This window comes from Perognathus longimembris, chromosome 3, assembly GCF_023159225.1.
Source record: "Perognathus longimembris pacificus isolate PPM17 chromosome 3, ASM2315922v1, whole genome shotgun sequence".
Classification (NCBI taxonomy): Eukaryota; Metazoa; Chordata; class Mammalia; order Rodentia; family Heteromyidae; genus Perognathus; species Perognathus longimembris.
In genome coordinates this window covers 92,188,972-92,307,351 of record NC_063163.1, presented here as the reverse complement: position 1 = coordinate 92,307,351, position 118,380 = coordinate 92,188,972, and the positions used below count along the sequence as shown (strand labels likewise).

The 118,380-nt window shown below is 50.7% G+C and overlaps 1 protein-coding gene across 3 annotated transcripts; it reads right to left on the bottom strand.

Moving 5' to 3' along the window:
- Nucleotides 1-8,693: 8,693 nt before the first annotated feature.
- On the bottom strand, nucleotides 8,694-115,720 carry Osbp2 (oxysterol binding protein 2). Of its 3 annotated transcripts, none has more exons than XM_048343304.1 (14): nucleotides 115,107-115,720; nucleotides 101,595-101,803; nucleotides 30,417-30,673; nucleotides 18,790-18,982; nucleotides 18,283-18,400; nucleotides 15,572-15,626; nucleotides 15,222-15,368; nucleotides 14,078-14,323; nucleotides 13,304-13,424; nucleotides 12,967-13,070; nucleotides 12,697-12,792; nucleotides 12,428-12,612; nucleotides 10,454-10,680; nucleotides 8,694-10,186 (listed from the first exon to the last, which is right to left on the bottom strand). In XM_048343304.1, exons 1-14 carry the CDS (start codon nucleotides 115,718-115,720, stop codon nucleotides 10,041-10,043), a joined length of 2,718 nt encoding a protein of 905 aa, XP_048199261.1. In that variant the 3' UTR covers nucleotides 8,694-10,040. The 3 variants fall into 3 exon arrangements, with proteins under 3 accessions (XP_048199261.1, XP_048199262.1, XP_048199263.1); XM_048343305.1 differs by having other exon boundaries at nucleotides 8,694-10,183; XM_048343306.1 differs by having other exon boundaries at nucleotides 12,440-12,612.
- Nucleotides 115,721-118,380: the final 2,660 nt, after the last annotated feature.

The window sequence follows — 118,380 nt, the reverse complement described above, 5'->3', positions numbered from 1 at the left end:
AGGTCGACATTCTATTGGAGCCACTGGGAGACACTGCTGCCTGCCACCACCACGGTCCCTGTCCATGGCATTTGGGTTAAGATCAAAGACGGCCTGACAGTCATCTGGAGGAATCTATGTCTTTATCCTGATTGTGGTAAAAGCAGATGGGACTCCACGTTCAGCTGATTCCTGGTAAAAGACTGCTTTGGATCTGCTGAAATGAAGATTTTGGGGGGACATTCTTTCTGTGGTAACCTTCCTACTCCAAATTGACTGAAATTGACTAGCTCTATAAAAAAAAAACTGGACATCATGGGCCAAACTTAGGCATTTCAAGGCACAGGGAACTGGAGAAATCCACTCTAAACAAATAACATCCTCGTGACAGTTGGCTCGGGTATGGTAGTAACCTGTTTCCTTCTGGGTGTGAACTTAGGAGCAGCAGGCCTGTTGGACTGGGCCCTGTCTCACATTTGCTCTCCGCAGTAGCCTGGGTGGAGTCAAACCTGATTCCACAAGCCAAAGGAAAAATGTGGACAGTTTTAAACTCAAGCTGCGAAGAAGCTCAGGGAAATACAAAGAAAGAGGAAAGTTAGCCCTTGGAACTGGCGAAGACCAGACGGCACTCCTACCGTTCACACTGTTGCGAGCGAGCTGTACTTCCTATTATAAAGGTTTCACTCCTTTTGAAATAGTATTTGGCAGACCACTGCCTCTGTGTCCTCATCCTCGAGACGCGTTGATTGCTGAAATTTTGAATCTTACTCACTGCAGTCTTTGCAGGCTTTACAGACAGTTCAGCAAGATCTTCACTCCCAGCTGCAGAGCTTCCCAAGCTGCCTCCGCCCTGTGGACACCAGTATCAACCAGGAGACCCAGTGTGAGTAAAAAGGCACAACAAAGAGATTCTGGGTCCCGGGTGGAGAGGGCCCCACACCGTCATCCTAACAACTCCCACGGTGGTGAAAGTGGACGGAGTCCAGCCCTGGATCTGCACCTCGCATCTCAAGCCTGCCCACCTGGGGGAAGGAGTGACATGGAAAGTCCACAGGGACCCGGACAAACCCACAAAACTAAGAGTGGTCCAGGAAAAATAATGTTCTATCTATTTGTTCTTGTTTTTTTATTTTTAATATCAAAATGTCATGGTTCTCCCCATTTACTTAGGAACTTTACTTGGCAGCTAAGAAAGACATCTGATGGGGAAGTGTTAAAAACCATTGTTACTTAAGGACAACCAATATTCAGAATAGATCTTTGTAAATTTGTTAAAGATACAGTTCCACTTGTCATGGGTATGTCAGGAGGATAACACAAGATGTAGTCAACATAGATTTGAAGTATCTCTGCAATCTATCCCATACTGTATCTGTCCTGCAAATGGAGGGCCTAGCTGTCGGGGGGGAGGACATTACCATTGTGCCTCTTGGGGCTGTGAGACTGTAGCCCCTTGGACAAATCATGACAATTGGATAAGTCAAAAGAATGTACCCTTACCATTGCCAAGTGGGAAATTGTAATCCTATAGGAATAGCAGTACAACATTGGCACCCAATACAAATACAAGAGGCAGGGTGGGAACTAGGAAGAACTAGGGGTATGAGGTTTTATATAAGTGGGTACGATCCTGGACTTAAATTTACTATACAAAGATCAGACACACCACCCCCTTCAGGGCCCTAAAACCTTTGAGGCCAAACAGTTTTTTACTGAGTGTGGAGATGCTGGAGCCGACCCTAAACCAGAAATTTCGACTATCAGAGGACAGCCTGATAAGTGCTCCTAAAAGGAAAACATCCGGAGAAAGCACAAGAAAAATAACACAAAGGACAGAATTAGATATGTTGGATGCTGTTTTCCAGTTTATGAATTCTACTTCTAACTGAACTAAAGATTGTTGGTTGTGTCTAAACCCAGCTCCCCCTTATTATATTGGAATAGGAGCAAACCCAGGCAGAATTAGAAAAACAACCCCTTAGTTGTAGCTGGGGAACTATTCCTAAGCTAACCTTAGGTGATTTACAGGGACAAGGAAGTTGTTATATGTCTAAGAATTTCCAACTGAGCAATTCATTATGCAAAGATATATGTTTGACAGTCATTAACCCAGAGGGTCCTAGCATCAACAGGTTGATGGCCCCAAATGGGACTTGGCTCACTTGTACAACTAACTGGATTAACCCCTTGCCTATCGCTGCAGATATTCCAACTTAATAACTTTGCTGAATTCCATATTGCTGTACATATTATCCCACAGGTGTATTACTTTGATGGCACAGAGAGGCAAGAACATCTGAGATACCTAGAAAGGAGAAAGAGAGCCCTCATATTAATACCCTTAATAGGAGGTCTAGGAGTGGCTGGATCTGTGGCCACCAGTGCAGCATCTATGATAATGGAGGACAAAATGTTTCAGCTTCTGAGCAGTTAGATTGACGGAGATTTAGAAAATCTAGAGGATCAAGTTTTCTACTTGGAAGAATCTTTAAATTCCTTGGCAGAAATGGTACTGTAAAATAGAAGAGGACTAGATTTGCTATTTAATAAGGAAGGAGGGTTATGTATGGCACTAAGGGAACAATGTTTTCATGTCAATCATTCTGGAGTCTTCAAAGAAACTGTGACAATGGTAAAACAAAACCTTATTGAGAGAGGAGGAGCGGGTTCAATCGCGAAACTGGTATGAAAAACTATTTAATTGGTCCCCCTGGCTAACATCATTGATAACTTCCCTGATGGGATCCCACCTAATCCTGTTATTCCTGGCGACAGTTGGGCCCTGTGTCATTAATGGGATAATTTCCTTTGTGCAGAAGAGGATCGGTACAGTTAAGCTCATGTTAGTGGAAGCCCAGTACAATCCTATTTCTCAGGAAAATGAGTCAAGGATTTGACTAGCACAAAGAAAAGGGGGGGGGGAGGGATGATGAGGGGACGCATATTTCTGAAGCAAGATGGAGTAACTGAGGCCCAGCAGCCCAAGGTATAGGCCCCCCAAATAACAGCCCATCCACCCAGGGGAATGAGTTTCTAATATTCCTTTCCCAGACCTGCTCAAGGACTGGGGCGATATTTTATTTATTTATTTTGGCCAGTCCTGGGGCTTGGACTCAGGGCCTGAGCACTGTCCCTGGCTTCTTTTTGCTCAAGGCTAGCACTCTGCCACTTGAGCCACAGCGCCCCTTCTGGCCATTTTCTATATATGTGGTGCTGGGGAATCGAACCCAGGGCTTCATGCATTCGAGGCAAGCACTCTTGCCACTAGGCCATATCCCCAGCCCCGATTATTTATTTATTTATTTTTTTTTATAACTGGCCCAAATGTGTGATTGAACCTCAACCTCATATACTTTCCATGTAAGGCATGTAGTGCCTTATATGTTGTGTCTAGGAGCTTAACTGCTTTTTTTTTTTTTTTTTTTGAGTTCTTATTTTACCGGGAGAGACATGTTAAACTTCATTCTCATTATGGACTTATTTCTCCTTGGGATTTTTAAAAAATATATTTTGAGGTGTTACTTAGTAAATAAATAGCTTTTTGAATTTTACCTTTAGTCAATATCAAGTGACTTTAAAAACATTTAGTAATTGATGTGTAGTTTTATTGCCTTAAAGTCTATGTTGTCTGTATACTTGGTTTTATGTTTTAGGCATATTCCTGTAAGTTCCATATAGCCTGCCTGCAGGCCTTCCTTCCTTTCTTCCTTCCTTCCTTCCTTCCTTCCTTCCTTCCTTCCCTCCCTCTCTCCCTTTTTTTTTTGGCCAGTCCTGGGCCTTGGACTCAGGGCCTGAGCACTGTCCCTGGCTTCTTCCCGCTCAAGGCTAGCACTCTGCCACTTGAGCCACAGTGCCGCTTCTGGCCGTTTTCTGTATATGTGGTGCTGGGGAATCGAACCCAGGGCCTCGTGAATCTGAGGCAGGCACTCTTGCCACTAGGCCATATCCCCAGCCCCCTTTTCTCTTTCTTGATGGTACTAGGATTCAAATTTAAGGCCTCATATTTGCCAAGCAAGCGTTCTCCTACTTGAGCCATGCTTCTAACCTTTTATTTTGTTTTTATCCAAGGATTTTCATTTTCACCAGAAGCCATTTAGGTTACGAAGTTTTATTTACATATCGATATTATTTCTGGTTCTGGGACTGAACTTGGCTTTTTCATTCAAGGCTAGTGTTGTACTGCTTGAGCCACACCTCCACTTTTGGCTTTGGCTGGTTAATTGGAGATAAAGAATCTCATGGACTTTTCTACCCAGGCTGGCTTTGAGCCTTGATCCTCAGATCTTGGCCTCTGGAGTAGCTAGGATTATAGGCACGAGACACCTGTACAAAGGTCTTGTGGGTTTATTTTGTATCAGTACTGGAGCTTTGTCTTTTTACTCAGGGCCAGTGCACTACCACTTGAGCCACATCTCCAGTTTGTGGATTATTAATTGCTGTTTATTTGTGTCTCTGTTTCTTGTTACTTCTTTCTTCCCCTTCCAAGTCCTTCCCTTTCCATCCTCTTGTTTTTGCTATAGAGGAGATTGAACCTAGGGCTTTGCACATACTAGGCAAGAAATCTATTACTGAGTAATTCTCCAGCTCTTGGTGTGTGTGCGCGTGCGTGCGTGAGTGTGCGTGAGCGCACACACGCACTCACATGTCCTGGGCTTGAACTTAAGGCCTGAGGGCTGTCCCTGGGCTTCTTTGCTGAAGAGTAGTGCTCTACAACTTGAGCCATTGTGCCACTTTTGGCTTTTTTGGGTAGCAAACTGGGGCTGTGGGTCTCAGGGGCTTGAACTGTGATCCTGGATTACAGGAGCCACCAGCAGACAGGGGCTTGCTGTGGAGGTCAGGTTGACCTTTGGGCTTGTGATCATCCTGCTCTTGCCTCCCACATACTGTGACTACAGAAATATGCCACTGCTCCCGCCTTCACACGTTCGTTTAGACTGAGATTTATCACCTTACATTTGATATATTTGTTTAGGAAATTATCTAGTACTCCTAGTTCTAGTAGTTACAAGTCTTACACAATGGCTCATCAAAGTCTATGCCCATAAGAGACTATTAATAACTTTTTAGTAAGTTTTTGTTAATATTTTAATAAGTTTTTGTTAATATCTTTGTTTTGGTTCTTTTTTTTTTTTTTTTAAAGGCAAAGAGCCTCAGGGTACTGTAGGCTCACACCCATTTCTTTTTTTTTTTTTTTTTTTTGCCAGTCCTGGGCCTTGAACTCAAGGCCTGAGCACTGTCCCTGGCTTCTTTTCCCCAGGTTAGCACTCTGCCACTTGAGCCACAGCGCCACTTCTGGACATTTTCTATATATGTGGTGCTGGGGAATCGAACCCAGGGCTTCATGTATACGAGTCAAGCACTCTTGCCACTAGGCCATATTCCCAGCCCCTTTGTTTTGGTTCTTAAAATATAACTTTGGGAATATTGTTTTCTCCTCCACTTTGGAGATAGCATTCTGTTGTCTTTTTTTGTTTGTTTTGGGTTTTTTGTTGTTGTTTTTTTTTTAGATCAATTCGTAATCTAATTGGTATTATGAAGGGTTTTGTTTTTCCATCCTACCACTTGAACCATGCCCTCAAACTTTCTTGCCTTATTAATGTTTCACATAGGGTCTTGGGCTTTGTTCTCCTGTGGGCTTGGACTATGAACCTCCTACCCATATTTCCCACTTGCCTGGAAATACAGGTGCGATCTACAGGTGTGACTTGTTGAGATGGAATCTTGCTATTTACCCAGGACAGTTTTGAACCCAGGTTCTCCTGGTCTTGGCCTCCTGAGTAGTGAAGATAAGCCACCACACCTGGCTACAAAGGAACTGGCCCACCATATTGCCAGAAAGGAAAGTCCTCTTTCAACTAGCTGATGGAAGGAATGATTTACAATGCAAAGCTTCCGGAAAGTAACCATTTGTGTATGCATGTCTGTGATAAACCCTGCTTAGCAATGGTTTATCAGGAGGTAAGTGACTAGGCTGTATTTCATGCGGTCTTGGATTTATGAGAATTTTTTTTGGCAGTGCTAGGGATGAAACTTGTTTGCACAAGCTGACGAAGTATTCTATGCTGGGCACTGGTGGCTCACACCTGAAATCTTAGCTACTCAGGAAGCTGAGATCTGAGAATTGCAGTTTGAGCCAACCTGGGCAGGAATGCCCACGAAACTCATCTCCACTAGCCTTGAGTAAGCAAAGCTCAGGGGCAGTGCCCAGGCCCTGAGTTCAAGTCCTAGGACTGGCAACAAAAATAAAAGCACTCTATTACTGAGCCACCCCTTTCACTCAAGAATTTTTTTTACTGAATTTTTTTTTTTATATTTTAGCACTGTCCTTTATGTGTTTTTGTGAAGTTACACGTTAGCCAGCTTTAAAAAGACCAGCTTGTCCTCCCCCGTGTCACTAGGGAAGACAGGTGTGTGCTACTGCACCCAGCCGCACAGTGACATGGAGTCTTTGCGCCCCTTTATTCCCCAGCTGGCCTGGAACCATCATGGCTAGGATTACAGGCTTGAGCCACCTCACCCAAGTGATTTGTCAAATGTGTGAAATACGCTAGTAGAACTTTGATAAGGGACCAGCTTAAATGCAATTTTCTGGGTTACAGAAATGTGACTCTATGACAGCATCTCCTTTCCTCCAGCACTGGAGATGAAGAGCCCCAAGCCGCCTCATTCCCTGTACAGATGGTTTTCTTCAGGCTCCTGCCCCCGTCAGGAACAACAGTTTGCATTTCACAGCTGGGGAATCAGTGCTGCCGGAACTCCCGAGGCTCTCTAACTTGGTACTGCAGCCATGCTGCCCTCTGCGGGGCCGCTGCCTTCCTAGGTCTAGGAAGTTAAAGACTCCCTTCTGGGTTATTTTTTTTTAATGTTGAAAAAAATGAGCCATTTTTTGCGCAATTACTCTTCCATTCACAGAAATGTCACAATCAGCTTGTCAAACTGCTTGCTTTCGGGCAGTATTGGGGATTGAACTCAGTGCCTCGTGCAATCAAGACAGATGCTCTACCCCTTGTGCTACACCTCCAGCCACCTGCATCATTTTCAAGATAGGGTCTTGCTTTATGCCCTGGCTGCCCTGGGCTGTGATCCTCTTATTCGTACTTCCGGTGTCACTTGGGATGACTGGTACATTCCTCCACACTCAACCATTGGTGGTGATAGAATTGTAAGAACTTTTATGCTCAGGCTGGCTTTGAACCACAGTTCTTCAATGGCAACTTCACAAATAGTTACAATTATAGGCTTGGAGCCATCACTCTCGGGTAGCTTAATTTGAACTAGATTGATAAAACTTGGATAAGGGAACCCACTTATGGGAACCCATAAGTGAGGAGTCATGAGGTCGGCCAAAGAGAATTGGAACACCATTCTCTGACTCTCAGAAGGCTGAAAGTGGCCTGAGAAAGATCTCTTGCTCTTAGCATTACAAACACCACAGATTCCACCCTAGGTGTAAACCGTTCAGCTTCCTGGAGCCTGGCAGGAGCCTAGCCAAACTGTGTTGGTTTACCTCTCACCTTCTCCTCCTGTTTATAGGAAGTCACCAGTCCTAGGATTGTTTCCCCCATCCTGGTGTGGGTAACTTCAAAGAAACTGCTACCTTGTTTTCTGTGTATTCGCCTATTTGATGTTGAATAAAAGCCCTGTTCACAGACCCTCTGGGTCTGTTGCTGATGAATACAGCAGGTCCCCTGGCACCCCCAAACCAGTTCTCTGGTCTCCATCATGGCTTTGCTCCTGGCCATGGCGGGACAAGGCGCTGGGGAGGTTTGCAACAAGAGATGGTGTTAAATGCGTAGATTTGGAATCAACAACAATCGCCCATCTGTGAAGATGGTATTTTGCCTCTGAACTCCAGGTATTTTTCAGTCATACCCATAAGGTCTTTTACATACTTTTCACTGTTTTGTGGGATCTATCTGTGGTCCCTTAAAGTCTATTATATGTTGTAGATTTTCTACAGTGGTGGCTGGTATATAAGGGAACCACTGAATCTTGTCAGCCTGGTATCCTAGTTGCTCTGGTGGCTTTTCTTGTTCCGAGTTCCCCCTGGTCCAACCCAGGCTCTCTGGTGACATCTAGGCTGCCCCCAGGCAGCTTGCTCCCGTCCCTGACCAGCCTTTCCCCTTCCCTCTGTGCAGCCCCATTCTGTGGCTTCCTCCTCTGGCTCTTCCCTCCCCCCCCCCCCGCCCCCCGACTCACCAGTGGCCTCCTCCCTGCAGGTGAGGAGGGGAGGCTGGAAGCAGCTCTTCAGGGCCAGTGTGGATAGTGTGCTGGGCACCCAGGCAGAAAGGGAGAATCTGGGCTCCTAGGTCCCTGTAGTGTCCATCAGGCCTCAGCCCTTCCCCTGGCCTGCAGCACCGGCCTCTTCTTAGGTGATTGTGATTCACGTTGCCTGGCAACAGAGGCAGCAGAGGCAGCCAGGCCCTGGTTGTCAAGCAACTAAGCAAAGCGGAACTCCGGGGCAGGGCCCTCTTGGAGGGCTGTGGGGGCCTTGGCCTTTCCCAAGGCAGCCTGGGAGCTGAGGCCCAGGAAGGTGTTGGTGGCTACAGCAGGGGGCAGGGATCTGGGCCCAGCTGAGGTCTCCCCCACCCCAGACCTGCCCCCCCCCTTTCCGGGATTGAGAGGAAGCCCTGGCTCCCCACACTGGCTGGTGCGCCCTCGCTGGCCCCTTGTACACCTCTTCCCACCCCAGAGCCCAAAGCCAAGAGTTTGCTTTTAACTTTTATTACAGTCAGAAGGTGCTCACTCACACACAGTGTTGGGGAAAGAGGTGCACTCCACAGCTCTGAGGGGAGCCAGATGGACACCCCCTTCCCCCTACCCCCCCAGAGTGGCATCGTAAGGCATTTCATACATTGGTGTTTTCACTTTTGTGTTTTGTTTTAATAAAAAAGAAATCCCAGTCCTGGAGTAGAAAGCAAAGCTCACGATGAATTTCAGGACCAAACTGAAGTGGGAAAGTTAGGGGGGCTGGGATGTGGCCACCACGGTCTAGTTCCGCCCCCCCCCCAGGCTGGCAGAAAGGAGCAGGAGAGGGCAGAGCACAGCGGACAGGAGGCAAAACTCAGACAGGAAATGCTGTCTTCATCATTTTTCACTTTTACATATTGTAGAAATTTAAGCAAAATAGCTATTTTATATATATTTATATATCATATATAAATTAGGCAAATAAGGAGTTGGGGGAGGGGGGCCATTGAGCTGGAGCACCCCGATTCTGCCTGAGGACCAGGCGAGGCGGGGGGGGGGGCCTGGGCCCGGGTGGCCAGCCCAGGTGGAGTGGAGGGTTGGTTCCTTATTGCTGATTTGGGGCCCTGTTCTTGGGCGGGGAGCACCTGCAGGCCCTGCCTTCCAGCTTTCCGGGCCTCTCCGGGCTAGGGTGCTACCAGCACCCTCCGCAGTCCCCCATCTGCACCCCTCTGCTCTGGGTGTGTGTGGGCTCCAGGCTTTTGGGGAGGGGGCTGGGCGGGGCCTTGCAGTGCTGAGCTACAAAGTGCTCCCAACTCAAGGGTCTGGCTTTTCAGATGTCTTTAGAAAAGGGGTGCGGGGAGAGGGAGGTTCTTGCCAGGGCGATGGATGGCAAGGCAGCACACTTGGAAAGCTAGTACTAAGTGCTGTACTAAAAATATTACTAAACCTCATGGCTGGAAAAGAAATGGAATTTTTTTTTTCTTAAAAAAAGTCAAAAGAGGCTCCCTAGGAGGGGCCGGTCCTCCCTGCATTGCGGGCTGGGGACCCGGGCAACCCCTGGCCAGGGCCAGCCGGCCTGAGTTGTGGGAACTGGGGTGTCCGTGGGGCCCCAGCCCATGGTTGAAGGGGCACGGGTGACCTGGCGCACCTGGGAACTGAAGAGAACCCAGGTCAGCCCTTCTCCCTTCTGATTGAAGAGGGGGAGCCCCCCAAAAGTTTCATGGTAGGAATAAGAGAAAAGGGGCAAAAAAAAAAAAGAGGAAAGGAAATAAATATGGGTGGGGAGGGCCATTCAGTATTAAATTGAGTGCATTAAAGAAAGGGGGGGGGGTGCTGGCTGTGCAGACTCCCTGATGTGCCGCAGGGGGTGCTCAGAAGATGTTGGGGCACATGTGCCAGTCTTGCCTCTCCTTGGCCTCCCAGTAGCCGCCCTTGTACACGCAGGCCGTCTCCCCGGTCAGCGGGTCCAGCCTCTTCTCGAACCACAGGGGCATGTAGCTGTCACACTCCTTCTCTGCTGGGCGGTGGGGGGTGGGAGGGTCAGATCCTCGGGGGGTGGGGGGCCCCTGCACCCTGTCTCCTCCCAGCGAGGGTCTTCTCTTCCCTCCCCCCTTCCCCCTCCTTCTTCTCCTATCCCCCTCTCTCATCTCACTGTCTTTGTCTCTGTCTCTCCATCTCTGTCTGTCTCTGTCTGGATCTCATCTCTCTGTCTCCCTCCTCTCCCCCTCCCCCCTCCCCCCTCCCCCCTCCCCCTCCCTCCCCGGGCTCCCTCTCGGGCTCTGACCTTCCTCCGTGGCGCAGCCCGCGGCGCAGGTCTCCATCCGGCGGCGGCGGGACAGGCGCTGCTTCTCCTCCAGCCGCTGCTTCTCCGTGTTGGCTTCGTCCCAGCGCCCCTTCTCCATCAGCCGCTGGTCGGGCCGCAGGCGGCTGTCGGTGGGCGCCACGCCCTCCTCCTGCTCGTTGAGGGTCAGCGCTAGCTCCGAGAAGTAGTACATGTTCTCCGCGTTCTCCCTGCAGAGGCGGGGGTGGGGGTGGGGGTGGGGGTGGGGGTGGGGTGGCTGAGCCCTCGGGGACCCCCAGGCCCTGGCCCTGCCTCCCCAGCTTCGAGTCCACTCTGCAACACCCATCCCGCAGACCCTGCCGGGGCACCAGCCCCGCAGACTGAGCAGTGCCGTGTTTCCTGGCGTCCCCTTGGGGTCCCCATGCCTGTGGAGCCGGGCAAAGGCCCCTGACCTGCTCTCCTTGTCACGTCAGAGGCTCCTCCATTTCCAGTGGAGGAAACCTCAATTGCCCTTGGCTTTCCTGCTATAGTCTTTCTTTTCAGGTAGCTGGAATTCATGTTGCTGCTGTTTTTCTAACTTTTCCCTTTGGTGGGGGGGGGGGGAAGAGGTCCTGGGGTTTGAACTTGGGGCCCTGTGTTGTGACCCAGGCCTCTCACATCCTCAGCTTTTTCTAACCTCTCCAGCTGGCTGCTGTTGAGCTCAGGTGGTCAACATTTGGAAGAACGGGGAGCCAAGGCTCTAATCACTCCAAGAACTGTGCTTTGCACAGTTCTGCCACTTTTTTTTTTTTTTTTTGTCCATCCTGGGGCTTGAACTCTGGGCCTGGGCGCTGTCCTGAGCTCTTCAGCTCAAGGCCAGTGTTCTGCCATTTAAGCCACAGCGCCACTTCCAGCTTTCTGGTGGTTAATTGGAGATAAGAGTCTCATGGACTATTCTGCCTGGGCTGCTTTGAACCACAATCTTCATATCTCAGTTTCCTGAATAGCCAGGATAGAGGTATGAGCCACCTCGTCTAGCTTCCTGCCACTTTTGATACATGTTGATTTCATTATCAGCCAGGTATATTTTCTGATTTCCTTTATATCTTCTTTGACTGTGGGTTAGTTGGAAGCACATTTCCTTCCTTCCTTCCTTCCTTCCTTCCTTCCTTCCTTTCCTTCCTTCCTTCCTTCCTTTCTTCCTTCCTTCCTTCCTTCCTTCCTTCCTTCCTTCCTTTCCTTCCTTCCTTCCTTCCTTTCTTCTTTCTTTTTTGTGTTGGTCATGGGGTTTGAACTCAGGGCCTGGATGCTGTCCCTAAGCCTCTCTGTGTTCAAGGCACTCTACCACTCAAGCCACAGCCCCACTTCTGGCTTTTTCTGAGTAGTTTATTGGAGAAAAGAGTCTGTCTTTTGTGCAGGGCTGGCTTCAAGCTGTGATGCTCAGATCTCAGCCTCTTGAGTAGCTAGGGTTACAGGTGTGAGCCATGAATGCCTGGCTGGAGGCACATTCCTTTTTTTTTTTTTTTTCTTTTGTGCCTACACTTAAACCTGAACCCAGGTTCTCATGCTTTTGCTCAGCTTTTTGGGCTCACAGTTGGCACTTTACCACTTGAGCTATACCTCTAGCCTAGCGTCTTGCTGAGTATTTTGGAGATAAGAGTCTTGAGGACTTTCATCTCTGGGCTGGCTTTGAACTTCAATCCTCTAAGTTTCAGCCTCCTGAGTTAGCTAGGTTTACAGGCGTTGGGCCGCCTCTGGCCCAGGATGTGCGGCCACTGGAGAGTTTCACACTCGCTCCCTGAGGGGTGTGAGGTAAGGTGCGTGGCTTTCACACAGATGCCCGCTGGGTGACCTTGTTCCCTGACCACATGCATGCATGCGCAGACCTCTCTGGCTGGTCAGGGTGTGTGTTTTTTTGGGGGGCGGTCCTCTGCCTGTCCCTTGCTCCTTGGGCCCCCCCCCCCCCACTCCCCAAGGACGGTTCACCACCCTACTCACGGCAGCGGGTACTTCTTCCACAGCAGCTTGGCCGGCAGGGTCTGGTACACCGTCTTCTGCTTGCCGTCGGAGCTGGGGCTGCTGGCGCTGCTGTGCACGACCTTGGCGCATTCCATCTGCTCATCCCACGAGCCCGACAGCACGTAGTGGGCCTTGCCCTGGCTGTCACTCACCACCCCGGTCACCTGTGGACACGCGCGGCCCTTGTCAGCACAGGCTGCACTGTGCCTCACCCCCCCCCCGGGGGCTGCGGTGGGGGTGCTGCTCACCTTGCGAGCAGCCTCTTTGGAGAAGTAGCTGTAGGGCACGAACTTCATCTGGCACCGGTCTTTGGTCTTATGGTTCACAATCTCGATGTCCCCTGACTGGCAGCAGACAGAAGTCAGCACGGCTCATCCCTGGGCCCTGCGCCCATCCCCATGCCCCACGCCTATCCCCGGGCCCCCACACCCATCCCCAGCCCCATGTCCATCCCAGTGCCCTCGGCCATCCCTGGGCCCCACACCCATCCCTCCCCCCAAGGCACCCCCGGCTCTGACCTGGTCGATCCAGAGCTTGCCCACAATGATGTTGTGGACAGTCGAGGTGCTCTTCCTCCATACATAGTGATTCCCACTCTCCTGGAATTCTAGGTGGATGGAGCCTGGAGGGGGGGAGGGTCAGAGGTCACGGCGCCCTCCCAGTCTGGGTCTCTGGTGAGAACCAGAGAACTACCCATGCCAACTGGTGCCAGGGCGCAGGTGAGGCCACTGTGGGTGCCAGTGGGTGAGGGTGAGGGGTGGACTTGCACAGTAGTCTCCCCTTGAGCCCCAAGTCAGCCTTGGGGGTCAGCAGAGCCCCCTCTTGGGACCCCACTGCCTCCCCACCCCGGCTCACCCAGTGGCATGATGGAGATGTATTTGCCCCGGAACTTGCTGGCGATGGTGATCTCCTGCCAAAGGCTCCAGCCGTTCTTGGAGAACACGTAATGGGCCGCTGAGGGAGGGTGGTGGCTCACCTAGGCCCAGACCACCAGACGTGAGCATGGCTGGGCGTGAAGTCACCCACCTTCCCAGCCAGAGGCCCGGCGGTGGCCCTGGACCCAAGGCAGGCTCAATAGCAGAGCAGCGCCACGCAGGGGCCACGGGCCTGCCCAGCCATGGAGTGACAGGAAGTGGGAAGGAGGATGGGGGACACTGTGTCCTTTCCTCAGGAAGTCCTCACCATGGGCATGGAAGGCCCAGGTTTGTTGCATTCTGTCACCCTGGGGGGCTTCCTCTCCTTCCCCACCCTGGGCTGCCCTTCCACAGCATGGGTGGCACCCCCACCATGACCCCACCTCCTAGAAACCCACCCCCAACCCTTCTCAACGCTCCACAGCTTCTCACTCCACGACAGGCTCTGAGGGCCCACCTCACTCCCTCCGGCACTCCGGGGTTTCATGGCTTTTGCCAGCCCCACCCTGAACCCCAGCTGCCTCCACTCGGACACCCCCCTGTGGCCACTGTCAGAGGAGTCATGTCCTGTCTGGCGGGGCCTCCTCGCCCACCCCTCAGCCTTGAAAGCATGGGCCCCCTCCGCCAGCCCTCCGGGATGGGTGCACTGTCCCCGCGCCCAGCAGTTGGCCATGGGCTGGAGTGGGGGGCACCGGGCCAGCCTGACGGACCTCACCTGCTCGCAGAGGGAGCGCAGGCCCATGTCCTCGAGGCGGTCCAGCTCGAAGGTCTCCCCCAACATGGGGTTGAAGGGCTTGGCGATGCGGTGCACGGTGGTGGAGTAGGAGGACACAGAGAAGGCGGCCACCAGGCACATCTGCTCCACTGAGCTGGCGCAGTGCACCGCCTTGTCCAGCAGGTGGTGGTACTCCAGGTCCTCCGTCAGCCGCTGGAGCATGGACAGGGGCTCATTGAAGTTCACCTGCCCATGGCGGGGAAGAGCACGGGCGGTTAGCCCCGGTGCCAGCCCCTGGGTCACCGCAGCACCCCGTGCTCTTCTCACACTCCAAAGGACATCCTTGCTCGGATGGCACCTTCGCTGTGATGTCCTTTGGCCCCCCTGCTGTCCAGTGCTGTGGCCCCATCCCACCCCCTCCCCCACCGTCACTTTCTGCCATGCTATGCTCTGGTGACGTTTACTTCCTGTCCCCCCACCAGCACATAAACTGAGCCTAGGCCACTGCAGGTGCTGGGCCATCAGGATGGCTAAGCCATGTGTAGCGGTGGCGGATGTCTTCCTTGGATTCTGAGCTGTTGTCTTCAGTTTTCTTCTGAGGGACCCAGTGAAGGGGCCCATGCAGGATGGGTGGGGTGGGCAGGCAGGCCACCCCACCCACACACACCCGATCTTCCCAGTGGTCTTTCTTGTGCTACCTAGCGCCATACTTCAGACGCTCGGAAGGGGGCGCTGTGGCACCACTGTGAGATGTGGACACAGGCAGGAGCTAGGAAGGGCCTCAGGAGTCCCACAGTGGAACTGGTGGCCTGGAATCCTCAAGGCCCTTTCATGGTGAAGAGGCCCTCTGTGTGACCTTGCTGGAGACTATTTCCTGGGGCAGAGGGCAGGGAGGGTCAGGAATGACCCCTGGTGTGAGGGATGATCTCCCCTCCATTAGCAAAACCCACTCCCACCACTTTTTGTCCACCCAAGGCCCGGACAGCTGGGACACAGTGAGGCTCCATCTGCAGTCTGCAGTCACTCCCCCATCTCCTTCCTGCTCTTTGGGGGTTTGGTTGATGAACCCCTTGTTCCTCAGGTGCCATGAAGGAACTGACACCCCAGCGGGGCACCGAGGTCCTGGCCCACTGGTCAGGCGCACCGGCATGGGGATCCTGGAGAGCTCGCGGCCGATGCAGTTCTTCATGATGCTCCAGAGGTTAAGGCTGTAGTTGGGCTTGTCGGGGATGCGGGCGCGCCTCTTAACTTTGGATGAACCCTTGGTTCCAATCGAGGCACTGTCCAACACCTGCCAGAAAAGCAGGGCATCCCTCTCAGTGGAGCCCCCACCTGCCCCGGGCTCAGCCAGCCACAGGCCCTGCTCTGCCTGACTGCAGCCGGGAGGCAGCTCCGGGGTTGGAGAGAGCCCAAGAGCAAGGTGGGGGGGGGGGCGCGGGGAGCTTGCCCTGGCCCCAGCCCCCGGCCACCTCATGGCTGGTCTCCCTCACTCACATTGTCTGCTGAGGTCCAGTCCACGGAGCCCGACACAGGTCCCTCCTCGGTTTTTCTGCAGGACACCAAGGGGGAAGGGAGGTCACGAACACCCCCACCCCGCCATGCTGGTACCTTGGCCCCCCTTCTCTCCTGGCTCCCTCCGACAGCCCCCAGGCAGTGATCCAGACAAGTCTCCTCCAGAGACGACCCTAGCAGGAGTTACTCAGCCCAGCCCTTGGGTGCAGCCCCTGTACCCAGCCTCTCCTGGGGACTGTGACACGGGACCAAGAAGAGGTGGGTGGGTGGTCACTACTCCGTGAGAGCCTTGTAGTGCCTCACAGGCCCCTTTCTGACTCTGATACACCCCGTGTGTTTTTGCAGTCTGGGCATCCGACTTGCACACCAGACAGGCTCCGGTGGGCAAGAAATGGGTCAGACATCTCTGCTGGGTACAGGGGGCGTGTGCCTGTAATCCCAGCCGCTCAGGAGGCTGAGATCTGAGGATTCTGTGAGACTCTTATCTCCAATTAACCAACAAAAGGCTGGCAGGGGCGCTGTGGCTCCAGTGGTAGAGCGCTAGCCTTGAGTAAAAAGCTCCGGGACAGTGCCCAGGCCCTGAGTTCAAGTGTGAGGATTAGCGTGCGTGCACACACACACACACACACACACACACACACATCCCTGTGCTGGCACATGTTGCACATGGCCATGGCAGCCAGGACACCACAGCCAAGGGGTCAGCAGGCCCTGTGGGGGCCTTGAGGGGCAATCAGCTCTGCCCTTGGTGGCCAGGAGCCACTTGAAGGGCTGGGGAGGCCAGACCTGGGGGCTCTGGGCATGAGGGGGTGGGCAGGGGCATCTTGGCTGCAGAGCCACGAGGGGAAGGATGCTTAGGAAGCAGGACAGGCTGCAGTTTCAATACGTTACTGACAAGTAGGAAATGATCCCAGGGCATGGGAAGTGCTAGCAGGCGTGTCTGGAGACCCTAGCCCCAAGGGAGCAGTGGTTGTGTCCAGCCCACCATTTTGAGACATTCCCTCTGCACCTGTATCCACTTCCTGTGGATGCAGAAATGGACCCTGTGCTCACGCCAGCAAATGCCCTTCCATGGTACTGAAGCGGGTCAGAAACTTTCTGAGGGAAAGAGTGGGCTCCTTTTCTTCTTTCCAGTACTGGAGTTTGAACTAAGGGCCCCACAATTGTTAGGTAGGCACTCTATCATTTGAACCATGCCCCCTTTTTGAGTTCTTTCTTTTTTTTTACTTTTCTTTTAATGTTTATGGTGGAGCCCTGTACTTCTCTGTTCAAGGCTAGTGCTCTACCACTTTGAGCCACCACTCCACTTCTGGTTTTTAGGTAGTTAGTTGGAGATAAGATTTTCACGGAAGAAAAACGAGGGAGTAAGATATCACAAGAAATGTACTCACTGCCTTATTATGTAACTGTACCCTTTTTGCACAACACCTTGTCAACAAAATTTAATTAATAAAAAATTTTTTCATGGGCTTTCCCAACTGAGCTGGCTTTGAACCATGATCTTCAGCCTCCTGAATAGCTGGGATTACAGGTGTGAGCCACCAGCCCCTGGCCTGAATTAGTTGTTTTCAAGGTGGAGTCTCACCTCATGCCTCAGCTGGCCTGGATGCAATCCTCCTACGGTGCTTCCCCTGCTACTGGGATAGCAGGAACTTTTTTACTTTATTTCATTTTATTGGTTCCAGTTCTGGGGCTTGAACTCAGGGCCTGAGTGCTGTCCCTGAGCCTCTTTGTGCTCAAGGCTAGCACTCTACCACTTCAGCCACAATGCCATTTCTGGCTTTTTCTGAGTAGTTTATTGGAGATGAGAGTCTCACAGACTGTTCTGCCCAGGCTGGCCTCAAACTGCGATCCTCAAATCTCAGCCTCTTAAGTAGTTACAATTGCAGGTGTGAGACACCGGCACTTTGTCTTTTTGCCCAGGCTGGCCTCCAGCCTCGATTCCCTGATTTCAACCTCCCAGGTAACTGTAATTACAGGCTTGTGGATCACATTTTTTAATAGATAATTAAAGACTTGGAAATAAAAAAACCAAAACAATCCCTTGACATTGTGGAGGGAACCAGTCGTGGGACTTTCTACTGCTCTGAGAAGAAGAAAACCTGCTGGGTTTCTCTGTACCCCTAATGACAGCTAGTTCATTCTGTACCCACACTTTATTTCCATTCTAAATATAAGGAAAAGGTTTTTGGTGTGCTGGGGTCTGCACTCAGGGCCTCTGCTTCCAGACCAGGTGTGCTAAAGTTCTATTTGTTTTTCAGATGCATTTTTTTTTTTTTTTTGGCCAGTCCTGGGGCTTGGACTCAGGGCCTGAGCACTGTCCCTAGCTTCTTTTTGCTCAAGGCTAGCACTCTGCCACTTGAGCCACAGCGCCCCTTCTGGCCATTTTCTGTGTATGTGGTGCTGGGGAATTGAACCCAGGGCCTCATGTATACGAGGCAAGCACTCTTGCCACTAGGCCATATCCTCAGCACTTAGATGCATTTTTGCCTGAGGCCAGCCTCTGATTGCTATCCTCCTCCCTCAGCCTCCAAGTGGGCTTACAGCTGGGAGAACGGAATCTAAGCCCACAGTCCACCTGGAACAGTCTTAAAGCCTGAAGTACATAGCTGGCCACAAGACAAGATGGAGCGAGCCAGGTGGGAAAGGTTGACCCTGGGGACGCTGGCCCTTCTGCCCGCAGAGGACCCCACCTGTCTTCCTTGGACTCTGTGATCACAGTGATGAAGGATGTGGAGTCTTCCATGGCGTCGAAGTACTCGGTATCTTCATCTTCCTCGCTGTCCTCTCCTTTAGTGGTCAAGAGGCTTCCTGGAAACACACAGAGCCCCGCCTCAGTTTGCATTCCCGCCTCCTTGCCCTCCTCCCAGAAGCCTTCCCTGATCTCCACGTGGTAAAGCTGCCTGAGGCAGCCCAGCTCCCCTTTCCGGCAGAAGCCCATCCAGGGTTCATGGAGGCTGCCGCCTGGCACCTGAGCAGCCCTGCCACAGAGCAGGCCGCTGGGCTGAGCTTCAGAGAACTGGAACCAAAGCATGGGCCATCCACCGGCACAGAGAGGGGGCTGGGGTTGCCCAGGCAAGCTCAGAGGCAGTGTGTGAAGGTGTGTGGGGTAGGAATTGGGGTGCCTGATGAACTGTAAGCAAAGCTGGTGGGGAGAGGGAGGCTGAGGGTGGAGGCTGGTCCCCCGAGGCCACACTTACCCTGGCTGAAGCTCTGACTAGGGTCAGTGGTACGGCCGGGCGCACTGCGGAAGGCTCGCTCGAGGCTGTTGTGCTGCTTGGCCAGCTGCTCGATGGTCTCCTCCAGGTGGACCCGCTGCTCCTGCTCATACTGCAGGGCCCGCTGCCATTTCCGGCTGTGTGTCTCCGCTAGTTCCAGGAAGTCCCTGCAGGCCTGTGAGGGAACCGCCCCAGCTGTTGCTGCCTTTCCAACCACAGCTGCCCGAAGACGGGGCACCCCACTCCACACTGCAGAGATGGGGTCACCGTGCCTCTGTACCGGGAAAGGAGGCGCCGGCCTCTGCTATTCCTGGAGAGCGTTTAGTCCACGCCAGGAACCCTGGGATCACCCTTTCTGGATGCCTTCGTTAACCCACTGGATGGGGTGGCATTTCCTAGGCCCAGGCATGCTGGGCCTCCATGGTTTCTGGTCCCCAGCAGGACCAACACCCCGCCAGTCACCCTGAGCTCACTGTCCAAAGTTTACCTCTATGACAAAGATCTACCGGCCGCTGCACCAACAGCGCATTGCTGGGTTTGGGTGGTTTCTCTGACCACTTTCTAACCCTCTTCCCAGGGGCACCCCAACAGTCAGCAGGTATAGTGGGAGCGAGTGGGATGGGGGGGATCCTTGGCTGCCCCTGGAGAGGGGGTAGGCCACCCCAGGCTATGCCTTGGCTCCCATGGATGGCAGCCCCTTGGGGACACCTGCACCCTGGTGGCCCAGCTGGCTTGGTGACAAGTGGTCATCACCCAGGTGTGTGCGCGCGCACGCGTGTGACTGTGTTCTGGGGCTTGACCCAGTGCATGGGCGCTGTCCCTAAGCTTTTTCACTCAAGGCTGGAGCTCTACCACTGAAGCCATAGTTATGTCTGGCCTCTTTTTGGTGGTTAATTGAAGATGAGCCTCTCAGGTTTGCCTGCCCAGGATAGGTGTGAGCCATGATCCTCAGGCCTCATCCTCCTGAGTAGCTAGGATGACAAGTGTGAGCGATCAGCACCTGGCTGCACCTCAAGCCTTTTATCAGGTCCAGCTCCAGACTGCTCCCGCCACCTCCTCTAACACCTATGGTGGGGCAGAGCAAGGGTACTCCTAACCCTGTTCTGAAGAGGTGGAGATGGGTCTGCTTTGCCCAGGCAAGGCAGCAAGGCATTGCGGGAAAGGGCACATCACTAGGAGTTGGAAGAATGGCTCCAGCAAAGTCCTTGATGGAAGATGGCACAGTGACGCCAGACAGTGTTCCCAGGGTGCTGTCTCAGCACACCAGGAGCAGGTATGAGTGAATCATCCCCACTTGACAGATGAGGAAAGTGAGGCTCACGCCCTGGCAACTTCCCCCATCAAGGACACAGGATCAGGGCATTCCATCCTCCAGTTGAGAGTTCTCTCGTCCTCTCCCCAAAGGTCTGGGTGCTGGTCCTTGCCTGGCCACACCTAGGCAGAGATGTGTCCTGACCTGGCGCAGGCAGGGTGGGGGTGGGGGTGGAGGAGGGATCTCCATCCCAATGGCTGCACCCCAGCCACTGGATCTTCAGCTATTTAGTCTGCAAATGTGGGGTTCATGTGGATCCCCAAGGGTGGGATGGACACCTCTACCTTTGGGGGCCTGAGGCCAACCAGCCACACTTGGCTTCCAGGCTGACTCTGTTGCTCCCTGGTGACCCAGAGCCCAGCCATTTACCGCCCTGGCTCCTGTGGCCTGCCTGCCCCCTACAACCCCGCTCCCCCATCACCAGGCCAGATGAGGAGGGAGGGGACTCCAACAACACACACAGCAACAGCCAGACCAGAAGGCACCCAGGCTGGCCTGGCCAGTGGTTACAAGAAGGATGGAGTATCCTCCCCCTGGGTGCTGAGAACATTCCAGACCTCACAGAGGCCCTGTGGGACAGGTGGACAGACATGTCCACCCCACTTCAAGATGGTGGAACCAAGATGTCTAGGTGTCAGAGCAAGGTGGCTATGGAGCCAGACCTGGGGCCAGGTCCTCAACCCAGCGCCCCTCTGCTTCCGCTCACCCGCTGCTCCCTGTCACCCACTCCATGGCCATGCTGGCCCAGCACATAGTCTGGAGTCAGCCACTGCTGCCTGTGTGCCCACCAAAGAGGGAGGCCCTGGCACCGAGAGCTGCCAAGTCTGTGTGGCAGTGTGCTGGGGGGGGGGGGGCGCGGGCGGGCAGGAGGAACTCCACAGGCAGGTGGACGGGCTACACGGTTCTTAGAAACTTTGCTTCTTCTTTGTATCTTCCCACCCTTCATGCCACCCCCAAACCACAAAACCGAGGCCCTAGGAGAAGGGGCTGTTCAGATCAACAGGGGCAAGCGCCTGGGAGTGAGCATAGGGAAGCCAGGCATGTCAGTGTAGCTGAAGGGTGACAAGTCCCTTAGATTCCCGGGGGGGGGTTTGCTGGTCTGTGCGTGGTCCGCCTGTGGCTTAGCACAAGCTGTACAAGGCCCCCTGAACATTGCCCTGCATTCCCTCACTCCCCACTCTTCCATTCTGTCTGCCCACCACTTCCCTCTCCAGCCTCTGACATCCCCTCCCTGTCAGTGCACAGCCAGGCAGGCAGGAGCTGTGCCTTGTAAATGAGCCACAGGACCACAGTAAAAGCTGGTCAAAGCTCACCGCAGAGGGGCCTGAGCTTCCAGAGCTCAGAGGAAGTAGATTCCCTCTTCCCATGCTTGCTGCTGGCAGGCTGTAGGTATCTTAGACATGATCATTCAGGCCAAGTGAGATGGCTTGCACCTGTAATCCCGGCTAGCTGGGAGGTATACAGTGGGAGGACCACAGTTAGAGGCCAGCCTGAGCAAAACCTTATTGAGGTTCTCTATCTCGACCCACAAGCTGGGTGTGGAAGCGCATTCCCAGCTACCCAGGAGGCATAGGGAGGATGGCTGTGGGCAGGGCCTGGCCTCCAGCAAACATGCAAGAACTGATTTTCAAAAATAGGCACAAACAGGGGGAGGGACTGTGCCTATGATTCAAGTGGTAGAATGCCTGGCTAGCCAGAGTGAGGCCTTGAGTTCACCACCCCCCCCCCAACCATACTACCAAAAATGACCACTTTCTCATCTGCGGGAAAAGAGATGTGGTTCCCAATCCTTCCTAGCCCATCTCTGAAGGCACTTCCACGCAGCCCCTCCCATTTGGCCCACCACATCATGTGACTCCTCACCCTCCCAGGGCTCCATCCCAAACACATCTGGTTACTCTGGCCTGGCCCACTTGCTCTCTCCATAGTGCCCGCCCCGCCCCCCCCCCGGCTGCTTCTCACAAGTGCTCTGCCAAGCATGACCAGGAGCCAAACGCAGGCTCAGGAGGTCATGGGCCTGCCCCAGGCCACAGAGAGGTATGCACAGAGATGGGGTCTGAGTCTCACCACGCCACCTGCATGTCTGCTTGGGGTGCAAGGGCTTGGATTCGGGGGGTCTAGGCTCTCACTCAGCTTTCCTGATCAAGGCTGGTGCTAGTCCTGCTTTTTGCTAGTCGAATGAAGCTGGAGTCTTTTCTGCCTGGGACGGCTTTGAACTGTGATCCTCTGATCTCAGTCTCCATAGTGGCTAGGACTACAAGTGTAAGCCACTGGTCCCCGGGTGCAGCTGGATCTTTGTTGCTCTCTGGGGGAGGGGGGAGGGCGTCCCTTGTGGTGAGGGACATTGTGGGACCCCATGGCATTACTCTGGTGGAGCTGGGATCCTGGGAATAGTAACCTTGTACAACACGCCCTGGCCCTGTATTCAAGGCTGGGGAGCCACCCGTGGACTCTATCTACCTCAGTTCCCACAGGGCCTACAGCTAAGTGTGGTACGGTGACAGAAGCCAAATCCCCTGGGCAGCTGGGTGGCACCTGAAGACTACAGAATGTCACAGAAAGAGGGGGCAGGGTGGCGATGGCCTGTGTCACTCATGTGACTGGACCCAAGGATTCTGCTGGTCTCCAGTGGAGGGTGCCTGCAGCAGACAGCCTGCCCTGGCCAGCCTGGGGTGCAGAGGCCCAGCTGCCCCTCCCCTTCTCCCCCAGTGCACCCACCTGGCGTTCATCCCCAATTCCCAGGCTCTCCTCCGCAGCCGCTGGCCTTGGCCAGGCCCCATCCTGCTGCTGCTATGGAGAGAGCCAGGTGCTGGCCTGGCCCCTGCTGTCCTGGAATGCTAAGCTGGGCTGCGCTGTGGGCTGTGTGCTCACTAAGCTGGGTTAAGCCTGGGGCCCCTGAGGGGGGCCTGTGAAGGGAGGCTCTCCAGGGGCCCAGGGAAGGCCTGGCTGACTCAGCCAAGGTCTGAATGTGGTCACATTTCCCCCGAGGTTCTGTGACAATCCTATGCTCATACCCACCCCTCAGCAGGAGAGGCTTGGGCCCATCCGGAGCCCTAGCCATCCTGTCCTCAGGGTCCTGGGTGACTGAGGGGAGGTGGGTGGGGCCCAGCTGGGAGCCACCATGCCTGGCAGGAATGGAAGGCCCAGGGGTATGGGACTCCTGCAGAGACCATGGTTCTATGATCCAGGGGGTCAGCTGTCCTCAGGATGAGGCCATATTCCAGGCCCCTCCCCTTCCTCCCAGTCCCAGGGCTGCAGAGTGGGTCCTGCTGAAAGGGGGGATGGATGGCAGGAGTGCTGCTGAGACTCAGAGGGGCAGGCTGGGGGCGGGGACAGCAGGTATCCCTGGCCTGCAGGGATCTGCTAAGGTAACCCCAAACAGAATAAGAACCTTGGAGCCCAGAGCAGCAAAGGTGGGCCTCCTCTAGGGGGACTTCCTGCTCAGCTCCAAGATAGGATATCCCTGAGCTGGTAAAGGATGCCATGAGTGCAGTCTGCCCGGCGGAAACTGAGTCACCCATGATGCTATGGGCTCCACAGCAATTTCCTCTGTTCACCTTAAGAAATGTCCATGAGACAGACAGAGCGTATCTGACCTGGAAACCTCTGCCCAGCTGTACCCCATGACGGGGGAGGCTCTAATCGCTTTTGCTGCTCCTAAGCCTAATCCTGCCAGTGACCTGGCTGTCCCTCAAACACAGGCAGGAGAGTCCGGGCCCCCTGCGGGGCCTGTGTGTGGCTTCCCCAAATCCAGGGAGGGTCTGCAGAAGCAAGGACCCTGAATGGGTATGGCCTTCCAGAGGTCACTCTGTCAGTTCCACCATGGCCAGAGGCCTGTGGGATGTTGGGGCGGACAGCAGCTGAGTGGGCCGAGTGCCGGGAGGTCCCAAGCGGTGTGGCCAGCACCTCCAGCCAGTGGCACGGGCAGCAGGTCCCAGGAGGACCTGAGAAAGAGCCATGTTGCCAGCTGTGGCCATAGCAGCACTTGCCAGGCACATGGCACCTGCTCTATGGAGGCATTCAGGCCCCTGGCTCTGGGGTGGGCAGATGGAGGGCCTTCTTACTTCCCAAGTGGCTAGGGTGGAGGCCACCAACCCACCATTCCATCATCACCACAGTGCCCCACCCCCCCCAGCCTGGTTGCCCACAGGTGGCAGACAGGGAGGCGATAGCAGAGGCACAATGTCTCCTGAAAGCCCCTTACTTGGTCAGACGCTCAGCCCAGGGACCCAGTGGGGTCTCCCCTCTCCTTCCTCTGGGCATAGCAGCATTTCCTTTACCCAATAGGAAGCCCAGGCTCAGAACAGCTTGCACAGGAAGGAAAGAGAAGGGCTGAGACTCAGTGCAGCGGTCTGCCTGGCCGACGCAGCCCACTGGGAAGACGTACAGTCATCGCAAACGCCCAAGGCCAACACTGAGGACACCTGCGCTCTACTGCAAGGGCTGAGCTCCGCTGGGGGTTGTCCTGGCAGACCTAGCCACTGTGCTCCATGTTATCCCCTCTGGGCTAGGGTGGTGCTGGCCACCTGCCTGTGCTGGCTGCACCAAGTGCCCCGCCCTTCCCCCACACTTGTGGGCTCCCCTAGATGTGGGGCTCTCTGTGTAGGAGAGCCAGCTCTCTGCTGCAATGAAAACTCTAAAATAGCTCTTTCCACATTCAAAATAGTTCACCCCTTTGCACACAGGAACTGGTGCCATCTGGCTGCCAGTTTGCCAAATGACTTGAGACCATTTTGGAATCTATTTTTACCCATCTCCCCAGGCCCCAAGTGAGCAAGCTGTTGGGAGCAGAGCAGTGGTCAGCCGGCAGGGACTCCACGGACCCCTGAAAGCCCAGGGCAGCTCCAGGCCTTGTTCCACAGCTGGCCTTGCTGGAGGTGCCCCACTTGTCTCCTAGGCAGTGAACAACGTGAGACTTTTAGGAAGCTTTTAGTATTCCAGAAGTGAGCAGCTCCTTCTGACCTTGTCTTTATTTCTGGGATGCTCCAAATCGAGGCCTCTGTGCTGAGTATGTTCCACAAGCATTTGTCTGGATGCCTGTGGTTTTCACTGTATCTCTGTGCCTGTCCTTACCTGTCCCATCTTCTTCCCCTTGCCTGTGCCCCCACAATGCTTCCTACCTCTCCTCTTGCCCTTGCCCTCTCTCTGACCAGACTATTCTCTAAGCCAAGTCCATTTGGGTCCTGGCTGGGCTGGGTATCCCTCTTCCATGGACTTTCCTACATTAAAAAAAAAAACCTTAAATTTTTTTTTTGTGCCAGTCCTGGGGCTTGATCTTGGGGCTTGAGTGCTGTCCCTGAGTGTTTTGTTTTTTGTTAAAGCTACTGCTTTGCCACTTGAGCAGCAGTTCCACTTCTAGGTTTTGTTTTGTTTTGTTTTCCTGGTCCTGGGGCTTGAATGCTGGGCCTAGGTACTGTTCATGAGCTGCTTTTTGCTCAGGGTGAGCATTGAGCCACAGCACCACTTCTGAATATTTTTTTCCAGTAGTTTAGTAGAGATAAGAGTCTCACAGACTTTCCTGCCCTGGCTGGCTTCCATAATCCTCAGACCTCAGCCTCCTGAGTAGCTAGGGTTATAGGCATGAGCCACCAATACCCATCTTCTTATATCAGGATTTCACAGGTACCCCAGTTGGTAAACTCAGGGCCCAGATTCAGAGCTGGTCCCCATCTCCCTGTTCTCTGACCTCAGTGTGCACCTAGATGGGCCAATCTTCTGCAGTGTTTCCTTTACCTGTTCTCATGCAGCCATGGGATGTCGAAGGGGTTGGAGAAGAAGGGCCCCGTCTTCCTGTGACTCAGACCTGTGCCTTGGGGAACTTTTTGGAGGCCTTACTCCTTACTACACAGCAGCACTGCCAGCCCTGCCTTCCACTCAGACATCCTGCCCGCCCCCCCTGCCCACATCAGCTTCCCTGTCCCATCCACAAGGCTGCCTGCCCCCATCCCACTCTCCAAGCTGTGGAGCTCACATTCAGAGTGGAAGGTAAAGGCAAAATGACCACTCTGGGCCTCAGGGTAGCTTCTGACCAAAACAGATGATGACAGGGACAAAACAAAGCTCTGGTGACATTTACTTCATGCACAGCGGTGACTCTACCCTCATCCAGCCCGCAGGCCTGTCCAAGCTGAGCACTGGGCTACAACACTAAAGTAAACTTAGAGACAACAGAATAAGCCTGGAGGACTTCCCTCCCCTACTTTATAGGAAATGAATACTCAAGAGCCTGAGCTGGCCATCAGCACTCATTCAACCATTCTCACCACAGGCCTTGAGTCACTGTGGCAGGCGCTGGTTCTGAGGCCTGAGACTTTGGGGAGCAAGCACCTCCCCACACCAGGCCTGGCAGAGAAGCTCTGCTGGCATAGAGGAGTTTGTGGCTCCTAACTGGCAGGCCAGTTCTCATCACCAGAAAGAGCCATTCAAGCAGGGATCTGGCTGGCTGGCTTTGATTCATGTTAAAACTCCCCACAGGGAATTGGGCCATTCATTCCTCTGCTCCTGGGCCCTTTTGCGATTCTCTTTCCTCTCTCTCTTCTTCCTCATCTTTGTCTGTCTGTGTCTCTCTTTTTCACCGGCCTGTATGCTGAGGTTTCTGGGTGCCAGGCCTTGTGCCAGGCACGGAGCTGACAGGAAGGCCAGGGCCAGGGCTGAGGTAGGAAAGCCCATGAGGCGCAGGGGATCCACAGATGGGGTGGCAGGTGGTGCTGACATGGGACACAGGCGATCCTGGGCAGGGCAGGAACACCTGCCCTCCTTCCCTCAGCCAAAGGGAGGGAACAGTTCAGAACACTCCCACAAGGCAGCAGAATCAAGACCTGGGCTCCCATCCCTGAGCCTTCTTCCCTGTGCGGGCCACACCCTGCGGCCTCTACCGCTGCCCTCAGCTGGGTGCCACGGTGCAGAGGCACATGACTAGTACCCAAGGTCCCTCTCCCGTGGGGCTGCAGGTGACCAACCCTGAGGCCACCTTCCAGCCTCTCCTACACTTGGCTTCCAAAGTGGCCATGAAAGCTGTGGGCCCTCGGGTGACACTCCTCTGGACGTTTACACACACACACACACAAACACACACACACACACACACACACACACACGACATTGTTTCACTAGGAGAGTTGCTGGACAAGGGACAGGGTGGGAGACCAGGGCAGCAGCCTGCCTGTCCCTTGCTGAGTCCCACCATGGCACAGGTGCGGGCAAGGCTCTGTGGGAAGCTGCTGAAAGGTTTGGGTTAAAGGCCCAAGGGCGCTGGGTGCTGGTGGCTCACATCTGTAATCCTAGTTACTTGGGAGGCTAAGATCTGAGGATTGTGGTTCAAAGCCAGCCTGGGCAGGAAAGTCACTGAGAGACTCTTATCTCCAATTAACCACCAGAAAACCAGAAGTAGAGCTGTGGTTCAAAGTAGTAGAGCGCTAGCCTTGAGCAAAAAAAAACCTCAGGGACAGTGCCCTCAGTTCAAGTCCCAGGACTGACAAACCCAAAAGGCTAGGGGCAAGACTATCCTAACCGCTTGAGCCACGTGGCCATGATCCTACTGCGTGGTGAGAGGGGTGGTACCGGCACGAGCAGAAGCATGATGGGGGAAGCCCTGGATCATGCGGCGCCCCCTGTCTGAGCATCCAGTTTCCACAAAGAGGCAAGAGGCCATGCTAGGTGACAGGTGAGGATGCTGCCCTAACCCCTGGGGAGCAGTGGGCATCTGGTGGGCTACACCACTGGCCATGGAGCTTGGCCTCTCAGGAACTGTCCAGGGACCTCTGCTGAGGGTTTAGGATCAAAAGACTTATGATGTTGATGACCTTTTCTGAATTTAAAGGTGTTCTGAAGACTGTCAGATATGGTGGCTGTCATCCTAGCTACCAGAGGCAGAGGCGGGGAGAATTATTGCAAGTAAAAAGTTAGCTAGGCCCCATCTCAACGAATAAGCTAGACGTGGTGGTGTGTGACTGACATCCCAGCGACCCTGGAGACTCTGGATAGGAGGACTATAGTCTAGGCTGGCCAGGGCAAACATCCCACGAGACCCTATCTGATATGTAACCCAAGCAAAACGGGTCCAGGGACATGGCTCAAGTGGTGAAGTACCTACCTAGCACATGTGAGGCGCTACATTGAAACCCTAGCACTGCGAAACAAAGCAGGCCGAGCACAGCTTTCTTGCCACCTTGGGGAGGTGAGCTGAAGCAGCGGCCTGTGCTGCCTTGCAGCCTCTGGGGGGCGCTGTTTGAGCAGGCGGCCCTCCTGCTCCATCATGAACCATGCTGTGTGAGCCGCAGCGTGGCAACTCACAGCTTTCGGCAGGGCCGGGAGAAGAAGAGGGCCGGCTGCATCCCAGGTGGGAAGATGCCCCCAGCTCAGGCTGGGCTGCTAGAAACTTCCCTCACAGTCAGTGTTGGGTTGGGTGGTGGCCAGTGGACAAGCAGCAGGGTCCCCGCAGCGGGAAGGGTGGGAGACAGTGATGAGGACTTGCATCTCTGGGTCCCCAGATGGTTCCCAGATGGGGCGTCAGCCATGCCAATCTGAAGCCACATGGCTGCTTACAGGTAAAAGCTGTGTGAGCGCGCCAGCTCCTGAACTTGGGAGACCAGTGTGGGGGGATGTGAGGCCGCGGCCTGGTATGCTGACTCCAGAGAGCAGCCATGCGGGAGAGGCCCCTCCAGCCCCTCCCAGGACCTTTGAGGTCTCACACTCAGGGACTGTCTCTCCTGCAGTGGACCACACAGGCCTGAGTTTGTATCCTGGCCTGGTGACAATGGGCAGCTCGAGTGACTTCTCTGAGCCTGTTCCCACTCCGGCACTAACAATAGCTCGTGGTCCCAATGACGCACAGGCATGAATAGGGAATGGGGGGGGCACCGTTGTGGTCCAGCCCCCAGCCAGGGGTGACCCATGTGTGCCATGACCCCCAGCAAGCTTGTCCGTGGGGGCCTTTCTCCCACGGTGGGGTTCTGAACACTGACTGACAGCTGTGTATACACTGCCTTTCCAGAATGGATCTGGTCCTGCAGGGTGAGGGGAGGATGCTAGGAAAATCCCAGGGGGAACCTTGGGGCTTGCTGGGTGTTTCCTTCCCTGACTGAGTGGCTCCTGTCATTCTAGGCTGACTGTCTCTGAGCGAGAACTACAGATGGGCCTCTGAAGCAACCCCAAGAGGCTTGGCTTCTCGTAAAACCATTCATTATGCACTTAGACGGGAGAGGTGTTTTATGGTTTTGTGAACACAGATGAGCCCCTACTGTCTCATAAAAGATGGTGCAGGACCAGAGCCTGCTGTGTGCTGTGAGCTTCACTATCTTGGGAAAGCCAGACCTTTCTCTCCAGAGTCAAGTGGCTTCTGTCCTGGGTGAGAAGCAGTGTAGGTAGATGTGGGTGGCAAGATACAAACACAGCATTCTATCATTAAGGGCTTGGCATTCTGAGGTATCACTTTGAGAAGTAAAGGGACCAAGCCCACAGAAGCTGAGACTATAAGGAAGATGGTGACCCAAGAGAATGAAAGGAGGGGGGAAAAATCAGTCAGCACCACCAGCACTTGGCTAAAAGGGCACTTCTGGCTCTTCTTTAGGCCTCAGAGTGAGGATTTCTGAGGCCGTGCCTGAGCTTCTAGTCCTGAGCATGCCTGGCAGGTGTGGGTGGCTTGTGGCTGACCAGCCTCACAGCCGTGACAAGTTTTGCATGCCAGGGGTTTGGGCTAGTGATCTGGACTGCTTCCTCCCCTGTCTCCAAGTTTCCTGTTCCAGCCAGGCTGTGCTCTGAGCCCTGGAGCTTAGAGCTGGGTCCCTGGCAGGGGTTCACCTGAACCCCAGGACTAGCCCCTTTGTCTCCAGCCAGGCTTGGGCCTTCCTGAGCCACATATTGAGTGGATCTTGACTTCAGCTCTGAGCAGCTTCTGTTTCTGCACACTTCCTCTGCCCTGGCCCATGCTCCTCAGTATGCCACCCAGACTCCACATGACTAGTGGCCTCAGGGCTGGGTGCCACCCTTGCTGGGTGGCTGTCCCAGGAAGGAGACTGCTACGGTCAGACCATGTCTGGAGACTGAAAGTCTGGGAAATACTCAGGCAGACAGAGAAAAGGGTCCAAAAGCAATCCACCATGGAGACCCTTCCCCATTCCCAGTTACAGCCAGGCAGCTTCCAGAAGGTGGCTCACTCCCGTGGCGGTGCCTTCTGGGTTCTAGACCTGATTTGTCTACAATCAGGCTGGCATGACCCTGGGCAAGCTGAGCTGCAAAACCTTTCTGGCTCAATGCCACCCCTCCCCCGTGCCTGCAAAGCAGAGGGGGCGAGACTCACGTTGATCATAGCATTCGACGTGATGCGGAAGAGGGTGGCCCGCTCGTTCACCACCTTCAGTTTCTCACTGCTGTCCGATGGGATCTTCAAGCTGTCCAGCTCATTCAGGGAGCGCTGGAGCGCCGCGCCATGCTTAGCGATGAGGTCATTGCACGTGCTGAGGTCATCTAACTTCAAGGAGAGGTTTTTAAGGGTGTGGTGGAGTTCACTTTTGTCAGCTGGGGAGGCAGGCTCTTCGTCGTCGTCCCCAGAGTCATCTGTGAAGAGGAAAGAGTGTTGTTGGGATTGGAAGGTGTAGCTTGAGTGGTAGAGAGCCTGCCTTGCAAGCCTGAGGCTCTGAGTTCAAACCCCAGTACTGTCAAGAAAGAGTTGCTGTGATTTGTTTCCAACCAGCATGGTGTGAGACGCCCCTGTCTGGATGTGGAGAATAGCTACTCGAAATGATGATTTCTACTCACAGTGCTGGATGTATAGAAAGGATCCCAGGTTTAGCAGTGCGCCTGCTCGGCCCTGGCCAGCACAGGCCCAGTCAATGGGAAGGGACCCAAAGGGGAATAACAGAGCTTGGATTGGATTCCCTGCAGGGGGCCGCCTGTGTGAAGCAAATCACAGCCTGCAGGCCAGGGTGGGTGGAACTGAGTGCAGAGGGTAAGGATGGCTCAGTGGGCACAGACAATCCCAGAGGAGAGCCAGGGCTCCTCTCTCCGCCTGGCAGGCCTATGTAGACTGAAAGACCCCTTCCTGGCCGAATCCATTCGATATCTGGTCTCTCCCCTCTCCCCACAACTGCACCAGCTGATCCTGTAATGAGCACACAAATACTAGATTGTGCTGTTGCTTGGGGACTTGCCCATCGAGTCCCTATAGCTTGGAACCTTACACACCACACCCTCAACGTCTCACCCCATTCACCCATTTGAGGCCCAGCTCAATGTCACCCCCTTTCTCTGGATTCTGCCTGAAACACCCTTCAGGCCACAGCCAGTCTGCACCCACATAGCCTGCAGAACATGGTGCTGTGTGTGTAGACAACGGCTGGGGGTCAGGGACAGCACCATTCCCAGGGGACTAACAAAGTTGCTGACATTCTGAGGGAGCGTCATGCCCAGGCTGCCCATCCAGCCTCCCTCTGGCCCCTTCACACAAGGGGCCAGTGGCTCTCTTCTCTCCATTCTCTACTCTGTCTCACCTCTCACACTGTAGCCCCCGGGGCCCTCGCTGCTCCCTGTCCTGCCAGCCCAGCCCGGGTTCATGGGGCCCAGGACATGGGGGCCTCTGCGGGCAGCTGGCCTGGCCCTGCTGATGCTTTACTGCTGGGGTGCAGGACAATCAGGAAACTCTGAGAATAGCCTGTAAATCCTAGAGCCTGTGTTTGCCAAGAGTTTTCTCTTGCCTTGCTTCAGAAAGAAAAAAAATCTGCAAGACTTAAAAAAAAATTTTAGATGAACAAAATCTGTAACCCAAGATATAAAATTAAAAGAAGGGGGGGAGAATACATATTTTGAGAGAACAGATTTCCTCCCATGGCAAGCAAGGTGTGTGTGGGTGGCACACAGCTGATTTTCTGCCCCCCACGTCCCTGAGCCCATGGCAGGGATGGGCCAGCCAGCTGCGTGGGAAGAGGGGGGAGCCCGTGGGGGGGGCACTGCACACCTTGTCCCCACTGGGGCACAGAGGCCTTGGACCCAGGCTGAGAACAGAGAACCTCCCTCTGGGCCAGCCTAGCTGCAGCTCCAGAGTTCCCAGTGTCTGGAGACCACAGCCTGGGCCACTATTGTCAGTGACTGGAGCTCTGAGCCTCCCAGTGGAGGCTGGGGGGAGGGGGTCTTCCTTTCCCTGAGGAGGAAGGGAACAAGCAGGCTCCTAGGACTGACACTGAATTGCCCAGGGCCACCAAGCAAGGAGATTCTGAAGAAGCTGGATCTGTCTGGCATCAGAACTTAGGTTCTGATCATCTTTAGAATGATGGCCATGTATTCTCTCTCTTGGTGTATGTAACTCAACCCAACTGACCGGCCAATGAACAGGCACAATGGCCACCAACTGGACATCAGCAGGGCCCTGCAAGGACACATTGACTGCAGGTGACCCACAATGTGACCCCCGGTCCTCTGAGCAAGAGGAAGGGTAAGGCACAGAACCCCAAACAAGGAAGATGAGACTTATAGTCACCGTGGGCCTGAGCAGGAAGCGGCTTCTCTCATGTTCCCCTAACTCAGAGCTCAGGTGGCCTGGGCCACTTCTACTCTCTGGGAGGAGCAGAGCTTCGTTCCTGGTCTTGGAGTCACCTTATCCTTCGGGTTTCTCCTTTGCTAGTCTCTGGGCCCAGCTGGGTGCTGGTGGCTCACACCTGTAACCCTAGCTACTCAAGAGGCTGAGACTTTAAGGATCATGGGTCCAAGTTAGCCTGGGCAGGGAACTGTGAGACTTTATCTTCAACTAACCAGCAAAAAGCTGGAAGTAGAGCTGTGGCTCAAGTGGAAGAACATTAGCCTTGAGCAAAAATAAGCTCAGGGACAGCACTAAGACCTCGAGTTCAAGTCCCAGGACTGGCACCAAAATTAATTAATTAGCATATGAAACCCTATCTGGTTCCTGCTGTCTGTCTCTGCTTAGAACAACCAGTGGCATTTGCAGAGTGCTCAGGCCTTCTGAGAAGGAAAAAACATTCTAAAGGAGGAGATCCAGCCAGCCAAGGGTACATGTCCTGTTACAGAGCACCTGGGATTCCAGCATGGCCCCCAGCTCCTTCCCCTCCTCTACTACTGCCTTCTCCCACTCCTGTCACAGTTACTGTCAGCCCAAGCCAGACAGTAACAGAGGTCCTGCTCCATCCTGAGCTATCAGTGACGCTTGCTCACGAATGCCCAAGTCAACCCTGAGAATGTGGTCCAGGCCCTGAACAGGGACATGTCAGGTCAGGCTGAGTTCATCCAAGTCCACCCCTTTGTTTTCACATGGGTAAACTGAGGCCCTTATCAAGCAAAGGGGTTGAGCAGAGGGCAGAGGTTGAAGCAGCCCTGCTTGAGCCTCTATCCTAACAGAAAAGGCTAGTCCTTGAAGCCCAGATCTTCAGCAGGTGACCCAGTATCCTGCTGGCTTCCCTGGCAGGAAAGAAGAGGACGCTCTGCTCTGCGGAGGCCTCTGCTCCCATCAGAGCCACCCTGCAGGGGGCTTTGATCACCTGTCATGCCCCAGCTGCTGACAGGCACCCCGTGGCAGCAGGCCCTGTGGAGCGCTCAGGTCTTCAGCAGCAAAGGACGCTGGGCAGGCGTGCTATGGCTCACTTTCCCTCTCTGCAAAGTAAGGCAGGGGCGGGCAGGGAGGCCTTTGTTGGGCAGCAGCACAGAGCAAGGGGCCAGGCAGAGGGGCACCAAGTACTCCTGGCACCCGCTCTCCCCCCAGGGACAGACTTTGGCCCATCCTTCATGTACAGTCTCATGGCCTGAGGCATGAACTTCCAAGAAGCGAAGGAGAGCAGGGTGCAAATAGCTCATGCCTGTAATCCTAGCTACTTAGGAGGCTGAGATCTGAGGGTCGCAGTTCAAAGCTAGTTTGGGAAGAAAAGTGTATGAGATGCTTATTTCCAGTTAACCACCAAAAAGCTGGAAGTGGAGCTATGGCCCATGTGGTAGAGTGCCAGCCTTGAGCACAAAAGCTCAGAGACAGTACTCAGGCCCTGAGTTCAAGCCCCTGGACTGGCATTGAAAACAAAAAAATGGGGGCTGGGAATATGGCCTAGTGGTAAAGTGCTTGCCTCGCATACATGAAGCCCTGGGTTCAATTCCTAAGCACCACATATATAGAAAAGACTGGAAGTGGTGCTGTGGCTCAAGTGGCAGAGTGCTATCCTTGAGCAAAAAGAAGCCAGGGACAGTGCTCAGGCCCTGAGTCCAAGGCCCAGGACTGGCAAAAAAACAAAACAAAAAAAGGAAGGAGGTAGTGGTCCTGGTCTTCCCTAAGAGGCAAAGGGGGGGGGGGGCTCTGTGCCTTCTAAGACAAATGACTCCTCCCTGATGGTAGGGAGTTGGGCCTGTACCTCACTGGTGTTCCTGGATCCACCCTGCTAAAGTGACAAAGACAGCCCCAGCCTCAGACTGTGGGGTGCAGAGAGAATAAGTGACCTGTCTCTGAGCTAGGCATAGAGCCAGGAAATAAGGCCCCACTCTTGGGTGGTGGAGCCCTATAGAGCAACCACCATGAAAGACACCTTTCCACCTATTCAAACATGAAACACTAATTCCTAAAATGCCCATCACCTTGAATCGATCACATGGAGAATGTTTTTTTTTTTTTTTAAGATTAAATTAGCTGGGTGTGGTGATGCATGTCTGTAATGCCAGCTACTTGAGAGCCAGCCGAAAAAGTTAAAGAGATTGGGGGGCTGGGAATACAGCCTAATTGTAGAGTGCTTGCCTCGTATACATGAAGCCCTGGGTTTGATTCTTCAGCACCACATATACAGAAAAAGCCAGAAGTGTCTCTGTGGCTCAAGTGGCAGAGTGCTAGCCTTGAGCAAAAGGAAGCCAAGGACAGTGCTCAGGCCCTGAGTTCAAGCTCCAGGACTGGCAAAAGAAAAAACAAGTTAATGAGATTGGAAGACAGCAAAGGAAGGGGTGGATATTATCCAAAAGGAAATGTACTCTTTACCTGACTTATGTAACTATAAGCCCTCTGTACATCACATCACCTTTATAATAACAGTAACAAAAATAAAATTTTTAAAAAGCCAACTCCTCAACCAACAAGTTAGGTTTGGTGGTATCGACCTGCAATTCCAGTTACACAGAAGGATTGTGGTCCAAGTGGGCATAAAAGGCCCTGAGTTCAAACCAGAATTGTCCAGGAAAAAAAAGAAGAAAAAGAAAGATAAATCCAGAAAACCCAAGTTACCAATGTGTAACAAGGCAGTGGTCACCACCTCTCTGTCATCTTGGTGGGGCCATAAAGGATAGCTTCCTCGCCCGTGGGAAAGGGAGTTCCCAGTGCTTAGTGGCTGTCCCCCACGCCAAAGTTATGCCTTTTTCTGGCACTTCAGAACACTGACCTTACTTGGAGGCATGGATGCAGAGTTGCGGGGCCTCTCATTATGGCTTGTTTTGGCGCATTTCCCAGGGAGTGCTCCTTGGGGGCCCTGGCTGATCCTGGGACCCCTTTCTGGACACAGACACCACTCAAGTCTCTCAGACTCCCCCAAAAAGCCATCCTTCCTGGCCTTCTACAGGGAGATAGTGGCCTGAGGCAGGGTTGGAGCTAAGTGTTCCTGCATCCAGACCCTCATGATCTGGGTTAAGCACCCCAATTCTTACTGGGTATCAGGGGCATGTTCAGTATTCAGTGCATAAGCAGCGCAGTGCTGAGACTCCACACCCACCAGTGTCTTTGGGCTCACCCAGCTCAGCACATTAGAGGCGGGCACTGGGGCGAGCCCTCCGAGTGCTCTCTCTGACACCCCCTTGCTCCTCAGCATCTTTCATAGCAGGATCTATCTGCTGAGGAGTCCCCAGGCATCTCCACCAGGTTCAAGACCCTCTTTCTCCAAGTCTCTTAGGAAGGACAGGTTGCCATGGCAACTGTGGTGCCAGGTGGGCTATTTTTAGAAATGGAGTTTTCTTTCATCTTTGAAGAAAAATGGATTGAGAGGAAGCCCTGTTTGGTGTGCGGGGGGGGGGGGGGTGCGGAGGGAATGACAGGAGGGGAAAGCTTTGGTAAACTAAGAAAAGGCTGAATGGGGGAGGGAGGTGACATGCAGAGGTCCTGGGGCTGCCTTTGCTGTGCCTTGTGTTTCACTGCAGGGAATCCTGTCCACCAGTTCCTTGGGGGCCAAGGTCCAGAATGACTTGTGAGGACCCCTCCTCTCACACAGCCCACAAGAACCACATGCAGGGACTCAGCTCCCACCTTCCGCTGTGCCTCCTCCCAGAGTGGTGCTGGATGAGTCGGGGGCGGGGGGAGTTATTAAAGAGGGAGGGGCAGAGGGGATAATCCGGTGACTTGCCTACACACTGGGTGCCAAGAGGCAGGGACCTCTCCAGCCTGTGGCCAGCAAGGCTGACAGTGCTTTGAGCATCTTCTCCCTTGTGGCTTTGCAGTCAGCCCAGGTGCCACACAAGAGCAGCCCCCAGGCACACACCAATGCTGGGGTTTCCTTCCTCCTCTCTGCCCAAGGCTCAGGATCAGTCAGTCAGCTTCAGACTGGGCAGCGCCCTAAGCCCTCAAATGCCTCCCCTGGCCTCTGTGTGGCCTCCAAACACTTAGAAAACCATGGGAAAAAGGTTCCTCATTTACTGGTCTCTGCATATCCTGGGGGCAGGCTGTGCCCTTCACCCCTTCACTGCCCCCCACAACCATGGCAGGGGGCCCTGGAACTATTCATTCTGGGCCAGAATTCTATTGCTGGCCACTAGCAGGGATAACTGGGCTTCCCTTGAGCTGGTAGAAAGGTTGAAGAGAACGGCCCTTCCCTGCAGAATTGACTCCTGGGAGGCCCTAAGTGCAGGGCCTAAGCCCTGGAAACTTTGTACCCTGTCCCCATCCTCCTGTCTAGGGATCCCATAAGAGGCTCCAATCCCCCTCCATCCTGAGCTCTATGGAGTTTGGGAATGTCACATATGTCCTGAGTTCTTTCCCAGCCTGGCTGTGCAGACATCCTCCAGTAAGGGGAAGGGGGGAGGGTGGGCTTTAAGCAAGAATGGCAGAAAACAGGCCTAGTGGCAAGAGTGCTTGCCAACTATACATGAAGCCCTGGGTTCAATTCCCCAGCACCACATATACAGAAAATGGCCAGAAGTGGCACTGTGGCTCAAGTGGTAGAGTGCTAGCCTTGAGCAAAAAAGAAGCCAAGGACAGTGCTCAGGCCCTGAGTCTAAGCCCCAGGACTGGCAAAAAAAAAAAAAAAAAAAGAATGGCAGAAAACAGCCAATTCAGATCTGTATTGTTAGTGCCTCCGGCATTCTGTGACTACAGCTTTGGTGGCTTGTGTTTAGATTCCAGGTTAGGCAGCCCGGGCTCCATCACAGAACCCAATCAGCAGGATGAGGCTAACAGACAGAAGTGTGCCTCTAGGTGGGAGTAGGGTGTGCATGGCAAGCGGCTTCGGCGCATCTGAGAATGAGCAGCCCTGTTGCTCAGTGGCTGCCTCCTCTGCACGGCGCATGTCACCCCATTTTTCCACGTATCATATATAGAATTCTGCAAGTGACACCCAGAAGGGGCCAGGGTGGCCTGTGTCTTGTTGTGCCCAAGACCCAAGGCCTCTTTCTAAGTGTTGCTGTTGGAATGGCTGTGGGATCATCACAGAGAGCCGGTGGCACCAACCACCCCTGTGCCTTTGGAAGTCCTTCCTTGATAGGGGCCCTTGGAGGCCCTGCCTGCACCTAGGCCACAGCCACAGAAGCTCTACCCCACTCAAGCAATGAGAAGTGGAGCTTGAGAGACCAATGACAGGATGGAGGCGGGGCTAAGGAGGCATGGGGTGGAGTCCGAGATGACATCACCTGGAGGTGGAGCCCCAGAGGATAGGTTGTGGAAAGGAAAGAGCAGTGCCTCAGGGCAGATGGGAGGACAAGCCAGCACACCTTGAGCAGTAAGCCAGCAGTGGGGTAGAGCGCCAGAGAACAGGGATAAGACCCTCAGGCATTGGCTCATACTTCTTTTCTTTTAGGTTGGAGACTGGGACTTGATTTTGGCACCTGACATTTTCTTTCCCTCATTGGCTAGTGCTTTACCAACTGACCCACACCTGCAACCAGTGGGCCACCCTTCTGACTGGGGGAACCTGGAAAGAAAACAGGTCTGCCTGAGGGTGCTTGCAAGAGACAGAAGGCTCTTTGAGGCTTGGCCCTACCATTGGAAGTTGAGTCACAACTTAATCTGATGGAAAATCAGATGATGATAAATAATGAATTGCATAGCCCTGGAAGGTTAGAAGGGAAAAGCCATCCAGGTCTTCAGTGAGCTCAATCTTTGAGGCTTCTCTGTGGGTCCATCCCTCTCCTTTGCCCACTGACCACACACGGCACGCTGAGAGTGTCCAAGAAACTGCTAGGTCCACATCTGGGCTATTTCACAACTTCTACAGGAGAGGCACACAGAGGGACCCCTTCACCAGGAGGCAGCTAGTACCAGGGACAGGTGGAGTCCAAGGCCAGAGCCCTGGATTCTGCCATGCAAAGGCCATTCCACCAACTGCAGGGGTAAGAAACCTCATCTTTCTTTCTTTTTTTTTTTTTGCCAGTCCTGGGGCTTGGACTCAGGGCCTGAGCACTGTTCCTGGCTTCTTTTTACTCAAGGCTAGCACTCTGCCACTTGAGCCACAGCGCCACTTCTGGCCATTTTCTGTATATGTGGTGCTGGGGAATCGAACCCAGGGCCTCATGTATATGAGGCAGGCACTCTTGCCACTAGTCCATATCACCAGCCCAAGAAACCTCATCTGATAAACATAAATCCTGAGGCAGAATGTGGTGGCTCACAACTGTAATCCCAGATATGTGGGAGGTGGAGATCAGGAAGATTTTGGTTTACTGTCAGCTTAGGCAAAAAGTTAACAAGACCCTACCTAAAAACAGCTGAAGCAGAAAGGGTCAGAAGCATGGCTTAAGTGGTAGAGCACCTGCCCAGCAAGTTCAAATCTTTGAATTCAAACCCCAATACCCCTCTCTCAAAAAAGCACTAATTATGAAAACTGATATCTGTAGCACTGAGACCCTTATTTTGGGGGTGGGTGGGGGAAGTTCCCCAGACCCCTGGGCTAGATAGAGACTAAGAATCACAAACCCTAGAGACAAAAGCAAACAAACTGCGTCTCCCCTATCATTGGAGGAAACCAGAGTCTATGGCCAGAGTATGGGCAAAACAAAGGCTGGAAAATAGGATGCTCACAGAGCCATGATGTGGAAGGCTGAGAGCCCCGAGTCGCGCGCTTGGCTGTCCTTGGCCGTCCTCAGGATGAGGATGGCTCTGGGCGGCTGGGCCCACCTCCAGGGAAATAAACACAGGCAGAGATGGAGCACAAAAATAGAGGTGCATGCTCCATTTATGGCATCTGCTGTGACATCGAAGGCGACCTGCCACTCACAGCCTCCTCCCCCTGGGGCGGGGAGGGGGAAAGGGGGAGAGCGCCCTATCCACCTACAGCCTGTACTTCAAGAGGCCTCCTGGAAGGCAGTGACATAGCTTGGTCTCCTGGGGTGGTCTGAGTGATGAGTGTAGCACTGAGGCGTGCGGCTCCCTCCCCTTCCTCTGCCTTGCTGGGTGGAGATGTCGGTCCTGCCCATGGCCCAGCACTGGGGACACCTGCCCAGGGCCCAGCCTCTCAGGGCACCCCAGGCATGCCCGGCTGCTACCCTCTCCACCTCCTGTGCCGATCCTTCTGCCTGCTCACCTGCCTGCTCTGCAATCTGATGAGAAACTGACCCCCCCCCCCCCCGACTTGGAGGTGCGTCTGTATTTTCATTCTATCCATTTATTGTGCTTTAACTCAGAGCCTGTCCCTTAGCTTTTTTTTTTTTTTTTCCTCAAGGCTGGCATTCTACCACTTGAGCCACTCTCATCTGGCTTTTTTTTGCTGGTTAATTGGAAATATGGTTTTACCAGCTTTACTGCTCAGGCTGGCTTGGAACCTTTATCCTCGGATCTCAGCCTCCTAGGCAGGATGACAGGCATGAGCTCCTGACGCTCGGCATTTGTGTTTTTGTTTGTTTGTTTGTTTTGTTTTTTGCCAGTCCTGGGCCTTGGACTCAGGGCCTGAGCACTGTCCCTGGCTTCTTCCCACTCAAGGCTAGCACTCTGCCACCTGAGCCACAGCGCCCCTTCTGGCCGTTTTCCATATATGTGGTGCTGGGGAATCAAACCGAGAGCTTCATGTGTAGGAGGCAGGCACTCTTGCCACTAGGCCATATGCCCAGCCCCGGCATTTGTGTTTTTATAAACAGCATCTCCAGGCTGCTTGATGCCCATGCCAGGCTAAAGGCCACCTAAGGTCCTTTCCAGCACTCTGTTTTATGTTTTCATTTTTTGTCAGTACTGGGGTTCAAACTCAGGCCTCACACTTACTAGGCAGGTGCTCTACTGCTGAGCCACACCTCCAGCCCCCATTTTTGCAGGTCATTTTTGAGACAGGGTCTCACTTCCTGCCCTGGTACATGCTTGGACTGCCAGTCACATATTGCTGGGGCACAGCCGATGTATCCAACCTCCCTTTGCTGAGATGGAGTCTCCAAGACGTTTCTGCCTGGGCCTAGTCTCGAACCGACATGACCTTCCCAATCACAGCCTCCCACATAGGATGACAGGTACATGCCACGTGTTTTAAAAGAGATAAGAAAGAGTCTCATACACTCTCCTGCCTGGACTGGCCTCCTATTCTTAGCCTCCCAAGTAGCTGGGATTACAGGTGTGAGCCACTGGCTTGGCTTCCAATGTAGTTTGCTGTTGACAACTCTTAGTCCATAAGTCTTTGCCCAGTCTTCTGAGTTGGCTGTCTGGGAGCGGTTGCCCACCTCCCTTCAGGCTATGGGCTGTGGCCTTTCTGTCCTTCCTGGCACACGAGGAGGCCCTGCCCTGACCAGACCTCTGGCCCCCACCCATGGGCAAGGCAGACAGGCTGCATGGAGGCATCTGGGGTCAGCCTGATGAGAGAAGGGTCCTTTCATGGGCCATGAAGGGACCCCGTTCCCTGTGAGTATTTCATGGGATGCCCCGACCATCCCTGTCTCAAAGCCAAAGCAAGTGGGGACTCATATCTAAAACAAGCACCCGTTGAGCCCCAGGGGACAGCTTCTGCGCCGCCTCCGATGGCACCAGCACGGTTTACAGGTCACTGGAAACTACTACTTTACATTTTCCTGGCCCGAACACAGCCATGGCTGCTCCTCCTTGGACGTCATCTGAGGTGTGCACCCTCACACTCACACGAGTTTTCCACCCGTGGCCACCTCCATCTGTCAGCTGTGGACAGTGAATGCAGACAGGGAAAGAGCCACCGCGTCCTAACAGGGCAGCGGCTGTGCAGGCCTGGCGATCCACGCGTGGACACCCAAAAGGCGCCGTGAGAGCCACCAGGAAGAACACTGGGCTGGACAATGTGGCTGCAAGGGTTCTGGTACTGTGGGGTAGGAGAGGCGTAGGGCTCTAGGGCCTTCTTTTATGCCACCCCTGCCTCTTGAGCCAATAAAGGAATCAAAAACAAAATGAAAGCTGGGTGTGGTGATGCACACCTATAATCCCAGCTACTGAAGGGTCAGAAGCAAGAAGATCACCACTGGAGGCTGGGCCCAGGTAAAAACACAAGACGCTATATAAAAGACAGACCAAAAATGGCAAAGAAAGTGCTGTGGGTGGCTCATGTGGTAGAATGAGGCAGAATCTCACCAGCCAGGTCCAGTGGCTCAAGCCTGTAATCCTAGCTACTGGGAAGTGCAGGAGCTTCATTTAAGGCTAGCCTGGGCACAAGATGTTTGTGAGACTCCATCTCACTCAATGGCCGAGTACAAGTGGGTGCACTATAATCTCATCTACAGGGAACACACAAATAGGAGGATGGCCACCTGGGCTGGCCCAAGTCTAAAGAAAGAACCTTATCTTGAAAATAATAATGAAAGATGGACGCCAGTGGCTCATGCCTGCAGTCCTAGATATTCGGAGGCAGAGACCTAGGATCACAGTTCCAAGTAGGCCAGGGCAGAAAAGCCCCCAGGAGACTTATCTCCAATTAACCATTCAGAAACTGGAAGTGAAGCTGTGGCTCAAAATGGCAGAGTACTAGCCTTGAGCGAAAGAGCTTAGGAACAAGGCCCAGGCCCTGAGTTCAAGCCCCATGACTGACAGAAAGAAAGAGAGAGGGAGGAGGAAAGGGAGAGGGAGGGAGGAAGGGAGGGAGGGAGGGAGGGAGGGAGGAGGAGGAGGAGGAGGAGGAGGAGAGAGAGAGAGAGAGAGAGAGAGAGAGAGAGAGAGAACAACTAATGAAAATAATGGTGGCTCAAGTAGAATACTTGCCTAGCAAGTGCAAGACCCTGAGTACTATGAAAACCAAACAGTCTCACTGTACCAGATGAGGGAGAGACCGAATTGGTTCTGATCTGATGTCAGGGCCCCCTTAATTCGATGGCCCAATTAAGAGCCTTTCTCCCCTTTTAGGCTTCAGGCAGACCTGAAAGACTTTTTTTTGCTATTTCTCAGCCCTGCAACCTTATAATGTCTTAAGTTTTTCCTCATCTGTGAAATGGGTTCATGCCTGCTAACCCAGACCCTCTCCTACATGGAGGAACCATAAAACAGACCCACGCTCAAAGGCTAAAAGCCAGAATGTGCTGCACAGAAAAGTGAGGCTGGTGAGCTGCCGGAGGCTGTGCCTGTGTCAGGCTGGGCCTGACGGAGAGAAGAGGCCAAGGAGGCCATGCCTGAGATGGGAAGACTATCCCAATTCCCAGTACCAGTCCTGACTTCAGGCTTCCATGCTCCCAGGTTAGTGGGGAGGCCACTGGAGGGGGGGGGGGGTTGTACCAGCTAAGCTAGACTGATCTCACTTTTTCCACTATCAGAGCAAAAGCCCCATGACTGAGCAAAGGCCCTCCCTGCACTGGGCCTCAGTGCTTGCTCTTAGAAAAGGAGGGAACTCTCACACTTGCTATCCTAGCTACCCCGGAGGCTGAGATCAGGAGGATGGTAATCTGAGGCCAATCTGGGCAGAAAAGTTCATGAGATTCATCTCAATGGAGGGAAGCCGGGTGTACCTATGTTCCTAGCAATTATAGGAAGCCAAAAGTGGGCAGGCAGACTGAGCAAGAAGCCAGACTGGATCCTAAAACACCCAAAGAAGAACAGGGCTACAGGAGTCTCCACAGTATCACACCAGCCTAGCAAGAATGAGGTCCTGACTTCAAATGCCAGTACTGGCAAAAAAAGAAAGAAAGACAGAAAGGAAGAAAGGAAGGAAAGAAGGAAGGGAGGGAGAGAGGAAGGAAGGGAGGGAGGGAGGGAGGGAGGAAGGAAGGGAGGCAGAAAGAAAGAAAGAAAGAAAGAAAGAAAGAAAGAAAGAAAGAGAAAAGAAAAGAAAAGAAAAGAAAAGAGAGGGGAAAAAGAAGTCCTCAGGGCGTGGCCTGGCCCAGCACCTTGTCCAGTTCCCGAGCCTCTTCTCCCTGCTTCTTCCACTGGGGCCCCTGCAGGATGGTTGGGCAGTTCAGGCCTGCAGCACAGTGGCATCCGCCGGCCCTGCCTGCCCGGAGGGAGGAATTCTGCAATCATGGAGGGAGGCAGGCGGCTTCCCCGCCTTGCCTGGATGAAAAGCTAGCCAAGCAGTTTTTTTGCATAGGAGGAAAATCAATCTTAAAATAATGAGGCCCCAGAAAAGCCTATACTCAGGGAGGAAGCTGCATGCAAAGAGCACAGGCAAAGATGTTTGCTATGGGAATTTAGCCCGCTTTTCTCCTGGGCCATGGCCCCAGCCTCCCTCAGTCCCCCTCCCTCCCCCCCCAACCTGCTTTCCCTGCCACTGGGGAAGAGGACTAGCACTCCCTGTGGGGCCAGGGAGCTCCATTCTCTGGTTCTTGGCAGTTACATTTCTTACTATAAATAAACTGGTTTGTTATTTTCCCAAAGAAATCCAAAATTAGAAATTCCAAGAGGTGATGGTACTTGGGACGAATGTAAAGATGGTTGGGAGCTCTGGTGGCTCACACCTGTATCCTAGTTACTCAGGAGACTGAGATCTGGAGGATCATGGTTCGAAGATAGCCCAGGTAGGAAAAGGCTTTGAGACGTGATTTCTGAAATAGCAGCAATGGAGGTGTGGCTCAAGTGGTAAAGCACCAGCAAAACAAGCAAGCTGGATGAACACAAGGCACTGAGTTCAAACCCCAATAATGCCAATAACAATAGATGATGATGATGATGATGATAAATAAAACAACGATGATAGTTAGATGTGGCAGTGCAGATCTGTAATCCCAGCTTTCAGGAGGTAGAGGTAGGAGGATTAGGAATTCAAAGCCAGCCTGGGCTATGACACCTTGTCTCAAAAAGTAAAAATAAAAGTGACAAGTTGTTGCAAGAAAACAGAAGAGATGGACCATTTTGAAGTGCCCAGTCCTGCTCACTGGGAGCTGTACCAGAGCAGGACAGATGGACTCAGAGAACCTTCTAGGTGGTGGTATGGAGAGGCTGGGACAAGTGCCAGATGACCTGGAGTGTGGTGACGGCCTTATCTGAGCCCAGGCGCTTTCTCCCAGAGTCCCAGAGACCCCAGCACTCAGCAGCTGCTCCCTGAGCCCACCAATGCTTCTCAAAGCCCAGGCCAGGGCTGTGCTCTGGGGACGGAACTGCCCCTCCATGCCTAGAGACCTGACACACAGGTTGACCACACTTAATGACAGCATAGCACGCAGCCCACGGGTGTGCCACTATGTTATTGAGCGTGCCTGAAACCCCACAATCAGGCAGATTTGAATTACAACACCTGCGGGAACCCAGCACGCATGCCAGGTTTCCACTGGGGCTCATCTCACACTGGCTCCTGGCAGCCTGCGGGGGCGCCCCATATACAGGGCAGTGTGTGGCTGAGAAAGTTCCAGTGTTCTTACCTGAGCCCCACCAGTCCTGGAGGGACAGGGACTGCTGGGGCGTGGAGTGGAGGCTGGGAGGCCTTTTGAGGACTGTGCTGAGGGCCTGAAAGGCCAGCTAAGGACCACGGGGCCTTGGAACAGCTGTGGCCAAGGCAGGTCTCTAGAACACAGAGCAGCAACGACGGCAAAGCTACATTCCTGGTGGCAGCCCCCGCCTCACCACCTATGAGCACTCTGCTAGTCCTCCCAGAGGCCCATCCCCTCTGCCATTAGTTCTACTTCCGGCCTCCTTTAGCATCAAGGATATTACTGTGGCAGGGTGCTGGTGGCTCAAACCTGTAATCTTAATACCCAGGAGATAATCTGCGATCCAGACTATGGTGCCTTGAAGCCAGAGCAGGAAGAAAAGTCCAAGAGACTCTACCTCCAATATAACCAGCAAAACACTGGGTGGGAGGCATGGCTCAAGTGGTAGAGCACCATCCAAGGAAGTGAGAGGCCCTGAGTTCAAATTCCAGTCCTGGCAAAATAAATAAATAAACAGCTCTTCAGCTTTTGTTCGTCATCATGGTTACTGCACCTATCTGTGCTTCTAACCATGTCTTCTCACAACTTTCAGAATCAAGCGGTTTCTGGCTAAGAAACAAAAGCAAAATCGCCTCATTCCCCAGTGGGTTTGGATGAAAACTGGTAACAAAATCAGGTACAATTCCACGAGAAGACAGTGGAGGAGAAGCAAGCTGGGTCTGTAAGGAATTGCACCATGTGTCCACATATTTATGCTCTTCCATGAACCAGTCAAGCTGAAACATCAATATGGCCTGGGCTGACAGTTGGGCATTTTAAACTGATTTTTCTTTGGTTACTTTAAGAATACAGTAATAAATATGTGAAACCTTACAAACAAACAAATAAATGAATAAATAAACAAATAAATGCTGTTGTGGTTTCTGTATGGTTTCAATCTGTTCCCCCAAGGGTTCCTATGATGGAGCTTGCCCCCAGTGTGGCTCTGTGTTCAGAGGTGGGGGACTCTTTCTTTAAAAAGTAGGTCCAAGGGCTGGGAATGTGGCTTAGTGGTAGAATGCTTGCCTAGCATTCATGAAGCCCTGGGTTCGATTCCTCAGCACCACATAAACAGAAAAAATCAGAAGTAGCACTGTGGTTCAAGTGGTAGAGTGTTCGCCTTGAGCCAAACAAGCGCAGGGACAATGTTCAGGCCTTGAGTTCAAGTCCCAGGACTTGGGGGGGGGGGGGGGAGAAAGAAGAAATGGGTCCAAGGCCGAGCACTGGTAGCTCATGCCTGTAATCCTAGCTACTCAGGAGGCTGTGACCTGAGGATTGCAATTTGAAGCCAGCACAGGCAGGAAGGCCTATAAGACTCCAATTATCCATTTAAAAAGCCAGAAATAGTGCTGTGGCTCAAGTGGTAGAGTGCTAGCCTTGAGCAAGAAAACTCAGGGATCCAGGAGCTGGTTGGTGTCTCATGACTATTATCATAGCTACTCAGGAGGCTGAGATCTGAAGATCTTGATTCAAAGTCAGCCCAGACAGGAAACTCCATGAGCCTCTTAGCTCCAATAAACTACTCAGAAAAGACTGGAAATGGTGCTCAGAGAAGGCAGGAAATAGCACTGTAGCTCAAGTGGTAGAGCACTAGCATTGAGCAAAGTAGGTCAGGGACAGTGCCCAGGCCCAAGTTCAAGCTCCAGGACCAGCACACACACACACACACACACACACACACACACACACACACACACACGTGCACAGTGAGTCCAGAGGAAGGTGACTAGCTCATTGGAGGCACTGTCCTTAGAATGGGTCAATGCGCACTTCTCTTAGGATCTTGGTTGGTTCCCAAGAGACTGACTTGTCATTGAAAGAGTAAGCTAGGAACTAAAAGTGTGGTTGAAGTGATAGAGTTTCACTAACTGTGAGTGGAAAAGTTGATCAAGGCCCTAAGTCCAAGTCCTAGTGTCAGCACACACACACACACAAAAGAAGAGTATACTGGACCCCTGCCTAGAACACAACCTCAGTGGTTCCTTCTCGCCATGGTGATACTACTGACAAGGCCCCCACCAGAACCTAGACAGCTAGGGCTGCTTGGTCCTGAACTTTCAGCCTTTTAAACAGTGAGCTAAATAAACCTCTTTTCTTTATAAAGTACCCAGCCTTGGGTATTTTGTCATAGCAAAAAAAATGAAAAGAAAAGGGACTAGTGTGGGTACTGAGACTGCGAAACGGTGTCTGCCTGTGGCCCAGAGCTTTGGCTGTGCAATTTGGCTACAGGGATCTGAAAAGAGATGTGCTGGGGAGGTAGCCCATGAGGAGCCCAAAGCAAGACAGCATCCTCATGCTAGGATTATATAGCCCATAGAAATGCTCTTGAAAAGTGAAGGCGAGAAGGATGCTTTCAGACAAGTAAAACCTGAAAGGAATTGTTGCTAGCTGATGCTAGCTGACCGGCATGGCTAAGAGATACTAAAGAAAGAAAGTTCAGGTCAAAAGAAACTCAAATCAGGACCAAGGGCAGTAGAGGGCTGGAAAAGACAAGGACGTGTGATGTGAGCAAACATAAAAGATGCTGCTTTCTCCCTTCAAGTTCACATGACGAGAACTGGCTGTACAAAGCATGACTTTTAAGTGCATGGCTCAGCCACGCCATGTACAAAGGAAGACAAGACACAGGACAAAGGGGACAATGCAAGTTTGCTGTTGTAAGGTCCTCATGGTTTTAACTGAAATGGGATATTATTTGGAGGAAGACTGGAATAAGTTAAAGATGCATGATGCGGCCAAATGGTCCACTTGTAATCCCAGCTACCTGGGAAGTGAACATCAGGAAGATCACAGTTTGAGGCAAAAATAATTCCGGAGACCCCTTTTCACAACCGAAGGCTTGGCGTGGTGGTAAATACCTGTCATCCCAGCTTGTAGGAGGCTGAGATTGGGAGAATCACAGTTTGAGAGCAGCCTGGGCAAAACAAAAGTTCACAAGATGCTATCCCATGGATGAAGCTGAGCACAGCAGCATGTGCCTGCCGTTTCAGCCACACGGAAGCATGAAATAGGAGGGCAGCAGTGCAGGTGTGGGAAAAAGACCCTTTATTAAAAATCACCAGGGTCAAAGGGACCTGGGGGCCTAGCTCAATGGCAGAACGCCTGCCTCCCAAATGGGATGGCCTGAACTAAAAACCCACACCAGGTGCCAGTGGCTCACATCTGTGATCCTAGCTACTCAGGAAGCTGGGGGTTGAAGTTCAAAGCCAGCCTGAGCAGGGAAGTCTGTGAGACTCTTATCTCCAATTACACACAATCTCCACATACACACACAAAAAAATGCCAGAAGTGAAACTGTGGCTTAAGTGGTAGAGTATTAGCCTTGAGCAAAAAGCTGAATGAATTTACCAAGAGTGTAGTATCAAAGGTCTATAAAACAATTTTAATATCTAAAATGAATTTAATATCCAATATTAGCAGTGAACCATTAGGAAGTTACTTTATAAAAAATACCATTTATAATAGCACCTCTAATAGTAAATGCAGACACATGTAATGAAATAGGATCCAGAAAACACAGAAGTAAAAAAGACTTAAATGAAAAGAAAGCCATTCCATGCTTATAGATTAGAAACTTCAATACTGCTAGTGCATCAACTCTCCATAAACTAAGATGTATATCCAATAGAATCTAAATCAATATCCCTGGAGAGGGAGCGAAAGAAGAAAGGAGGAGCAAGAGGAGGAGGAGGTTGGAAGAGAAGGAAGAGGAAGGAAGAATGAGTTCTGTACCTATGTAACCAAGTAATTTTCAATGAAGGTGTCCAAACAGGTGGATGGGGACTTGGAGCTTTTTAAATATTACTGTGGTAAACAAGTGACTATCCAAATGGAAATAAACAGGCTTCACAATGATCTCACATGGTACACAGAAGTTAATGCAAAATGCAACTAAACTTAAATCAAAAGATAGTAGCGGAGGTGGGGCTCCAGCTCTACTTCAGGCTTTTTGGTGGTGAATTGGAGATTAGAGTCTCATGGACTTTCTTGTCCCGGCTGGCTTCAAACCACGAACCTCAGATTTCAGCCTCTGGAGTAGCTAGGATTTTCTTTTTAATTTACTTCATTGTTGTTATAAAGGTGATGTACAGAGGGGTTACAATTACATGAGTCAATGAGTATATTTCCTTTCCTACAGTGTTATCTGTTCCCTCCCAGACTCTCCTTCCCATCTCCACCCATGGGTTAGATGGTTCACTTTCACCAGTGATCACTGAGCTCCACAGATGCACTTTTTTCACCCTTTTCCCCTCCAGTTCTGTGCCCTCCCCAACCCTCCAGAAGATATGCATTGTGAATACACCACACATAAAGAAAACAGAAACCTCAACAACTAAAAACTAGGGGCTGGAAATGTGGCTTAGTGGTAGAGTGCTTGCCTAGCATGCATGAAGCCCCGGGTTTGATTCCTCAGACACACACAAAAAAGCTGAAAGTGGTGCTGTGGTTCAAGTGGTAAAGTGCTAGCCTTCAGCAAAGAAAAGGCTCGGGACAGTTAAAAGTCTTTTGTTTCTGTATCTTGGAGTTTGTTTCCATATGTATATTATTTTACATAAATACGAAGAGGCACTTAGGCATCAAGCCTTTGTTTCTCTTCTAAGAGTAGCTTCTTTTGGTCTCACTGTGTGTAAGTATATAGAATCCTGTATAATGTGTCATATCCTAGTGCATTTAAAATCTAACTTCCACATATCAGAGAGAACAGAGTAGCTAGGATTATGGGTGTGAGCCATTGCTGCCTGGCTGATACTTTTTAATATCTAAAAAGTAGCAGGTCAATCACTGTGCGCAGTCAATTCCACTGTTTACCCAAGAGTTTAAGAAAATAGGAAGAAAAAGATTTACACATGCCACCTTTACTTGCAATGGCCCAGGTGGCCAGCAGGAGAATGGGCAGGCAAAGAAAAGTCCAAACAACAAGATACTAAGTAACAAAAGAGCCATCAGCAGACCTGGCAAGTAAAGCAACTCATATAACCGGATGCTAAATAACAAAAGAGCAGACCTACTATGTGGAGGACAGGAAGAATGTCAACAACAAAGAGCTTGGCACAGAAGATGGCGTGGCACTGCCAGTGGCACCCAGGATGAACCTGGCGACTGAGATCAGGGAGAAAGCCACACTGATATTGCCAGTCAATCGCAAGAAGTCCAAACACTTGGACTCGTTGCCTTGCAGTACAATCTGCTCCTCCAGGCCCAGCTGGTAAGGTGCAGGGGGTGAAGGTGCAGGGTTGGGGGGGGGGGAAGTAGGAGAGAAGTGGGCAGAGCAAAGGGGACAAACCCTACTACCAAAAAAAAAAAAAAAACCTGTCCAGAAGGTTCTAGAACAGTAAAAGCTGCTTCCTGTTCTCTTGCTCTACTTGGCAAAGATGAGCAGAAGCACCAGATGGCCACCAGCAAGAGCAACAAGGGGATAGGGCAAGGCCAACGGGAGCACAGAAATGTCACAGGACAGGACTTAGGAAGGCACTGGCGGGCACAGGTGAAGGGCTTCCTGTGTGCTGACTGCTGGTGCTGACTGGAGCAGTAAGAGTGCAAGCCCCATGCCTGTCCTGGTACCTCTGATCTGGAGTGGCCCCCAAGAAAGCGAAAAACAGATTTGGGCTAGGAATGGTGGGCTATGACTATAACCCTAGCTGTGTGGGAGGCCATAAGTAGGAGGATTATGGTCTGAGGCCAGCTGGGCAAAAGTGTAAGAGTCTATCTGAAAATCTAAGAAAGGGCTAGGGGTGTGAGTCAACTGATAGAATGATAGGGGCCCTGGGTTTAAATTCCAATGAGAGAGAGAGAGAGAGAGAGAGAGAGAGAAGGAAGAAGAGGAGGAGGAGGAGGGGAGGGAGGGAGGGAGGAAGGAAGGGGAAGGGAAGGGAAGGGAATGAAGAATAGAAGGGAGAGAGGGGGATGGATGGAGGGAGAACAGTTTCAGGATGGTCTAGCAAGGCACTCCCAACCAAAGGACTCTGGAGTCTGCAGGGGTGGCGAGGGAGGGTGGAGAGGGGGGCATGGACTTGAGCAACTGCATAGGGCCCACACTCAGAAGGCTCCTGCGCTCCATTATTGTTGTCTTGAGCAGGAACTTCCTAGGGACCCCGCATTTTCATCTTGCAATGGGTCCCACAAGTCAAGCAGCAGGTCCTGCTAGGTGTGGGAGGGGGCTGGGGACAGGGTCTGGGGTTGGAATCAAAGGCCCTTGGCCTGTCCGGCAAGCAAGCCCTCTGCCACTGGCCAATGCATCCAGTCAAGTACAAGTCACAATTTTGAGTCTGTGAAGACTACACTCGGAACCCTAGTGGTGGCACACACGTTGGAGATGATGTGATCCACACCCAGCCCTAAGCATCATGAGCCAGAACCAGCTCTCACACAGGACGCAGTGCCAGAGGGAAGCGCTCACACGCTCTGATTCAAGGATCACACTCTCCAGAATCGGTGCTGGAAAGAAACACAGATGAAAAGTTCCACACGTCGGTGATGCGCAGGCAGCAGCCTGGCTGCAGGGACGATCTGGAAAGAACTGAAGTATCTGACAGAAAAGCATTCCAAGCCATCCAATGTACCCAGGCTGAGTGAGGTACAACCACGGGAAAGTGGTAGGATTCTGTTTTCTTCTGGTATCTCAATGTAAAAAGAACATCCACATAAAGGGGGGAAAGGCTAATCTAAAATAGGGGTGAAGCAATAGGAGCAAGAGGGATGACTGGAGTCAGGGACACACCTTGGCCTTGAAATTCTGGAACCTTCACAGTTAAGTCACTCACACCTGTAATTACAGTTAGTTGAACAGGAGGAGCAAGGTTCAACACAAGCAGCCACCCCCCCCCCACACACACATATACACAAGACCTCATTCTTAATCAATAACTGTGTGTAGTGGTGTAAACCTGTCACTTCTGCCTGTTAGGTACAAGACTGAGATTGGCATAATTGAGGGGCTGGACCAGCCTGGACAATAAAGTCCATAGGAGTCCCCAGATTCCACCTCCACGGGGGGAGAGCAGGCTGTGGTGGGGTGCGCCTGTGATCCCTGCAATGACAGGGACCCTGACATAGGAAGACCACAAAAAAAAAGCTGGGCTCCGGTGGCTCACTGGCTCATGCCTGTAATCCTTGCTACACAGGAGGCCGAGATCTGAGAACTGCAGTTCAAAGCCAGCCTGGACAGGAAAGTCCATGAGACTCTTATCTCCAATGAACCACCAGAAAACCAAAGTGGTGCTGTGGCTCAAGTGGTAGAGCTCTAGCCTTGAGCTGAAAGACCCAGAGTTCAAGCCTCACACCGACAAAAAAAAAGGGCTGGAGTCATCACTCAGCAGAAGAGCACCAGCTTAGCAAATGTGAGACACTGAGTTCAAACCACCAAACTACATAAATAAAAACAGCATGAATGTATGCCCAGGACACAGAGGATTGGCCAGCTGGACCTCAGAGGCTTAGGTGGAGAATAAAGCACATGTGATAGTGGGCAGGGGAGGAGTGGGCTCAGGGATCTCCAGACATCAAAATAAGGAGCTAGAAGTCCTGCGCCCAGCGGCGTGGCCAGCGTCAGCTCACCCTTCCCAGGAACAGCTTCCCCCTGGTCTCGCCGGGCCCCACCTGTGGCCACAGGATGCTAGAGGCACCAGGCCACGGCACCTCCAGTAGCCAAGTTACTGTCCACACGCGGTTCCCATCCCCCAGTCTGAGGCCTCCTTCCTCCTCGTGGCAAACACTTAGGGTGCATAGCTGCTGCTTCTGAAGATGTGCGTCAGGAGTCATTATTCAACACACGCCAGCAGGAAACAGGACATAAAAGGAAATTTCTCTTTGGCAGCCCGAAGCCCATAACTTCATCTTTATTCATAGCACTCATCTATTCAGGCAGAGGCTGCTGCTGGTGGTGGGAGCTGACAGAGACTTTATAGGGAAAGCTGGCATCAGTGAATCTGGACCACAGCGGGTGGTGCCCTCCCCTGTCAGACATTCTGAGCTCAGACTCCCCTTTCTCCACAGTGACTCTGGGGTCTCCCTCCATGTCACAGCCTACCTCAGCTTGGGAAGGCTCCACCTTCCTAGGTCCTCCTGAGCCCTGCTCCTCCTTTGCCTTGTGCTGGGGTCACCTGCTTTGGTTCAGCATCCAGCCAGTCCTCTCTTGGCTCAAAGGCAACCGAGACCACTGTGCTATTCTCTGGGCTGGCCAAACACTGTCTCCAATAAGTGTGTAAATGCAAGGGATAGGAGTGTGGTTTACTGGTAGAGTGCTTGCCTAGCATGTATGAAACCCTGGGTTCAATTCCTCAGCACCATATAAACAGAAAAGGCCAGCTGTGGTGCTGTGGCTCAAGTAGTAGAGTGCTAGCCTTGAGCACAAAGAAGCCAGGGACAGGGCCCAGGCCCTGAGTCCAAGTCCTAAGACTGGCAAAAAAAAAAAAAAGTGTATATGCATGCACAAGGTTACTGTGATGGTTGCACAGGTTGTGCCCTGCACAACTGTAGCGGGTGCCAATCACAAAGAACATGTAGATTCCTTTTCATTACAGCACACATGCAGTCAATGGGAGAAGAGCTTTGAGGAGCTTGGCAAGTCTCCAAGGGGGCCCACCATGGTCCTGTGCAACAACCCATGAGGCTAAGTGCTCCCTGTCCCCTGGACTCTTTGGGACACAAATGGCACAACAACCCTGGCCACAGGGTCATAGCTTTGCCACTCTCACCCTGCGGACACCTCCCTCAGATGGCAGAGTGTGTAGACACCGGAGCCATGGTGTCTGGGAAGGGGGCTTGAAGTCACCCCATGCTGCTAGCTCATGACCCTGGCACTCCGGTACAGCAGGCTTCTCCCCACCCAGGGCTCAGAGGCCACAGACACAACGCTTGTGAGCTGAGGCCAGTCCTGGGCCCAGGGCAGGCCTGGTCTGCACCTCGGCCCACCTGCTCCCTGCTCCTGTCTGCCATCTGTCCCTGATAAGAGTGGACCCACACAGACATGGGTGTGGCCCTGCTGTGCTCCCTCAACCTGGCAGGCCCTTCTGTACCCCCTTTACCTACCTGTGAGTAGAGGGCCCTGAGTATGGAGGCTCCCTGTCCCACTTTGGCCTCACTGCCTGTGGGCAGCCCCTATTCTCAGCTAACTGTGCTCCTCCAGGCTCCCAACAGTAAGCCCTGCTCGGTTGAGCTCCTGGGCAGTGCAAGGGCAGCTGGGCTGGGAAAAGGAGAGCTCAGCTCCCAGCCCCTCAGCCTCTCAGCACTGGGCTCCTGTCACCTGGCTTCCAACTGCAAATGACAGACACACACTTTTTGCTGGAGTTTCTGCTATTCAAAAAGGATAAAATCGAATCTTTCCTCATCACTTACCACTCTTAAGGCTGCCACAAAAAAACATCTAAACATTTGAAACTTCCAGGATTTAACATCTCTCAAGTGACAAGGAAATCCTACCTCCCCAAATCACCCCGCTCTCCAGTGCCCAGCCTCTGAGGTTCTGCACCAGAAAGAAAGCCCCAAGCCCAAGTACCCCAAGAGTCTAGCAGATTCTAGGTCCTCGGCCTTCCCTAAGGAAGGCTGCAGGCATGGGTCCCACTTCTGCCTGTGTGGTGGTCTCAATTTCTGCCAAGGCTTCTCCTGGAGCCTCAGCTTCCCCATCTGTAAAATGGCTTGTTCAGTAATCCTCTTTATGTGGGCCACCATTGCTCAGGTACTCTGTCTCAAGGATGCTGGTTTGAATCTAAGAAGGCCCTCTGACTGGGTGCAATGGCTCACACCTGTAATCCTAGTTACCCAAGTTTGGGAGGATCATGGTTCAAACACAGTCTGCAAAAAAGTGAGACTCCCCATCTTAAAAAACCAGGTATGATGGTACACACTTGCAATCCCAGTCATGTGGGAGGTATAAATAGGAAGATTGTATGTTTCAGGCAAGTCTGGGCAAAAATGTGAGACCCTAACTGAAAAAATAAGTAAAGAAAAAAAGGGGGGTGGGCTAGAAGTGTGGCTCAAATAGTAGAGTACCTGCCTAAAAAGCAAGAGAACCTGAGTTCAAATCCACCACCACCACCAAAAAATGAAAAGTAGAAAAGAAAAATTTCCTCTCCTGCCCCACCACAGGTTAGGCCTGGGAACTATAGCTGAGCTTCTTTTGCTCAAGGCTCGCAATCTACCACTTGAGCCACAGTGCCGCTACTGGCTTTTTCTGTGTATGTGGTGCTGAGAAATTGAACCCAGGGCTTCATGCATGCTAGGCAAGCACTCTACCGCTAAACCACATGCCCAACCCTGTGTTAAAGTCTTGATTGCCAGTGGATGAGACTGTGAGGAGAGATGAGGTCCTTCGGTCAGTGGACCCTACCCAGCTCTCAGCTTCACGGCCGCCTCCAAGGCAAGCAACCCACCCCCCATCCCACCAAAGCCTGAAATAACAGAATCAGCCAGCCATGGATGGAAGCCACGGAGAGCGTGAGCAGAAACAGGCCTTTCCCTCCATATCCTTGGGCATTTTGTGCAGTGATGGAAAGCAAACTACAGCAAAGATGTGTTCAAGCCCCAGCATGGCAGAGCTGGAGTGGCCTCTCCCACAGCCCCTGCAGTGTGTGTGTGTGGGGGGGGTGCATCACTTGTACCCTGCATGTGGTCCCCTGCTTACCATGCAGGCTGGCAAGATATACCCCAAAAGACCCCAATTTGGGACTTTCTTTGATGATACTAGGGATTGAACTCAGGGCCTTCAAGTGGGCACCCTCCACCACCCCACCCCCCCGCTTCCACTGCCCAGTCCTTTGGTTTTGCAGGTCAGGTCTAGTGCTATCTCTGCTCCACTTGGCCTTGGACTGTGAACCTCGTACTCCCACTTCCCAAGTGGCTGGGACCACAGGTGTGGATTATCACACTTGACTTACTCATTGAGATGGCATCTCACTAACCTTTTGCCCAGACTGGCCTCAAAACGGTAATCCTCACAAGTAGTGGGGATGACAGGTATAAGTCACTGTACCTGGTCTACACTGGTGACTTTCTGAAGAACCTTACATCCTACACCAATTCTCAGCAAGTGTTCTGAGGTTTCTCCTCTGAGAATGATTCCTGGCCTAGTCCTCAAAGATGCACAAAACCACGGGCCTCCAGAACATGTATGTCCCTGGTATTCATGTCATAGCTGCATGCAGGGCTGGAGCAGACTTGTCACCAAGTTTGCTGGGAGCCTGTGTAAAGATATGGCCTCATGACCCGAACTGGCTGCCATCACTCCTGCATCTGTGACACACTGTCCTCGCCTCACCCAGTTCAGCTCTCTGTTCTGCCAAGTGCAGCCCATCAGAGCCCAGCTCAGAAGACAGTGGCTACTTGTAAGCAGGCGAATGAGAAAGCCACCTCCTTTGCCACACATGGGCCTGGCCTGCTGTGAGCCCACTGTGCCAGGGCCCAGATGCCTGTGCTCTGCCTTTCTGCTATGACCACACACACACACACACACACACACACACACACACACACACACACACATACCCCAAAGGCAAAGGGGAGCTTGCTGAGTCTGAGAGAGGCCTGAATGGCCTCCAGATGCCATGCACAATCTGCTCTTTGAAACCCTTCTGACTTGGCCTGGTCTTGTTACCGGTGCTCTATCCTTAATCCCCATGACCTGCCTAGCTATCCTTCCCTCACCTCCAACACCTTGGCCCTCATGGCCCCAAGCCCTCTCCCCCAGGGAGGTGGATTGGGGGTTTACTCTCCCTTCCTGACACATGGCCAGTTTGTAGAACTTGTGGTATTAGTATGGCTGGCAAAATGGGGTAAGACTGCCAAAAGCCGAACCATGTTTACAACAGATTCCACATGGACTCTCACCCCTCTGGGACTCTGAAGCACACAGATGGACACCCTGAAGACACTGCATGAGAGCAGATGACACAGATCCCATTTGACCATCTCCCTTCCAGCAGCCCGGCCTGGAGGCCAGGTGGTCTAATGCCATCATCTTTTAGATGAAGAAACTAAGGACCAAAAAGGCTAGGGAGCCAGCCGAAGGGCTGTCATGTGGCAGAATGATGGCTGAACTGCCCTGACCCCCGAGTGACCTCCTCACAGCCCAGATGTGGGAGCAGGGTGAGTACCCCTTTAGACCACTCCATCCCCCTCAGAAGTGGGGAGCAAGTGTGACTTATGTGGAGGCAGGACCTGCCTAGGAACGCACACCCTGGCAGTGGTTAGAACAGGACCCCAGGCCTCCTCTTGGTGCAGTGATACCATGGGACCTGTGGGATGCCAGCCCACAGGAGAAGCCCCAGAACTCCCATGTGGTCCTGTGCCCTGGATATCCGTGCTCCAGGCCCAGTCCCCCTCAGCTTGCAGAGTGGAGGCCAAGTGTGGGATGCGATTTTACTAGTAACTCTTCGTGTGTGTGTGTGTGTGTGCACGCCATGACCACTTTCCACCCCGTGTCAAAAGCCACCATAGTGTCTGAACAGAGGGGCCCAGTTTCTCTTCACTCTCATGCTGGGGAGGGGGAGGGGCATGCCCACACAGTAGAGGGCCCCAGACGTTTCTATCTCCTAAAGCTGATGCAACTCAGCTTCCTGCAGCCTGGGGCCTGGCGTCCCTCCTTCCTCTCTATTTAGCTGGGTCAGCCAATATTTGAAAAACTGGGAGCTTTCCAGCTTAGTCTTGGAAGCTCTCTCCTGGCCCTCCTAGGCCTGCCCTCATGTGCAGAGCACCTGCGGACAATACACCTGTGTCCTCTCTAGGCCTGCGTCGGCCCAGGCTGCTCATGACCATGGTCTGGGCTGCTGGGCCTTCTGCTGCTGGTACCAGGAGCTCTACTCCATGCCCTGACCTAAGCTTTCTGCGGCCACACACAACCTCCAAAGCCCACTCATCTATCCACACCATGACAGTGACACATGGGACAGGATGGGAGGCAGACCCAAAGGGGCCTGGCAATCAGCCAATTTACTCTGCCACTGCATTCTGGCCATACCTGTGCTACCAAACAAAGGTGGGCATTCTACCGCATCTTCACAGAAAGCACAGGGTCGTCACTAGGTCCAGTTCTCCCACCAGCAGCTGAGCTTCCACCAGCAACAATCAGAAATCATTCAGTGCATCCATAGATGACTGGCCTGATACAGTGATTTCTTTTTTCCAAACTTCACCTTCAGAATAAACCCACCCAAATTGAAAACAGAACCACTATTTAAACTTTTAAAGAACAGAACTGCTCTAGAAACCATACTATATCCCAAATAAAAACTGGAAAGGAAGACCAAGTCTCTAATTCCTCCAGAATTTGTCCAGTGAACAAATTCACCTGTAACTTTTTAAAAGGCTGCTTGCTCTCTCTCTCTCTCTCTGTGTGTGTGTGTGTGTGTGTGTGTGTGTGTGTGTGTGTGTGTGTGATACAAGGGTTTGAATTCAAGGCCTATCAGTGGCTAGGCAGCTCCATTTGAGCCCAGTCCTCTTTAGTTACTTTCCAGATGGAGTCTCAGACTTTTAGCCTGGAGCTGTCCTCAGAATTTGGTCTTTCTACTAGTGGCCTCTGATACAGCTGGAATCACAGATGTACTTAATCACAGATTTTTGACTGAGATGGGGTGTTGCTAACTTTTTGTACAGGTTGGCCTTTAATCTATGGTCCTCTCATTCGCTGCCTGCCAAATAGCTGGGATGAAACACCATAAAGGATTAAAAAAAAAAAAGTGACCCTAGTACCAGCTTGCCAGGCAGGTACTCTACCTCTAATGAAACGCATTTCTGCTCACAATCGCAAACATCCTGCACCATTTTTTCAAAAGAATACACAGGGTTAAACGTACCTCCAGGGCTGAAGTTTGGAGAGTGCTGGAACTCACCACAACCGGCTGCAAAGCTAATTACAAGGGTTATTACAGGTCAGAGGATGCACAATTCTAAAAGGAGCTCAACCCTCTGTTAGGTCCGCGGCGGTTAAAAAATCCTCATTTTCCCAAGATATTCAAATGATCACGGAAACACTCATGGAGGCGCATGGCAAGTTGCACTCACGGCCGAAGTCTCCAGCAAAGGAAGGAGGCATGCACCCCGAATCGGCAGCCAGAGCCCTGCGTTTCCAGCAAGGGCCCCCTCCTCCCTCGAACGCGAAGGCGGGGCTCCCGATCGTCCCCGGGGTCTCCGCAGGAAGGGAGGAGGGGTGCAGTCAGGTCTGGCCTGGGCCCCAACCTGGGAGAGAGATACGCACGGTGGGGGACACGCATGGAGGGGAAGGACACGTACGGGGGACCCACGCACGGGGACCGGGCGTGGGGGGGCGCGCCCGGGGAACGTTTGTGGGGACACGCCTCGGGGGGGGGGGGTCCACGCACGGGGACCCGCGGCCGACAGACACCACGCGGCGGGGCGGGCCGGGGATGGGGACCAGGTCCTCAAGGGCAGACCTCGTTCCGGGGCATGCAGGCCTTGGGGGTGCGGGGACCCCGGGAGAGGGGGCCGGAGGAAGGGTCGGTGTGGGTGGGCTCCACGCGGCGCCACTTGCCCCCTCCTCTCTGGAGAGATCTGGATTGCATTTCCTCTCCTTGTTTCCGCTCTACCGCAGCCCCTGGTCCGGAGCGCGCGGCGCGCGGCGCGTGGCGCCGGACGCGCGCGGGCGGGCGCGGGGCTCCTGGGCGCGTGGAGCCGGCGCAGAGCTCCCGGCGCGGGGTGACCTCGGGGCTCGCGGAGCCGGGCCGCGCGGGGGCCCCGCACTGACCCTTCTTAAACGTGTGCAGGCAGCCCGAGCCACAGAGGGCGCGCACGGAGGCCGCCTCCCAGCAGCCGCGTCCCTTCATCCCGCCGAGGGGCGGCCTGGGCGCTACATGGCGCGGCCGCTCGGAGGGCCGCCCGGCGGAGGCGGCGGGCGCTCGCGGGCCCGCGCCGCGCGACCACAATGCACCACTGCCGCCCGCCGCCCGGCCCGGCCCGGCCCGTTAACCCCGTCGGCGCCGCGGGAGGGAGCCGATCGCCGCCCCCGGGACGCCGGGTGCGGGGCCGTGGCCTCGGCGTGTTCCGCGTGGCTTCGGTGCGGAGCGAGGGGCGCCCTTGAGAGTCCCGCCGGGTGCGCGGGGAAGAGGGGTACCCGGCGGGAGTGCAGGAAACAGAGGGGGCCCTGGGGACCCCACCGCGCCGGCCGGGGCACCGGCAGCCACCTGCAGCCACCCGGCCACCTTCTGGGAGGATGAAAGCAACAGGCAAGGCCGGGGAAGCGGGGTCCCTAACGCGGGGCTGGAGGACACAGTCCCAGCGGCCCTGCAGTGCCTTGGGGGTGAGCACCGACTTCCCTGGCTTCTTAGTCCCACGCTGTGGGGGCTGTACCCAGGGACCTCAGCCAGGATCCTGCTACCGCCCCCCACCCCCCGCAGCTGCCTCTCATCTCCGTGTGACCCTAACATTGTCCCCCAGCGAGTCTTGCGCTCCCTTCAGCACAAGGGGGGGGGGCATCCACTCAATGGCCCACAAGCCCCTCAAACAGCCCTCCAAAAGGCATGGCCCCATGTCCCCCACCCCCAGTCCTGCCACACTGAGGTCCCGGCTTAAACACAGACCAGCAAGGCAGTCTACTCTGTCCGGCTGCGTCTTGTCTGCCCCTCTGGGTTCAGCTTTTAACCTGCCCCACCTCATGGGAGCGCAGCCAATGGGGTTTTCCAAATGTAATTTATTAAAGGAAATTCATTCTCACCCATTCAGTCTTTTCAGATACACTGCAGAGTGCAGAGTGCTTGATAATATCTAATAGGCACAGGGCAGGTAGGGCTGAATCAAGAATTCCAAGGCTTCGAAGCAGCTGGATGCTCTTTGGATTAGAGTCACTGGCTCAGGGTGATGGGTGCTGCCACTAGGGAAGGGGAGCACCAGGCACAGGGCTGCATGCTGTAGCTGACTCCTTAGGCTGTCCTCACAGAACAGCTGTGTTTGTGGGGGTCCCACCCGCCCCCTCTTTCCAGAAGAGGTCACTGAGGCTCTGGGTAAAGGGACTTGCCCAGCACCACCACATTGCCCAGGGAACCTGCTGTGTTCTGAGAGGAGAGACCATATTTTGAACCTGCTCTGCAGGGTTTCATAAGCAGCTCCTGCCTGCCTAGGCAAACCAGGCCTTGTGAAAGAAAATGGGTGGAGACTGGAGCAGTTGTGGTTTTTTTTTTTTTAATGATTTGGGACAATGTTCAAGTGATAGGAGCTTACTTTTGAAATGGGTTCTCCTTATGCTGCTCTGGCTGGACCAGAACTCCTGGACCCAAGTGATCTTACCTCAGCCTCCACAGCAGCAGGGACTACACACACATGCCCCATGCTCAGCTTACAGACAATCCTTTAAGGATTGTACATGTGAGAATAAGTCCAAAGCAGTTCTAGAGTTTGAACTCAGAGCTGTGTACTGCTAAGCTGGTGCTCTACCATTTGAGACAGGTTCCCAAACCTTTTTTGCTTGTTATTTTCCCAGACATGGTATCTTGCTATTTGGAGTCCTACTAAACCACACACGTTATGTCTCATTTGTACATAATTACACTGTAAGTCACAGAAAAAATGACCAGCTAGCTGGGCAAAAGTAGCTCACACCTGTAATCCTACTCAGGAGGCTGAGCTATGAGGATCATGGGTCGAAGTCAGCCCAGGCAAAAAGTCCATGAGATGCTTATCTCCAATAAACTACTCAGAAAAAGCAAGAAGTGGTGCTGTGGCTCAAGTGGTAGAGTGCTAGCCTTGAGCAAAAAGAATCTCAGGGATAATACACAGGCCCTGAATTAAAACCCCAGGCAAAAAAAAAAAAAAGACCAGCTTCTGTTCCTGTGAAATACTTGCCAGTCTACAGCCTATTGATGAAGCAGGCGGAGGAGTGCCAGTGAGTCTATAAAGAATGCAAACTAGGGGTTGGAGGAGTGGCTCTGTTGGTAGAGTGCTAGCTAGCTAATGAGAGAAAGGAGGCAAAGTAACTGAAAAGCTGATCAGGCAGCATGGAAAGCAAAGAGACAGAACACAAGATGCCTCTGAATGACTCTACTGTATATTTCCCTCCCATCCCAAAAAGGTGAGGCGGAGCCCCAACCCTGCTCAAGCTGTTTGTACTCATCCTAGACAGCGTCTACGCCCTGAGTTCAAGCCCAGTGAATACACACACACACACACACACACACACACACACACACAGAAAGAAACAAAGGTGAATTACACAATATACTTATGATTGAGAGAAAACTGTACATATATTCAGGTGCTGGTGGCTCACATTTGTAATCCTAGCTGCTTGGGAGGCTGAGATCAGGAGGATGACAGTTTGAGGCCACTGGCACAGAAAAGTCCATGAGACACCATCTCAGAGGAAGAGTCTAAGTATGATAGCGCACATCTGCCATCATCCTAGCTACAAAAAGGAGCCTTAAAAGGTGGATTGCAATCTAGGTGCTCATCTGCCTGGATAGGGAATAAGAACTTAAAATAACTAGTATGGCTGGGAACCGGTGGCTCATGCCTATAATTCCACCTATTCAGGAGGCTGAGATCTGAGGATCACAGTTCAAAGCCAGGCTGAGCTGAAAAGTCCCCATGAGTCTCTTATCTCTAATTAACCACTCAAAAACCAGAAGTGGCGCTGTGGCTCAAGTGGTAGAGCGCTAGCTAGCCTTGAGCATAAAGAGGCTCAGGGACAGTGCCCAGGCCCTGAGTTCAAGCCCCACAACTGGCAAAAAAAAAAAAATCTACTATAAAAACAGGGCTGGAAGTGTGGCTCATGGGTAGGATATCTGTTTAGCAAGCACAAAGCCCTGAGTTCAAACCCCAGTACTGAAGAAAAAATAACAAAACCTTGCACATACAGCTATAAGCAGAATCATAAATAAATGTCCTGAAGGCTGGGTTTCTTTCTTCCCAGTACCTGGCACAGCTTATGGGGCTCCTCTGTATTTGTCACTCTCCTGCTCCAGACCACAGGGGCAGAGGAGGTGGCCTTTCTCACTATCCCTGGGCGCCAGGGTGGCCTAGCACACAGTGGGTGCTTAATGAATGAATGAGCACAGGAGTGACCCCAGTGGTGATCTCATCAAGGATAGCAGCTGAGTCACTATATCAAGAGCCCCGTTGACCCAGCCAATCAAACCATGCCACCCTCCTGCCTTTCCCAGCCTTCCACCACTGCACCCCAGGTCTGCATTTCTGGTACCACCACCTCAGAGCCCTGTTTATTCTGCATGCCTGAATGACCCTCACCTGGACAGCACAGAACAGGACCAGCTCGGAGTCTGGTGAAAGCGAGATAGCATGGTGACTTCCTGACCTGAGCTGACCACAGCCCTCAAGCACTGTGGGCCTCTGGGACCTGTGGCTCCCACTCCGGGCCTCAGGCTCATTCATGAAGAACAGGGATATGACAGAAGGGAAATGACCTCCATGTTGGTCTGGAGAATCAAGGGTGCCCACACACACACCCCTAAAGGGCCATTGCACATGTAGAGTCCCTGTGGGGCGATTTTAAGAATGAAGCCCCCGAAGGCAGCTGCATTCTAAGAATAGCCAGGCATAGGTGCTGACTTCAGGCCTCACTAATAAATGATTCTGTATCGAAGCCAAATGATTAATTCAAGAGCTACTTATAAGAGGTTGCTAGGCAATTAAAATAAACTTCCTAGGGAATTTATTGTGGATTAATCTGGATTTTTTTTAATGGGATGGGAGAGAGTATACACCATTCAAATCCTTTTGAAAACAGGGAAAGCAGGAGGAAGTAGCAGATTCTGTCCCCACCTGACCTCCCTACTAGAGCAGAAGAGGCGAGACCTGAGGCTGGCTGGCTTTGTCCTGGGGAGAAGGTGGGGCTGCACCAATGCCCCCAAACATGCCTTTGGACAGACGGCCTAGAGGGCCAGGGTAGGCACTTGGGGTCAGGGCCACAAAGCAGCTCCAAGGACACTGGTCTTGCCATAGCCTCCACTGCATTACTGCTGGTGCCAACTAGGCACCAAAAGGCCTTTTGCTTGTTGGAGTCTAGATATTCCTTCCAGCAACACATTTCTCAAGATAAAGAACTGGAATTCCTGAGAGATTTCCTAAGAAGGAAAGAAAGGAAGGAAGGACGGGAGGGAGGGTGGAAAGGAAGGAAGGAAGGGAAGGAGGGAGAAAGAAGTGCTGGTATTACTGGTTCACACCTATAATCCTAGCAACTACTTGGGAAGCTGAGACCTGAAGAATCATGGCTGGAAGTGAGTCTAAGCAGAAAAGACCCTGAGACTTCAACTGTAATGCAAACAACAAATAGTAGGGCTGGAGGCATTGCTCAAGTGGTAGAGCACTAGCTGATGAAGGATGGGGGATTCTAAGATCAGGACTCAGTGTTACTACAAAACACCACCAACCAACAAGCCAGGAGTGGGTAGCTCACACTTGGAATCTTAGCTACTCAGGAGGCTGAGAATTCATAGTGTGAAGCTATTGCAGGCAGAAAAAGTCCGTGAGATTCTGATCTCCAATTGACTACAAAAATCTGGAAGTGAGGGGCTAGGGATATGGCCTAGTGGCAAGAGTGCTTGCCCCGTATACATGAGGCCCTGGGTTCAATTCCCCAGAACCACATATATAGAAAATGGCCAGAAGTGGCGCTGTGACTCAAGTGGCAGAGTGCTAGCCTTGAGCAAAAAGAAGCCAGGGACAGTGCTCAGGCCCTGAGTCCAAGCCCCAGGACTGTCCAAAAAAAAAAAAAAAATCTGGAAGTGAATCTGTGGCTCAAGTGGTAGTGTTAGTCCTGAGCAAAACCACTCAGGAACAGTGTTCAGGCCCTGAGTTCAAGATTCAGGACCTGTACAAAAACAAACAGCAACAAACAAAAGTAGTAGCAAGGATTGAAAACCACAAATCTACTGCCAAATATTCCCCCTTCTGTGTTAACTATTCAAGCAACACAACTTGACAGCCTTGATGCACTCTTTGAAGTAAAAAATTATTAACCCCTAATAATCTTGCCAATGAGATTGAGATTGCAGAGGAACTGACATGCTCACTGATAGCTGGTGGCATGGGACACTGGTATGTTCATCTGTAAATGGGCAACATAAAACTACTGTTGCCCTTATTTCAATAACATGGCCCTGGGGAATTTTCCTTCAGGAAATAATTCAAGAGAAGAAAAAAGCTTTCTGCATAAAGCCACACACAGCATCATTATCTCTAATAGCACAACTCAAATGCTCAACAGCTGAATGATTTGAAACATTAGAGGACATTTTGTGATATTATCTGTGGAATACTACACAGTCATTAAAATGATCATAGAAACCTAGGAAACTGTTAACTATACTGTGAAGTAGAAAGAGCAGAGCATAAAATATCATGTTTAATAGGATGCCAAAGATGGGAAGGAATGAGTGAAAATAAAGAGTAGCTTTGTGGGGAAGGGTGTATTATGTGTGTAACACCGGCAATTTCCTATATTCCAAATACTTTCCACCTTTCTGTGCAATCTTGTCCTTGTGGCAAAAATGCATCAAGCTCCATTCAATCCACTTAATGATTACTTGAAACCCTTTCTCTACAGGACAGAGGAGGAGGAAAGGAGCGAGCAAGGAGCAGGGGCCTGCTCAGGGAGGATGAGTGGGAGACCTCGGGATGGTATGCACAGCCACTAGAGTGCCCAGGCTGGGGCAGGGAGGCCCAAACAAGTGGGATTTTTCCTTTTGTTTTTGTGTTGGGAGTGTTTCTTTGGTGTGCTGGGGGCTTGAACTCAGGATCTTGAACTTGCTCTACCACTTGGGCCATGTCTTTTTGTGTTCGTTATTTTTAAGCCATCTTTGGGGGGCGGGGGGAATGAGACCTTATTTGAAAAGGAAAAATAAAACAACTAAATTTAAAAGTAAAGTGGCCCAAATGGCAGAGTACTGACTAGAAAGCGCAAAGTCCCACGTTTGAATCCTAATACCAAGCCTTCTCCAGAAAAAAAATGGGCCAGGCACTGGTGGCTCATGCCTACAATCCTAGCTACTCAGGAGGCTAAAATCTGAGGGTCACAATTCAAAGCCAGCCAGTGCAGGAAAGGCCATGAGACTCTTATCTCCAATTAACCACCTACAAACCAGATGTGGAGCTGTGGCTCAAAGTGGAAGATTGATAGTCTTGAGCAAAAAAGCACAGAGACAGTGCCCAGGCCCTGGGTTCAAGCCCCATGGCTGACCAACAGAGAGAGAGAGAGAGAGAGAGAGAGAGAGAGAGAGAGAGAGAGAGAGCACGCGCCAAACAGCAAACAAAGACCAAAGAAGGGCCAAGAACGCAGTGCAGTATGTTAAGCCATCAAACTCCATTTCCCCCCACCAGTTAAAAAAAAGAAAAAGATAAATGTACCGGATGCTGCTGGCTCATTCATGTAATCCTAGCTACTCAGGAGGCTGAGATTTGCAGATAACAGTTTGAAGCCAGCTGGGCAATTAAGTTCGTAATAAGTTTGTAAATGAGATTCTTATCTCCGATGAATCACCAAATGCCAGGAGTGGAGCTGTGGATCAAGTGGTAGAGCACTAGCTTTGAGCAATAAAAACTCAAGAGCCTGGGCACTGTCCTTGAGCACCCCCAAAAAGATAGAAGCAGCTAAAAGAGAAAGCAACAAAGAGAAAATGACTTGCAAAATATACAGCTGCAAAAGTAGAAATAACCTGAACTACAAGGAGCATTTAGAGATCAGCATAGAAACCAACAAACATCTGGGGAGTAAAATGACAACAGAAAGGAAAGCACATACAGGATGTAAACTGCTGGCAATGGTCAGTAAACTGACCAAGGTGCATTTGGGCAATGAAGCAAATGAAAGAAATACCTTCCCATTCACCTATCAGAGTAACAAGGCATTATCAAAATCAAAATCCACACTATTGGGAAAAACATCTTTCTGGCTGACATTTCTCCTCTCTCCCCTCACACCCACCCCCAGTACTGGGACTTGAACTCAGGGCCTCCAGTTCTCACTCACAGCCAGGCCTCTATTTCTGGCTTTTTGCTGGATATTGGGAGATAGGAGTCTCTTGGATTGGTTTTCTTTGGCTGTCCTTGAGCTGTGATCCTCAGGTCTCAACCTCCTGAGTAGCTAGGATTACAGGCAGGAACTATGGGCCCCCAGCCTTGGCTGATATTGGATAGTGCCTGTTGATATTTATCATGTGCAAGCACTTATCACCTAGTAATTCCACTCTTCAAAATCTTCAATGGAAAAGTACATGCTCATGAATGAAAACCACATATAGAAGGCTCATTGTAGCCCTCTGTCGAATAGTAATAAAATATAAAGAATCTAATTATCCAGTGAGGGGGAAATGACTAAGTTGTGATACACTGTGGAATGCTGTGTTCTTAAAACAGAGATAGGTCTATTTCGATCGACATGTAGAGCTTCAAAATATATTTTGGTAAGGGAGGAAGAAAAAGGCTTTTTACTAACACATCAAACACAGCCTCATTGGCCTGGGGTGTGGTACAAGAAGTAGAACACCTGCTAATCAGGTCCATGGCCCTGAGTTGAAACCCCAGTATCACCAAAAATAAAATACAATCTCATTTATATATGTAGGTGCAGGTGTGTGTGGTATGTGTGTGTGGGGGGGGGGGGGGGGGGTCGCATGTTCTTATGTGGCTTAAAAAAAAAAAGACCCAGAAGAACAACTTTTCCCAGATGGCTCTATTCATTTTCTTGGAAGGAGAGAGGGTTGGAGGGAAGTGACATGACTGAATTTCATATTATATATTTGAGGGTCACTTAAATATTTCCGTCTTTCTCAATGTGTGAAATTTCTTGACAAATGACAGCTGGAATTAGTGTGTCCAAATCAACACTTATGTGGCCTGAGACAGGACAGTCAGGCTCAGGGGAGTGGCGCCATGGGTGAGTTTGGAAACAGGAGTGGGGGAGTGGGGGAACAGTGACCTGGAAGTCACATCAGAGAAGCCAGCACACCAGCACACATAGACAAACCTGGCAGGCAGCAATCAGAGAGGGGCTGGATCATTTGTCGTACCCGTGGTACAATCCCCATGAGACGGAGGAGCAGAGCTGCCCATGGTGATGGGCCCTGCAAAGAAGGACACAGCTGCAACCAGGTGTTGAGGTGGGGCAAGAAGAGGATAAGTACCTGCCACCCAGCCAGGCTTCAGAAGCCTCCCCACACACTCAGCTGCCAGGCCATGGGGGACAATGGCCTCCAGATGATGGCTAGGGTTTGGGGATGACGCTCAGGAGGGACATCCACCTGTGCTCACCTCACCAGGCCTGCTCCAGGCAGCCTGGTCCACAGATGTGAGGAGAAGTGTCAGAAACAGCAAGAGGATTTTGGAGGGGAGTGTAGAGGGGAGACCTAGGGAAAGGCAAGAAATGACAGGTGCATTGCTGCACAAACTCCTCCTTGAACCCAATGACCCTGCCTAATGCCCTCTGTTGGGATCCCTCATTGAAATCCCTGCCTTCTGGTCCTCTCGCCACTGGCCTACTGTCCTTAAATCTGTTTGATCGTCACTCCCAACTCCATTCTCTTCCCACTCCATGCTGGAGACCATGAGATAGTGTCTATATCCACAACGTGGTGTCCCATCCCCCATGTGCACGGCTCCAGCGATAATAGAAGTAGAGTCTGGCCCTTCCAAGCTCCAGACCTCTACATCCAGCTGGCTATCCCCACACACCCCCTGTTGCCAATGGAGCCTCTCTCTTCTGCCCCTCAGAATGCTTCCTGTTCGGGACAGTGCTTTCTGGCCCTAGGGAACCTGAGGGTGGGCTGCTGTGGTTTCTCCCATGTCCTTGGGCCCCTTCCACATGCAATGAACCCCAAAGTGCTTCAGAATCACTTGCAAATCCACAGCCTTTTCTCTACCTGAGCCAGCCACCCGTCTACATCACCACTGGAATCCCAGCTTCCACACTGAGATCTTTAGGCCCATGCTCTTGGTTACCACCAGGATCTTTGACTAGAAATGCCATCTGCTCCATGATGGCTCCCTTCCAAGGCAACCTCATACCAACTTTGGCAAGTACAAGTTCATAGCCTACCAGGAGCTAAGCCTACTGGCCATGGCACGTCCTACTTTTGGCTTTCATTGTATTCCATTGCTTCCTCTCTCCTTACCTTTGCTCACCTGGCCTTCAGGATCTACCTTTCTTTCCCAGGCTGAGTATTGCACTGTTAGGTCCAGAGTGGGGTCCTCCCCTACAGTGGTTTACCAGCCAGCAGTGGCATGTGGGGGGGGGGTGTGAATGGCGCACCAGGTGGGGCCTTGCTCCTCACACTCTTCCTCCCTTACTGCACTGTCTCTTAAGGACCTGGTGGAGAGACTCCTGCAAAACAGCGCCAAGAGAGGGCAGTCTTCCCTGAGTCTGTTTCACAGGGCTGCTTCTAACATGGGAGGCTCATAACATCAGAAATGTATCCTTTCTATTCTGGGAAAGAAATCCAAATTGGAGATGGCAGCAGGGCTGTGTGCTCCCTTCAAATGCTCCAGAGGAGGATCAATCCTTCCTTGCCTGTCTTGCCTATGGGTGGTACTTAGTGTTCCTTGGCTTGTGGGCACATCACTCCAACCTCTTCCTCTCTTTCCTTGGCCTTCCCCTATGCCCTCAAATGGTCTTTGCCTCTCTGTGTGTTTCTGAGTCCAGGTTTTCCCTCTTCTTACAAAGACACCAGTCCTATAGCAAGAGAGATCATCTGAATGGCCCTACTTTAAGTTAACTGGATTACATTGGCAAAAACCTTTATCCCTCCCTCCACCCCCCTCAATAAGATTACACTTACAAATACAGGTGGTAAGAACTTCATTTTATGGGGGGGGTGACACAATTCAACCTACAAACTCACTTTGGTGTTACTGGTGCCTGACACCATGTTTGACCCACAGCCAGACTCCTTGTGAATGGCTAGCTGAGCAAGAGTGACTGGGGATGATCTGGGCCCAGGGGGAGATCCTGAGACAGAATGGTGGCTTGGAGGAGGCAGCTTGAGCCTGAAGGAAGTGAGGGAGGAAAGGACAGGTCCAGGCAGGAAGAACAGGGGAGAGGAGAGGAAGAGGAAAAGCAGCTGTGTGGCTCTGTGCTTTGCCATCAGGTAGCAGGGCTGGTCTACAGAAAGGCCCTACAGGCTGGCCCAAGGCAACTACTCTCATCCCAGAGACAGCAGTGAGCCTCAGATTCCTCGGAGAGAGGTGACCAGATGTGTCCCTGAAAAAGTCATCGGTTGGAGGCACCCCGGAACAAGTCTCCAAGGAGACCCATGCAGGGAGGTGGCTAGGCAAAGAGTATTACAAGTCAGCAAATAAGGAAGAACTGAAGCAGGGCCAGAGACAGCATGCTCCAAGGGGAGGAATGGAATCCAGAGAAAATAGACATGGCTCAGATTTAAGGCTACCAGGAGAGGGACTGAGGCTGGGGGCAGAGAAGTAGGGTGGGAAGCTGGAATCCAGCGGGGGAGACACTGATTGGGGCCCAGTAAGTGAAAGGACAGCCCAGGAAAAGCAGTTATTTGCAAGGGTGATGCCTAGTTTAGCATCATGAAATGATACTCAGTGAAAAAAGTTAGCTTCTGGGTCTGCTCATTTAGTAACCAAGTTGTGTGTGTGTAGGAAGCAGCTATAAGAGATGCATATACACTTCATAAAGTCATTAATACTGTTGTTTAGGGACAAGAAGCAGGCTGTTTGGTATCAGTGCCTGTGCGCAGGCTGTTAGAACCAAGGAGGGATTAGAGAAAGGTCTCAAGTCAGAGGAAACCAAAGCACATCTATAACCTTTATGCGCCCTCATCACCCCCAGGAAATGGAAATCAATGCAGCCTGCCAATGACAGCCAAGATCCACCTGCAGCTGCTTTGCAGACAGGGAGCCTGGGCAGAGGGAGCTGTCCATCCTGGTCAAGGCTCCATAAGAGATCCATAGGGATCTTTAGATTTGGGAAACCTTTTTAGATAGAGCCAGTGGCAACTAGAAGAGCTCCTCCCTCCCGCCCCCCACACTGGGTGAAGAGATTGTGTGGAATATAGACTTACCCTGCCCCCACTCCACACCTGAGTCATTTCCTGTTTGGGCCTCAGGCTGTTCATTCTTGATGAGAGAGCTTGGCCTAGTTGATTTCCAAGGACTCTTCCACCTTCCCACTCCGTCTACTGTGGTGGCTACTGTCCCCGCTGGCAGAGTGACAAGTCCTGTCCTCAGCCCCAGGACAGGATGATGTAGCAGGCTGGGAAGGGAAAGTACTAGACATTTCTCCCATTGTGATTCTCCCTACCTGTGCCCTGACTCCTGATTTTCTCTCTCCTCTCCTCTCCTCCTCTCTCTTCTCCTCTCTCTCTCTCTCTCTCTCTCTCTCTCTCTCTCTCTCTCTCTCTCTCTCTCTCTCTCTCCCTCTCTCTCTCTCTCTCTCTCCCTCTCTCTCTCTCTCTCTCTCTCTCTCTCTCCTCTCTCTCTCTCTCTCCTTCCAGTCTTCCAAAGGGCGCTGTCATCTCTGAATGAATACAAAGCACTGAACTGTGGGTATAGAGAGCCAGGTGTGTTGCTCCCTTCCTGAGCCATTAGCTCATCTCAGGTCCTCTCTGGAGAGGCACATGCTGAGTGGGAGGCTTGGGAGCATGAGTCTCCTCCTCTTCATGATAGGCTAGTGATGGGGTCCCACAACTGAGTTGCTGTAGGAAAGCGTGACTTGCCCAAGCCAGAGTCCCCCAGTGTGAGCTGCTTTGCCACAGGGCATGCAGGATGAGAAGACCTACCTCCTAAGCAGGAGGGGAAGGAGGAGTGGAGGGAAGAGAGGGAGGTATTTCAGGAGGGATAACAACAGCCTCTCCCTGCAACTAAACCTCCCTAGAACCAAGTGCTTGTGGCTCACACCTGTAATTCTAGCTACTTGGGAGGCTGAGATGGGAGGATTGAGGTTTAAAGCCAGCCCTGGCAGGAAAGCCTGTAATACTCTTATCTCCAATTAACCACCAAAAAGCCTAAGTGAAGCTGTGTCTCAAATGGTAGAGTTCTAGGCTTGAGCACAAAAGCTCAGGGGCAGCATCCAGCCCCCGAGTTCAAGCCCCAGGACTGGTGTACACACACACACACACACACACACACACACACACACACACACACACACACACCCCTCCCTAGCATTCCCTTGTAGCTTAAGACTCCACTTGTCCTGAAGGAATAACAATTTCTTTGTCCTTTGGCTCAAGCCCTGGCCAACCCTTGCTGGCCAGCCAAGGTCCCAGGATGAGAGCAGAACCTAGGGTAGTCCCCACTTAGGAGATGCTACCTCTGACAGGACCAGACTACCCCAAAGTATTTGAGTACAAACACATATTAAAGTGGACTTTGGCCAAACGCACTGGCACCCCTCTAAGCCCTGGGCAGCACTATGGCAGGGGGCTCCTCCATGCTGATCCTATGCTATGAGTTCACGTACCACGAAGGGCTTTCCCTTTTACAAATGATGCCTCTAGGTCCCCAAAGCTACATGGCCGCACCCAGGAAATCAGAGGGTAAAGTCGGGATTTGAACTCAGCTCTCCTACTCTGCACAGCTGAGCCTATTTTTACTCTTTGATGCCACAAAGTAATGGCACTGTTCCTAATACCCACTGTTATTCTACCAGGAACTGGACCTCAATTGCTTTCATCAGCACACAATTTCTTCTAGTGCTAAAACATCTGTCATGAGCAATCCAGACAGAAAAGTCTATCCATATTTCTCATGTGCTTTTTATAACTGGGCATAAAGACAGGACTTCTAAGCAGAGAAGAGATCTGTGAGCTAGATCTAGGACTTCGTATCACTCAGAGCCAGCCCTCAAATAATACCTTCTTCAGTGACAGAGGAGAATATGAATCCACTTTAATTATTAAGGAGGTTTTAAGTTGCCCAGCCTAGAGGTAAAAATAGGAACCCTTGTTACATTACAGGTGTGCAGCCTGATATATGTATCTATCTATCTATCTATCTATATCTTTTCAATCTGATCTACATACAGAAAACTTTTTTACTTGAAAGGCAATGTTCAAAATATTCAAGATGCAAAGCTCAAGCACACTGTCTTCCTAAAACAACAACAACAACAAAGACCCAGCTTGCTGTCTGGCTGACATGCTATAATATTTCTGGACTTCATATTTTTATGAGACGAGTCATCGAGAATGTCACCACACAGTCATGAGTCACCCATCTTTCCAGACAATCTTTTTCTAAAGGAGTCCATTCTCCCAGCCATTCAAGGCACTTAATATGGTCGGTTTAAAAAAAATAAACACTCTTTTGGGCAGGAAATAAGAGATCAAGGATAACACAAATGGATTATTCGTCATGTGCACAGTTGTTACATTCCCCACTCCCCACCCCATAACCTTTCCTCTCTACAGATCACCAGGAGAGACAAATGGTACCTCGCTAGCAAGTGGTCTGCTGAAGCAAGCAATGCCAATGCCTCCTTGGCATGCATTTCCAGCAGCACTGCAGCACCACTGCAGCTCACACTGACCCTAAAACCAGCTCAGCAGCTTACATGTCCTCACCACCTCCCTCCTTTGCCATCCCTCTCATCAGACCAGCAATCCAAGGCCACTCGCTGCCCACCAGTCACACAGGATGCACAGAGCCTAGACATAGAAAATCACACCTCCTGGGTCTCCAGCAGAGTGTCAGCCTCCAGAGGCTTGGAATTGAACATTAGAGCTCCCCAGCATCCTGTATGAGCATCCTTCTATCTGCACCCCACTCTTCCCACTCCCTCTCCTCCCTCCCCTCAAGCCCATCATTTGGGCAGTGAAGTCCCCCAGGCCTGCCCACCCAACGCTAGGAGTTAAGCAGTCTAGCTGTCTGACCTTGCCAGGTGATGGAGATGGGGATGGACTGCTGGTAGGATCGAAGACAGAGGTGACCCATCAAGTTTAAACACATCTCCCCGCCCTCAGCGGATGGCTCAAGGCAGAAGGGGGCAGCTCTAGGGGTGGAAGAAGCCCAAGGCTCCTCTGGCTGGGTGGCTGCCCCGTTGGGTGACCCCAAGCTGCTTACTCAGACCCAAGCAGGCTGGAGAAGGGCTTTCCTGTGACTGTCACCACTGGAGTTTAAAATCCCCTTTGCGTGCTGGGAACGAACACACACACACACACACACACACACACACACACACACACACACACACACACACACGGTGTGCCTGCCCACTATCCCCTCCAGAACACCTCTGCCTGAGCCCAGCTCAGTTGCATGGAGTGACGGAGTGACCCTCGCCCTTGAAGCCTGGTCACCGGGCAGCTCAGGTGTCCTGAGGACGACGACCTGGGGAAAGCGCTTCACTTCTCTCTTGCGGCCCAGGGCAAGTGGATGCCGGCTTTCCTGGGCTAAAAGATGGCTGACCTTTTCAGGGCCCCATTCCAGTGGCTGAGCTTCCCAGGGTCAGCCCCCGTCCCCCCGCACAGAGAGGGACAAGGGTCTTCCCGGTGCCACCAGCCTCGGCGGGCGTTTCTGGTGCGGGGCTACGTGCTCTCCGCACTCGGGCATCCACGCCTTGTGGCTGTCTGACTCCTGGCTGCAGCTTGTATCCTCTGACTCCCGCGGGCAGAGGGGCCTGCCCTCTCCCGAGGCACCTGGATTACTGCAGGGCCAGACCTCTGAGCCTGCGGGCTGCCCAAGACCAGAGCGTTAATGGGGAAGGCAGATTTGGAGATCAGGTGCCCGGTCCTCGTGCGCCCCACCCCTACTCCGCCGGGCCCCGACTCACCCCAGGGAGGGGCTCCCGAGTGTGGACGCGGCGGGGGTCCCGAGGCTGCCGCCGCCGCCGCCTTCCCGCGGCCGCGCTCCCCGTCCGCCTCGGAGCAGCGCCCGCCGCCAGCGCCGCCGCCGCGCCGAGCCCGGGCGAAGGAGGGCGGTGCTCGAATTGGGCGGGAGCGGCCCCGCCGCCCCGGGCCCGCCTCCCCGCCGCGGCCGCCGCTTCAGCACCGCGGACAGCGTCCAGCCCGCGCGCCCCCAGCGCAGCGCGCCCCGGCCGGGGGGTCTGGGGGGCCGGGGTCGGGGGGCCGGGGGACTGCGGGGCCTGGGTGCGGGTGGATGGGACCGGAGGAACCGAGGGGCCGGGAAGCCGGGTGACCGGAGAACCGGGGAGCTTAGCCCCAGCGCGGCCTCACCCCCCAGCCTCCTCGTCCCCCCGCGACTAGGGGCCGCCTCCGTCCCCCAACCCACCCCACCCCGAGCCGGGACCCGGTGGGACCGGCCCCCTCGGCCAGCCGGGTCCCGAGGAGGCACCGGCTGGACAAAGGCGCGCTGTCTGCGGTGGGGCGCGGCGGCCCGGTCCGGCCTCTTAAAGTAACGCCCGCGCGTGGCCGAAACCCGAGCCGCGCCCGGGCGTCCTCGGGGCCGGTGAGGCCGGAGGGGGCGGCCCCTGGCCGGGCCGCGCGCGGGGAGGGGCCCCGTGACCCGGCCCAAGCCCTCATGTCTCCACCTCAAACGCCCAGGCGGTGGCAAGGAGCGGGGCGGCACGGACCAGCCCAGTCTCGAGAACGAGGGGTGCGAGGGACGGTGGGGTCCCATCGCCGTCTGGAGTCCAACTCCCTCCTACCCTCCCAACCCCAACCAGACAACAGATGGGGCCGCCGGAGCCGGCTGACATCACGCAGAACCACTTCCGAGTTGTTTTCCATTTCTGCTCGAATTCCTTGGGCTGCTGCTCCCTGATCCCCGGCCAGGAGGAGGAGGAGTCCGGGGTGTGACTCGGATCCGCTACCTGACTCGGGCGGCCCGAGCCTCCCCTTCCCTCGGGACGAGCCCGGGGAAATCCTCGATGCTCGCCCTGCCCACTTCGAGCCCCGCCCACCCGATGACCCCGGGACCCCAGATCCCCGGGCCCAGGTGGGGAGAGCCTCCCTCCACTGAACTGAGCTGTCAAGCTTTGCCTAATTCTTTTTTTCTTTTTTGTAAAGGTGATGTACAGGGGAGTGGGGGGGTGGAGGGGGGCCTTACATGATGGAAGTCAGGTAAGGAGGACATTTCCTTTTGAACAGTGTCACCTCTTCCCTCAGCCCAATTCTTTTTAAAGCAGCCACAAGGTGTGTTTTGTTTGTTTCGTTGAGACAGGGTCTCGGCTACGGTAGCCTCGAAATCTTCCTGCTTAATTCCAGGATTCCACACATGTTCACTTCCATACCTCCCAGCCAAGACTTCTCGCCTTATTAATTCAAATTCACAGACATGTTCATGGTCCCGGCCCCAACACGCCCCAGCCCCACGCCTTTGAAAGGGGAAGAGGGAAGGACAGGAATCCATGCTGTTCAGGTAGGCATGGGGAACTCTGTTCAGGCATCCTTGCACTGTGGCTACTATCCAGAGAGCAAGTTACTGAATCCTTCAGAAGGACACAGCTAGAACAGAAGGGGGCATCTGTCACTCGGGACTTGTGATGGGACTCCTTCAGCTCTCACATATGTGATTCCTTATTTAAAAAAAAATAGCTGGGCATGATGGCCTATAAACCCAGCTCCTCAGAAAACAGAGGTTAGAAGGATTTCTGTGCCCAGGCAAAAAGTTATCAAGTCTGCATCTCAAAGCTGGGTGTAGTTGTATGCCCTGTAATCTTAGCTACACAGGAGGATGGAAATCCAGGCCGGCCCTAGGAATAAAACTCTGACTGCCAGCTACACATCAAATGATGGCCTAATATCCAGAATCTACAGAGAGAGCACAAGAAACTGAACTCTCAACGAATCAGGAATAATAGTCAACGCATATCCTATGAAATTAGAAAACTTTCAGGCATAGGTGAGATTGGGAGGGATGGAGGTTTTAAATAATGTACTGAAAAAGCATATATATATATTTTTAAAAAGTAATATACTTTAAAAGTAATGTACTGTCAGCTGGGTGTCAGTGGCTCATGCCTGCTATTTGGGAGGGAAAATGGACAAAGTGGCTGGAGCCTGTCATCTCAGCACTGATGGGAAACCTAAAGTAGGTGGATCCTAGTCCAGGCATATGCCCAGGTGGAAAGCAAGACACTATCCTGAAACTAACCAGCGAAAACAGGGCTGGAGGTGTGGTTCAATGGTAGAGCATCTACCCAGAAAGTGTGAGGACCTGAGTTCAAGCTCCATTAACCCCCCAAGCCAAATTTAAGCAAAATAAAGTTGTCAGAACTCAAAGACAAGAAATATGTGCCAGGAAGTATGTGGCAGGAACACCAGGTCAAGTGAGTTTTCTGCTGCAAGGGTCATAGGTATCAGGCATCCATTTCCTCATCTGAATGCACACACACACACACAGATGTACACACACACAAACACAAACACCATACATTCACATGTGCACATGTATAGACACATACCCCCCACAATAATACACATACACATGTGAACACATACATGCACACAACATACACATGTATGGATATGTGTATGCAACACACACTACATGCATCACTAGCACATACATACACCACTAGCACAAAAGCTCAGAATTTCCATTGACATGCCTACATTTCTACTCAAGAGCCCCAGATTCAAGATTTAAAACTAATAGAAACAACCTGAACCATACATAGAGTTTCCATTTCAGTTTGGTTATGTGGTCATTTTCTGGTTCTAGGAAAGCCTAAAGCCTGGAACATGGACCACTCACAAAAGATGGAAGCCACTTCCATGCTGGCTCTCTCCTTCCTTCTGCCCCACAGCTCAGGCCCACGGCCTTTCACCTGCTCTGTACATTTTCACTGTGGCGGCAGATGGAACACGACTGCTGAGACCACCAGTCGCGCATGCGTGACCTGCCTGCACTCCCCTTCATTCCAGATGTTGCTGTGAAATCCAGTCTAATCTACCTTGTGCTGTCCCAGCTGTGGTTTGCTAGCTCCCTTTGCTATACCTGAAACTGGAACACGTCTGTGGCTCAGGCCCTTCCTCACTCACAACCAGTGCTTTCTTCCTGCCCTTCCTTTCTGCTCCTACTAGGGGGACCAGGGCCCATATCCTCTCTCCCAAGTCCCTCTTCCTGGGCTCCTGCTGCTCCCATTAGCCTCCTCCAGAAAGCCCCCAAGAGTCCTGCCTCCCATTCTGGTGGAGGCACTTAGTAGTTTTAAAATGAGGAAACTAAGCAGAGATCATACCAGCAATGGCATTTTTTAAGTCTTTGACATCTGTTTAATTCATATTCCTTTTTTTCACTACCCTCTTAGGCCTGGTCCACACCCTGCCAAGCTAACCCTGGGTTGGCCTAGCACTTCTCTGTCTTCCTGCTAGACTGAGGAGAAAGAGCTCCTAGAAAAAAACACACGCAACAAGTACCTTGCCATGAGAGCAATAAAGACAATTGTGTCCAGATGTGGTGGTATCTGCCTGTGATCCCAGCACTAAGCAGGGTGAGGGCAATAGGTGGCTACATAGAAATATTCTGTCTTTTTTTAAAAAATGGAGTGCCAGTGGCTCATGCCTGTACTCCTCACTATTCAAGAAGCTGAGATCTGAGGACTGCATTCAAAGCCAGCCTGGTCAGAAAAGTTCATGAAATTCTTATCTCCAATTAACCATCAAAAAGCTGGAAGTAAAGCTGTAGCTCAAGTAATAGATATCTGGCCTTGAACAGAAAAGGCTAAGGGACAAACACCTGGGCCCCCCGAGTTCAAGGCCCAGTACCAGTGCACACACATGAAAAAGCCAGGCATGACGGCTTATTATACTAGTTCTTATCTGAAGCACATATAAGTAAAAAAAAAAAAAAACGCTGGGTAGTTAGTTGAGTTAAATTTTTCTTGTAAATATATTTATGTTTATAATATTTAAATTTTTGTTAGATCTGCCAGGTGTTGGTAGCTCACACTTACAATCCTAGCTACCTAGGAGGCTTGAGATCAGAGGACTGTGGTTTGAAGCCAGCCTGCACAAGAAAGTCTGAGAGACTCATCTCTAATAAACCATTCAAAACCAGGAAAAGGCTTGAATGATAGAGCACTAGCCTTGAGCAAAATAGCTCAGGGACAGCACCCAGGCCTCTTGAGTTCAAGCTCCAGGACACACACACACACACACACACACACACACACACATGCACACACACATGAATTGTGATATCTAAGAAGAAAATGACAAAGTATCTCATATTTATAACCCCAGCTACATGGGAAGCAGAGACTGTGAGGATCACTTTGTGAGGCCAACCTAAGGAAAAAGTTAGCAAGACGCCATCTTAATTTTTCCAAAAAAAATCCAGGCATGTAATTCATATCTCTGATCCCAGTATGAAGAGGGAATAGGTAGGAGGATCTTGGTCTGAGGCCCTATCTGAAAAATAACCTACAACAAAAAGGGTTAGAGGCAGAACTCAAGTAGAAGAGCACCTGTCTAACAAGTATGAGGCCCTGAGTTCAAACCTCAACACCATCAAGGGGAGTAAAAATAAAAGGGTAGAAGCAGGAAAATCAAGTGAATTCAGCACTGAATACAATCTGTGTGGCCTTGGCTGGGCAAGGGGATATTAGTGAAATTGACCCAGCCTGGAAACCAGCATTTCTCACGGCAGTGGGCAAGCAGCTGGATCTCCATGAAGTTGAGCCTTGAGTGAACCAATTCATGGCTCCTGGGAAGTGTTCAAAAACTTATTTTCACCCCCTGTGTGAAGGTCATGAGCACTTGTAGCAACCAAAGGAAATACTATGGAAGAGAAATGAAAAGCTTCCAAAAATCCAGATGGCTGAAATGCCAAGAGCCAGGGAGAAGAACTACTTGACATATTTAATGTGTCCTGCCTGAGCAGCTTGATTAGTCCTGCCTGAGCAGCTTGATTAGTACAGAGCTAACTTCAAAATAACTGCAATTGCTAAGCATGGTGGTTCAAGCCTGTAATGCTAGCTACTTGGGAGCGGGACATTGGAAAGTGGTGGTTCAAGACCAGATCATGCAAAAGCAAGTTCCTAAGGCCCCATTGTGACTAATGGCTGCGTGTAGTGGTACACAAGTGGTACTGTGGGGAAGCACAAACAGGAGGAGCAAAGTCCAGGTGACTCCAGGAATAACCTGACATTCTATCTCCAAAATAACCCACACACAGTGGCACTCACTAGACACTATATAGAAAATGAACAATACAACTTGTGAGTGGGGGTGGGAAGGGAAAAACTAGGAGAGTAAGAGAAAGGGTGACATTGACCAAAAAGAAATGTACTCATTACCTGACGTATGTAACTATAATCTCTCTATACATAACATTTACAATAACAATAACTTTTTTAAAAATAAAAGGGGGCTGGGAATATGGCCTAGTGGTAGAGTGCTTGCCTCGAATACATGAAGCTTTGGGTTTGATTCCTCAGCACCACATATGAAGAAAAAGCCACAAATGGCACTGTGGCTCAAGTGGCAGAGTGCTAGCCTTGAGCAAAAAGAAGCCAAGAGCAGTGCTCAGGCCCTGTGTTCAAGCCCCAGGACTGGTCAAAAAATAAAAAATAAAAGGACTGGCATAGTGTCTCAAGTAGTAGAGCACCTGCCTAAACAAGTGTAAAGTCTTAAGTTCAAACTGTAGTACTGCTAAAAATAAAAGTAAAAGGAAGAAAAGTAGAAAAAAAAACTCCATGATCAATAAGTTAAAAGATTAAAAAATAATGAATAGATGAGACATTACAATGTAATTAGAACTACATAAAAATAACCAAATAAGCCAGGTGCCAGTGGCTCATACCTGTAATCCTAGCTACTCAGGAGGCTGAGATCTGAGGGTCGTGATTCAAAGCTAGCCGATGCAGGAAACACTGCAAGACTCTAAGCTACTCAGAAAAGGCTGGAAGTGGCACTATGGCTCAAATGGTAGAACACTAGTCTTGAGCACAAAGAGGCCCAGGAACAGCATCCAAGCCCCGAGTTCAAGCCCCAGGACTGGCAAAAAATAAAAAGATAAAAATAATCAAATAGTTATTCTGGGATATAAAAATATTTTATCTGGGGCTGGGAATATGGCCTAGTGGCAAGAGTGCTTGCCTTGTATACATGAAGCCCTGGGTTCGATTCTCCAGCACCACATATATAGAAAATGGCCAGAAGTGGCGCTGTGGCTCAAGTGGCAGGGTGCTAGCCTTGAGCAAGAAAAGGCCAGGGACAGTGCTCAGGCCCTGAGTCCAAGCCCAGGACTGACAAAAAATAAAATAAAATATTATATCTGAGATTAAGAATAATTGGATAGGCTTAACAGTAGAATGGATAAAGCAATAAAGCAAGCTTAACAAACCATGACTGGACAAACAAAAATATGTAGAGAAAAAAATGAGTAGAAAAGACAGAACTGTGCAAAGAAGACTATGGGAGACAGCCATATATATAACTTGTGTCCCACAAGAGAATGAGAAGCAAGCATACACCAGAAGTGGGTGTGGAAGAAATAATGGCCAGAGCTTCCCAAATCTGGTGGAAGTCAGTTAGTGCACAGATTCCAGAAGCTCAATGGGTCCTAAGAAGGAGAAATAGAAACCAAACCTTGCCTATGCACATCATAGAGTCCTGAAGACCAACAACAGGGGGAAGATATTAGGTGAAGTCGGGGGTGTGTGAAAAATGGGCTGAATCTCTCTTATCTGAATTTTTGCAGCCAGTTTTTCAGATGGGAAATATTTGCATAAACTTTACTAGCTGAGCATTCCTGATATGGACGTCTGAAATCTGGAATGCTCTAAGCAACAACAACAACAACAAAACCAAACCATAATACTATGAAGTTTTGGACTCTTTCAGATTTTGGGTTTTTAGACTAGGAAAACCTAATCTGTATATTATCTTTTATTAAAGGAATATGATTTATTTATTATTATTTTTTTTTTTTGCCAGTCCTGGGCCTTGGACTCAGGGCCTGAGCACTGTCCCTGGCTTCTTTTTGCTCAAGGCTAGCACTCTGCCACTTGAGTCACAGCGCCACTTCTGGCCATTTTCTGTATATGTGGTGCTGGGGAATCGAACCCAGGGCTTCATGTATATGAGGCAAGCGCTCTTGCCACTAGGCTATATCCCCAGCCCAAAGGAATATGATTTAAAGGAGACTGATTTCTGTCCTTTCACCATAAAACACAGCAGGATGAAGATAGTAGCATTTCCAAGGATCTGTGCATGGTAGCACGTCTGTAATCTCAGCACTCAAGAGGCTGAGGAAGGAAGATGGTAAATTCAAGGCTAGCTAGGATCATTGGCATGATCCTATTAAAAAAAAAAAAAAGGGAAGAAAGAACTGCTAATCTTGAAGAATTCTATACCCACTGTATATGTGTCATGGGGCTTGAACTCGGGACATGGGCATTGTCCCTGAGCTTTTTGGCTCTAGGCTAGCATCCTACCACTTTGAACCACAGTTCCCTTTCTGGCTTTCTGGTGGTTAACTGCAGATAAGATTTGCACAGAATTTCTTGCCCAGGCTGCCTTTGAACTGTGATCCTCAGCTTCCTGAGAAGCTAGGATTACAGGTGTGAGCCATCAGTACCTGCCAAAACCCCTGTGTTCAAAATGTAACTAAGGGCTGGGCATATGGCCTAGAGGTAAAGTGCTCGCTTCGTATACATGAAGCCCTGGGTTCGATTCCTCAGCACCACATATATAGAAAAAAGCCAGAAGTGGCGCTGTGGCTCAAGAGGTAGAGTGCTAGCCCTGAGCAAAAAGAAGCCAGGGACAGTGCTCAGGCCCTGAGTCCATGCCCCAGGACTGGCAACAAAAACAAAACAAATAAATCAAAATGTAACTAAATACAAGTAGATTTTAATCATTTAAAGCACCAATTGTGGACAGAGGTTGCGCCATCCAGTGACAGAAGACTTGCCTCGCAGGTGCAAGGCCCTGGGTTCGAGCCCCTACATTGAAAAACAAAAATACAACACAAATTATCATGCCTTGTGGAATTTGCACATATATAATCTAGGTAATAATAATGATAATAATAATAATAGCATGAAGAGTGAGGGGATGTAGGGAGTTTAACTGTTAGGTTATTTGAAAAGTAATCAAAGTGATAACAATTTAGATTCATATATAGTCTTTCAAAGATTCATAGTATAGTCTTTCAATGCAAGTAAAATGAATAAAGGAGAAAAAGAAAAAAATTACATAAATGCCTGACAAATCATTTTAAAAATCGGAGCGAAGAAAATCCACATTAAATCAGAATTTCTTTCTTTTTCAATGTTACATAATATTCCACAATAATATACCACATTTTAAAAATCTGATCATCGATGAACACTTGGGTTGCTTCCACTCTGACTACTGTGGACAATGCTGCTATGAATAAGGGTGAGCAACTTCTGAAGTCAACCTCTGAGCTGAACTATACAACCTTAATCCTTCTGAAACTTCAGTTTTCAGACAACATGGTGGACAGGATGGAGCAGAAAACAGGAAGTTGGCTCAATCACAGCTGCTTACTAGCTCTGTGAGCATGCTTAAGTCACTGAGAGAATTACCCATAATGCCCACCAACACATGGCACATGGCAGCCAACAGTACCTGTGATGCTTGTGAGCTCAGGGCACATTTCCGCCTTGGCTGGTGAGTGTCAGAGACTGTAAGAGCTGGGTCAGAAACAGTGCTGGTGTGGAAGATGCCAGAGGCGTGTGCTTCCCATGTTATTCATGTCTCCCCAAAACACAAGATGGCAATCCCCAAATCATAGCAGCTGCCATTCAACTTTTATCTCCATAAAATATGTTGCCAAGTAATGATGATCGGCAAAGAGCGTTTTCCATTTGGTTCCACGATCTTATTTCAGTTCATGAGACTCTAACTGCCATGCACTAAGGGTAACATAGACTGGAAATGATTCATGCATTGACACAACGACTAATTAGATCAAAGAGATGATTCATCAAGAGTAAAAATGCAAAACTCTGAATCCATGAGTTCGGGAGAAGATGACTGCAGGAAGTTTTGGCAAGAAGCTTTACAATCTCCAGTCCTTCCATATAGGGAACAGCAGATTGTAGAGCAGAAAGTGCCCCATGTCAGTGAACTGTCACCTATTGTACACAGTGATGGGACAGCTGTGTGTGACCCAAACAGCTTGGGTTTTGCTGTTTCAATGAATGCTTATGGGTTCTTAAAAAAACATCTTCTTGATTCTTCTGTTCAGCTTGGGTGATATTTATCTATATATGCATTGCTTTGTGGACAGGGCAGGAGACTAAGTGAATTCTGAATCAGAGTGTCTATTGCAAAGTCCGCACCGTTCAAGGCCTGGGCCAGGAAGGGATCACAGCCTCCTGGTCACAGGTCAGGCTGCTCCATCCTGGCTGAGGCTTGCTGACACTCAAAGGTTCCTCATCCTCCAAGTACAGGAAGGTGGACAGCATGGCCCAGATACCAGAGAGACAGGATGGATGGAATCTGGGTGCCCCAGTATAGAAGCTCTTACCGTCTGACTAAGAGCTTGAGAAACATTGGCCCTATTTCTTCCCTAGGACAACCTGGCAGTAGGCTGAGAAGGCTTGCGAATGTCCCCACTCCTTGAGATAGCCTGGTGAGTGATAGGCTGAGAAAGCCTGTGAATGCCATTCACAGGGCATTAACAGGACAGCCTGGTGACAGGCTGAGCAGGCCTGTGAATGCTCTGCCCCTTCCTCAGGACAGCCTGGTGACAGGCTGAGCAGGCCTGTGAACGCCCTCCCCACTTCAGGACAGCTTGGTGATAGGCTCAGGTGAACCAGAGATAACTGAGCTTAACTGATTTTTAAATGGTTCATCCAGAAGCTTATTGGCCTTCACAGGACTCTTATCCGTGACTTTTTCCATTCCTAACACATGATCACATCTCCAAAAATGTCAACCTCTAAATCTCTCACCACTTGTTTTGCTTGTAAAATGTAATTTGGCAGGAAGCTTTACAAGCTCAGGTCACTCTTCAGGGCTGTTTTTGCATCTTGCTGAGTCTTTCTATAAAGCTGCTTAAAAGCAACGGGTACACACACACACACACACACACTCTCTCTCTCTCTCATACATGAGCAGACATGCACATGGGCACACATATAACAAATATCACATGCATGCATGCACACAACCACATACACAACCTCACACATGTGCCTACACATGCACACAGCAGCCACACATCTACACATGTGTATACACAGGATATTCTTTACAGACACATGCATAAATAAACATACTCACACTTAGGCATACAACTCACTTTCACACACATACATAAGCTCACACACACACTTGCACCTGTGTGAACAAATGTACCCATATACATATATGTGTACAGGTAATTCATGTGCATGTATTCATATAAGACATAAATGTACACTCCATCTCACAGCCATATACACACATTCACGCACACACACATTCATTCTGTCTCCTTCACCTCTCTCTCTCTCTCTCTCTTTCTCTCTCTCTCTCTCTCTCTCCAGCTAGCCCCTAAATTAAGGTCTGGAATTTTAAAACTCACATGGAACCTCTAGCTTTGACCACTTATTGCCTGCTTCAAAACCATGACAGGGCATGTGTGCAAATAGACAAGAAACCCAAATCTCTGCCCAAATGAGAGATGTGCTTGTAGTAGCTTCCTATTTCCCCTCTTTCCCTAACAAGCAGGTCACTAGCAATGCCATGCATTTTGGTAAGGGCTGCATAACCAGTCCCTCTTGAACCTGGACATCCCTGCAGGCCAAGAGTGACACTTGAGAGGACACAAAGAAAAAGCCATGTGTGCCATCCACATGGCCTCCAGTCCAAGGCACTCACACTAACAAAACAACACATTAGCGAATCCATGTCCTCTTTCTTTTTCTTCTCTTGACAGTACTGGGTTTTCAGCTTGTTAGGCAAATGCTCTATCATTTGATCCACACCCCCATGCTTTTGTCCAGGTCTGTTTGTAGACTTCAGATCTTCCTACCACTGCCTCATGGGTAGCCAGGATTACAGGCATGATCTACTATGATGGGCTCCATATCCTTTTTCTGCTTCCCATCACCTTGTTGAATGGAGAAGGAGTCCCTTCTCACTTGCACTTTGTTCCTTCTATGACAGTCATGGCATGCACACAGAGTTACACAAGAAACAATGCAGAACACTGTGATGTCCACTTCTCCTTCCCTCAAATAGCATGGCACAAAATAAAATGAAGCTGCAATCTAAAATGGGAGCAGTCGCTGCTGGCGGGGGAGGCAAAGCTGTTTACAAAGAGAATCTCAGGGGGCTGGGAATATGGCCTAGTGGCAAGAGTGCTTGCCTCATCATATACATGAAGCCCTGGGTTTGATTCCCCAGCACCACATATATAGAAAACCGCCAGATGTGGTGCTGTGACTTAAGTGGCAGAGTGCTAGCCTTGAGCAAAAAATAGAAGCCAGGGACAGTGCTCAGGCCCTGCCTGAGTCCAAGGCTCAGGACTGGCAAAAAAAAAAAAAAAAAAAAGAGTATCTCAGGCCAGGTCCTCATCCTCAGAGACCATATTACCCTGCTCCACGTACTGGGGCTAGCAAGGAAGTCTGCCCACCTCTGGTCATTGGTGATGCCTTCTACAAAGATGTTGCCCATCCTGGGGGCTCATGCCTGGAATCCCAGCTACTTAAGAGGCTGAGATCTGAAGATCGTGGTTCAAAGCCAGCCTGGGCAGGCAAGTCCATGAAACTCTTATCTCCAATTACCCATCAGAAAATTGGAAGTGGCTCTGTGGCTCAGAGTGGTAGAGTGGGCTAGCTTTGAGCTAAAGAGCTCAGGGAATGCACCCAGGTCCAGAGCTCAAGTTCAAACAGGCAGAAAGAGAGAGAGAGAGAGAGAGAGAGAGAGAGAGAGAGAGAGAGAGAGAGAGAGAGAGAGAGAGAGAGAGAGAGATGATGTTGTTCAAACCATCTCCAGCTAAATAAGCCATTTCCCTCTCTGAGGGTCCTCTGGTGGGCCCAGGAGCCTAGGCAAACGCTTGCTCTGTGTGGATGAACCAGGCTTTCCTGAGGCTGTCTTTCTCTGATTTTCACGTGCTCTGTGAGTGGGCGAGGTTGGTGGGGAGGAAAACTGGCACTTATCTGTATTAGCCACTCGAGAGAAACCTCAGCATCTGCATGTGCAGAGGCTCTGCGTTGTCTAGGTGGCAGGTACAGGTCTTTGCCCTCCATTAAGAGTTGGGCTTTTCCCAGAGTCCACATCTAGAATAATTTCCCAGATGACCCAGCCATCTCAAAGCCCCATTCTATGCTTCTAGACAGCCACACCATCCTTCTCGCGAGGATGCAGTAATTGGGTGCTTCCATTCCTCCACACCAGGAGCAAACTTCCGAGTGCTCGCCTTCCCCTACAAGACACAGGCTTTGCGGTGGCACCAGGTGGCTGGGGATCCGGTAAGCAGGCTAATGCCCGACATTTTCCCTCCTTTGTTATATCACATGTAGATTAGTGCAAAGCTATTAAAAATAAGTGATTCACCCCCTACAAAGCCCTGAAACAAAAGTCAACATTGACAATTTATTAATTAACACAGTCTCTGGCATTAGATACTCATTACACATGAGCTAGAGTGATAATCTAATTTTCCATGGGAGGAGGCATGTAATTGCAAGAGCTCCTCAAGTCTGAGCCACAGCAGAAGCATTTCATGCTCAGCTTTGAGCCTGTCAAATTAAATCCCACAAAAGGCCTTAGCTGGTTTGTCAGCTACTCCACATACCTTTTTGTCCTCTGACCAAAGGGAAGACTATAGTCATGTGAGCTGAACCACTACCAGTTCCTGGAGCTGCAAAGGGTTGGATTGTAACTACTGTAGCTACTCCTTCACTGGGTGTAATTTGCATCCAGCACCTTAGCGGTAGTTTCAGAGGACTGGGGAAGAGATGTATAAAAGGAGATGGAAGCCGGGGACCTGTGACTCATGCCTGTAATCCTAACTATTCAGGAGGCTGAAAACTGAAAATAAAGGTTTAAAGCCAGCCTGGGCAGGAAAGTCAGCAAATCCTTTATCTCCAGTGAACCACCCAAAGACCAGAAGTGGAACTGTCACTCAAGTGGCAGAGTACCAGCCTTGAGCTCAAAAGCTAGGCGACAGGGGCTGGGGATATAGCCTAGTGGCAAGAGTGCCTGCCTCGGATACACGAGGCCCTAGGTTCGATTCCCCAGCACCACATATACAGAAAAAACGGCCAGAAGCGGCGCTGTGGCTCACGTGGCAGAGTGCTAGCCTTGAGCGGGAAGAAGCCAGGGACAGTGCTCAGGCCCTGAGTCCAAGGCCCAGGACTGGCCAAAAAAAAAAAAAAAAAAAAAAAGCTAGGCGACAGTGCCCAGGCCCTGAGGTCAAGTCCCAGTATTGGTGCGTGTGTGCGCGCGCACGCCTGTAATCCCAGCTACTTAGGAGGTTGATGAGCCCCGGAGTTTAGGGCCAGCTCAGGCAGCACAGCATTAGTTGTGATCATGGCAATGTTTCCTTTCTTTTTTAAACACCCTGCCATGTTGCTGTGAGCTGTGTATGTGTATTTGTATGTGTGTCTGCATGTGTGTGAATGTCTGTGCATGTACACTGGATCTTTAACTCAAGGGCTCCACCACTTTGGGCTGGCACTCTACTACCTTAGCCCAAATCCACTTATGGATTTTTGCTGGTTAATTGATGATATGAGTCTCTTGGATGTGTCTTCCCAAGCTGGCTTCAAACCACAATTCACAGATCTTGACTTCCTGAGTAGCTAGGATTATAGGTGTGAGCCACTAGCACATGGTTTACTGTGATATTTTTAACAGCACCGGGTTTTATGTTCAAGTGTACAGCAGCGGATAGTTTTATTTAATCAGTTCCCTCTTCCTCCCTCCCCTCTAAAGTGCAGTATCCATTTCCTCCCACCAGCCAGCCTCCAGACAGAAGAGCCTGTCTAGGAACCTGTGGGTTGCTCTAATAGGGCCTTCTATCTTGCTGTTTTTGTAGGCTACTGTCATCGCTTGGGGAGACATCTCTGTGCCCCTCCTCTGGAGAAGAGCCAGGTGAACTGTCACTTCAGAAGCTACAGCATTTCTCCCTGGTGATCCACTGGTAGCCCTGAGCTGAGACCACATCTGGGAGAGTCTGAGGTTGGTGTGAACATGCATTTCAGCACAAATGGGAGCAAGCTGATCTACAGGGCTTCCTCTCCCCTTTAGTTGTGTTACGTTGTGACTATAGTATGTTATATATTGTTATAACAGCTGTTATTAACTTTACATTTGTAACCACCTCACCAAACAGACATTTATCCCTTCCCTTAAACATCATAAAGACTGAGGCATAGAGAAGCTCTGAGATCTCACAGGAGACCCAAGGGCAATGTCACAATCCTAAAGCTTACACCCCTTTAATGAAGCCTCCCAGTTCAGAGCACCAGGCCTCTGAGAGTCAGCACACAGCCTTCCGGTTCTATAGCTCAGAATATTTCACCTTGACCTTTCCAGGTTTCTCTCCTGTCACAGCTTTAACCACCAAAGGAAATGGCAGGAGGCACCCAGGAAAAAAAAAAATCACAGTCCTGTTTGCCTCTAGCTTAGGTCCAGGGTTCTGACCTGACCTCCCAGGTCCTGGGTAGGAGAAGGAGGATGCAAGGAGCTAGTGAGCAGGCACACACATCCATGCAGGTGGGCATCTCACTGGCGACACAGTGTAAGCCTTGTCAATGAAATGACTACAAACCAGGCCCTAGCATGCCCCTATGTTGTAAGAATTAAGTGATTGCCCTGGAAGAGAAACAAGGCTTTAAACCATGGTAATGGCGAGAGGGTGCCAAACGCAGACAATGACTTCCAATATGCTCAAACCTCTTAATAAGAACACACACACCTCCAAGTTTGAAGACTCATTCCACAATGCCTCCTTTCCCAGTGAAATAAGGGGGCTTCCTAGGGGCTGGCTCTTTGGCTTGGCTGTCAGGCAGAGGTCTTGGGGTGGGGGTCGGGGGGGAGGCACAAATGCTACCTGTCACCTTCCTGAGAAAACCCAACTCAGTTTCTCCAAGAACTGAACCTCATCTCTTCAGACTGCTATACGCACACATCCAAGCTCCCTGTAGACCTTTTCCAGAGCCTTTCTGGACTGGTACTGATTTATAGGGTCCTTGGGGTTAACCACTGCCATCTATGTGGGTGGCAGGGTCACATCTAAAAATCCAAACAGTTGATGCCCCCTACAGGCCCAAATGCTTCTTTCTGGTGTCCCTTCCCTGAGGGTGGCAGGTCCCCAACTCAGGTGTCCACTCTTTTCCAGGTAGGGCCCCTGGCAAAGCCCCATCATGACAAGACCTCACTCTTCCCCAGGAAGAGCTGGGACCCTCTCCTAGGCAAAGGCCATGGGTTCTGAGGACGCTGGGACACAGAGCCCAGCTTCTCAATGGTCAGCACAGGTGGGGTTCCCCTTTTCACGCCTCTGCATTCCCTTTTCTGTCTCTCTCATGCTTTCTAGGATGCAGGGACTGGGGTAAGAGATTGGCTCTTGCTGGTGGCCTGTGACTCATGACTATAATCCCAGCCACTCAGGAGTCTGAGATCAGAGGATCACAGTTCAAAGCCAGCCTAGCAGGAAGTCTGAGAGACTCATCTCCAATTGACCAGCAATAGGCCTGAAGTGGAACTGTGGCTCAAGTGGTAGAGCACCAGAATAAGCAAAAAAGGCTAAGGGATAGTGCTCAGGCCCTGAGTTCAAGCCCTAGTATTGACACAAACAAATAAGAACAACAAAAAAAACCCACTTCTTTTCTCACATTTTGGGGGATTGAACTTGGAGCTCCAAGCTTGCTAAAGCCCTCTACCACTTGAGCTATGCTCCCAGCCCTTTTGTGTGCTTAGTTTATTTTTCAGATAGGGTCTCCTAACTTTCTCCTGGGCTGGCCTTGAAGCTCAGTCCTCCTACTTTTCTGCTGCCCAACTAGCTGGGATTATAGGGGTGAATTACTACACCTGGCTCAGACTTGGCTCTGAGTGAACTTCATTTCACCCCAGTTAATTCTGTACTTTGGTTGTGCCCTTTTCTGTGTGTGGTACTGAGGTTCTTGAGCTCAGAGCCTCGTGTGTGCTAGGCGGGCATTCAACAGTCTCTGCCGGTTGGTGGTTGCTGCTGCTTTAGGTATTTTCTGGAAACCACACTTATTTGCCGAGGCTAGCGCCTTAGGGCAAGAGCCTCCTACTTATGCTTCCCATCTATCTGGGTCCACAGGCGCCACCACATGCAGCCTCCTTCCTTAGCCCCATGGAATGGGGCTCTGCCAGCCTCCTGGCCTGGCATCACAGAGAGAAGCCATTAGCTCCCTCACTCCTCTGTCTTTCTTCATGAAATGACCCACATGGGAGTCATCTTGGGAGAAAAGGATGACTAAATCAATGTGTGGGGGATTGGGGGAGATTAACTGCTCTGTTCTGCATCCTGGAGGCTGAGAGGCTAGAGCCAGGACCCATCTTACCTCCACCTGGACCAGGCGTGTGGTGGGAAGCACTGACCCCACCTCAAGCTCCAGCCCTAAACACCTGCCCAGCTTCACAAAGGTGCATTGGCACCTTCATCAAAACCCCAGGAACTAAGCCAGGTGTTGGGGGCTCATGCCTTTAATCCTAGCTACTCAGGAGGCTGAGACCTGCCAGCCTGGACAGGAAAAGTCCATGAGACTCTTATCTCCAATTAAACACCAAAAAGCTGGAAGTGGGGCTGTGGGTCAAATGGTAGAACTGTAACCTTGAACCAAAAAAAGCTCAGGGACAACACTCAGTCCTCGAGTTCAGGCCCCAAGATTAGAACAACAACAACAAAACCCAAACCAGGAATTCTCTCATAAATTGGCCAACTTGCTCAAAATGCTGTGTGACATCTTGAAAGCCTGAATTCACCACCACGGGAGGTAGCTGGAGATACTCCGCTGGAGCTGCTGTGCCATCGGCAACACTGGCTGCTCGCAGGGCACCATTCCACATGCATGTTGGGGGTCACCAGTCCTTCCTGTGAGCAGTGCCCTTTCCCACTGTGGATTTCCATGGCCCTTGTTCTCTCCTAACCCCAGGATAGCCCACCCCAAAAGGGCAAATCACTTCTAGGGGGAGAAAGAGAGAGGCTGCACCTCAACCCAGAAGTCAGGGGTCAGGAACCTGAACTACAGGAGATGGCAGACCTTCATTTCTTCCTCTGTCCCAGATCCTCCCAGTCTTGCAAAACGGCATTTGGAAGGGCGCGGGAGGGTGGGGTGGGAAGCCAGCAGCAATCCGGGGACTCAATGCGAGGTTCACAATTCCTGTGTGGAATGCTTCTGAAAATGGGTGTCCCTGGGTGACATCTGGCCATTGGACCCAGATCTCCCCCACCCTAGGAACTTTCAGTTTAACCTGCACAGGGAGATGCCATACCTGTCCATGTTAGAAGTTAGGACTTTTCTAATGCCATTCAGGTTTGTTTGTTAGTTTTAACTACCCTGATTGCACAAGAGAGCCTGGGATACACTCTGATCTGCTAGAGATGTTGGCTGTCTCCTCCTGAGGAAAGCAGCTTATACATAGCTACATTTTATCTTTTCCCGAGAGTGTGTCCTATCCCTGCCCTGTCCAGCTTCTTAGGGCTGAGGACAGAGGTGGTGGCCATGAAAAAGATCAGTGGGTCAGCACTGTGCTCTCTGAGCATCAATGACTCCTCCACCCCACCTCAGAACAAGGAAGAAACTCTCGCTTCAGGAAGCCATTCCATCAGGCAGGGGAAGAGTATGGTGGAGGCCACTTGCACACCAGTTTTCTCAGTGGCGCTGTTTGCTGAACCAGAACAATTCTACCCACACCAGGGTGGGTGTGACCTCAGCCAACCAGGATAGAAACTCCCCCTTCCCCCAGATCCTACCTTTACAAGATGTTCATTTTTGCGGAGTAGGACAGAAGGCTGCCCAGATGTTCCTTAGGGCCAGCCCCAAGGGCCTTTGCCCACCCAAGCTCCCCTCACCCCCTACTTAATGGCCTGTCCCAGCTGCTCTAAGGGCAGCTCAAGGGCTGCCCCTGAGCATTCCAGAGGCAGGACTGTGAGATCACAGCCAGCCTGTGACCTGTAAGGCCAGGTCAGCCTGGGGAGGGAGGGAGGAGCTGGGCTAGCCTCACTGGAAGTGAGGGACAGAGAGAGAGAGAGAGAGAGAGAGAGAGAGAGAGAGAACAAGAGAGAGAGATAGAGCTTTGGATCCAGTCCCAACAACCTCCTTGTCACCCCTACACTGCCAGGAGACAGACAGGAAAATCTCCTGAAAGGGATTCACAAATGCTGAGAGGTATTTGCAAGCCAGCCTACCCACTGAGCTGCCCAAGCCATCCATTCAGAAGTGAAGCCAGTGGACAAGCCATCCTCTATCGCCCTCCTGTGTCAAGTGAAAGGATATTCTCGTTTCTCACCAGAAGGTTTGGTTTGCCTTTGAGTCTGCAATTCTAGAGCAGAGTTCTCTCAAGAGGTCCCCATATGGCCTAGTGGCAAGAGTGCTTGCCTCCTATACCTGAAGCCCTGGGTTCGATTCCCCAGCACCACCTATATATTTAAAACAAACAAAAAAACGGCCAGAAGTGGCACTGTGGCTCAAGTGGCTTGCCTTGTATACATGAGGCCCTGAGTTCAATTCCCCAGCACCACATATATAGAAAATGGCCAGAAGTGGCGCTGTGGCTCAAGCAGCAGAGTGCTAGCCTTGAGCAAAAGGAAGCCAGGGACAGTGCTCAGGCCCTGAGTCCAAGGCCCAGGACTGGCAAAAAAAAAAAAAAAAAGGAGGTCCTCAGGGTAGGGTGTCAATTTGGATAGATAAAACACAAGATGTTGCGATGTTGCCAAGTCCCCCGTGGCTCAGGCCTGTAATCCTAGCTACTCAGGAGGCTGAGATCTGAGGATCAGAGTTCAAAGCCAGCCCAGGCAGGAAAGTCCAAGAGAATCTGATCTCCAATTAAATGCCAAAAGCAGTTGAAGAACTGGCTATGGCTTAAGTGGTAGAGTGCTAGACTTAAGCAAAAACACTCAGGGACAGTGCTGAGGTTCTAAGTTCAAACTCTAGGACACACACACACACACACACACACACACACTATCACATTTGGATTTCATGTGTACAATAAATAAATTTAAGTATAACACTATCAAGTAGGATAGTCTTACATTAAAACATGATTTTTTGTGTATTTAAAGTTTAAATTAGACTAACTTGAGTTGCTGAATCTGCCCACTCTATTCAGGGAAGGTGTTTTAGTTTAGTTTTTTTTTTTTTTGGCCAGTCCTGGGCCTTGGACTCAGGGCCTGAGCACTGTCCCTGGCTTCTTCCCGCTCAAGGCTAGCACTCTGCCACTTGAGCCACAGCGCCGCTTCTGGCCGTTTTCTGTATATGTGGTGCTGGGGAATCGAACCTAGGACCTCGTGTATCCGAGGCAGGCACTCTTGCCACTAGGCTATATCCCCAGCCCCTATTTTTATTTTTGAGATGGTACCTGGCTATGAAGCCTAGATTAGTCTCAAACCTGTGAATGTTCTGCCTTGCTTTTTCTAGTACTAGGATTACAGGCATGTGCCACCATACCTGGCTCAGGGGGCTCAGGAGAAGGAGAAGAAGAGGAGGAGGAGGAGGAAAAGGAAGTCTTTAAAAATATGTTAATACTTTATGTTTAAATTCATGGTCTATTTTGAGTATGTATACATGTAACATTTAGGTTGCCTGTTTTTTTTTTTTGTCCAAACATGTCAAATTACCTCAGATAGATTGTCTTTTCCATACTAAATTGTTATTGCACCTGTGTGCTTTTCTTTTTTTTAAGGCAGTTTTGTATTTCTGTGCTGGTTGAGTTCCAGGATCTCTGCTATTGACTCGTGTCAGTTCCTCCACTTCTGCACTGACATCTCAAAGCCTTTTTCCTTTTTTAGTCATACTGGGGTTTCGATTCAGTTCCACGTTTGCTAGGCAGGTGCTCTGCCATGTTAGTCATACCTCCAGCTCTTTTACATTTGTTATTTTTTGTACAGGATTGTGCTTTTTGCCCACACTGACCTGGACTGTAACCCTCCTACTTATGCTTCCCATGTAGCTGGAATGACACCCTATTGTACCTAGCTTTTCAGTGGCTAAGGTGGAGGCCCAGGCTGGCCTCAAACTGTGATCCTCCTGATCTCTACCTCCTGAGTAGCTCAAATTACAGGCATGAACCACTGTGCTCAGCTTCATCAGATGGCCTGGATCACATCCTGGGATCTGGATGAAAATGGTAAAACCTACAGTTTTTACATGAGTGAGGGAGAACTTAGTTAAATGCTGCTTCTGAATGAATTGAGGTGATCATGCAGTGTTTTTTGTTTACAGTGTTGATATGATGGTTGCATTGGCTGATTTTCAATCATCAAGCCTGATGTATACTGCTAGTGTGAACACTACATGATTATTGTGGTGCATATATATGTGTATAATATTTTTTTGCCAGTCCTGAGACTTGAACTCTAGGCCTGGACACTGTCCCTGAGCTCCTTTTGCCATGCTCCACTTCCAGCTTTTTCTGTGATTAATTGGCAGTAAGAGTCTCATGGAGGGCTGGGAATATGGCCTAGTGGTAAAGTGCTTGCCTCGTATACATGAAGCCCTGGGTTCGATTCCTCAGCACCACATATATAAAAAAAGCCGGAAGTGGCACTGTGGCTCAAGTGGCAGAGTGCTAGCCTTGAACAAAAAGAAGCAAGAGACAGTGCTCAGGCTCTGAGTTCAAGGCCCAGGACTGGCCAAAAAAAAAAACAAAAACAAAGAGTCTCATGGATTTTCCTGCCCTGGCTGGCTTTGAACAGTGATCCTCAGATCTCAGCCTTCTGAGTGGCTAGGATTACAGGTACAAGCCACTGGAGCCTGGCTTATTGTGGTCCATTACAATGATGCAGTATGTTATACTATTTGTATGCCATATTATTTATATGAACCCATTATTTCTGGATTTAAAATGCTAACAGTTCTGTTGGGGCTGCCCATCTTCGTGGATGGTAGATATTATTGTGACAATTTCTTTTCTCGTGCTATCTTTACCCACTGTACTCACAAAATAAACTGGGAATCCTGCCCCCACCTATTTTCTGGAAGAGCTGGTGTGGAAATGGTATTCTCTTTTCAAATGTTTCAGATAATTCATGTGAAATCATGAAGATCTTTTTTTGTTTTTTTCAAGGCTCAAACCAGGAGCACAATTATTATTTTTATAAATTATATCATAGCTTCAGTTATGGACTTGACCCTGAGTGATTTTTTTTTAGTTTGGGATCTTTAAGTCATATTTGTGGGCAGAGCAATTGATAATATTCTCTTGTGTCCTTTTACATCTGTAGGAACTGTGCTGTTTTAAGTGCGACTCTCATTCTGATACTGTGAATCTCATGTTTTCACTTAGCAGGCAATCAAACCATTGAGGTTCAGGCCACAGGTTCTGTTTTCAAGGTCTCTGAAGTGCTGTTCAAATCTTTCCCCTACCAGTGAGAACTGGATATTCATGTGGCCTTTTGTTTTGTTCTATAAGTCTGGTTTACTTCTTTGCCAGTGGCAAAGTCTGGACAGTGACCTGAGGTTTAGGCAAGGGTTGTTTCAGGCAGCAGGTTGTGGGTGGTAGGCAGTAGGAAGAAGCTACAGAGGAGGCTGAGGTTATGGGAGAGACAGAAGAGCACGGGAACAAGTCCTCATGGAGGAGGGAAGAAATGGTTCTCAGGAGCAGCTGCTGCTTCAGCTAGGAGAATGGTAGTCATCAGTCATGCAAGTGTTCCAGGCTGTGGACTTGTCTTTGTCAGGTGCATGAGGAAGCAAGCTCTTTTGCTCAGGTGAGTGCAGTGAATAAAGGTCGAGTAAGTGCCAAGTGCTTCAGGAGCCACTGGGATTGAAAGGGGGTGGGGTGGGGCAGGATCTGATTGGGGCTCAGCAGCAGGCCCGGGTCTGCAGGAGTGCTGGGAAGCATTGCTCGCAGATCTTGGCCATAGGTCAGGGGTACTGGGCTCTATGAAAGGGCCCTACCCCTGCCTGAGGGGATATGGTGTGGAATCCACAGGTCATCACAGGAAACCAACAACCTCACTGCCATTGACTAACCACATGGAGTGGAGACAGACAGGCTAAGGGGCACTATGTTGGGGCCTGGGTAGGGATGCAATGTGCCAACTAGGGGATAAACGTGGGGGTTGAGGACAAGCTCCGTGGCCAAAGGGCCCAGGTAGACCTGAGGCTGAGACGGGTGGGGAATCAGTCGTAGCAAGAATACAGAGATGCCAGGATTTGGAGGGATGAGTGTCAGGGGAGGGCACAGGAGAGAGGGTGTGCATAGCTTCCCCATCTCTGGGGAAGGGACTGCCTCGATGGACATTCCTTCTTGTGACTCGACTCCTTTTCCCAGATCTCACACATTCTGATAACCAACCCTCTTCCCCCCATAGAGGTGCCAAGTCAACACATCCTGAAAAATTCCATCCAGCCACCAGGTGGCAGTGGTGGGCACTGGATAAAGCTTTCAGACATCCAATAATGCTGATACTTCAGAAGCTACATAAAGAGCAAGGTATCCAACCCTAGCGCACTTACTTGAGCACCAGGAAACTCCGTGGCCTTCCTCTCAGGGAGTTTTCTAATAAGAAAAGGATTGGGAATCCAAGAATGAGAGAGGGCTGTCTGGAAAGCTTATTGGTCCCCAGGTGAGCTCTGGCCTCTGGTGACACATGCTGCCCATCCCATCAAGGGGGTTCCCTGACCTATGGTCCCAGACATTATTTGATGTCAGTCACCTGGAGCTCTGTACATGTGGGTCAGTAGAGAAAGTTTTGTTTTTTCCATTCCAGCTTTTTTTTTTTCCTTTTCAGGAGGCTGAGATCTAAGTATGGAGGTTCAAATTCAGCCTGGGCAGCAAAGTCCATACAACTTGTATGTCCAATTAATCAAAGAAAAGGCCAGAAGTGGTGCTGTGGCTCAAGTAGTAGAGTGCTAGCCTTGAGCAAAAAGGAGCTCAGAGACAGCACCCAAGCCCAGAGTTCAAACCCCAAGACTGGAAAAAAGAAAAGAAAAGAAAAAGCGTATTGGAGAGGTGTTGTCCTTTTTCTGTGTCAGTTGAGATGATTATGTGGCTTTTTCCCCTTCAATCAAATTGGTATTGATTGCTTGATTTTCTTCTCTTGAACCAACCTTGCATTCCTGGATAAATACCTCTTGGTTATAGCATATAGCTCTCTTAATACACTGTTGGGTCTTATTTGCTGGTATTCCACTGGACAGTTTCACATCTATATTCATAAAGTGTCAAAGTTTATAGTTTTCTTGAGATATCTTTTTGAACTCTGGTATCAGGTGTGGCCTCAAAGCAAGAAGTACTCTTCCTCTTCAATTTTTTAGAGGAAAGCATTTATGAAGGATTGGTATATTTTTATATGTTTGGTGTAAAATTCACCAATAAAGCCATCTGGTCCTAGGCTTTTCTTTGTCTCAAAAATTCTGATTGACAATTCAGCACTCAATTTATTGTGAATCTGTTAAGATTTTCTGTTTTTCCTTTAGTCAGTCTTGGCAATTTTGTGCACTTCTAGGGATTTTTCTCTTTCATCTGCTTATCTAGTTTGTTGGCACATAGTGTTCTCTTAGAGTTGTTTTTATTTCTGCAAGGTCAATAGTAATGTCTCCACTTTGAATTATGATTTTTTTCAAATCTCTCATTTTGATAAAATGTTTGCTGATTTTATTGATCTTTTCAAAGAATCAGCTTTAATTTTCACTGACTCCCCATTGTTTTTCTGTTCTCTTTTATCTCCACTCTAATCTTTATTGTCTTCTCCCCTCAGCTGGCTTTGAGTTTAGTTAGCTATTATTTAGCTGGCTTCTTAAAGTGAAAAGTCTGGTTGTTATCACATTTTCCTTCTTTTTTTGTAAGTATTTTTAAAAACTTTTTTATTGTCAAAGTAAAGTACAGAGGGGTTATAGTTACATATGTAAAGCAGTGAGTACATTTCTTATCAAACTTGTTGCCTCCTCCTTTGTTTTTCTCCCACCTTCCCCCTCTCTTTTCAATATTTTTAAATAGATCATTTTATACTTATGTTTCTCTCGAGCACTGCTTTTGCTGCACCCCATAAATGTTGGTATATATTGTTCTTCCCATTTTCATCCTTCTCAAAGTATTTTTAATTCCCCTTGTCATTTTATCTTTGGTCTGGTAACTATTTTAAGAGCATCAGGCATGAGCTTTAATTTCCTCATATTTGTGAGCTTTGCAGGGCTTTTTGTTGTTTTGGTGTGTGTGTGTGTGTGTGTGTGTGTGTGTGTGTGTGTGTGTGTGTGTGTGTGTTTGCCATTACTGGGTCTTAAGCTCAGGACCACCTACTTAGTCATCTTACTTCTTCATGGCTGGCACTATACCTCTTAAACCATGCTTCCAGTCTGCCTTTTTGCTAATAAACTGGAGATGGAGTCTTGGCAGACTTTTCTGCCTAGACTGGCTTAAAACCTTGATCCTCCAACTCTCTGCCTGCTGAGTAGCTAGGATTACAGATGTGAGCCAGTAGCACTCAGCTCTGCTACCCATTTTTAGTTTCATTCCATGAGGACAGGTAAGATATTTCATAGGATTTCAGTCCTTTACATTTATTGGGACCTGTTTGGTGGCCTGATAATATGTTCTATCTTGGAGAATGTTCCACATGTATTGATAAGGAAATATACTCTGTTGCTGCTGGGTAGACTTTTCTGTATGTTCCAGTTAAATTTAATTGGCTTACAGCACCAACGAGATTTAAGCCGTGGGGGAATCTGAATCAAATTCTCTCATTTTTTTTAATGTGTTCTTCTGCCTGCTAGTTGGAGTGCTGCCTGGAGGCAGAAAGAGAGTGAGGAGTTTTCTTTCACTCAAAGCTCCCCCAGGCTGACTTCAAGCCAGGCAAAATGTTTCAGCCAAGACTCTCTGGCATCAGCCTGCCAGTTCTGGAGGGGGCGTGCTTTCCTGCAGAGAAGGCCAGAACCACAGGGCTATCCTCTCCTCCCTTCAAGTGCTGGGACTTGAACTTGGGGCCTAGCTGCTGTCCCTGAGCTTTTGTACTCAAGGCTAACACTCTACCACTTGAGCCACAGCTCCTCTTCTAGTTTTTTGGTGATTAATTGGAGATAAGAGTCTCATAAATGTCCCTTCCCCAGGCTGGCTTCAAACCTTGATCCTCAGATCTCAGCCTCCTGAGTAGCTAGGATTACAGGCGTGAGTCACTGGTGCCCACTGGGGGCTAGTTTTTTAAAGACAGAATTACAAGGTACACACCCCCTGGATCCACCAACCTGGTTCCTGGAATACCCATTCATACTTACATGTTCAAAATTAAGCCAGGTGCTGGTGAAATCACGCCTGTAATCCTAGCTACTCAGGAGGCTGAGATCTGAAGATCACAGTTCAAAGCTGCTTATTTCCAATTAACCATCATAAAAATGGAAGTGGTGCTGTGGCTCACAGTGGTAGAGCACTAGACTTGAGCAAAAGGAGCTCAGGGACAGTGCCCAGGCCCAGAGTTCCATCCTCAGGACCAGCACACACACACACAAAGTGAATTTTTTTTAATGTTAAAAATAATTAAATGCTTGCAAAGTTATCTGTAGCAGCACAGTGTTGTAATGAATAGAAATAGAAACATTTAAAAAGAAATGAAATAACCTAAATTCTCCTCAACAGGCTACAGGCTAAATTTCTGACACAACCATCAATGAAAAATCATATTGCTGTAAAAAAAAAAGGTTAAAGAAAAAAAATTAAGATTTACTGCTACATAAAAAGAGCAAGGTAGCGTGCTTCATCTTTTTTTAAGGAGTGCCTCAGGCTGGAGGCAGGGCTCACGTGGTACAGAGCTAGCTGTGAGCAGGTAAGGGGAATGGCCTTGAGTTCAAGTCCTGGTACTAGCAAAATAATATGAAGTTAAACCAGTTTGGACATATTTATAAAAACACCTATTACTGATACTTTTGTTTGCCTCTTGGTGAGAGAGTGAGGTGGGTAACTAGGATTTGACTCAAAGTCTTTATTCATAGACTTTTGGAGCCATTGATTTATAAATCATATAAAAATTTATAGATTGAAAAACAAATATGTTGCCGGGCATAGTGGTATATGCCTGTAATCTCAGCACTTGTGAAAGGATTGAAAGGAGGCCAGCTTGGGCTATCTAGTTCCAGGGCAGTCTGAGCTACATAGACCCTGTTTCCAAACTAAACCAAAGTAAAGGAAAATAATGGACACCTTTGTTCAAATAGCATGCCTGCTCAGCACATAGGGGCTGACTTCCCATGCAGCAGAGGCAACAGCTCTGGCTGACCACTGTTCAATCTCCACAGCGGCCACTGGGCAGAGTCAGGCTGGAGTCACAGTTGCCCCACCCGGGACTCCTAGCCTGGACCCCTGCTTCTGAACCACAGCCCCCGCAGCACCCAAGTCCCAGTGACCAGACTCATCCAAAGCAAGGCACCCACAGCCCCCGCCGCTGCCACCCTCCGGTCCCCAGGGTACGGCCAGCCGTGACTGCTGTGGCAGGCTGATGTTTGACTGCTAAGGACCTTCCGAGCTGAGTGGGAGGGAAACATGCACTTGACCTTCTGGTGTGGCTCCCTATTGCCCCCCAAACGCTTTCTGTTCCCAATCACTCTAGACTCATAGCCCCAGTCATGTACTCTGGCTGTGCGGAGCCCCGCTACCTGAATGTGCCTTCATCATGCGAACTGCCTTGGCCTTGGCCAGCTCCAGGGTGGTGATCCACTGCTGCCGGTCCACCTCCGAGCTGGCCTTCAGGTGGTAGTTCCTCGCTCCACTGACCAGCAAGATCCCACAGGAGTCCTCCGTGTCGATCTGTGTGGTGGCCAGGTTGATGGTGCCGCGGCAGGTGTGGGCCATTTCCCCCTGGTTCCTGCCATAGTCAGGAGAAAGTAGGTGAGACTCCCGGACTCCAATGCCACAGATGAAGGCAATTTTGCAGGACCTCAGGATCTCGGGGCTGGGAGAGGCCCTGGAGTCACTGTTGGAAGGCAAGGCCTGTCAGGATTGCCCTGTCCGGGCTGTCATGGCTTAGGAGGACTCTGAGGCCGAGTCTGCCCATCATGGGGAGAGGTAGAAGGCCACATGCAGGGCCCCTGGTATGGTTTGAGTCCTTGTAAACATGGAGAATACATAACTTCCAGGGTCCCAGAAGGCAGAACAGGCCTCAGACTCTTTCCACTAGCTCTCAGAACCATGGAATCAGAGCAGGGTGAGATTCTGCCACTAAAACAGAGATTGGAAGCCCAGAGCCCAAGGGGGTAGATTCAGAAGCACCTCCTACTCCGAGCAACCTGGGGACGCCATCATCCCTGACGTCATCCTTCTGGGACATCAAGAGATCCACAGAGGCTGGACACCAGGGACTCATACCCACCATCCTAGCTACTCAGGAGGTTGAGATCCAGAGGTTCGTGGTCCAAAGCCAACATAGGCAGAGTCCACAAGACTCCATCTCCAAAACAAGCAGCCAAATGCTGGGCTGGAGGTGTGGCTCAAGTGGTAGAGTACCAGCCCAATAAGCCAGCCAAGCAAATGTGAAGCCCTCAGTCCAAATCCTAGTATTGGTAGAGGGTAAAGGAGGGGAGGGAGGGGGGGGAACATCACAGAGCAAGGATGGTACCCTTCTTGGGCTCCACAATGGATGAACTGAAGGCCCTGGCTAGTACAGTGCTATCTCACAAGGAATCAACCTCCAACCCCTTTGGGAAGTGAAAGATTAAGGAACTAATGGTATCAACATAACAGGAAGTGACAGAGACCCAAGTGTGCACCACTTCTACCTGTGAGTAGTGTCTGAAAAGCCAGAACCAACCACCAGGACTGGCTCTACTTAATCCCTGAGCTGAAGGAAACACCAGTAACCCCACCCAACACCAAGTCTCTTTCCACAGACAGCGCTGGAAAGAGCAGGGCATGAGTTCAACGGCAATTTTCCACAGCCCTTAGATTCTTATTGATGTTCCCTGCCTCTTCATTACCTCTCATTTTTCTTGCTTCCTCTACCAGTGTTTTGTTGTTTGCGGGGCTGGGGACTTGAACTCTGAGCCTGGGTACTGTCTCTGAGCTTTTTTCCTCAAGGCTAGTGCTCTATCACTAGGGCCACAGCTCTACTTCTGGCTTTTTGTGGTTAATGGGACATAAGAATCCCATGCCCTTTTCTGCCTAGGCTGACTTTGAACTGTGATCCTCAGACCTCAACTGGGCCTAAGCCACCAGCGCCCAGTTTCCTCTACCAGTTTTGAAGCCAAATGACTTCACTCCCTATGAGACATTTATCTTTCTTTGAACAGTGGTTTGCCTGCTTATCCTCCCTTCTGCATTGGTTACATTCCTTAGAGAAAATGGCCAGGTCCTAAGTGCTGGCACTTTGGTGATAGGAAACTCGCTCTCATTTGTATAACTGGCATTGTTCAGGTAGAACTGCCTGCCAGGGGGACGCTCCATGCCTTAGATTTAGGGCCATTTGAGGCTGGTGATTTGTTCAAGTGCTAAATAGTAGAATGATAGGCCATAAATGACACTAAGAAGAAGGGCATGGGCTGTGTTCTACAGGAGACTAGAAAAAAAAATTCCAGGACTCAAGCTCTGAGAGCGAGGGAGTAGATGAGAGAAAAGTAAAATCCAGGCACTGGTTGCTCAGACCTGTAATCCCAGCTACGAAGGGTGCCAAGATCTGAGGATTGTGGTTCAAAGGCAGCTGGAGCAATAAAGTCTGTGAGACTCATCTCTAATTAGCCAATGAGAAGCTGGAAGTGGAGGTGTGACTCAATTGGTAGAGCACCAGCCGTAAGCCACAAAAAAAAAGTGAGGTGAGAGTACACAGTCACAAGGTCCTGAGTTCAAATTCTAGTGCTGGCAAAAGGGAAGGAAGGAAGGAAGGAAAGAAGGAAGGAAGGAAGGAAGGAAGGAAGGAAGGAAGGAAGGAAGGAAGGAAGGAAGGAAGGAAGGTGAGAGACAGAGAAAAAAACTGAGACTAGAGAAGCAGGCAGTGACCCTATGCAGTACCTAGCAGGCTACTTTAAGGATTTAGACTCATCCTAAAACCAAAACAGAGGGCCTTCTGAGCTCAGAAAAGATCAACAAGCCAGGTGCCAGTGGCTTGGGCCTATAATCACAGCTGCTCAGGAAACTGAGGTCTGAGGATCATAGTTCAAAGCCAGCCCAGTTAAGAAAGTCCATGAGACTCTTTTTCTCCAATTAACCACCAGAAAACCGGAAGTGGTACTATGGCTCAAGTGGTAGAGCTGAAGAGCTCAGGGACAGTGCCCAGGCCCAGAGTTAAAGCCCTAAGACTAATGAGGAAGGAAGGGCGGGAGGGAGGGAGGGAGGGAAGGAGGGAGGGAGGGAGGGAGGGAGGGAGGGAGGGAGGGAGGGAGGGAAGGAGGAAGAAAAAGAAAGAAAGAAAGAAAGAAAGAAAGAAAGGAAGGAAGGAAGGAAGGAAGAAAGAAAGAAAGAAAGAAAGAGAGAGAAGGGCAAGAGTTCCAGAAGTTTCTATAGATAAATGGAATGCAAGTGGAGATGGTGGGGATCAGGTCACTAGTTCGGAGCCATGCACTCGCCCTCACTCGCTGGGCCCCTCTGCTGTTTTCCAGCTTGCCCTGGGTGTCATCTATACACTCAAAAGCCATGACAGTTGGTCAGGCGGTGCCATTTGGAAAGTGCCCAACATCACAAGTGCCAGGCAGTGCCCATCCCACAGAAGCTGCCTCTGTGTGCCCGTTTCCCTGTCACTGAGAGGCTTGACACCATTTCACTTGGCATCTGGCCTCCTTCATTGCCACTGAAGATTCCCCTGGAGAAATGCTAAATAAAGACTGCCTGACAAGGACAGTTCTGATGTCATTTAGAAAGTGAAAATTCAAACACACACACACACACACACACACACACGCTGTTCTCTTGTTCCTACAATTTACATTGATGTGAATGTTTGACCCTAACAGAATGACAGGAACTTACAAAAGTGCAGCATTTGAATGGGTGCAGCTTCTAGCTGTGTTGGTGAAGGGAGCAGACATTGGTTTGTTGGGCAAATATTTATCAAGAATGTTCTATCTGAAATGGATAGACCTAGAACACATCGTGTTAAGTGAGGTAAGCCAAGCTCATATGCAAAAACTAGATCTAGAATACTGGACACAGTGCTGGCCTTGTCTTGTCCTTGTACAGCTCAAACCTAATCCATGGGACAAGCTCTGAGGCCACATGCTGCTGAGGGAAGTCATGCATGCCAGTTAGACCAAGCCTGGGAGGCAATCCAGCTCCAGCCCCAGCCAGTTCCCATGCCTAGAGTACAGCACCACACTCTCCAGCATCCCTCACAGAAAGCCCATCAGTCCCCTCTCTGTACTTCCAGAACAGCAGAGCCCCCTGCAGAGCCAGCCATGGGGGAGGAGCGCTAGCCTTGAGCACAAAAGCTCAGGGACAGTACCCAGGCCCAGAGTACCAGGCTCCAGAGCCTGCACCCCCCCACTCCCCGCCACACACCTAGAAAAGACAAGGAAACAATTGCATCATTGCTTAGCTATTGCTTATTTATTCAAGTATCTACTGATGATATCTGCACCTTAGCATTTTACCTTGGCCTATGAGTGTGTATGTGTGCATGTGGGGGGGGGGGGTATGCGCGTGCATGTGCTGGCACGCACACATATGCCAGTACTTGGCCTTGAACTGTCCCTGAGCTTTTTCACTCAACGCTACCATTTGAACCACAGCTCCAATTCTGGCTTTCTGGTGGTTAACAGGAGTTGAGTCTCGTGGATTTTCCTTCCCCAGTCTGGCTTAGAACCTTGATCTTCAGATCTCAGCCTCTTGAGCAGCCAGGAATACAGGTGTGAGTCACTGATGCCAGCACCTAAATGGATTCTTAAGAAACCATACGGATTGCCAAAAACTTCCTTCAAGCTTGTCAACATTCTCCTTTAATGCCCTTCAGCCACACCCTCTCTTCCTTTAGAAGGACAGAAACAAGGGGTTCATTACACAACACCTCCAATTTCCATAATTAAAATCTCCGAGTATTGTGTTTTGAGTTGTCCTCACCTGTGGCCATGATAAACAGCAATGCTGAATGGCCAGTGGCAGAGGGGCCCCCAGAGTGTCAGGGAGCTGGGCCGGGAGTGAAGCAGTCCATGCTGTGTCTAAGGTGAGACTGAAAGGAGGCAGGTCCCCAGGGCACAGGCTGGATCTATTCTGAGCTCAGTCGTGGGCCTGTGCATTGAGATTCTCCTACACAGAACAAGTCAGGATTCCAGAGCAGACTGGTTGATTAAATCACAAAATCTCTGCAGCTGCAGCCACAACCTACAGGATGTTCTCGTGACCTCGGCGCTTTCCCACCCGTGATATTTAGCTTAAAAACTCAGTAACAAAGCTAGGCACCAGTGGCTCACACCTGTAATCCTAGCTACTCAGGAGGCTGAAATCTGAGGTATGGCTTAGTGATATTGTGCCAGCCTAGCAAGCTCAAGGCCCTGAGTTCAAATCCAGGTTCCGACTCTAGTACTGCCAGGGAAGAATAAAAAGGACACACAAGCTGGCCGTGTACTATGGGAGCTCAGCAATGCCATCTGCCTCTTTCTTGGGTCCAGGCAACGGTCCAGCAGTGCAGATGACATGGTGTACATGGAGATTGTTCAATCTGTTGAATGGGCGGAGCTGCACTGACTGGCCACGTGATCAAAAGCATGGCACGGCCAAGTGATCAGAACTCAGAGAACTCTTAATGATGGCAAGAGGTGGGAAAACAGCACATCAAGAACCAGCAGTGCCCAGCGTGACTACAAAACTCAGTGCCAACGCATTCCCCGGGCGTGCTCGGCAGAGTCTCCTGAAGCCACATTTCTTTTTTTTTATTATTATTATTAAATTTTATTGACAAGGTGTTGTGCAAAAGGGGTACAGTTACATAAGAAGGCAGTGAGTACATTTCTTGTGATATCTTACACCCTCGTTTCTCTTTCTCTGGATCAGGTAGGCATATATACAATATCCAGTGTACCCGAATCATATACAGTAACCATGTAGGGTACACCAAAGGAAGTTCACCTAGAACTTTAAAAGGTAATGTCAACAATAGAATCCTCCTGTGTCCTTCTCTTGGAGTTGTTTTTTATTATCCTCGTCTTATATGATCATGTGTACATAGCTGTTGAGCTATTGTGCTCCACTGATAGTTCTATTCTAGACCTTTTTATGTTTAGTAGTTGTTTGGTTTTAGATACATAATGTAAAGTTGCTGACCCAAACATGTGGAAATACCATTTGAAAAGATGTTTGTTGTTTTGCAGACCTGGTCTCTACTGTCCACCCCCCCCAACCTAACAGTCATATATCAAGGAGGCCATGCCCCTTTGTTCTCTGTGCTGAAGCCACATTTCAGTTGTAACACCTTGCATGCGAGTTAGCACTTGTGGAGCTGGCAGTCACCATCTTGTGCAGGGAGTGTCTTACCAGCTCCTCCTGACATGTCAGTGTCCCACTGATCATTTTTTTGTTGGTGGTGGTGGTCGGTTGTGGGGCTTGAACTCAGGGCCTGGGCTTTTGTGCTCAAGAGTAGTACTCTACCACTTTGAGCCACAGCTCCACTTCCAGTTTTCTGGTCGTTAATTGGCGATAAGAATCTCACAGACTTTCCTGTCCAGGCTGGCTTTGAACCATGATCCTCAGATCTCAGCCTCCTGAGTAGCCAGGTGTGAGCCACCAGTGTTAGCCAGACGCCTATCTTCTAATGAAACTCACATCCCTTCCTTCCTTCCCTTCATTCATTCATCTTCCTCCTTTCTTCCCTTCCTTCCTTTTCTTCCTTTATTTTCTTTCCTTCTCTCCCTTTCCACTCCCTTCTTCCCTTCTTCCTCCTCCTCTCTTTCCTTTTCTTTCTCTTTTTCTCTCTCACTGAGCAGTCTTCCTATGTAGCCCAAACTAGCCTTGAATTCATTATCCTCCCCCCTCTCCCTCCCAAGTACTAAGATAACAAGTGTTCACCACCATGCCCAGCTCACAGACCTGTCTATCTTTATGGGGATGGCTTGCCAACGATATCCCAGAAGGCTCTGGAAGGAGTGAAAGCCACATGCTGTAGTCCTAAGCCCCCTGGGAATTCCCAAGGCAGTTGGCCTAAACCTACTGATGTCTTCCTACGTGCTGGAGCACTTCCACCCTTCTGTCCCCTGGCAGTGATTGGAGAGTGACACACAGGGCTGTCACTCACAGTGCCTTGCATGGTGCTGGCACTGCAGGAAATCCAATAAGTGATATATGTGAGGTTAATACATGCTCATGGTCACAAGCATTCCAGAGTATTCAGCAGGAAACCCTGAGTTAACCAGCCCTATCATCTCCATCCCACACTGCCACAAGGCTCGGGTTCTGCAGCAGCTGAAGAATTCACATGCAACATTCCACCAATGGCACAAAAATATTGGGGAGCAGGGAGACCCATGTGGCAAGGGTACCCAGTGCCTTTGGTTGTCATAAAACATAGGTATGCATGGCTATAATCCCAACTACTCAGGAAGCAGAGGCAGGAGGATCAAGGTTGAGACCAACCTGAACAAAAAAAAATCAATTTCTTATTTTTCAAAGACAAGCCAGGTATGGTGGTTCATACCTGTAGTCCCAGCTACTACGGAGGAGGAGATAGGAGCATCTTGGTCTAAAGCCTGCTTGAATCAGAGCAAAAGACCCTATCTAAAAAGCAGCAACAACAAAACAGTTAAAAGCAAAAGAACTTGGAGTGGGGCTTAAGTTGTAGAGCAAGCATGAGGATCTGAGCTCTGGCACCTAGTACCACACAAAGAGGGGGGGTAGATAAAAAGTATACTTGTGGAAACAATTATATGTGGCCTCATATAGCAATGCAGAGCTGGTATCTTCAGCCCAAGCCCCGAGTGAGGATGTGACGTGGGTAGGCACCTTGCATGTACAGACTCAGAGGGCTGCAATTCCCACCCACCCCCAGTGTTGTCCGCAAGCTTCCACTTCTTCCTCTATATAAGAAGATTGGCAAGGCTGGAACTCCTTCCCTAAAACTGAACTGGAAATCATGTCAGACTTCTATTGAGTACCCCCCAGATGGCAAGTCCTATAGCATAGAGAGCTCATCTTCCATTTGACACCTGCTTCTCATGGGGTCTTGTACATGAAACGCACAAGCCATCAGACACAAAATGGAGTGTTTTGTTTGTTTGGGGGAGTGATATTTTTTTTTGCCTCTCCTGAGCCTTCAACTCAGGGCCTGGGCCCTGTCTCTAAGCTTCTACCACTTGAGTCACCATGCCACTTCTGGCTTTTTCTGTGTATGTGGTACTGAGGAATAGAACCCAGGGCTTCATGTATGTTAGGCAAGCACTCTACCACTAAGCCACATTCCCAGCCCAAGACAGGCATTTCAAAGACCTATAAGATCACAATAAACCATTTTAAAAAGTTTATTCTCCTCTCCTCACACCACTGCCAACTTTACAACATGTTAATCATGGTAGGTAGACACTTGCAATGCTCTGGAAATCCAAACAGGGACCGTGGAAATCAGCTACTGGATCATGAAGGAGCCCATCGCAACCCAGATTATATCCATATTGTCTACCTCTCACTTTTCTGCAATTCCTGAGTTAAACCTGCAATCTCCCTTGAAACATCTCAATCTTATTTCAGTAAACAAGTTTTTTTCTTTTCTATGATAAAGATGATGTACAGAGGGGTTACAATTACATAAGTTAGATAATGAGCACATTTCTTTTTGCAAAATGTCATCCCTTCCCTTGCTCTCTCCCAGTTTTTTCCCCTTCATCTCCACCCACAGTTGTATAGTTCATTTTCAACATAGTGTCTAGTGAGTATCACTGTTGCATTTGTTCATCCTCTGTCTCTTCGTTTCTGTGCCTCTCCTTCCCCTCCCAAAGATAAACAGAAAGAAAACAAAACCTCTTGTTTCCACTTCCTAGAATTCAATAAATATTACTTCATATGATTAGAAGCACACAGGCATTGTACCTTTGTGTTCCTCTCCTAAGAATATCCTTTAGTCTCACTGTGTGTGAATGTCTAAAGTCCCGTATAATTTATCATGTCCTGGTGTATTTTAGTTCTAGTTTCTGCATATTCAATAAGCATTTTTTTGAAATTGAAGAGAAACTAAGAAAAAATTCCAAGCTTGGCACAAACACACTTAGCAGCTAAAAAAAATCCCATCAGCTCATGGGCAATTACCACCCATTCATTCACTCTAGCACAGTGAGCACTAAAAGGTGTTTTAGTAGCCCAGCACCATACTAGACTCTAAGAATACAAAGATGAACTTAACTATAATGTCTTCGGGCATAAAACTGCAGAGATGCCTACATACACACATATACATATACATGTGTGTATGTGTGTGTGTGCATGTGCGTGCATATACATCCTGTAAAGTCCCTGAGGAAGAAGACATGAAGACATAGTCTTTGGAGCAGTCAGGGGCCACTACAGGTATTTCAAACAGGAGGAATTCAATGGAGGGGATGTGTGTACCCAGGAGATCAACTGTTGAACCTGAATCCTCACACACATGAGACAACTCCACCGCCAATGGCCTGGGGTAGCCAGCACCATGGAATGGATGCACTGTCCAGAGCAGCAGCTGGAAGCTAGGACTCCAGTGCCACAGAAGGCAGACTACCACAGTGTGACGTCATGCCGAGGAGAAGGGACCCCATCTGATGTGGGGGGAGGGAGGGAGGAGGTAGCAACCATGACTCAGAGGTCTTCAGCTATTCGTGTAAAGAGGAAAAGTTAGGAGGAGGAGCAGGATTTGTGAAGAAAATTACAATCCATATCACCAGAGCTTACGGAGAATGTTGGCATGCCCACTGCTCCTCCATATCCATTCCCTCTGCAGCAGTCCTGTGCTTCACAATAGGAAATGTACTTGAAACAAGTGTCTATCCATTACCAACCTGTACATCTTTCTAATGGCCTCCTCAAATGGTCTACTATGAAACACTAAGTGATATATCTCAAAAAATAAAGCTGAATCCAAGCCAGGTGGCGAAGGCTATCATCTGCAATCCTTGCTACTCAGGATGCTGAGATCTGGAGGACCATGGCTTGAGGCCAGCCCAGACAGAGAAGTCCACAAGAATAAATCTCCAAACTAAGCAGCGAAAAGCTGCAAATAAATAAGGCCATCTTCTGTGGGGACCCCAATGCATGACCCTACAGATATGCATGTTCAACTTCACATCTGGATATGTTGCAATGGGGATTCTTTCCTCCTCCATCCTGACATGAGAAAACATTACAATATTTCTTGGTGCCCAGTATTCAGAGAGAGGAGTTCACTAGGGGAACAAATACATCCAGAGGCAAATATATCCTGGTGTGTCATCTTTTGCTACCTGACCCCACCCCAAAATGGAGCCTTGTCATGAAGTATGCAGTGGTCTTCCTCAGCCATGGAATTTAATGTTTACTTTCACTCACACCTGTAATCCTAACTACACAGGAGGCTGCAATCTTCAGGATCCAGGTTCAAAACCAGACCAGGCAGAACCATCTTCAAGACTCCATCTCCAAGATAACCAGAAAAAAAGCCAAGCTAAAGGCATGGCTCAAGTGGTAAAATATCAGTCCAGCAAGCAAATCAAACACAAGGCCCAGAGTTCAAATCCCAATACTTCAAAACATTTTTTTCTTTTACTTAACAGTAGCCTTTTAAGACATAGACTAATTTCTTTACGGTCTTTCTTGTTAACGTGTAGTCATCATTAAACATTCTTCAGCCTAAACAAATTAAGACAAATGGTCCTGTTTGAAAACACTCCCCTAGGTAACAAGTGTCATATAAAAGGCCACTAAACAAACTGCTGGAATACAAGAAAGAATTTTGCCCAACATAATCCATTTTGTTTTTAATGTGGAGGTTGTGTTTGGGGCACTCCACAAGAACTTGCTTAAGCTAACACTTTTGAAGATTCTGTTTCAGGCTGGGAACTGGTGGCTCATGCCTATAATTCTAGATGCTCAGGAGATGGAGATCGGAGGAAGTCCCTAGCCAGTCAGGCAGGAAACTGTGAGACTCTTATCTACTGAGACAAGAACTGAGAACAGAGACTCTTGTCTCTCTGAGACAAGAACTAGGGATAAAATGTTTAAAATGGGAGTCAACAGCCAAATCATAGAAGGTAAAAACACATTCCTTTGTTGGTATCTGAATAGACATATGATAAAGAGTTTGATACAACAGTGAGAGTCAGGCAAGGTGGTGACCTGTAATCCCAGCTACATGGGAGGTGTTAATAGGAGAATCTTAACCCAGGTTGGTCCAGGCAAAAACACAAGACCCTATCCCCCCAAAATAACTAAAGCAGAAATTGCTAAGCATATGGATCAAGTGGTAGAGCTCCTGTCTATCAAGTGTGAGGCCCTGCATTTCAAACCCAGGTAGGTGAATCAGGGCAGCAATTATACCTACTTTGGAATCTAGAACTATCCAGAAATCAAGCCCTGGTCTGTGTGGGCACACACACGAGCAACGACTTCCCACTCCTTCCCCCAACTGGCATTATCTCCACTATGTTATCAGATAGCAGGAAGAATTTCTCTTAGTTACCCAGAGAATCTGCATACTTGAGATTACCTTCTAACACCAACCGCTTATACAGAGTTAATAGAAAATAGGACATCTTTGCTCTTCCAATGAAAACAAGATAAAACAAAAAAACCGTGGGGCAAGTCTGTCACTGTGGGGCCACAGCTCATAAACATTACCTTGCCCTCTACAGTTTAGTGAGGACCTGAGAAATATAGACACAAAAATGCTGAACTCCAGGGTAAGCAGACAATGTTGATGGATCTGAGACCAGCTCTTGAAAACTTGCACATTCAACATCACATATTCAGGGACCATTTTATCAAAATGGTCCCTGAAGTTCTGTCAAGACTGCAATACCTCATAGTACACAGTTGCTATAAAAGCTAGCTTTTGAGTTGAGCTCATGCAAGAAGCCTGAGTCCACTGGGCATTGTGGTTCACACCTATAATCTCAGCTACTGGAGAGGCAAGAAGTAGGAGGATTGTAGGCTGAGGACAGACCTGAGAAAAAGCATAAGATCCCAACCAAACTAAAGCAAAAAGGTCAGGAAGGATGGCTCAAGTAGTAGAGCATGTGCTTAGCAAGAGCAAGGTTCTAAGTTCAAACTCCATTAACATCAGGGAAAAAAATAACTGGGTTGAAGAAGTTTGGATGAGGCTGGGAATATGGCCTAGTGGCAAGAGTGCTTGCCTTGTATACATGAAGCCCTGGGTTCAATTCCTCAGAAAAAAAAAAGGCCAGAAGTGGAGCTGTGGCTCAAGTGGCAGAGTGCTAGCCTTGAGAAAAAGAAAAGAAGCCAGGGACAGTGCTCAGGCCCTGAGTCCAAGCCCCAGGACTGGCAAAAGGAGGAGGAAGAGGGGGAGGAGGAGGAGTTTGGATCCGAATCTCCTTCCATTGGCTACTGGGCTGGTGACTGGATGACAACATGTTCACCTCTCTAACTTCAGATCTCATCTGTGCAATCAGAGGACACCAAAACCGGTGAGGATGAAATAAATGATTGCAACAGAAAATGGAGCATGGGTGCCACAGCTGCATGTCCTGTGTATCAAGTCCTTCGCCTTCAAGAAAAGAGTGAACCAGTAACTCCCCAAAGCTCCCAGTCAAGGTATGTCTTGAAGGTTAAAATATTTACATAACAAACAGATAATGGGAAAAGAGATTTAAAAAGAAAACACCATTTGGAAAAGGATCTCTTTTTGCTCAGTCTCTTAACTAATGACAATGTTTTCTATGTTGTATTTCTAGTGCAGCTGTCAAAGGCCCATTATGATACTATATGAGAACGATGTCTTAGAAACACATCATATTCTCTTTCTACCAGCACTGTCATAGAGTGAACATCCTCTAGAGCAGCGAGCTGTGCCCCCAAAGGACCATATAAACCTGTTGGCCAGGTGAAGTGAGCCAAGTGACCTAAAAACCATTTGCAGATGAAGTAGAGCTGCTCAGAGTGTGATCAGGGACCATCATGGTGGGCCTCACCTAGGAACTTGTTAGAAAAGTCATATTGTGGTACCTTTCACCAGGGCCCTTCTTGAGAACCTCAATCCAGAGGCCCAGCTCTCGGTCTTAACAAGCCCTCTAAGAATCCTGCTGCAACCTCAGGTTTCTGAACTATTCGTCTCCAGTGATCTGAGATTGCCAAGCTTCAATTGGCCACTCCCAGGAAAAGCTGGCACTGGTGGCTCATGCAAGTAATCCTCCCTAGTCATGAGGTTGAGATCTGAGGATCACAGTTCAAAGACAGCCTGGGCAGAAAAAGCATCTGAGACTCTTAATCTCCAATGAGCCACCAAAAAGCTGGAAGTGGCCCAAGTGGTAGCGAGCCATCCCTGAGTGAAAAAGTTAAGGGATAGTTCCAGGCCCTGAGTTCAAGTCCTAGTAGTAGCACAAAACAAAAAACACATTCAGAAAAGATAGCCAGGGAACAGCCAGTACAAAAGGAAGGAAGCCTGCAGGTGCCCCCTCTTCACCAGACTCAGTGAGGAGACTGTTAGCCATGTCAGGGACTGTAACTCTCAATCCTGAGCACTTCTAGGAGGAGAGTTGATAGCAAAGCACTTCCTGATTCTCCCCCCAAAACATCAAAATGGGTTCTAGAAGAGATGGAGCTGTGTGACAGTTATCTGTGGGTCACAGCCAGACCTGAGAACCAGCAGGTATCAGAAGAAGCGAGAGCAAAGCCCAGTGACTGACTACCTGAGAAGCTTGACGTCAGCCCTTCCCAGGAGCGGGCTCTGAGCACTGTGGCTGAACCCATCCCCAATCCCTAGCACAACGACCTTAGCTCCTCAACCAGTGACTTGGGGGCCAGGGGTAAGGCTAGCTAGCTAGCTGTCCCAATGGCCAAGACCAGCGAGAGACTGAGGCCCTGGGTCACTCTCTTGTTCCTCCTCTCCACTCTCCCTTTAAATAAATCTAAGCTTGTCAGGGGTCATTTCCACCCTTACAGGAGATCAGCCCCCCACCCCACCTTCGGCCTACCAGGGGCGTCCAGGTTTCCACACATCCCTAGATGGGGTGATGGCACCTCTCAGTATCACGGAGGCTTTGCCACCCTCCAACCTCAGACGTGGCCCCTCGGCCCTTCCATACCTGTAGTAGGACAGCAGGCCATTGCCGAGCACGAACCAGCGGCGCTGGTAGCCCTTCAGGTAGTTGGTCCACTTGAGGAGCCAGCCCTTGTAGCTGTCGAGGGGCGGCGAGGCCATTGGGACGCTGCCAGACCCCAGCCCTGGAACCCCAAGCGGAGTCTTCACCTGTCCTGGTGTCAGGGGTTTTGTCACCGACCCGGGCTCGGGGAGAGGCACGGGCGCCGTCCCCACTCCTGACCTCGGCGGGGACATCTGCTCCGGGGCCTTGCTGACAGCCCCGCTGGCCCCTAGCCTCGGGCTCAGCTCGGACCCCGGCCGCGTCCCCGGCGGCTCGGACCCCTGCCCAGCCGCCAGCCCCGGCGCAGGCCTCGGTCGGTGCCCGGGCTTCGAGCTGGGCACCGACTCGGAAACTGGCTCTCGCACCTGCTCGGGCTGCGGTGCCCACACCGGCTGGGGCTCAGGCTTGGGCTCCGGTCCGGAGCCGGACGTGGGAACGCTCATGGCCGGCGCCGCCGTGTGGCAGGACAGGCAGGGGACGACGGTGAACAGCGACGAGAGTCCGCGGGAGCGGCCGCCGCAGCCGGCGCCTCGGCTCGGAGCGGCCGCTTTCCCCATAGAGTCCGCCGACTGGAGCGCGGCCGAGCTGGGCGCGGGGGCGGGGCGCGGCTGCGGGCGTGGCCGGGGGCGGGCGAGGCTGCGGGCGTGGCCGGAGCAGGGGCGCGGCTGCGGGCGTGGCCGGGGGCCGACGCGGCTGAGGCTTATGGGCGTGGCCTGGGCGGTAGGGGCGCTCTGTGGGCGTGGCCCGTGGCGGGCGGGACTGAGTTGGTTTGTAGGCGTGGTCGGGGCTGTAGGTACGCTCTGTGGGCGAGGCCCGCGGCGCGGGTGCGCGTGGCCTGTGGGCGTGGCCTGTGGAGGGCGGGCTGTGTTGGTTTGTGGGCGTGGCCATCGAGCCGCGGTGTGTGGGCGTGGCCTTGGGGGCTCTGGGGGTTGTTTGTGGGCGTGGCGGGGGCGTGGCGGGGGCGTGGCGGGCGGGATAGTTTACGGCGCGCGGCCGGGTTGCCCGCCATCTGCTATGCTTCCCACGTGCGGCGCCCGCACTCCCGGTCCCAGCAGCAGATCTGACTTGCAACCCCGTGCCTGGTTAGGTTAGGTTGGCCCTCCGAAGGCTTCCTGGAAACACATCTGTGCGCCCAGAACTGGAGGGGAGGGCGGGAGACCCGGAAGGGACCGCGCGCACCAGGGCACCACCCCTGCTGGCCGCCCAGCCAGTGCCTGGCGTTCGGGGAACAAAGATGAATGATTTTCTGTGCACAGGGTGCCACACGAGCGCGCGCGCGCACGCGGACACACACACACACACACACACACACACACACACACATTCTGCTCCTTGGCTGAGGTGGGTTCGCAGCCCTCCCCCAAGCCCAAAAAGAAGGCGCAGTAGGTGCAGAACCCAAACCCCACCAAGTGTGTCCGAAGCATCGGGGCCCAGCTGGATGGCGCCTAGAGCTGGAGAACTTGTTCCGAACCCCCACATCAACCGTAAATTATAGCTGTAAATGCTCCCTGCGGTGACCTGGAGCGGGAGAGGTGGGAGGAAGCCATCTCCCCGCCTCCACCTCCCGCGCCGCCTGGCCTGCGGTGTAGGTCAGGACGCTTCGCCCATCCGTCGGTTCCGTCGGGTTCGCTGATGGAAAACGTCAAGTGTTTTATGAAACATGCGTTTTCGTACTAGGAAACCATCTAAAAGTGAAGGACACCTATCCGGTTTCGAGCCTTTTTGTAGGGAGAGGTCAGTCCCTCCTCCTTCGGAAGGAGAACCACCAAGAATCTATCCTGAGGGAGATTACAACTCTCCATCAACTGGTGACCAGCAGTTCAAGTTGAAAGGCTGTATGTTGGCTTTTGCCCGGCCCCTTCCAATTTAGACCTCTTTCGTCCTCGACTTGGATCATCCTCCAATGTCCATAGCAGATCTTTGCTCATGTCAAAATGCTCATGTCAGGAACCGATTCCAACTGGAAGTGGTGGCCAGCCAAGGAAGCAGAGCAGCCAGGAAGGTCCTAGAAGGGCTGGGCAGAAGTCTCTGATACCTTTCCTGGGTAAGACTCCTTCCGGGAAAATTTGGCCTCGAATGGTAGTATTGCCAGCACTTTGGCCCTGAGTTCTAGAGACCTGGAATCCGGAGAACTGAGCAACCAGGAGCTGGGGTGCAGTGTTTACCTTTGACCTGGACATTTTAAATGATTTAATGTTTTATTGTATGCTCCTCCTATTGAAAAAAAAACAACAACTGTTTAAATCACACTGGGAAAACATTTGAATTCAGTCTCTCATCCCTCATCTCTCTGAGGTTCTGACTCAGTGGGTTTTAAGGTGTAATGCATGAACATGCGTTTTAATGAGCTACCCAAGCGATTCTGTGGATAGATGGGCAGATCATGGACCACATTTGGACAGACAGTGATGTAGAGGATAAATCTTGGGCTCTAGGAATCAAGTTCAGCCATTCCCTGGCCTTAGGACCTTCAGCCAGGGTGAGTTTCCTCTTACTCATCTTTGTTATGAAGATAATAGAGTGCTTCAATGGTTGCAATAAACTGAAAGCCATAAAGCACACTCGACATAGTGGATGCTCAGTAAGTGTTCTTTAGTGCTCTACAAGGCATTTAATCAGAGGCCAGAGCAAAAACTGAGAACAAGGTCGACAAGCTTGGGAAGCAGCCACAAAAGGAAAAACTCAGCATCGGCTAGGGATGTGCCAGACGTTTTTGTGAATGTCAAGGAGGGAAGCTGACTCATAAATAAATCCTTAAACTGGGTGCCAGTGGCTCATGCTTGTAACCCTAGCTATTTGGAAGGCTGAGTTTTAAGAATCACAGTTCAAAGCCAGGCCCAAGGAGAAAAAGCATGAGAAGCTCTTTTATCCAATTAACCAGCAAAAAGCCAGAAGTGGAGCTGTGACTCAAGTGGTAGAGCACTAGCCTTGGGTAAATGAGTAAAGGACAGTGCCCAGGCCCTAAGTACAAGACCCAGTACTGGCACACACACACACACACACACACACACACACACACACACACACATCCTTATGAATGACTGGACTTTTGCAATAAATTGCCAAGTTGCCTAAGGTGACAGGGCCTAAGTTGTGAGTTTTCCAGAGTAAGTAGAGCCACAGAAGGGGCCAGTTTGCACAGCATCAGAGGGATAAGGAGGGTGTTCAAGGTCAAAGCAAGTCCCAAATCAGGAGAGAACAGATGGTCTGGGAAATG

Coding starts and splice junctions, on each gene's coding strand:
- Osbp2 (XM_048343304.1), bottom strand. CDS start 115,720: ATGGGGAAAGCGGCCGCTCCGAGCCGAGGCGCCGGCTGCGGCGGCCGC. Junction 13,425..14,077: donor TGCGCTCCCTCTGCGAGCAG/GTGAGGTCCGTC, acceptor GTCTGGGCCTAG/GTGAGCCACCACCCTCCCTC. Junction 10,187..10,453: donor GGGCTGCGCCACGGAGGAAG/GTCAGAGCCCGA, acceptor CCCACCGCCCAG/CAGAGAAGGAGTGTGACAGC.